The sequence below is a fragment of the Populus alba genome, chromosome 6 (assembly GCF_005239225.2).
Source record: "Populus alba chromosome 6, ASM523922v2, whole genome shotgun sequence".
Lineage (NCBI taxonomy): Eukaryota > Viridiplantae > Streptophyta > Magnoliopsida > Malpighiales > Salicaceae > Populus > Populus alba.
Window position 1 is genome coordinate 9003352 of NC_133289.1, and position 139860 is coordinate 9143211.

General features: G+C 32.9%; 15 protein-coding genes and 1 long non-coding RNA gene across 30 annotated transcripts in view; 7 read left to right on the forward strand and 9 right to left on the reverse strand.

Annotated features, from left to right (window-relative positions):
• The first annotated feature begins 7999 nt into the window (after positions 1-7999).
• On the forward strand, positions 8000-12397 carry LOC118048135 (MACPF domain-containing protein CAD1). The gene is made up of 7 exons (XM_035057700.2): positions 8000-8608; positions 9288-9526; positions 9612-9807; positions 9907-9984; positions 10715-10898; positions 11013-11176; positions 11451-12397. The coding sequence occupies exons 1-7, from the start codon at positions 8339-8341 to the stop codon at positions 12081-12083; spliced, it is 1764 nt and encodes a 587-aa protein (XP_034913591.1). The 5' UTR covers positions 8000-8338; the 3' UTR covers positions 12084-12397.
• A 1471-nt stretch (positions 12398-13868) lies between these two features.
• Positions 13869-15230, reverse strand: LOC118048134 (expansin-A8). Its single transcript, XM_035057699.2, has 3 exons — positions 15009-15230; positions 14485-14797; positions 13869-14381 (listed from the first exon to the last, which is right to left on the reverse strand). The coding sequence occupies exons 1-3, from the start codon at positions 15154-15156 to the stop codon at positions 14078-14080; spliced, it is 765 nt and encodes a 254-aa protein (XP_034913590.1). The 5' UTR covers positions 15157-15230; the 3' UTR covers positions 13869-14077.
• A 5843-nt stretch (positions 15231-21073) lies between these two features.
• On the forward strand, positions 21074-21992 carry LOC118048133 (non-specific lipid-transfer protein 1). Its single transcript, XM_035057698.2, has 2 exons — positions 21074-21465; positions 21801-21992. Exons 1-2 carry the CDS (start codon positions 21125-21127, stop codon positions 21808-21810), a joined length of 351 nt encoding a protein of 116 aa, XP_034913589.1. The 5' UTR covers positions 21074-21124; the 3' UTR covers positions 21811-21992.
• Positions 21993-26926: 4934 nt separating this feature from the next.
• LOC118048131 (probable serine/threonine-protein kinase PBL1) lies at positions 26927-31465 on the forward strand. The gene is made up of 5 exons (XM_035057697.2): positions 26927-27157; positions 28206-28870; positions 29578-29835; positions 30166-30285; positions 30479-31465. Exons 2-5 carry the CDS (start codon positions 28241-28243, stop codon positions 31121-31123), a joined length of 1653 nt encoding a protein of 550 aa, XP_034913588.1. The 5' UTR covers positions 26927-27157; positions 28206-28240; the 3' UTR covers positions 31124-31465.
• LOC118048130 (B3 domain-containing transcription repressor VAL2) lies at positions 29961-39100 on the reverse strand. Of its 4 annotated transcripts, none has more exons than XR_012170052.1 (14): positions 38754-39100; positions 38481-38635; positions 37769-37850; positions 37587-37688; positions 36465-37108; positions 36227-36323; positions 35932-36106; positions 35521-35597; positions 35020-35445; positions 34547-34596; positions 33732-33845; positions 33572-33639; positions 31680-32731; positions 29961-31479 (listed from the first exon to the last, which is right to left on the reverse strand). XR_012170052.1 is itself a non-coding variant. In XM_035057696.2 (13 exons), the coding sequence occupies exons 2-13, from the start codon at positions 38612-38614 to the stop codon at positions 31935-31937; spliced, it is 2658 nt and encodes an 885-aa protein (XP_034913587.1). In that variant the 5' UTR covers positions 38615-38635; positions 38754-39100; the 3' UTR covers positions 29961-31934. The 4 variants fall into 4 exon arrangements, 2 of the variants coding, with proteins under 2 accessions (XP_034913587.1, XP_034913586.1); XR_012170051.1 differs by having other exon boundaries at positions 31576-32731; XM_035057696.2 differs by having other exon boundaries at positions 29961-32731; positions 35020-35337.
• A 10756-nt stretch (positions 39101-49856) lies between these two features.
• Positions 49857-54261, forward strand: LOC118048128 (uncharacterized). Of its 2 annotated transcripts, XR_012170204.1 has the most exons (5): positions 49857-50175; positions 50273-50621; positions 52333-52454; positions 52953-53600; positions 53706-54261. XR_012170204.1 is itself a non-coding variant. In XM_035057693.2 (4 exons), exons 1-4 carry the CDS (start codon positions 50041-50043, stop codon positions 53397-53399), a joined length of 1053 nt encoding a protein of 350 aa, XP_034913584.1. In that variant the 5' UTR covers positions 49857-50040; the 3' UTR covers positions 53400-53643. The 2 variants fall into 2 exon arrangements, 1 of the variants encoding a protein (XP_034913584.1); XM_035057693.2 differs by lacking the exon at positions 53706-54261 and having other exon boundaries at positions 52953-53643.
• A 4285-nt stretch (positions 54262-58546) lies between these two features.
• LOC118048127 (leucine-rich repeat receptor-like protein kinase PXC2) lies at positions 58547-63331 on the reverse strand. Its single transcript, XM_035057692.2, is given in 3 exon segments — positions 58547-59755; positions 59757-60300; positions 61043-63331. Coding segments are annotated over 3 exon segments (2898 nt in total). The 5' UTR covers positions 62500-63331; the 3' UTR covers positions 58547-58858.
• A 2080-nt stretch (positions 63332-65411) lies between these two features.
• Positions 65412-69441, forward strand: LOC118048126 (protein FATTY ACID EXPORT 3, chloroplastic). The gene is made up of 7 exons (XM_035057691.2): positions 65412-65782; positions 66167-66557; positions 66804-66971; positions 67594-67643; positions 67756-67793; positions 68653-68758; positions 69080-69441. Exons 1-6 carry the CDS (start codon positions 65525-65527, stop codon positions 68741-68743), a joined length of 996 nt encoding a protein of 331 aa, XP_034913582.1. The 5' UTR covers positions 65412-65524; the 3' UTR covers positions 68744-68758; positions 69080-69441.
• An 8377-nt stretch (positions 69442-77818) lies between these two features.
• LOC118048125 (vacuolar-sorting receptor 1) lies at positions 77819-83693 on the reverse strand. 4 transcript variants are annotated; one of them, XM_035057690.2, is made up of 13 exons: positions 83571-83693; positions 82982-83158; positions 81809-82501; positions 81380-81468; positions 81194-81263; positions 81025-81108; positions 80660-80736; positions 80484-80565; positions 80298-80380; positions 80108-80174; positions 79466-79594; positions 78710-78816; positions 77819-78330 (listed from the first exon to the last, which is right to left on the reverse strand). In XM_035057690.2, exons 3-13 carry the CDS (start codon positions 82407-82409, stop codon positions 78229-78231), a joined length of 1491 nt encoding a protein of 496 aa, XP_034913581.1. In that variant the 5' UTR covers positions 82410-82501; positions 82982-83158; positions 83571-83693; the 3' UTR covers positions 77819-78228. The 4 variants fall into 4 exon arrangements, with proteins under 4 accessions (XP_034913581.1, XP_034913579.1, XP_034913578.1 ...); XM_035057688.2 differs by lacking the exon at positions 83571-83693 and having other exon boundaries at positions 79466-79576; positions 82982-83556; XM_035057687.2 differs by lacking the exon at positions 83571-83693 and having other exon boundaries at positions 82982-83555.
• Positions 83694-85837: 2144 nt separating this feature from the next.
• LOC118048124 (uncharacterized) lies at positions 85838-86891 on the reverse strand. Its single transcript, XR_004687430.2, has 2 exons — positions 86340-86891; positions 85838-86213 (listed from the first exon to the last, which is right to left on the reverse strand). It is a non-coding gene; the product is annotated as an uncharacterized lncRNA (long non-coding RNA).
• An 11158-nt stretch (positions 86892-98049) lies between these two features.
• On the reverse strand, positions 98050-100279 carry LOC118048122 (WRKY DNA-binding transcription factor 70). The gene is made up of 3 exons (XM_035057686.2): positions 99813-100279; positions 98934-99038; positions 98050-98797 (listed from the first exon to the last, which is right to left on the reverse strand). Exons 1-3 carry the CDS (start codon positions 100163-100165, stop codon positions 98248-98250), a joined length of 1008 nt encoding a protein of 335 aa, XP_034913577.1. The 5' UTR covers positions 100166-100279; the 3' UTR covers positions 98050-98247.
• Positions 100280-106023: 5744 nt separating this feature from the next.
• On the reverse strand, positions 106024-115625 carry LOC118048121 (phospholipid-transporting ATPase 1). Of its 3 annotated transcripts, none has more exons than XM_035057684.2 (9): positions 115348-115624; positions 113000-115209; positions 112233-112572; positions 111333-112071; positions 111037-111160; positions 108836-109055; positions 107765-108223; positions 107374-107673; positions 106024-106476 (listed from the first exon to the last, which is right to left on the reverse strand). In XM_035057684.2, exons 2-8 carry the CDS (start codon positions 114795-114797, stop codon positions 107472-107474), a joined length of 3882 nt encoding a protein of 1293 aa, XP_034913575.1. In that variant the 5' UTR covers positions 114798-115209; positions 115348-115624; the 3' UTR covers positions 106024-106476; positions 107374-107471. The 3 variants fall into 3 exon arrangements, with proteins under 3 accessions (XP_034913575.1, XP_034913574.1, XP_034913576.1); XM_035057683.2 differs by having other exon boundaries at positions 113000-115227; XM_035057685.2 differs by lacking the exons at positions 106024-106476; positions 107374-107673 and having other exon boundaries at positions 107910-108223; positions 108925-109055; positions 113000-115227; positions 115348-115625.
• A 3355-nt stretch (positions 115626-118980) lies between these two features.
• On the forward strand, positions 118981-122632 carry LOC118048120 (transcription elongation factor TFIIS). 2 transcript variants are annotated; one of them, XM_035057682.2, is made up of 3 exons: positions 118981-119196; positions 119302-119480; positions 121464-122632. In XM_035057682.2, exons 2-3 carry the CDS (start codon positions 119316-119318, stop codon positions 122355-122357), a joined length of 1059 nt encoding a protein of 352 aa, XP_034913573.1. In that variant the 5' UTR covers positions 118981-119196; positions 119302-119315; the 3' UTR covers positions 122358-122632. The 2 variants fall into 2 exon arrangements, with proteins under 2 accessions (XP_034913573.1, XP_073266058.1); XM_073409957.1 differs by lacking the exon at positions 118981-119196 and having other exon boundaries at positions 119203-119480.
• Positions 122633-128093: 5461 nt separating this feature from the next.
• On the reverse strand, positions 128094-129080 carry LOC118048119 (uncharacterized). Of its 2 annotated transcripts, none has more exons than XM_035057681.2 (2): positions 128535-129080; positions 128094-128460 (listed from the first exon to the last, which is right to left on the reverse strand). In XM_035057681.2, the coding sequence occupies exons 1-2, from the start codon at positions 128967-128969 to the stop codon at positions 128278-128280; spliced, it is 618 nt and encodes a 205-aa protein (XP_034913572.1). In that variant the 5' UTR covers positions 128970-129080; the 3' UTR covers positions 128094-128277. The 2 variants fall into 2 exon arrangements, with proteins under 2 accessions (XP_034913572.1, XP_034913571.1); XM_035057680.2 differs by having other exon boundaries at positions 128094-128463.
• A 572-nt stretch (positions 129081-129652) lies between these two features.
• On the reverse strand, positions 129653-133362 carry LOC118048117 (uncharacterized). Of its 2 annotated transcripts, none has more exons than XM_035057678.2 (7): positions 132827-133357; positions 131665-131745; positions 131418-131492; positions 131053-131097; positions 130886-130975; positions 130639-130740; positions 129653-130029 (listed from the first exon to the last, which is right to left on the reverse strand). In XM_035057678.2, exons 1-7 carry the CDS (start codon positions 133292-133294, stop codon positions 129847-129849), a joined length of 1044 nt encoding a protein of 347 aa, XP_034913569.1. In that variant the 5' UTR covers positions 133295-133357; the 3' UTR covers positions 129653-129846. The 2 variants fall into 2 exon arrangements, with proteins under 2 accessions (XP_034913569.1, XP_034913570.1); XM_035057679.2 differs by having other exon boundaries at positions 129971-130101; positions 132827-133362.
• Positions 133363-137788: 4426 nt separating this feature from the next.
• The window catches only part of LOC118048116 (serine/threonine-protein kinase AtPK2/AtPK19), a 4102-nt gene continuing 2030 nt past the window's right edge, over positions 137789-139860 (forward strand). The window contains exons 1-3 of one of the 3 annotated variants that reach the window (XM_035057675.2): positions 137789-137925; positions 138678-139635; positions 139858-139860. The exon at positions 139858-139860 is cut by the window's right edge and continues 80 nt beyond it. In XM_035057675.2, the coding sequence (XP_034913566.1) occupies positions 138997-139635; positions 139858-139860 (642 nt within the window). In that variant the 5' untranslated portion in view covers positions 137789-137925; positions 138678-138996. Of the gene's footprint in view, positions 137926-138615; positions 138635-138677; positions 139636-139857 lie in introns of those variants that run through there. The other 2 variants (XM_035057676.1, XM_035057677.2) reach the window with 2 other exon arrangements.

The following is a 139860-nucleotide window of genomic DNA, read 5'->3' on the forward strand; positions in this document are numbered from 1 at the left end:
GATTTTTTTTCATTTTTTATTATTATTTAGTTTGCTTGAGATTTAGCTTTCATTTTTGTTATTCAATTTCTATGTGCAGGGTTATTCCAGTCTCATGAGCAAGCCGTGAATTTACGATTTTAACTTGAGTTAGGTTTTTTTTTTAAAATGATATTATTTCAGTTCATTCTTCAACATTTACTTTGCTGGTAATTGAGTTTCAGATTTCTTTTATTTTTTTATTTATAAGCTTATCTCATTCTTATTTATTTTTTATTTTGCCATCAAATAAGATTGTTGAACCTTTTTAAGAATATTTAGAGAATATCTTTTCATAATATTGGAAGTGTTTTTTTTTTATTAGTTGTTGACCTTTTTTTTATTTTCATTGTTTTTTATTTAATCATATTTTAAAATTACCTAAGATTATTGAATCAATGATCAAAGTTTTAGATTTTTTTTACTCTTTTAAAAATGTTATTATTTTCTAAGCTTTTTTATTTTCATATTAGGAAAAATTAGCCTTGTCCATGCATACCACGTGACATCTATCTTGTATTTTACAAAATAATAATAATAATAATAATAATAATTTCAAATCTGTATCTGGTTAATATTTGATCCTTGGTTACCAGTTATTGATCACCAATTTAAACCCAGTGATGTATACTTTAATATTTCAATTATATATTGATGGGTCTCTGGTTTGGAGAGAAACGAAATATTTCAAGTATAGTTTACAGCAAATGCAGAAGCTATCTCGTTAACAAACAAGCTCTCAGTTGTATCATCTACGTTTGGATGGACACTCTGATGTTGTGTTGTTTATCAGTTTTGTTTGCTTTTATGAATGGATGTGAAGAGTAGAGACCATTGTTTTCACTAAAGTAAGCACTGAGGACATAGTTCTGAAGTTGTATCATGGCGGACATGGAAGAAACCTTACTAGAGGCAAGACCTTACCTTACTTTTCAGGGCTTCAAAATAAGCACCGAGGGCATCTTTTGGGCTTACCTTACTAGAGGGCTTCGAATTGATATATTTTTTATAGGTCTTGAACATCACAATGGATTAAAGTATCTCATGCATGCCTAAAGACGGCATGGATTGTTAACGGGGACTGCATGTTCCTTCTGCTTCGTCGGATTGCCGGTTGCAATTCTCCTTACTTCAAAATGTAAAATTGGTTTTCCGGGGCGACTCGCAGCACAGATTAGCTGCCTATGCATGATGTTGTGTACAGTGACTCGAACAGATTTGAGGCACCATGATGCAAATCAGGAGGAGACAGAGGACGGAACTCTGTAAAACACAAAGACTACTAGAAGACAGAAACATGGGAAACCAAGGAATCGTGAAAGCTGATTAAAAGCTTACTAGCTGTAGTTATTATTTTCCTAGTTAGCTGGCAGTTTCCTAGTTAAACTAGGATTAGAGTTCAAATACGTATTAGATTATAATTCATTAGTAGAGGGTATTTAAGAAGAGAGCATAACATAAGAAACGACAGTTTTGTAATCAGGCAATTTGCTATTCTTAATACAAATTCTGGAGTGATTCCTCTACAGAGAGATTCTGCCTTGGATTATTGTTCTTATTGTAAGCAACGAGAGGTTGCAACAGAGAGCAATTACACCACACCAGGCTAAAACGGCTGAGGAGCTAACTGCAGCTGTTGGAGATAACGATGATCATGGGGATGATTTGGAAACAGGGTTACTTTCAAGCGATAAATGAGTTCCAAAATCAAGTGGGTGAATGGACATCATCTTAAGATGCCGGATTACGGCATACAAAATGAGCTCAACATATATATTCCTTATGTTCATAAACTACTGCAGTCTGCAGGGTGATATTCATTGTTTTTGATAGTGGAAAGAGACAAAGAATTACTCTGTTAGAAATGGTTGGATTATTTACCGATTCATGTCTTAGAAGCAGGATCATCATTTACCTCTTAACTGATACCACATTTGTATACGGAAAAGCTAGCAGAAAGCTACAGCTTCTAAATCCCACGAATTCCCTACAGACTATTACTCTAAATGAGAAACAACGATCTATACTCGTGTTGCCTTTTTTCTTTATTGATGTCTATTCTTATGGTAAGTTTTTCTTTCATCTCTTTTTCAAGTCTCACGTTATTTCTGTGAAAATCTTATAAACATTGTAATTACTATAACGTCATGATCCAAGTTGCGCCTAGAATAGGCACGCTGTCCATTTTCTCTTTTTTCTCTAAAGTTTAGGGCAATCTTTAATACTTAAATATTTATCACCTTTTACGGTAGGAGTGTCGATAATTTTACAACTTTGCATAAACAATCATTGCAGAGCCTTCTCTATTTAGGAAAAACCCATAAGCTTCTTTTTTTTTAATCTCTAATGATTTTAACATCAAGTATATAACTTTCATTTTAAAGTTTAGAAACAACCACAACTTTGTTATGTAATTATTTTCAGTAATTAATGAGTGATCATCTATATATAATGATATTTTTATTATTATTTTCAGCAATTAATATATCATCCACCTAAAATTCTTATTGGACCATTCAACATTCACACAATGATGTTCTTTGATCATCATAAACCCATCAGGAATGATGGCTCAATGAAATTAAAGATACCGTTTTTTAAATGATTGATTCAATTCATAGATACATCTGTGAAGTCTATAATTTTTGCATTTATGATCTTTTATAAGGAAATCAACTAATTGATCCATATAAATCTGTTTATTCAATTTTCTATTGAGAAATTCATCAAGTTCCAAGTCCAAACTCACAATGATCTCGAATTAAGGCAAACCTAACTATTGAAGAAAAAGTTTCATCATAGTTTAAATCTAGCATTTTACAACCGAGCAATCCTTGTATCTTTCTATGGAACCATCCCATTAATTACTCGATCTAAGAATTTGATTTACCAATTTTGTTTCCTTTTCATACAATTTGATGTATTTATTGTTATAAAATTAATATTGAAATTAATAAAATTTTGATATTCAATTTTTTTTGGTATTATTGTGATTTTTTTTATTTTTTAAATTAATAACTACATAACTAAAAATGAATTACTAATTTTTCTATGGAATTACCGATGAAATTTTTTTTATTAGTCAATGATTTTTCGGAAATATAGGTGTTATTTCATCAAAAAATTATAAAATGATTAAGAAGTTTTAGACTCTCCGATAGAATTAGTGATGGACATCCTATTGTGAGTTCAATTGCTAATTTCATCTGCAATATTTAGATTATATTAATAAAATAAGTGATGTAATATTTTATTGGTGATTTATTTACTGCAGTAATCTAGTCAATGCATTTTATTTTCTTGGTACCAATATTTCATCGTCATTTCCATTGTCGTTACAAATTACCAATGGATAGCAAATCCTTGATAAAACTTTTTCTAGTGGCGTGTTTTTGTCAATAACTCCATCGGCAATGTAAAATGATCAATGTAATGGTGTTTGCTGGCCAAAGAAATATTTCGATGATGTTTTTCAATTTTCTTGTGGTGTTATAGGAGCATCCATACTTATTTTATATGCTTTAAGGGGAGTGCTAAATAAAATATTATTTTACAATTTCTCTTGCAAAAATATTATTTTTAAATATCTTGTAATAATGTTAAAATATTATTTATTATAATAATGTTTTTTTTTTCACCAGTTTGTTTTTCTTTGATTTTTTTTACAAATTTAGGTTTTTTATTTATTTATCATGAAATTATCTTGATTTATAACACATGTTAAGGGTTTGACAAGTTTATCTAAATTGACCTGGGTAAATTTATTTTTTTAATTGAGTTTTTTTTTTTTAATTTTATTTTTTAATATTGAATTAACTGAAAATTATCCGAGTTATTTTATGCCCATCAAGTAAATTCATTGTTAAAATAGTTATATATTAAATATATTAAAATATAATTGATTCTTCCAAAGACCCTTTCACCATTAAAGTTTATATAAATAAATAAAATATATACATACAATATTTAAAAAAAATCTTATTACCGATTTGAATCTTTCTAAATATCATCTCGCATTGAAGATTCTCTAATGACAGTCATAAAGTAAGATAAGGAAAGGAGCCCACCATGTAGCACTCACCATTACATCTTTTAAATAATGAACAGCTTTTCTTTACTGAGAAAGTTACTGCTGAAACAACTCTAAACACAGAGCTTCTGTCTAACTTCGAACATTGATTGTGATGGTGAAAACTTTAAAGGTGGGCTGTCTTATAGCATCAAACATGGTCCATTTCCCCTGATATATGGCTTTCCCTGACACATCCAGAATCCTGCTTTGTGTCAGCAGCATGTTTTACTGACTTGGAGATGGGTAGTTCGGACAATTGTTCAAGGATGAACGACGACAATGGTGAAAGTCAGCAATGAAGCTTCCTCTGGAATGTGACTCTTTTATCATCGTCCCAGAGGGAGATGCTATTCCAATTTTATAAATTTTAAAATTATTATAAATTTATATAATTATTAATTTTAATATTTATAAAATTAATCAAGACATATACTCAAGCTGAATATACCGTTTCCTGGCCATGCGGTCATGGCTTGGCAATATGGAAATATCCACCTGCTAGTTTAAAAATGATTGCTGCCACTTCTTTGACAACTATCGGCTATTAGTAAAATAAGTCTTCTATTACATATTATTTTTTATGATATTTCATAACAATTTTTTTTTCTTAAATAGTTTTTGCTCTCGTGTTTGTTTGGATAAATAGCACATCTCCATAGGTTGTGCTATTGAAAACATCACAATTTAATTATTATTTTTTAAGTATATAGGTTGTGTTGTTTTAGAATATCACAATCTGTATGATTTTTTAAAATTACATTGTTCTCAACAGCGCTGCCTCAATTTTTTTTTCTTTAAAACCAATAATGTTGAAAATAGATTTAATAACTTGAAATCGATTTGAGCCGTATTTGAAATTAAAAACAAATTTATATAGATTAGGGATAAGAAAAGAAAACCATACAGATCTTACAATGTTTGTCATAAAAATAACCAACACCAGAGGACATAGAGAAGTATATTAGCAGAGGCCTATTGTCTATAGCTCGAAACTTGAACTCCATATTATTGTTTGTACAACAAGTAGAAGAAGACAAAAAGAAATTAGATAGAGGAGTTCTTTAGAAATCTTGACGGGGGAGGAGGAAGACAAAGATGGCAAATCAATGATTAATATAACAATCTTTGTAAATCAATACTTGCATAATATAACAATATTAATGCTAGTGTAATGATACTTGTGCACTTTTGAATAAAAGCTAAGTAGAAAATTAATAAAAATCTAAAATTAATTAGAAAAATAATAAAAATAATAAAAACAACATTTTTTTAGCTTAATTTGAGAGTCTTCTGAATCTCGGCTAGTTTCAACAAATTTCTCCTTATAAAACTAGATCTATAGAATCATCTAGTAAATTATAAGCTCAATCTAATAATAAAATCTAAAGTTATGATTGATTTTGTGAGGCTATGCGTTTGATGTATCTGGATTTTTTTACAGGCTTTATCTTATATACTTGATTGATAAATATATTTGCAAGACATTCCACATCATTTGTTCATTTGGCACGTCAAATAAATGAGAGATAAATTCTTTGAATTCAATTTTCTACAATATACTCTTTGAGTTGAAAGAAATTTGGATAATTTTTATTGCACTGTTGGGAACAACGCAACCTAGAAATTAAGTTGTTCTCAACTATCCAATATATTAAGTTAAACTTATCAGGCTTTGTTATTTTTTTTAAAAAATTTGAGTTTGCTACTTTCTCAAAACTTTTTCAATAAAGTGCTCTCTAAAAAAAAAACACTCTTTATTACCTTCATTTCCTGATTATACTCATTATTTTTTCTCCTTTGGTTTGTTTTGGTTTGGTTCCACAGAAGATCCAATATAATATTTCTTCCTCCAATTCTTACTTCTGATTTTACCTGGTTGTTAAATCCAACTAAACTTGATAAATTAATAGAAAAATAGAAGATAAAGACCTTAATTTAGATTGACTTTTGTAACTGAAGTGAACACCTGGTTAAAATACAATCCATTACACTTGAGGGTCTAGCTCAGTGGTCAACTGCAATCGAATCCTCAAGAGTACCAGTCACCACTGGGCTTGCAGGATGTTCAGTGGGCCCGGGGAATAGTCGTGATGCGCGTAAGCTGGCCCGGACACCCCGGGTTATCAAAAAAAATAAAAATAAAAATAAAACATTAAAACCTAGTCAATTGAGCAAACCAAATTATTCTTTGTTCTAAATTAAATTCTAGCCAATTCTATTGATTAGTATTGATCCTGTCAAAACCTTAACATTATCAAAAATATAATATTAACTTTTATTTTTTCTACTTAAAAGAATTAAACTTATGAATCAATCTAATCACATGTTATTTGACCAAATAATTTGATGATGTAGGTAATTAGACTGTATTTGAGATCAACAACTATATATGATTTAGCTAATTAATTTCTTTCCTTATTTGTTTTGTTGGATGCCACTTCTTGAGCAATCTACTTAACTTGCAATTCAAGGGTTAATTTGTTTTGAGTAAAGTATTTTATAGAAAAATATCTTTCAGATTTTTCTTGTTTGTTTCAAGAAAATATTTTCTTGTGTTTATTTCTAGTAAAATATTATATAAAAAAGCTGGTTAATAAAAAAAATTTACAATTAATCTTTTAACTTAATTAATTTACTAGAACATATTTTCAATTCATAAAATTTCATAAAATATTTTATAAATAATAATTTTCTAACAATATCATTCATCTATCTATTTCAACCACCATCTACATCTCACAACTAACATAATTTCAACACCATCTCACCACCTCATCCTTTTTTCTCCATAATCACTATCTTCATCTCATCATCACTACTATCATCTCCTTCATAATCACCATCATCATCTCATAACCACCTCCCCTATAACTACTATTATCTTATCACCATCAGCATCCCACAACCACCTTCTTCTTTACAATATTATCTCATCACCACTTTCTCCTCACTTTTAAAAAATAGTTTACATGTAAAATATATTATTAAAAAATATTTTAAAAATCAAGTATTGTAAAATACTAAAACAAAAAAAGACATTTAACATTTAAAATATCCAACGCAAAACAAACGTACTCTTGGTATTCATGATTTTGTCGAGATCAAAAGGAAAACAGTATCCCGTGCCCTCTGCCATATCATTTGACAAGCGGATCATAACAGACAAAGGGTAGAACAAATTCCAACCAATGTAACAAAACTTGGAATCATGATGTCAAACTAAAGAAACCCACTCACAACAAAAGGAGCCAAAAGGGGTTGGATATTTGGGCAACTTCCCTCAGATTGAAGTACTTAGGCTAATGCTTAGCCGGCAGGAACCCAGTGCACGCATGCGTGAATTTGATATTTTGTAAAAGCAATTAATGTTTAAGAAATAATTTTGATAAAAATAGCATTATTGTTAGGGGAAATGTATACTTTGCACAAATATATGCATGATAATTGTAAAAAGCTTTGGCATGTCCTTCCTAATCAAATGGTTCCAATCATCGTAAACAAGCCCAGGAACTACTAGAAGGACGGCATGGATTCTATCACTGTCTAGTAGAGATGTGACAAAATTCATTTGAGATCTATTGAGTTTGCCTTGCATTATTATCTTGAAATTATATTATAAAACAAGATTCCCATCAATGCTTTAATTTAAAAAGAAATAGCTTGACTAATACTCGGTCACATAATTTCGATACACTAAACTCTAAAACTGTTCAGAATATCCTCTAATTGTTAGGATAAAAAAAAAATAGCACGATATTGACTGTCAGACTACCTATGATTTCCTTATCGGATGGATAAATTACCATCCACATGTCAGAATCCCAAAAGAAGTTGGAGCAGTCAGTTTCTTAAGCAAACCAACACGCTCACATTAACATTCCCTTAAAAATTAAAGACTTGGAGTCAATGCCTTACGTTGGTGCATTACTTTAGAAGTAGAAGTAGAAGTACATAAAAACAGAGAGAGAGAGAGAGAGACAAAGAAAGTTGCATCGTAGTCAGTGGATTCATTCAAGATTACTTTTTTTTTACTACTTTCTTTTCATGGATTCAAGATCTAGAGGATTAGTGATTAGTCGATTGAAACTTCTTTGAAGACTTCTTCGCAGTCAATTCAAGAAACTAGAAAAATGGGTTTTGAGGAGTTTGACCTTTCGAGTTTCCTGAAAAACCCATAAAAAATATGGAAGGAAAAGATTGGTTTTTGGGTTTCTAAATGATTATCAAAGAATTGGGTTCTTAGCTCAAATGGGAGAGGGTGTAAGTGTTAATGCGGCAGCAATGCACACAGCTATGAACGCTGTGCAAGCACTTGGGAGAGGATTTGATGTGAACTATGATACAAGGTTGTTGTATTGTAAAGGAGTTACTGGGTCTAAAGTGGTGGAGATTGATCAGGAACATGCTAGAGATCTTTTGTTGTGTGGTGGGATTGTATTGCCTAATGTTTCTAGGGACATAAAAAACTCTTTGATCCCAAGTGGACGCCAGAGTTCAGGTGTTTGCACTTTTTACGAGGTTGGTTTTTTATTTTTTTCTGGTTTTGATTTTGAAGTTCTGTTATTTTCCTGTGTTGTAAGAATCCATGTTTAGTATTGGAGGCTTTGAGTATTAGGATATAGTGGTATTGAAGATAGCTTGAATTGAACTTGATCAATTTAGTTGCTTTTGCCACCAGTACCAAGTGGATGGAAAGTTTAACTTGTCTCCTGGATCATTTCTGCAGCTTATTGGAACTTGGTTATTTCATGTGTCTAAAGCCTAGTTATTTGATATTTCCTTGGATTGTTTCTTATAGTGTTAATTGATGTTCCTTAGAGCATCAGTTCAAGACCTTTTGTTAGAGCTTTTGGGTTGTATCTTGACAGAGGGCTATAACCATCTTGAGTGCTCAAGTTTCTGCAGTGAATGATGTCTGGAGTTACAAAATGCAAACTGAAAATTAAGACATCAGCTCTGTTGGTTGATTAGTAGTGAGTGACGCTTAATTGTCTAGAGTTTGAAGAGGGTTTTTGTTTTTAATCTTAAAAATGATTTTGAGATAAAATAACGCTCGCCAAACTTCTGTGGTGCTAAGAATTGACTGCTAAACGAATTGTATTGATATTTCCCCTACTTCAAATACTGATACAAGCTGTTTTAAATGAGCGAAATCATTGTAGTTGTTCTAATGTTCTTCTCATGACGAATAATGCAGATGGTGGAGTACTTCAATCAAAAGGCCAACCTATCAGGAGGTCTTCCTCTTGGCTGCTTCAATTCTGCTTTTAGTTTTACTGGTTCAAAGCACATCGATGCTGCAGTTTCAAAGACCCTTTCTATGGATGGATATTATATCCCACTTGCCAAGGTCCAACTTATGAGATCCCCCTTGGTGTTGCATGAAAATGTTAAAAGGGCTGTTCCAAACTGTTGGGATCCTCCATCCTTGGCGAGGTATGGGTTTTAATTCTCTGAAGTCTGAAGGAATATTTTTGCATCACAGCTTTAGTTGTCTAACGATTGCATCCTTCTTTTCCAGCTTCATTGAAAATTTTGGAACACACGTTATTACCTCTGTAACTATTGGTGGTAAGGATGTGATATATGTTAAACAACACCAGTCATCGCCTTTGTCAACCCTGGAGATTAAACACTATGTACAGGATATTGGAAATCAGAGGTTTTCTGACATGGAGGGTCATACGAGTTCAGGTCCTATGAAACTCAAGGATAAGGCTAGTCCCGGGATATTCCCTTATTTCGTTGTCTACCTTCCTTAACATTTCCTTACTTGGTCACCTGTGACTTAAAACAGATTATTCTTGATTTTGCAGGGTGGTGATTCTGGCATATTTAACAGCCAAGGAATATACCCTCAGCCAACTAGTGCGCCATATCTTACTGGGAAAGAAGTATAGAAATCGTTCATTTTCTTTGCTTCTTAGCTATAATCACTCTTTCACCTCACTGAGGTTATGATGTCAAATGTTCTCTTTGTTGAACTGTTTTACGATGCCTTTTGTTGTCATTTTAACGCATATAATATTTTTTATAGGAAGATGCTTGTTGGAAAGTAGTATTCCATCCAAACGTAATTTTCCTGAACATGTTAACCCTAATGCTTCAATTGAGCATATGAGGCTTTACTCCATATATTTGTCTTGTAGTTCCCATTCGAGTTCCTTATTTGAATTCTCTGTGTAGTACTCCAAATTAAACTATGTTTTCCTTTAAAAAGGTTTGCTTCCAGATGTCCTGAATTTTCCACATTTGTTCCATGTTTGGATTTTGTAATCCATTTGCAATTGCAATGATGTTTTCCAGGATGCATCGGTTGGATTTGGAATGAATTAACAAATGGTTTTTGGCTTTTTTTGTCTAGAAGGTTTACCTGCAATTCTTGTCATGATTTTTCAGGACAGAAGGGTCTCTCTTTTTCAGTATTCTATCTCATTTTATTGCATTTGACAAGTTGTCACTGTTTGCCAACTCTGTATTTGCATGAATAGAATCTGAATTCTACTTTTGTCAAGAAATCATCCCTACACTGTTAATCATTATTTATTCCTGAGGTTCAAAACCTTGCTTTGATAGATCAACTTGAAGCCTTAAACATTTTTTCGGTTATTCTTGTCTGTGCAGCATGTTACAGTCACTTTCTGCAGGAGGGGAGGAGATGATTTGGAACAAAATCATATTCAATGGGCAAGAACTGTACAGTCATCTCCTGATGTCATTGAGATGAGTTTTGTTCCTATCACAGATCTCCTTGTTGGGCTACCTGGAAAGGAGCATCTGAGTCGTGCTATTGCTCTATATCTTGAATGTAAGACAAGCAGACTGTTTAGTCAGAATCCTCTCCCTCTTAAATGCTGTTTTTCTAGTAGGTAGTGCTACTCCTAACAGCCAGTCTTCTTTTTTTTTTAACAATTGTGCCCAGACAAACCTCAGATAGAAGAGCTCAGGTATTTTCTGGAGTTCCAGATTCCTCGAATTTGGGCTCCAGTACAGGACAATTTTCCTGGCCACCAAAGAAAGGAACCTGTTTGCCCATCTTTGCAGTTCAGCATGATGGGGCAAAAGCTTTATGTCAGTCAGGAGCAGGTATAAATTCTTTTGTTGCCTTTCTATACATTTTTGTCTCAAGTGAAAGATGGCTCGATTATTTACATTATATATGTAGCAACTGAAATTTGTCAATAGTGTTCTGCCACCAAACAATTTATTACTGTTAATTGGATGCTCTGTAGAGGGGTCATGATTCTTCGGGTGGAACCATTGGTTGTCTAATTTAACCAAAAGACAATCCTACTAGGTAATGTAAAGGGTAAACCTTGACAAAACTTGGTTTTTGATTTTGACTTAAACTTGGCTACAGATATCAGTAGGACGGAAGCCTGTCACAGGTTTACGACTACGTCTGGAAGGAGCCAAGCAGAATCGCCTGCGTATCCATCTTCAACACTTGGCATCTCTTCCTAAAATCCTTTTGCCATACTGGGACACCCATTTTGCAATTGGTGCTCCCAAGTGGCAGGGACCTGAGGAGCAGGACAGCCGATGGTTTGAACCAGTGAAATGGATGAATTTCTCTCATGTGAGCACTGCTCCAGTTGAGAACCCTGAAACTTTTATTGGTGACCAATCTGGTGTCAATATTGTCACCGGGGCTCAGCTTGGAGTGTGGGATTTTGGTTCAAGAAATGTCTTGTACATGAAACTTCTGTATTCTAGGATACCTGGCTGCACAATACGAAGATCCTTGTGGGACCACATGCCCAATGACAAGTCAAAGAAATTCCCCGCTGTAAATAACACCTCCTCTGGTGACACAAGTTCAGCTTCAAGAGGAAATGTTGCAGGGAACAAGCTGGCAAAGTTTGTTGATATGTCCGAGATGAGAAAGGGGCCTCAAGATCCCCCAGGACATTGGCTAGTTACAGGTGGAAAGCTTGGTGTAGAGAAAGGCAGAATAGCTTTGAGAGTGAAGTACTCGTTGCTGAATTATTGAGCTTGGCGTTATGGTTCATATGCTGATGTGCAATGCTGTACTATGGAGGCAGTGTTTTTGATGCAGAAGAACTCGTGGTCATCGTGCGTGTAAACTTTTGAAACATGATGATCTCGGTTGAATGGATGAGGATATGTAAGTAGATGGTATTTTAGGGTTTCTTCCGATGTCGAAGGTCAAATCTGTTTACTTGTAAGCTGTGAATTTTGTAGAGAAGTTCTCTTTGATAAGAGATAATGTAGGAAGTGCCTCTAAACGTGATTGTTCATATGCCTACTGCATCATAGAGTTCTGAATTATTTTGTTTTCTGATCCTTTTCTCTTCTGCTGAAGTACTTTTTCGCCCTTAGCGAATGCAACTGCCCTTTTTAAAATAGATGTTCATAGTAAAGAAAAAAAAAAAAAAAAAACTTGCTAATGTTAAAAAAAGATTTCTATAATCTAATATAAAAATAAAGGAAAAAATGAACAGTGTTTAATAAAATAATATCTAAAAATATTTTTATTTAATTTAAGAATTTATTAAAATAACATATCTAATATATTTCAAAATAATAAAATTAAATTTAAATTATTAGAAAAAACACATAAGTAAAAAAATTCAGATGCATGGACCTTGATAGCCTAGCATGTCTAGGCCATCATAAATAAGTCCAGGTCCAATGGCTTTCTAGCTTAAACTCGAACGCATGATTTTTTTTTCTTCTTCTCAAATTGAATGAATGACACGTAGTCCATCAATTGTTTTTTAGAAAAAGCAGATTACATGTTGTTTGGATGTCTAATTTTCAGTCATTAGTGAAGTGGCTAAAAAATTAAATTAGAGTTTTTTTCGACTACAAAAATAAATTTTTACATATTTTCACTTAAAAACACTCTTATGGACTCAATAAATAAATTCTTCAACACAAAAAACACTCTTCTAGCCTTAATAACAAATTCCTCAACACAAAAAATCCCCAAGACAATTAAGAAATACAAAGTCAAATTGAAAAAAAAAATCTCTCAACCTCTTTAGTATTTCTAGTAATATGAAAGTCTAAAAATACTATAATGATATTTCTCTGGTCAAGATGAAAACTTTAATATGAAAATTAATTATTTTTATTAACAAAATTTGACCAGTTAATATCTTTTTCTTTTTTTATTATTTTTTATAGCTCTCTCTCATTTTTCATGCTTAATAACTGAAAAATAAATAAAATAAAGTTTTAAATTAAAATATATAATTGTCAAACTAAAAGAAGTAAAAGAAGAAATCCTAAGTAAAATGTTTCAGAAAGGAATTGTCACCAAAATTTTAAAAAAGGATTGCCGCTTTTAATTTTTCATCCTCTAACTTTTAATTTCTTTAAAACAACAAAATTGTATTATTTTTTATATAAAAAATATTAATATAATATTAAGATACTATCAAATTTATAATATTTTTTTGAGACTATAATAACTTCATAAAAAATAAATTATATATCAAATTTAATTTTTGATCAATACAAAATTAAAAAATAAAATTTAAAAACAAATGAAATATTAAAAAAAAAACTAAAAAGAATATAAGAATGAATTCACCGGTTCTTTTAGGGTTTTTTTAATAAAATCAGTCGGAGGCATGTTTTTTTCCGGTCAGTTTTGACATGTTTTTTTCCAGAGAAAACATGCCAGCTGCTTTATTATAAAAGCAGGCCCTTTGTCAAATTTCTAAAAAGTGGATGAAAAACTGCTGAACTTATAATTAAGCACAGCATCAGGATCAAATAGAATCTTATTGAAGTCTTTAGCCGGGGCTCTGTGTTCATCCCTGAACCATCTAGATGATTAGTTTTGGCTGAGTGAGGGTAAAAGTAATTAAAACTGGTCTTCTTATTCCATACCATACCTTCTTTCCTTTTTCTTTTTCTTTTTTTTACAATTCTGGGAATTAATTAGTATACATACAGGCACTTGAAAGCCTTGGTGCCTTTGGGTACCTCAGCATAACCGGCCTGCTAGAATTGTTAGAATTGGCCTCCTTCGAAAGTTTGTCCAAATTGCCAATTCGCAGGCACAATATTGTAGCCGGAAACAGTCCGGCCATCACTTGCTGTGACTCTGAAGGAGAGGCTTTGGCCGTTCAGATATGAGTTGCTCTGCCAATCTTGGCCCCAATTCCTTGACATGGTTTGCCACCCAGTTCTTGATCCCTTGACAGACACCGCACGAACATCCCCTGCACCAGCCACGTTGGTTATCAGGACCAGGTTGAAGTAGGAATGACCATTAATGGTGAACCTTATGCCTCCTTTCTTCACACACGGGACCCTGTCAAGAAACCACAACCAAATTAAAATGATGTTGCTTCAAGTTGTCAAACATTAAGGAGCCATAATAGAACTTATTCTAATTAAGGATGTCTTGAAAATACCTTCTGAAGAGTACAGGAACAATCCCAGCTCGATATTGCGCGATTTTCAAGAAAGCTGGCTGCGACAAATCAAAGTGTTGTAGAGGGGGATTGCACCAACCACCATTGTCATTAGACAAAGCATAATTTGGAGGGCAAAAGTTGGTAGCTGTCACGGTGATGGTACTGGAATGACACCATTTAGGATCGCTGTTACAGCGTATCTGGAAGCATGCTCCACAGCTCAAGCCATTATTGAAAAGAGCTGTGCTTAGAGCTGCAGTGCTGGTTCCGTACCCTTGGCTGTACAGGTTTCCATATCCACAAGCTCCTCCTGCAACCAGCACCACATGCATCTTAATTATAGGAAACACAAGACCAGAGCATGAAGACTTGTTATCTGGAAATAATTCAATATACAAGTACAACTCCTGTGATTAATTGTTCGATCTCGATCATGCACGCTTGGAATAAGCATTCACGTGTTCACATATGATATAACCAAGATCATCTAATGTGGCAACACTCTAATGTGCTTAGCTTACCCATTGTGCCGGACGCATCGCTGCCGCCGTAGAACGTGGCATGACCAATCTGCCAGCCACCACGGTCTCCACAAGCGCCATGAAATAACAAGCTGAATACAAGAAATAACTGAAGGAATACAGAAAATTGCATTGCTTTAGTTGCCATTATATATGTTTTTGTGTTGTTACTGTGCAAAAGAAACAAGTAGTGGCAAGAAATAAAGCATGATTAGAGGAAGGACACAGAGGCTAGCTTGAGCGTAGTGGTAGGATATGAGAAATGATGCTGGCTATTTATAAAAGATGGAAGTGAATTTGCTGAGGCAATTAGGAGTGGACTCTTGGGCTTTGTTTATTATTACAGCATGCAAGTTAGCGGTTGGACGTTAGAGCTATAATTAGAACCGACCTAACGGCTGGGGGCATTTAGCATGCACACATGCTCTGAAATGGGATGATTAAAAAGCTGAAAATTTTATAAAAAAAAATAATAGAAAAAAAAATGATTAACTGATTAGAATTTAAAAAAAAAATGAGTGGTTTTGTTTCGATTTTATAAACTTGAAACCGAAATAAAAAAAACCAAGCCAAATTAAAAAAAAAAAAAAAAAAACAAGTCAAACCAAATCAAACAGGTTTTGCTTTTAAAATGAACTGAAGCCGATCAGTTTAAATCAATTTTGGTTTGGTTTTGATTTTTTTAAAAAAAAAAACCCAGATTAATTACTTCTTTTTATATATAAAATCAAACCAAACTAAAAAAAAATCACTCCTATATGTAAATTTAACAAATTTGGCCCCTCCTCTTTAGCCACGTACATGCCCTTTCTCACTGCATGCATTTCTTTTAATTATCCTCACATTTAACTCATTGTTACCACTAACAAAATATGACTTCAAGAAATATATGCTTCTGATTTTTTATACGTACTCTTTAACATTAAATTAAAAAAAAAAAAAACTAAAACTAAAAGCAATCAACGAATAACTATAATACAAGAGATAGATTACTATGCATTGAAATAGTAAAATAACACCTTTATCTTTCATAAAAAACTATCAAAACTTGTAATTGAAAGTAAAATCATATTTTTAAGAAGATTTATTAAACATTATAAAATTAATTAGTGATAAGTTGATTAATATACTTTTTATAGTATAGTGAAATAACTTTGATAAGTAAAGAAAAAATATACACCTTTTGGTCACGGATTTTTTTGTCTTTTCAAAATTATTTTCATAAAAAAATTATTTTAATACCCTTGAAAGCAAAAAAAAAAAAAAAATACACTTGCACAAAAGGCTTCTTCATCTTTTCTTTTTATTTCAATAATAAAGTGATAGAATTGCCCTTTTCAAATTTTTTTTATAAAAAAGGTTGGTTTCAAGGAAGTTTTAATCTTTTCATTTTGGTTTTTTTTTTTTTTAGGTCTACTTGGGGTTGTTTGGTAATCTAAAAAAACATTTTAATTAATTAAGTATATTAAGAATGCCCAAAACTAAGCTAGTAACTGGATCCAAAATAATTGTTCTCAACTAGCATGCCAAAAAGATTATTTATAATTATTTTTTTTTCCAAAATAATAATAACAATAAGAGTAAGATAGTGAATAGAGTCCATCAAATGGGTGGCTTTGATATTCCCGACAGTCATGGAAGAGGTGTTTAGGAGGGTCACGGGGACGGAGGCAGTAACCTCATGGCTTATCCAAGCGTATCTAATCTAGTCTGGAAGAAGAAAAGATGTAGTTGACATGTCAGCTAACTATTGGATGGTTGACCACACATGTGAGCAAAAGATTTGTTAGTTTAGCTGATATTAATATATTAATGGGTTGGCGTCGATACGGTGGCCGACCAAATAATATTGATGTGTTTGTTTTTATATTTTAAAATTTTAAAAAAAAATATTGATTTATTTTTAATATTTTTATATTATTTTAATATATATGTTGATATTAAAAATATTTTTTAAAAATATTATTTTAATATATTTACGAGAAAAAATATATTTTTTAAAAAATCATTACCATATTTTTAAACACCTTTTAAAATAAAGCAGCTACGTATCAAAGCTGATAATCTAAAATTATAAACCAAGCGTGACTAAAATATTTGGTCTTTGTAGACCATAGCAGTGGCTTTCTAAATAGTATTATAGATATAACTTTGATTACCTAAAATTAAATAAGTATATATGTACAAATATATAATTTTATTAAATATATGATCAAATGCAATCTATCCAAAATATTATTTCAAAAAAATAAGTTAATTTTCTGATTTTTTTTTTTTTTTTTTTGGATTTGGTATATAATAACTTGATTTATTTAAGAAATCATATCAAAATTTATATTTTGCAAGCCCATGAATTTGAATTTATATTACAAATTAAAATTTGATACTTAAAAGAGTACATACATTCAACAATCAGCCATCTCAGAATATTAGAATTCTTCCCAAGTTCCCAGCAATGCTAGCAAGCTTCGGGGAGATCAGACTTTAATTGTTAGAATTATTCCCGAGAGCCTATATCTGAGCATGAGACTGATTTGTTTTCCTTCTGCATGCATTGATCCTGCAATTCGACCTAAAGATGGTCATAAAAGGATTGTTGATCTATGATCTGATAATCTCTTCACATGATTTAGAGGCTTGATTATATATAGCGGCCTTTCTTGGTTAGAACTTTCAAAAGCTTCTCATGATTATAGAATTGGTGATAGATATATATATATATATATATATATATATATATATAAATAAATTATAGAATTAACACATCAACCGGTTGTGATAAACTTGTAGAGGCAATTTGAAGAATTATTTCATTGGTTGGAAGAGATGAAAAGAGAAAATTGAAGTAATTTGTAGAGAGTGATCATAAATTCATAGTAAATTTTCAAAACATGTTTTAGAAGTGAGAGTAAATCAGGCAATTTTTTTTATTGATTTACAAGTTTTATGAAGATTTTGATTATCCTATTTATGATAAGATAGATTTAGTTAATATTCTCCATCAATTTATAATGTTTATTTTGATTATGATTATTGATAATAGTAGCATAAATAATAATAAAATATTGATTTAGGTTTGTTGATCTTTTTAATTACAAATTTACTGTTATCACAAATATAGATTTGTTCATGAGTTATATTGATAAATTATATATTGATAAAATAAGTTTGAGATTTGTAAATCATTACTCTAGAAGCCACTTGAAGAAAAATCATTTGTCAATTAATATTTTTTATAAAAAAAAAAATTTAATGTAAATTAATTGAAGACAATATCTAAATTGCTATACACTTGAAATAAAAAAACAAAAAAAGATTGGAGAGCTTTAATTGGACATATACATCACCAAGATAAAAATAATTTGAACTCGAGAATCAGTTCTTTTAAATCGAGGAGATTGATGCAGGATTTTTAGGATGAAATTTTATTTTGTTAGTTATTTTTATTCCCATTTAATTAAGAAAAATATTATTTTTATGTTGTTTTTAATTATCTTTCTTTAGTTTAGAGTGTTTTTTTTTTCTACTTGGTTTTGCCTTCGGAATAATATAATTAGGGCCTTTTAGTTTATATCTTAGCTAACTACTAGCGTGGTGAAATAAAATTTTAAATTAGAATTTTTAAAAATAATTCTATTATAGAATTATGTGTTTATTTTTCTGTTTGCGTCTCCTTCTAAGATTATTGATCATGACCCTATAAAAGTCTTTTTTTAAGAAAATCATACTGGTTTGATCTTCTTCTTGCTGCTGCATGCGAGTGATACAACAAACTCATTCACAGAAAGACAGACATATCACCAAATCCAAGTACTCGAGGACACGTATCAAGTTTAGGTACACGTGCCATGCCATTCACTCCTGCGGCGGTGGCCTTATCTTCTTCTCTCGCAATTATTCTTGGGAACCGTGTTGAAGAAAAATTAGGCACGAGACTCACCGCAGAGCGCACCTACTGCCTTGGCTATGGCCATTGATTGTAGGACGATTTTTTTGAAACTATCAGTTTTGAAAAAAATAACACAAATGGAAAAAAATATGAAAAATAGCACAGTCCAAAAAAAAAAAAACACACTATTATGACCTATATATTTTAAAACACACACACACGTGTTTTCAATTAATATATAATTTTAGAATCAAATCACATTTTATATATATGTATGTGTGTATGTAAAAGGAATAGATAAAATAAAGCATTATTTGGAGAACCAATTAATTTACTTACATTTAGATTCCCACCTCCATAAAATTAGAAAAAATCAAAAGAATATTTTGGGAGTTTGCGTTTTGTCATTGATTCCAGCGGCAACTTCTTTTTATGATAGAATTACTGAAAAAATATTCACACCAATTTTTTATTTTTATTTTCCTTTAATAACTACATCAGTAACCTTATTTGTCATTATAATATTCTATCACATATTCCATAAAAAATGCATGATGGAATATTCTATCAATGATTTTATCATAAATATTCCATTAAATATAAACAATTATTTCTTATGAAAGATTCCGTAGTATTTATGTTAGAAATTCAAAAGCCTTTTGTAATTTTTTGATGAAATGTAATCTCATATTATCAACAAAAACATTGATGAAATTGACTATTTCATTGAAATGTCACATCTTTTTTTTATGTTTGGTGGTATAATCCAAAAATATATTTGAAATTATAATTTTAGAAACTCATAACAACAACAATACCAACAATAATAAAAATATTCTTGTTCAACATTAATTATATTAAAATGAATTCCATAAATAAAAATTATATTAAAATGAATTCCTCATAATTTTTTTTAAACATATTAAAATTCTTAAAAGGATGGAGGAGAGCAAAAGATACTAAAACAGAAGTGTTAGGAGAGATAGGAAAATGCAAAGCCAAATATACATGTATTTCCTTTCATTTTCTAATAATTTCTTGTTCAACTTATGCTATTATTTCTTCTTTTAGTTATGCTTTTATTTTAGTCATTTGTTCCTAAATTTTATCTGTCTCATCAATGACGATAATATCTAGCTTGGGCTGGAATGTATTGTGTCTACCTAACCATGTCGACATTACATGTCTTCTATTAAAAAAAAAAGAGTCAAAAGTCAAAATTTATATTAATGATGCAAATAAATATGAACTTTATTAAAAAAAAAAAAAAACAACCTTTCAATGAACTCTTCAACTCTACTTTGGAATGGGATTTATTGTTCTTATACTAATAGCCAACAATTGTGGGGATTTACATGTAATCAGCCTTGTTTCTCTATCTATTGCTATCCAATTACTTTGTTATTGTTATGACTATTTTCCTAATCAGAAGTTATTGCAATATTCTAGGTCGCGAGGCAAATTTTAGCATCTAATTTTTATTGGAACTTTGCCTAGTGATAAAATTAAAGAAATCAAAGAAAAAGGTGGAGCATGCTTTTCTAGTTGTGATTAATGCAGCAGCTAATATTTTCCATTTCAATTGATATTTTAATTTCAACTATCAGAAATCCGCCGTCTATTACTCTCTTTTTTCCCTTGTATCTTGAATTTTGAGTTTTCCATGATCATCTTCTTTCTAAAATTCCATGCTTTTTTTTTTTAATTCTAATTTAATACAATAAAATAAAAATAATAGTGTGGTCTCAATTCTCAGTTCTTAAATGGAGCCAACAACCAACTGTATGCAAATCTGTCAAAACACCATCTCAACTCAACCCAATAGCTTAAGCTGTTAGGTGAGGTCTTAGGATATGATTTATATTATTTTCTAACACATCCCCTCAAGTGAAAGTTATTTAGACTTGAAACTTGCAAAAGTTCATTTTATCTTGTGCTTAATTTTTATCAAATAAATATGAATGCTAAGATTCGAGCTCGTGACCACTTGGTTATCAAGATTTTGATACCATGTTAAAAAATCATTTCAACCCAATAATTTAAACTATTAGATAAAATTTCATAATATAATTTATATTATTTTTTAAGAAGATCCAATTCTCCTTACTTAATTCTTCTATATAAACACGACTTCTTGCTACCGCATCACTCACTCCACTTCTCCGTCTCTCTCAAGCAAGACAGAAGAAAACTTTTTTAATTTAGCCTTCCCCAAATTATATCAACCATGGCCAGTGCTAAGTTAGTCTGTGCTCTCTTGCTATGGATATTGCTCTCTGCCCCCATGCTAAACGTTGATGCCTTGTCATGTGGTGTTGTGGCTGGTGATTTAGCACAGTGCCTCACCTACCTGAAGAAAGGTGGGCGAGTTCCTCTGGCTTGTTGCAAAGGAGTTAAGGCTCTCAAAAACGCTGCTAAAACCACTCAAGATCGCCGAGATGCTTGTAATTGCTTGAAACAAACCGCCTCCAAAGTTGGTGGGGTTAATGCTGGCTTCGCGGCTGCTCTTCCTCGCATTTGCGGAGTTAACATTCCCTATAAGTTCAGCACCTCCACTAACTGCGCCAGGTTAGGATTTCTAACAGTGCTAGTATTTTTATTTTACCCTTTTACATTAGCAATCCCATAAATGCTAGTAACAAAATCCCATTGTTACTTCTTACTGGGAGTTTAGTGATATATAAGCATTTTAAAAAAAAAATCACTATTTTTTTTATGTTTGTGTGACCAACAAAATATAACCAGTCAATCGCTGTAATTATATTATTATCTCATCTCCATGGAAGAATTTTGGTAAGAATTTCTATGTTCTATAGCTTTTTACTCTTTACTCTTTACTACTTGAAATTAAAGTGAGCAATATTTTCTTACTACTAACGTTGCCTATGATTCTTGTGTTTTAGCATCAAGTGAAGTGGATAGCTAGAGCTGCGATTTTCAACGGTCGAGGATCTTTAGGGTTCCATGAGTATAATAAAGCGGGTGGTTCTGTACTCTTGAAGGGTAGTCTCGACTTGATCAGCGAGTCTCCTATCCCTGTTATCTATGTCTTTCGATCCAAGTATCTTTTGTTTGGATGTCATAAATGCCATTAAAAATAAAAGAAAAGAAAAACTTATGCTTATCTTATCTCTATATGTCTCCCTTTTATTTCCCCTCCATATTTGCAGACTTAACCCTCCACCGTAAGTTCATAACAAATCATCGGCCGGATAAAAGAACTGCATGCAGTAGCCACCGGAACCCAAATATAGTTTAAATTAACACATATCCCGCTTTGAGCTACGTCATAATTCCTGAAAAATACCAGTTTTCCTTTTAGAGCTGCAGCTGTTCCAGTACTCGTAGGTGGGGCTGTTTAATAATCGAGCACCTTGAAAGTTATTTTAACAAAATAATCGGTCAAAAAAGAAAATGATTTACAAAGAAATCTTAGGCACTAAATTATTATACAAGATGATGTATAAATTAAACTAATAAATCATAAAATGTTCATCAACAAATAATATATAAATAATCGGTCTTTTATAAAATAGTAATTAACTAACACATATTTACATGGAATTTTGTATAAAAATTATTTTTATATAGTATATATTACCCCTTCATGTGTTTAACTAACACATATTACCCCTTTATTGCTCGTAACACAAAAAATTATTTTTATATTTACATGAATATGATGAATAGGAGGTGCAATTAAATCCGTTGGTGTCGTTTTTTTGGTGGAAATGGTCATATTTCTGCAACATCTTTAATTTGCATACCGAGCACTGGTCCTATTCGTGCTGTTATTTTGGAATAGACTCCTAATTCTTTTTTATTATTAATGTTTTGGAATTTATTGGGAGATTCATTGTGCTTTTGGAATATACAAGAATGGGATGGTTCGCTCATCTTCTAATTAAACCCGTCTCGTGCGTAAATGAAATTCGAGTTTACATTCTCAAAAAGGAAGAATCGAATTTAGATCACACTTGACATGCTTCATAGCGTTGTTTAATAGATCACTCTTCATATACACGCACCAATTTTAATAATGTTGTCTGCAAGGGTGGTATTTTAGAGTTTCGCTGCCAAAGTAACCAAAAATCAAACCCTCTACCCCTAATGACATTTCCAGCTTGAAAAAGGACATTAATGGATCAGTATTTTTTATACTTTATGAAAAAATAAATTTCCAGCTTAAACTTTGTTTAGAAAATCTAAATACTGAGTTATAATGTATTGGTAAGTGGGTGAAGTTTGTGTTCACACTTAATAATTTTAGGTTTGATAAAATATCAGATTAAAATAACATAAGTCTAACTCACTTTTAGATCTAATATCTTAAGGCATGATTATAAACCGAGCTCAAATAAGCCTGATGAGCTGTCTAACTGCGAACATTAGTCTAATAAATTATCAAACCCTGCATTATTGGGATTGACACCATGCTAAGCCCAAATGAATATGGATCTGACAAGTTGCAAGACTCGGCACCCTTAGGCCTGGTTACATGTCAAGCTCAATTGGGCATAGATCTAACGAATTGTTAAACCCATCATCTTTAGGCTTGGCTGTCAAGCTTAATTGGACATGGATCTAGCAAACTATCAAACACATCATCCTTAGGCTTAGCATGCCAAGCCTAATTGAACATGAATTTGATATAATTTTAAAATTTTACAAAATCATATATAAAAATTCTTGTATGTGTGATATTTTAATTTTTTTTTTTTTTGTGTTGATAGCATTTGTTTATAATATATATATTCACACGCGTTATTTTATTACGATAAACCAAACAATCTAATTCATACTTATTTTTAGCTCACAGGAGGTTTAGGTTGACATGGACGGGTGGTTTGTGGAGGTTAAAAGAAGTCGGAGAGGGTTGTTGTTGGCTGGCTCCTCTTGTGTTTTGAGTTGAAAGAAAGGGAAGGTCGTTAGTGTTTCGAATGATTTTGATCATCACAAGCTGCCTCTTTGTGTGTGATTGGCCTTTAAATGTAGAGAAAGGGAGGAATCCAGTTGGGATCCGGATTCCTGGTAAAAGCGAAAGCACTTGAGGAAAGGTTTAGGGATTTTAGAATGGAGAGTTTCGAAAAATGAGTTTCTGATCGATGCAAAGCCACAAACCATTTTGAAAGTTTGTTGTTTGACAAACACAATCCCTCCAAATTTTCACCACGTCAACAAGATGAATATTGCTGTCCATATGCTTTCTTCTCCATAAAGTTGTTAGGAGATAATTTCAATGCTTTTAAGTTGCAAAGGTTCCCCGTGGTGCACGGAATCCTTCAATTCGATTAAGAAAATAAATGATGGTGAAATTATATAATAAAATTATTTATGATTTAAAATAAAAATTTGTCAACACTAAAATGCTGACAATTAAAAGAAGAGAGATTAAATTTGATAGGAAAAAAAAATAAAAGTGAAATTATAAAACAAAATCAATTAATTTCAAACAAAGAAATAACAATTAAAAGAATAGGAATTAAATTTAATAAATTATTCAAGATAAGAAAAATCATAATGAAGAGAAAATGGATAAAATTTGAAGAAACAACAAATTCAAGGGATGTTCTTGAATTTTTAAAGGGGTGATGAGAAGATCTAGGCAGGGAAGAGAGAAGAAGGGGAAAAAGAAATGGCTATTGTCATCAAACCGCCCAAATCTTGGCACTCGCACCGTCTCATCGGGTTTATGACACAAAAATCTTTCAAATGTCATCCTAGAAGGTGATGATTTATGGTCGGATAACCTCCCACACACTACATAAACTGCACGAGAGTCGTCTACACTCTAATGTTTGCAGCTTACATACCAACAAGTTTTTTTAATTATATTTAAAAAATTTAATTTACAACAATGCCTATAAGAACCCTTGAAATTACAAGAAAGTAAGGTAAAATAAAAAAAAAAATAAAAAAAAAACCTTATTCGGATTGCTATTCAAGTGGAGGTTGGCCAAAATTCAAAAAAAAAATTGCTTAAAATTATTTTTTATGTTTATTAAATTATTTTGGTATGCTAATATAAAAAAAAAAATATTACTTTTATATATTTTTTAGTAAAAAATATTTTTAAAAAAAAATTAATACTACACTTTTAAATACTCTTTTAATCATGTTGTTAAATAAAAATACTAGTATAACCCACGTTTTTTTTTTTATGTTAGATAAAAATAATCTCATTCGACGGCATCTCACGAACCATTTATGTAGTATCGAACTAAAATCCGAGTGGATCCAAAATGAGTATGAAGGAACCCGACCCATTGCTTGCCACCTTTAAAACAACATCATCTTGAGTTGGGCTTGTAATGTCTGGCCCATTCCTAATTTGGTAAAGATCAACCATTGTAGAAAGATCGATTTTCTTACCAGTCATTATCAAGGCAGTACGTTCTTACATTGTCAAAACAAGGTTAATGACTGACTTTAACACTAGCAACTGAGTTTGTAATAATTTTTTTAAATAATATTTTTTTATTTTTTAAAATTTATTTATTATATTAACATATCATAACAATATAAAAATATAATAAACAAATTAATTTAAAATAAAAATAAATGAATTTTAATCCATCTATTTGGACGCAATATCATACAGGTGTTTCAGGTTCGAAACTGTTTTAAGACAGTGTAAATTACACATGCTACCGAAATGAACAGTACAAAAGCGCTCATGTGGCCCCCACGACTCCCCAACATGATGTGAAGTTCCACGCTTACATGGCGCGTGATGGACTTGCTAAGTTTGATGTCAGTGGGACCCCCGTTCGCTTTTTAAATTGTCTCAGCTGGCCGTTGATCTCTCCGCCACGAGCAAATCGGACGGGGAGAAATTCTTGGAGTCAAGAACATATCTTGATTGATCTCTTTGACCACACTGAAACTTTAAAATTTCTTAAGAAAAATATATATTTAATTTTTCAAAGTTTGACTGAGCTGTCACTTCAATCGAGGCACTCCTCGCTCAGCATCAAGGTGGCTTGTGAAATTACAATTAGGGGCGTGACACTTTCCAAATTTGCATGCCCCTCTTCTTACTTTCCACAATGACCAAAAAGTCCTCCTGGGTTGGTGAAGCCAAATTGAAGAGGAAGGCAATGTAAGACAGAGGATTGGATATTATAAGTTCCATCTCACAAGCTCATTGTTAGAATAAATATCTGAAGTGATTAATGTTGAACAAGTTGCCTTTGGATTGTAGTGGGTGGAAAGTTTATTACACTAGCCATCTAAGACCACTTGATGAGTGTTTGGATTCCAATAATTTTTGTTTTTTTAATGTGTTTTAATAATATATTTTACTTTAAAAATATTAAATTGATGTTTTTTCAATATCTTTGTTATGTTATAAATAAGAGTTAAAAAAATTATTTTAATATTTTTTTAAGTGAAAAGTATTTTTAAAAATACATATTTAATATATGTTTAAAAACACAACAAGTTAAGGGGCTTATTGTATTCTCAAACAAGCTTTTAATATAATAAAAATAATATGATTTTTTTTAAAAATAAATTAGTGAAAGTATTATACTACCCGTTTATATTTTAAATTAAGTGGAAGACTTTATTGTAGTCTTTTAATAATGAATTAAATTTACCATAGCTAACTAAATAGATTTATGTTTTCCTATTAACATAAGTTATGTTGACTTTACACAAACTTTTTGGAATCTAGCCTAGTTGGTGAGTTAATTAATATATTTCTAAAGCTTATGTGAATACATTGATTTGGATATGAATTATTTATTAAAACTCAAGCAAGAAAATATTGAGCATGAGAAGACTAATCCCATGATCTTTATAGTGAAAAAGAAAAGCGGGGGCATGGAAATGGCAATTTACACAAATTCAATACAAAAATATAGATTGAATAATAACAACAACATACAAGACAACATAGAGGGTAAAGATGTCTAAGGAGCGAGAGAGAAATCTATCTTGGCAATAATCACATGTTAATGGAGTAGTTAAATCCTGGGTTTTGGTAGGTTTGACCACTGCCCTCATTGGCCCCGCCCTTCTCTCTTCTCTATTACATTAATGTTCCTCAGCATATCTTTAGCTTCTTTTTTATTAATTAAAAAATCTCTCGCTCTCTGCCTTTTCTCATTTTGCTTTCTTTGACTTGTTAAGGGTTTTTGCTTTACCTCATCAAAATCACACCTTCCCCATTTCTTCGCTTTTCTTTGTTCTCCTCTCCCAATACTTATCCCTTCCTCTTTCATGTTGGAACCTTTGCATGAGCTGGTGTTTGAAGGTTTGATATTTATCGTTGTTTTTTTGTTTCCCTAAGAATTGTGATTGTTTTGAGTGTGGAGATGATGGGTTCCTTTCGTTTTTTTTAATGGGTTGTAAAGTAGTGACCTTTTTTGGTTCAATGTTTTTTTTTTACACTTCTTGATTTTCTGTTCCTTTTGTAAATTGCTATTTGTTTTTATGTGGAAAATTCTTGATAGGAGAATTGATATTTGAAATTTTGGGTGCTTATAGTTTTGAAAATTTCGGGGTGATTTTGGATCTGGGTGCTGGTAGTTTGGTTCAGTTGATGGGATGCTGATTTATATTGCCTTTTGTCTTATTTTGAAATTGCATTAATGCATTAATGGGGATTCTTTTTTTTAATCCTTTAGTAATTTAAGGTTGGAGGTCATTGGTGGGGAATATATTGACTAGTTGGCATTTTAGGAGATTTAAGGCATTTTGATTGTGTGTGGAGAACTTAAAGTTGGATAATTTTTATTTCTTTTGGCAACACCCATATATGTTATACGAGGTTGATTGTGATTGCAAAACAATTTTGGTGATTTGGTGTTGAATTTAGTGGAATTTGATCTCTTTGTGAATATGGGGTGTGTAAAATTCACCCACTGATCAACTTATTTCCTTTATGATTTTACTTGCATTACTGTGTTTGTGATTAACCGAGGTGTAATTTGAGCTGTCATTGCTTTGAAAAGATGTAAATTTTATTGAAACATTTATGGAGGTCCTCAAATGTTCTTTATTGTTATATCACACCTAGAATAAGCATGTATAAATAGCATACATCGAAAATTAGCGTTGTTGCCCCCTATAAAATAACTGAAGGTTAGGGATTGTTTTCATTCTAGTTATCTGATTGGATGATTATGCCACTTGGCATTGTTGTCAAGCATCGAAATTCCTGCAACTTGAGCCCTTGAATTATTTTTTTAATGTGAGTGAATGAAAAATGAATCCTGTATTGAACACATGGATTCTTTTCCAAATATTTTATCAGCGTTGAGAAGTTTGTGTTGATATGATGCTTCTTTTCTTTTTGGCAGAAGCATAGAAGCTTTCAAAGATTGAATGTAATAAGATGGGCTGTTTCACAGTTTTGAAGAGCAAAAAGAAAAGGCCAGAAGCATCAGTTTCCATCAAGCGTGTTAATCTTGAGGAGCAAATACCAACTACTCTGCCTGAGCCTCAGGTCCAAACTCGGTCATTGCAGTCAGCACCCCCTAGTTTTAGGACCAGAGTGAAGCCTGTTCAACCAGAAATCAAAGTAACTAGCAATAGGGCACGGGCGTTATCAGCTCCAGAAAGCCTTGATGCAGCGGAACAAGATCCTCTTGCATCATCTGAATATGAAGAGCATGAAGAGTCAAAAAACCGAGTTGGAATTGCAAAGGAACAGCGGCTTCCAAGTCCGCAACCCCTTCCACTCCCTTCACCTCAGGGTGGTGCTGTACTGAAGCCTATGAGTAGCTTTAAAGCAGTGAATTGCAGTGGCCCGCTCTATGCTTCTGGACCATTGCCGCGTCCTCCAGGTGGAACACTGAGAAACTTTTCATATGAAGAAATTCTATCTGCTTGCCGTAATTTCTCTTCAGATCGATGTGTATCTGAAGGTCTTTCATCCATAATGTTCTGGGCTTCCTTTGGGGATGATGCTTCAAGTTCAAAGAGGTTCGAAGCTAGTGTTACTCGCCTTCATTCATCATCTCAGGTAATGTATGGATTGACAGTTTGTCAATGCACAGCCACAAAACAGCTTTCTTTTAGATCTCTTCTAGTTGACAATGGCTGATGGTTGAACTTTGAGGATTCCTTAAATTTCTGATCAACTTTCTTAATTTCCTTGCATATTCATCTATTGGTAAACTAAGCGCTTACTACACTTAATTCATCCATTTTGCATTCCTTTGTCTTCATTCTCCTTCAAATATCACACTGAGGATTGTCCCTTTCTTGCATATGTGTTTGCTTCACAGGACAAGCAAAAACTCCAATTCAGTGAGCTGCCTAGTAGAAAAGCCGATGTATGTGGTTTAACTTTGCTCCCTGAAAAAATGACAAGGGAATGTGTGCACGAGTGTAGTGGAGAGTGAGGAATTTTTTCATCCTTTTACTAGGGGTGCAAAGTGTATTTTTCTAAAAGTTGAGGTGCTCAGTGTACCCTAGGGTAATCATCTTATCATATTTGTGCACGCTTAACACTATGATTTTAAGTCTTATCTTAAGAATACAACTAGAACTTAGATGCATTATTTGCATATAATTTTTGTACTTAAGAAGATATATGTAGTTTATTTATCATTTGCCTTTTCTGTTCAAACACTTGAAGTGTTTTGATATTTTAAAAGAAAGGGCAAAGATGCAAGAGCATTATAATGTTTGAGTGTTTAAGCAAGACCCTTGTATTTGATCTTACAGGGTTTAAAAGAGTTTATAAACGAGGTTAATACCCTTGCATCTTTGCAACATCCAAACTTGTGCAAATTGCTTGGCTATCATGCACGTGATGGGTCAGACCAGAGAATGCTGGTGTATGAAAGGCTTTATCATGGAAGCTTGGATCGGCTGCTGTATGGAAGATCTGATGGGCCTCCCATTGACTGGAACACCAGGATGAAAATTGCTTTATGTGCTGCACAAGGTCTTACTTTTTTGCATGAAGAAGGGCCTTTCCAGGTAAAATGCTACTTTGATCCAAACAAAGTGAACTACGAAACAATGCATTATATTATATGTAGCTCACAATACTATTCCAGACTTCCTGAAGAACTATTAGATTAGCATTTTTTCCCCATTTGTACTACTTATTTTTAATTGATTGAAATCTGTTCTATATATCCTGCTTTGTGAATGTTAAGTGGCAATTGAAATAAATCATCTGTTTATTGCTATGATTCCTTCTTCTTCTTCTTTTCCGGAAGGGAAATATGTGGGAGACTGCACAGTATTCAACACTTTTAGTTTTCCATGAGTTTTATGTTTGCTGAAGCCATCCTTCCATTTCAGGCAATGTACAATGAGTTCTCTACTGCCAACATACAAATTGACAAAGACTTTAGTGCAAAGCTTTCAGGATATGGTTGTGTTGGCCATATTCCTGAAACAGAGATCTCTAACAGTTCAGTGGTAAGCTCCTTTATCTCACCTGCTGATATTTCTTCTTGTTTTGCATAAACTAGTGACGGTTGGCTTTACCTCCATACCTTGGCTTGGGGGCTGAGATGGCTTCCAGATAGTTGCAAGCTTTAATCTCTCAAGACTCTGGAAGCCTTTTTCTCTTTGTGGAGTTTAACACTTTTCTTTCTATTCGCTTATACAGGCTGCAGCAAATCTCTCAGTGGAGACAGTAGAGAGAGGGTTATTGACTCCAAAGAGCAACGTTTGGAGCTTTGCAATTGTTCTTCTTGAACTACTCACTGGCCGGAAGAATCTTGATAGCCGTCATCCTAGGGAAGAGAGAAACTTAGTTAAGTGGACCCGGCCTTTTCTAGCTGATGACTGTCGACTATCACTGATTATGGATCCTCAGTTAAAATGCCGTTTCCCAGCAAAAGCAGCCCGGACATTGGCTGACATTGCTCTAAGATGTCTTCAGAAGGATCCATTGGAAAGACTAACCATGAGAACCATTGTTGAGCATCTCAAAGTTATACAAGACATGAAATTCTCCAGTCGCTTTCCTCTGCAAGAACCAGCTGCAGTTGCTGGAAAGCAAATGTCCAGATCACCTAGTCTTAATGGAATTATTGCCCCAGCACCAAGGTTAAGTTTCACACAATCTCCGCCGTCAAGAGCCCGGCCATCCATTTCCCCGACTAGGCCTCGTGCTTTACCTCTCTCTCTTCCTCCTCGCGCCTGTTCCTCAACTCTCTCTCTTGAGGAACTGGAACTGGAACTGGAACGGCAAGAAAGCAGGAAATCATCATCATCAGCTGTTCGAAGGCCAAGTGTTGAAGGATTTTGATTGTTAATATATGCATTTTTTCATTTTTTGAATGGCTTTTCCTTTTTACCCCTTTTGGTGATTCAACAGAACATATAGAAAGATATAGATGTGGATCTTCCACCTTCCCATCCCCTAAGATGTTGAAAAAAGAGTGGATGCTAGCCTGTAGATAGAGTGCAAACCCTAGTTCAACTGGATTCAATTAGTTTCATTGTAATCAACAAATATACATTGAATAGTGTTCCAAACTCATGCTTCATGCTTGTTCATGCTCTTCAATGATTTGTTGATTACAAATCATTGCATGAACGTGCCCCCCAACAGTTTTGAATGAAATAACAAACTTCACTCCTTGGTCTCCGTTTATTGTATGCCTGAAAAAGTTATCCATGAGATTCAAGGAGTCAATGAGTATACAATAGTGAACATCTGCTAGGTAATGCAAACGCAGTTGGAGTTTGATATCTTACAGGACATGAAGCAAACTAGTGGAAGAGAAATGAAGAGATTTCATGAGATGTGAATGGCAAGAGAAACAGCAGGGAAAATGAAATGGCAAACAAGTCTTTTGCACCTGTATTTTTTTTTTTTTTTTGGCTCGCTCAGTAACTCCTTACAGAATATTGTATCTGTGGACCCATGGAGCCCCCCTCCAAAGTTCCAAACTTCTGAACGTATGGGAAAAGGGAAAAAAAATCATGTACGTATTATACATAATATATAATGAATAAAGACCCTCAGGCGGGGGGGATGCTCATCTCACACGAAAAGAAGCTAGGAATTTGTTATTATACAAAAAAGGGGAAAAAAGGAAAAGAAAAGGGGCACTTCAGACAGGGTCATTTTGGCTTTGGTCTGGTCCGGGTTCATCATTCTCTTCACCTCCGCTCTCCTGCTCTGGTGCAGCCGTGGCAGGTTGACAATCATCATTAATTTTCCCTTCATTTTCCCCCGTTTGCGGTGGGACATGTGATGCTGAACTTGCTTGTTGCTCAGATAAACTTGCAAGACCATTCTGCTTCAAATATGTGTCCAATGGAAGGGTTGCTACTTGAAGAAAACTCGTCATGCTCATTCGGGTTAACCCTGCTTGTGAGTCCTCTTCACGGTCAGGATGGCAGTTTAAATCTAGATGTCCCTTGCCTGAGTCAGCCAATTTGTTTGACAGATTATTGCTTTGGCTTTTGGATTCTAACTCATTCCCTGACCTGGCTTCATTATCCGAAGGATCTCTAGGTGTCGATGCAAGCTTTGAGCTGCTCTCTACTTCAGCTTCATCTTTGGGACCCACCGCATGCTGAGTCTTCTGGGCAATCTCTGCTTCACGCTCTGACTGACGCTTCTTTTTGCGCATCATTAAAGTTTTAAAACGGCGTTTTACTGTCATGCAGACATTACATGTGCATGTAGGCTTGTGCTTCCCCTTCCCGCTCGGGGGCTGGATACACACAATGCATGAGCAGCCAGGACGGTGTCTAGGGTGTTTTGTTGTGGTTGCAACAACAGCAGTAGTGCATTGCTCACCCACATCCCCGAGGATTGCAGCATTGGCCAGTGCATCCAGACCAGAAGATTCAAGTTCCTGGGCTGGCTGATGACTGCTAGTAATTTTCCGTTTCTTGAAATCTATATCAAATAATCAAGGCCACGGTAATATTAATATAATTCTTTTGAATGTAAGGATAAAACACGAGGATATTTTGCCACATTTGAAAATTAATACAAATTATGCGAACATTAAATTGATAGCTCATTATGCAGGTCACGCAACAATTTCATTAAGGACATGATAATAGACAAAACACACGCACAAATACTATATATACTGAACCTTCTATTCTTCATTTCACTAATTAAATGACCATGCTTTCATGCATTTATCCCAGATAGATGGATGAAATTTTCTGTCAAAACTTATCAGTTTTGATATTTGAAATTGGCCTACTTAAAGTTGTAAAATTGCAGATACAAGACCACAACAAAAAGCATGCAAAATCATTAAAAAAGGATTGCACATGTTGAAGTATTTGGGAGGTTTTAGACCCAGAGAAAAATGAAAACAGTGAAACGAAGTAATGACAACATGAACCTTGGACAGGTAATGAACTATCCATCCAACTTCGAATCTAGGAGAAGCAACCACATAGGGTCATGTAACATGAAGACTAGAATGATACTATGATCCACATAACTGTTACATAAACCAAGTTTATGTAGACAGTAGACCGTTCCAATCAAATTACCAGCAATAGGGTCCACTGAACCAATCAATTTGATTGGTCTGGGCTACATTGACCAAGTCTATGCAACAATTCAGTATGATGCAGCTTAAACTCCTTTTTTGTTTCTTTCTTTCATGTCGATAAAAATGACCCTGTGGTGAATGATTAGAAGTTTAAGCTGCAATGACATGTAAGCTTCCAACAAAAGGAGAAAAGGGAAGCTTGCAGGCATCATAGTTCATACCCTTGTTCAGTCTGAGAAGATTTTCCAATTCCCTTGGGGCTAATTCATCTGGAGCAGAACAAGAACACCTGAAGACACAAAATCATATTATAGCAAATCGAGTCTGGCACAAAGTGGGGAAAAATATAAAAACCAGCAATGACAAAGACATGTTGTTGACCTGCTTTGATCCCAGGCATTGTCCACACATGTCCACTTTGGTGGAAGAAGAACATCAACTGGCAGCCTTCGCCACTTGGAGCAGCTATCACACTGGGCCCATTGCTCTTGCCCCCTGACAACAGAGCATAGTATCTAAACTATTAGATGCATTTACATATATCTAAAACTAAAAGAAACATCAATCAAATTCCATCACAAATAACAGAAATATGCTATTTGAAAGGAAAAAAAAAGGTCTGGAAAAAGGGAGGGGTTATGATTCCCCAGCAGAGGTTGAGTCAAAATTGAGATCCTTATAAACAATGCAAATGTGATGAATAGGTCCTTTGACACACAAAGTCCTGACCTTCTTCATAAATTAAATCTGGCATAACCTGAAGATCATTTTCATAACAAACTAGCAAGTCATCCTGAATAGTTTCATTTGTCAACTTAGATATCTGTTGATAAATGATTCAATAATAAGTTGTTAATTATAATTCTTATCATTCAGTGATGTAAATTCCTGTCATCACTTGATTTTAAGTTTTAACTCTAAAAACTGACAGAAGGACGTGCATTTCAGACATAAATGAAAACCATCATTAAAAATGATATGCATTGTATCTGACACAGAACAGATTGATGATCTTGATTAGGAATCGATTTCATCTATATTTAAAGATCAAACTTGGTTTGCTCATTGTATAAGAGTTTCGAGACCCTGAGACAGAAGGTTAGTTCTTGTACCAGGACAGTTAGGTCAATCTGTGAGTGCATCACCTTCACATGCTAAATAAAAAGACTAGTGATATAGCTGACAGTGATTCTTACCCAATTGAACGAACTATAAAGATACTCCTCTTCCCAAAAACTGGAGGTTCCTGCATGGAAAAACATGTATAATCATGAAATCAACTGCAAGGCTTTGTCACCAATAAATTGTATATTACATATTCCAGGGGTCAAATATGTGTTCAACAACAGTTACACTTTCAGTAGAGAAGGCCCTGCAGTACAAATATGGCATATATTATTCATATCCTATACCAGTTCCAATTGCCAAACATCCATGCTTCTGTAAAACATATTTATCAACGTGTAGCACTTTTGATTATCCACCATAAAGTATGTGCAGAAAAAGAAACTAATAGAATATTAAATTAATTATTTGAGAATATTTTTCATCAGAAAGCAACCTGGTGTGCATATGTTCATACATAAATGTACAAGCGAAAGAGAAAATGAATGCATACATAGACGTGGGTATGGATATAACAACTATAAACTTCAGTGAGACTACTCACTTCATATTCTTCAAAATCATGATCCTCGATGGTGACAATGCTAGGCTTGACACTTGGTGCTGGGCGAAGCAAATCCTGTGCCTCTTCCCATGTAAGTTTCAGCTCAAAAGCATCTAGGCTATCAATTAGTAGCCTCTTACTTTTAGACCCAATATTGCGTGTTCTTTTTCTCTCAGGAACCATCAATGATGGTAACAGCAAGCCATCCCTTGTCCTGTCTTCTTGCTTCTCAGATTTATTCCAGCTAATATCACCACTAGCTGAATGCAAATGTTTGGACAATGCACTTAAGTGTGTGTCAGTGCTTCCCTTCAGTGACTGAAGAAGGCCAGAGTAACCACTTATTATAGGCAGGTTCTCAAAAACACCGGAAAAGTAACTTTCACTTGAAGGAACACCATTAGGAATGGCAGATGGTTGGGTGTCCTGCTTATTTAATAATTTATGCATTAATACTATATATTCAAGTTTGCTAACATAAAAGCTGACGCTGGTTTTTACCTGCATTGCTATAGAGTTTGATGCTTTTCTAAACCCCATGACAAGTTTTCCTTCTGGATCCATACGACTAAACGTTACTGCAATAGAAATGATGGGCTATTTAAGTGTGACAGTAAATACACCACTATCTCCCATGAAACTATCTACAGTTAAGATTTCAGAACAAACTTAAACAGTGATTTGTGAAAGTAAAGATGCTTAGGGCAATTATAGCATAGCAAATATCACATGGACTGATTTCGTTACATCTTAGAGGCACAACTGAAAAGCTCTCAAGTACGGATTATAATATAAAACAATTGAAATGTTATCTACTTTGTTCTAACAGAAATATGAAAACTGGAGAAAATAACATAAATATTTTGAAATAATGACAACAATCCCAGAAATCTATAAGGGGTTAAAAGATACCAGTATCTCCAGCTTGTAATTTCATGGACTGTATGCACGGAGTTACACCCTCCAAGACATACATCCTGCTGTTATTGTTAGGCCAAAACCTGAACTGAAATACCCACTCTTTACCCTTTACATCTTGAATCCGTAGAGGAAGACCCTCAGGTTGAGAGATGGGAGGGAAATAAGCCTGCACAGTGGTTCAATATCAACTTATATACAGCAAGTTTATCAACAATGACTTCTTAGGTGCAAACATTATGACCATCAAATATCATGGCAAAGCTAGAACAAAACTACACAAACTTACTTCAGCACATGCTTTAGGGAGAACCAAGCGACCAATGCGACCAGCATCGCTCGCACTGAGAACCTTTTCAAACAATGGGACAATGGTGGAATTTGGACTTAAAAGATAACATAGTTAAGGATATCACAGTCATCAGAAAAACTTGAAAAAGGAAAAAGCATAAGCAAAAAATACATGATACAGCAGGAAAAGAAAATAAATATGATATTGGATTTTGAAACAATAGAATGATGGATACTCTCCAGATATTTGCTGCAACTCTTGATCTGTAATCCTAGGCCAGTAACGAGGAAGCAACTGATTCCGTCCCCGTCCTTCAGCAGGTGGCCTAGCAACGCGTATCTGTGAGACCATGCCAGCATTTGCATCCATAGAAAGGGCCGACTTTGGAGGCTTTGGCAATAGATGGCGAGACCTGGGTCCTTGTTGGAGTGGAGAGGATGCCTTACTCGATACCCTTTCATCAACAACACCTCCAGGAAAGGGATTTGGATTTCCTAAAGAAGAACCCAGGCTCATACTCAAGTTCGTTTGCGCTAGTGATTCATATAAATCTTTTGCTGCAGTAACTGTTCTATGAATCTCTGGTTTGGCAGTTTGACATGATGCATTGGATGCTTGGTTAAAATTCGAGAAAATTGTGCTTGCAATTTCTCCCACAGGAGGTAGTATATCCTCCTGTTTCATTTTCCTGCAAGACCCGTTTGTCTCATCACTCTGTAATTGAAGCAAATTCCTCGTGCCAATACCATCAATACAATTGCCTAACTGCATAAGCTTTGTTTCAGCTGCCAACTGGCTGTCGGCAGAAGCAGAATGCAGTTCCCCAACATTATCAACTTTTGGCTTGCCAAATCCATTAGGTTTTTCATCACCATTCATCTGCATAAAAAGATGATTCATTACACTCAAAATACCCAAATTCTGCCTGTGAGAACTGCAGGGCTTGAAATCAAGCATTGTCTAGCAATAGTGAAAACATGACCATTAGCAGGGCATATCCTAGAAGATTGTGCCATAAACAAACATAAGAAAATGTGGATCCAGATCAGCAGTGTCTTGACCACTAGATAGTTACTTCTTTTCACAAAGAGCTCTTTCTTGCCTTGATGACCCTTAGTTGTTATAATCCAGAGATGCATGCAGATGACAAGTGTCAACAGACCAAAAGTAGACGATATTGGAGCCATTCAAAAGAATATTGTTTTTTTTCTGAGCATATTTAAACATGATGCAGGATGGTTCCTGCGCCAGTGTAGGGTGTTGTACACTAAGGTAAAGATAGAACAGAAAATCCTCTTTACAACAGACATCTATATGATGACAACGATAAACAAATGCATATGAAAATTGATCTTACAGGACCAACTCCTGCAGTTCTAGAACAGCTTGTACAGTTCACACCACCACCATCAAGTAGTTCAAGCAGGGACCTGGAAGCAATGCATCCACAATGGAGATGCTGCCAACACCAAATTCCATTAGATTTATGCAACGAATCACTAAGATCAAGGCTATGAAAGAAACAAATCACCAGCTTACCTTGCTGCATGAAGTGCACTCCCTCCATCCAGAATCCTTAGAGTGGAAAACTTCACAAAAAATCGATTGCTCATATGCAGACCTATATCAAACATGAATCCTCAATTATAACTATTGATTAAAATCATCATATAAAAGGAAGCCATGTTTTCCCATCATATCTAAAGACTTGAAGCTTATTATATGACAGTCAATAAATGATGTACTAGAATCCATTGTTGCCATATTTTCACTTTCATACAATTTATTAAAAAAAAAAAAAAAAAAACTATTTCATTTGTGCTTGTAAGTATCATTAATTAGGACAGCCTTAGTTAGGCGCCTCGTTTTGAGCAATTCGTTCTCAATTTCTAAGTTTACAATGAAATTCAACCCTTATATTTTAACAAGAAATTGGGGCGAAAACATTTTCTCCGTGAATTCAACTCCAAAATAAGCCTTTTCACGCACCTAATTTCGTTGAAAAATAAAAGTAATTGAAATGGATGAATTGGAAATGATGGCACACCATATTAAATAAAACTCCCAATAATGAGCAAAAAATAATGCCCACTGAAATATTAACATGACAAAAAATCCAAAAACGGAAAAATTGGACCCGGAAATAAATAGTAAATAAAACCGTTTAAAACAGTAAACCCAAACAAACGATAAATATCAAAACATTCTAAGAAAGAAAACTATAAATATCAAAGAATTAAGATAAATTTACCCGCAATTATCGCAGAGAATGGCGAAATCACCAGATCGCAGTGCCCAACCTTTTCTCCACCCGCCAGAATTTGACGTCGAGACTCCACAAGTTGCATTCATGCAACTCTTAATCGACAACGACGAGGACGCCATTTTTAATTTATTTCAATTAATCTACAAAATTAGCACAATCAAATCTCCAATATTAAAATTAAATCCCTAAATTAATCACGTTTAGTTAGTTCTAATTCAACTTGTTAATAAAACAAGTAAAGAAAAAAAAAAAACTAACCACGTATTAAGACAGGAGGCAGATTACTACAGCTGGTTACGTCTGTTGACTGTTACAAAGAGACGACGACGACGACATGTTGTTTGGGAGTTGAAGTACTGTATGGTATTGATCGAGTTGAGATTTATTAAGACAGTGAATTAAGTGCGTGGATCAGGAGACACGTCGGTTACCGGTGACGGGTGGGAGGTATTGACGACGGGGGTTTTAATTTTTTTCTGGTGGAGAGAGAAGAAGAAGAAGATGTGCATGCAAAGTAACAAAATAACAGTAGAGAGGGGAGAGAGAGAGGGTGAGTTTGGAAAACAAAAACAATGCATGCATTGCACGATGATGTTCCTTCAAGACTCGGCGACCTCGCCCACCTTATTAATTTCTTCTCTCTTTTTTTTATCTTCTTTTTCCCTACTTACCCCTCTTGTTTTTTGTATATCAATTCCCCTTTATTTTTTCATTATTACTTTTTAAGACTTCCTGGATAATAAATCTTTTATTTTTATAAACTATTGGTTAGATAATATTTTTATTTTATTTTAGTGGTGATTACGATTGTGATTTAAAAAAAAAAAAAAACAAATTAGCAACTTGCTTCATAGTTGATTGACTGGAAACCTTTTTTTTTTTTTTTTTAATGTGTGGACCTTTTATTGTTATGGACCAATAGTTTTTATATACCAAGACGAATTTATTTTTTTAATTAATTTTTTTTTATAAATTACCTATACTTATACTGATATGGTTTTAAAAAATATTTTTTATTATATTACTTTCAATTTTAAATAATAATAATGATAATAATTTAAGAAACAAACTTAAGCTAATACCTCATCATTTATATTATATTATTATATTAACAAAAAAAAAACTAAAAGAGAAGAAGGCTTACCAAACACTATTTATTTTAAAAAGATTTTGTTTTTTTTTTTTTTTTTTTTCAATTAATAATTTTTTTATTTTATCATTTAATATTAAATTTGTTTTCTATTGGGTTACATACTCTTTTTACATGAATCGCAGGTTTAATGGATTATCCCATTGACTAAATTTTCTTTATTAATTAATTTTTTCTCAAATTCATTATTTAATATTAGATTGATCGATAATTAGATTTCATAATTTGTTTTGTTTGCTTAATAGGTTAACTCAAGTTGAGTCGATTTATTTTTTGTATTTTTTTTTATTGATTTTTTTTTTTAATTTCATCATTCAACATTGTTTAGTTGGAAATTGAATTTCATAATATATTTTGATTTGGTATCTATGGAGATATTTTGGTTTCAAGAACAAAGTTGTAGGTTTTGATATTTTTACCCTAGTTAAATCGTGTCATTTTTTTTAAAAGATTGTCTTCAGTCTCATGACCTGAATTATGGTTCCTTCAACATTGGATTTGTTTTTTATTGGGTTGTCCTCGTCTCATGACCTAGGTTTCCCGATTAACTCAATTATTTTTTTAATTGATTTTTTTTTAATTTTATTCATTTAATATTGTGTTTGATTAAAAATTATACTTCATTATTGTTTTTGTTTGTTTTTTATTAAGTTATCTCGACCTCATGATCCAAAAATAGTGCTTAATAAATTAACTTGAGTTGACTTTGCTCAATTTTTTTTTTGTTTTTTTAATTAAAAATTCTAAAAGTTTCATCGTTCAACACTAGATCCGATAGGATCAATTGAGAATTGAACTTTATAATTTATTTTAATTTACTCTCTATGGGGTTATATTAGTCTCATGACCAGAGTTGAGGATTTGACAAATTAACCTAAGTTAAATTAGGTTATTTTTTTATATGAGATTATATCAATCTCATTACCTAAGTTATGGGTTTTACGAATTGACTTTGATCATTTTTTTAATTTATTTATATTTTTAATCTCATCCTTCAATATTAGGTTAGTTAAAAGTTAGGAATTAGAATTTGTAATTTTTTTCCGAATAGCTTTTACAAGGTTATCTCGGTTTTATATCTCTGGTCACAAGTTCATAGGTTAACTTGTGTCATTTTTTAAGTTCATTTTTTAATTAATTCTTTTTTGAATTTTCATCTTTCAATATTGAATTGATTAAAAATTAGATTTTATAATTTCTATTAATTTGCTTTCTACAAAGTTATTATAGTCTTATTATGCAGGTCGCAAAATCAACATATTAACCTAGGTTTACCCAAAGTTAATATAATATGTTGTTATCTTAATATTAAAAAAAGATGTCATCTTGAAAATATTTTAGTCAAATTATGTTTTTACAGGTCATCCAGTTTGCTTTTAAACTCACAAAGTCAACCCCCAAACAATTTAAATTTTTTTTCCACTAGAAAAATGGAATTAGAAATATCTAAATATTTTTTTTACATTTAAGAAAACTTTGTCTCGATCCACAAGATAGTACGGGTTAATAATCTAGTTATAAATTAAAAAAGGTGGTGATTTTATTGTTCATAATCTCACAAAACATTATTTATTTCAAACATGTTTGTTTTTTCCTTTGTGTTTTTTTTCTAAATCTATATTTATTTCCTTAGTTTTATACTTTAACATTTATTTTATTGGAGATTGAACTTTGTAATTTATTATGATTTTCTTTATACATGGTTAACTCGGTCTTATAACCATATCACGGGTTTAACGAGTTAACTTTGTGGACTTGAGTTTTTTTTAATTTATATTTTTTTTTCAATTTTATCCTTCAACATTGGGTTGATTGAGAATTAAGCTTCGCAATTTATTTTGGTTTGCTTTCTATAAGGTTATTTCGGTCTCATGAATTGAGTTGTGTGTTTGGCATGTTAATTAGTTGACTAAAGTTTTTTTTTTTTTGTCTTTTTTTAATTGGCATTTTTTCAATTTTATTTTTCAGCATTAGGTTGATTATAAATCAGGTTTCATAATTTATTTTGTTTTTCTTTCTATGAGTTTATCTTAACTTTATGACTTAGATCACGTGTTTTGTGCATTAACCCGTGTATACTAGGTTGTTTTATTGTGTCTTGTTTTTAGATTCATTTTTTTTTCAATTTCAACCTTCAATAACAAGTTTATTGAAAATTAGGCTTCATAATTTGTTTTAATTTATTTTCTATATGGTTATCATAGATTCATGATCTAAGTTGCGGGTTTAGCAAGTTAGCATGAGTTGACTTATGTTAATTTTATATGAGATTGTTCTGATATCAGAACCTGGGTCACGATTTTGGCAGGTTAACTCAAGTTATGTTTTTTGTTATTTTTTTAATTTCATCCTTCAACAACTGATTAATTTAGAATTAGATTTTAATTTTATTTTATTTTATTTTTTGCTTTCTATAGAAGTATCTCAATTTTATTACTCAGGTCATGAGTTTGGTAAGTTAACTTGAATTGACTCGAATTATTTTTTTATCTTTTTTAATTTTATCATTTAACATTGGAATTACTTATCCTGAGTTGTAGGTTAACCTGAGTTTGTTTGTTCTTTTTTTAGTTTAGTTTTTTTTTTTCAATTTCATTCTTCAATATTTGGTTGATTAATCTGGAATAAAGGTTTATTTTTTCCTTTTACTTTCTATAAGGTTATCCAAATCTCATCACTTGAATCACGAGTTTGGTTGGTTAACTCGGGTTGATTTGAGATTTTTTTTTTTATCTTCTTTTAATTTTATTCTTTAACATTGGATTAATTAAAAAAAATGAGCTTTATAATTCATTTTGATTTTTTTTTCTATGGATTTATATCAGTCACATGACCCAGATTGTAGCTTTGACAAGTTAATCCGAGTTTACTCGAGTTGTTTGTTTTTTGGTCTTTTTTTTTTTATTTTTATTTCAATTTCATCCTTAAACATTGATGTAATTAGGAATTGAATTTCATATCTAATTTTGATTTGTTTTCTAAAAGGTTATCTCGGTCTTATAATCTGAGTTGTGAATTTAAAAGATTAACTCAGGTTGATCCAATATATTTTTGTCTCAATATTTTAATAAGAAGATATTGTATTAAATTTTATTTTTACTCAAACTATATTTCTAATAATTTTTCAGGTTCTTCGAACCTGTTAAATTATCTCCACTCGATTTATTTGTTTTTTCTATTAGAAAACACATAACTAACAGTTAAATACTTTTTTACGTTAAAAATTGGAGGAGCTGGGAAAAATAGTGTACACTTATCTAGTTTGTTAAATAAAAGCTGTGCTGGTTGAAGGAGCTGAAATAAAAGAATATAAAAATACGGCGGCAGGACAGCACCGTAAAGTGCGCCACTAATAAGTTGCTTTTTTATCCAATTGCATATTTCGCATGCAAGAAGCATCTATGTATCTCTAAAATTACCAAAATCACCTAAAAGTCTAATGTTTTCTACGTACCCATGCCATTATAACTGTCAACGACCAGTATTCTTCACCCGTTGAATCTTTTTTTCGTTTTTAAAAATATTTGTGAAAATGGTATTTATGACGGTATATTTATGAGATGATGATGTTAGAGTACCTGTAAGTGCGGGGTCACCTACTACACTGATAGAGAGACACTAACTCACGCGCCTCAAGATATGACCCGTCACGTCTGACAGCTGACCGTGCTCGTCGATGCACGCGTGTCCACTGCCCCTGTTATTTTTTATTCCTGATCTTCTACGTCGTCGTCGCGAATACGGTTGACCCTTGGTTCGGACAAGTGGTATCTGCTGTCGTGAATGAAAGAGAATGTTTTGGCTGATAAGCGTCTGACGAGGGATTGAATCTTAAGCGAATTATTATTTTAAATAAATTATTATATTAATGTGAATTATTATTATTATTAAAAAATTTAAATAGTAAATAATAATGTGAGGAATAAGCTCACCTTATTGCTAAAACTAAATCTACAAAAAAAAAAAATTGTTGTTCAAATTAGTTAAAGTAAGTTAGGATTAGAGACTTCACAAAGATGGGAGAGTTTTGAGTTCAAATCTAAGTTACATTGAATTTGATAATTCTTAAAAAAGAATGTAGGACAGTGCTATTTCTCTCTCTATTTTTGTTAAAATTAATTTCCCTTAGAACTAGTGTCATGTTAATTGGAAGAGAATTTAGAGCGTGTTTAGCAGTGTAGTAGCGGTTGCTTTTCAAATATTCGTGCCGAAATACATGTCAATGTTTTTTTTTTTTTAAAAATTATTTTTGATATCAGCACATCAAAACAATCTAAAATGTATAAACCGCACTCAATTTTAGCAAAAAAAAAAATTTGAAATTTGCCAAAACACAGGTTGCAACGCAGAGACAAACGGTATCTTAGTCAAGTTTATAAATTAATGATTGGTCAAGTTTAATTACATCTTTATTTCAAATAACATTTCATTAAATTTTTAATTTTTAATATTTTTATATCATTTTGATATGATAATATTAAATATTATTTTTTTTAAAATAAAAAATATATTTTTAATTATATATTTTCAAGTTTAAATCATTTTAAAAAACAATCATTACTACATTTCAACTTGTTTGACAATATAGTTGTGGTTGCTTTTCAAATAACTTTTCATGTCAAAATACATATTAGTAATGTTTTAAATTTATTTTTGATGTTAGTACATCAAAATGATTAGAAAACACTAAAAAACATATTAATTTGAAATTAATAAAAAAATAAAAAAAATTATTTTTTTTAAAAAAAATGCTTTTGAAACGCAAAAATAAACATAATATTTTAATACGAGAGAAATTGAAATCATAATATTTTATATGCCATTAAACCCATTGTGCATGCAATTGATGTAGCTTGTAAGATCAATAGTTGCAAGCGTGCAACTCAAGATGCTAGCACTCATCCTTAATTCAAAAGCGCGCATATATATATATATCCATGGATCATTTGGCCGTGGGCACATGATATTTCACAAGTGAAAGGTGCCATCTTCTCACGCATACTCTACTGGAATGGACCTCCAAGAGTGAGAGATAAATGCTCTCTATGGATGCTTTTGCTTTTATATATATCCTGTAATTAAATGCATGCTAATCATTATATTCGTTCTCTCTTTCTTCTTCTTTTTTCTTTTTCTTGGCAAGCTTCGCTCAATTTATGTCGTGGATCTATAATTGATTATTCCTCGAATGTTCTCTAGGTTTTCTCGTTGAGAAAACAATGCTTTCGAAAGTTCTTCACATGGGCATCAAACTATTTTACTTGCGTCTTATTTTGTATTTGAAGTGCTGCAATTTGGGGTATTAATTCTGTGTAAAGTGGTTTTGTGCACGAAGTATGTTTCTTGGCCATTTGACATCATATATAAGCATACTTTTTTTTATGAACAACCTGACATTTTAAAATTTGTCAAACAAACCATAAGAAATATAACTCAATTGATCAAGTCCTAAAAATTACTAGTTTGAATTTCATAAATTTTAAAGTCATTAGAGATTTACATAATCATTAACTTTAGGACTTGTAGGATTAGTCAAAGTATATACAAACTGGTCCGAACACCCACAATACTAAAAAAAACCTTCAAACAAAAAGGAAAAAATAAATTAAATCCTAGTCGCATGGATAAGATTTGCTTTAATTACTATATTTCAAGAGCATAAAATTGTTTTCATTCACACTCGATGAGTTAATTACATATGTAAATGTTAGAATCTCATGTTAAATAAACGCTTTGACACCACCGCCAAGCACCACTTATAAGATACTCCCTGAGGCAATTAAAAAAAAAAACAAGATCTACAAGTGCGGTGGAGGATATTAATTAATTAGTACATTTGATGCCAGATTTCAACGAACCTTCAAAAGGCTAGCTCTAGCCCATTAACTCCAGATCACACGAAGGCCCGGTCCAAGTTCCGAGCTTCTTCCCTTATCTCCCACCGTCACCTTTCTTTCTGTTAACCTTTTTTTTTCTTTGTTTTTTGGATTTCAGGAGAGAATGGAATGGAAGAAGAATACTCAAAAAAAAAAAAAAAAAAAAAACAGAGCTCCATTTCATTTCATTTATTATTCTCTTCCCAAACTAGAAAAAACTTCCATTACCATAGTACACTCTCTTCAACTTAGTGCATCTTCCTCTAGTAATCCTACGATGATGGATATAGAATATTGATGAATTCAAATAAGAAAAGTAAAAAAAAAAACTTTAAAAATTAATTTTTAAAAAATCAAAATTTTAAGGATAAAATTAAAAATAAATAAATTTATAAAAGAATCTAAAAAGAAAAACCAAAATCAACTCGTGTCAACCTTCAAAACTGGTAATCTTGATCATAAGACCAAAACTAATCCTATAAAAGGCAAAAAAGAAGAAGCAAGATCCTCCATAAAAAAAACCGCTCGGGGATGAATTGAAAAAAATATATAATAAAAAGGGATTCTAAACAAAACAAACACCTATAAAAAGAATAGGAACCAAAATTGATCTAAAAATAAATTTTAAGTAAAACAGTAAGGATGAAATTGAAAATTAAATTTAATTAGTAATAGGAGAAAAATCAAAAGAATTAGGATCAAATTTTATATAAAAATCAAATAAAACCAAATGATTATGGATGAAATTAAGGGAAAAAATAAATTAAAAGAAGATAAAAAAAAATATAAAACAATAAAAAAAATAAAGATAAAAAAATAAAAGTAAGAAAAAACTAATATCGAATAATGCAATTTTTATTTTTATTTTTTAAAATAAAAAATAATATCGAATGAAAATTAGAAAATAAAAGAAGCAAAAGAAAAGATATTTACATATGCTAACCTTTCAAATCCGTGACCCGGGTCATTGGATTAGAAGCACCTATACGAAAAACCGCAATGCTCAATCCCCAATAAATCAAATGTTGAAGGATAAAATCATGAAAAAAATAAATTATACAAAAAGAATCTAAAAAAATTGTAATTAAAGTAATAATGGTGAAGATTAAAATAAAAAATAAATTAGAGGGCAACCACAAATTTTCTATTAAAGGGTTAAATTGAAAAGAAAAATAACTTTAACAAGAGAGGAAAAAATCAAAATAATAAAGACCAAATTGAAAAAAAAATACAACATAAACTTGAACTAAAGGACTAAATAGAAAATAAATGAAATTGTTACAAAAAAGCCAAGGAAAAAAAATTAAAAAAAAAAAAAATAAGAGCTGAAGTTAAACTATCAAAAATTAGAAATTTTCAAGGGAGGACAGAGGGAAAAGAAAAAAAAAAATGATCCATCAAAGATAAAACGACCATCCACTACCGACATGCACCTCCTAAGAGGAAGATGACATGACAACACTTTATACAACATAATGGATGGACAGTTTTGATTGTAAAAAGACACCATCCACGCTAGCGAGTGTGACACACGTGCCAATAACCTTTTGAATCTAAATTTTAATTAATCATCTTAAAAATACCAAATTGCCTTCCATGATTATGGAATTAACAAAAAAAAAATGCATGAAAAGACCTAAAAGGTCCCTAGACTAATGGTTTATTCTTTCTTGATTACAAAAGGTAAAGATGCCTTTTTACAGTATTTAAAAACAAAAGACCTAAATACCCTTAGTCAACAACAATAATTTTACTGACTTTGAGGGTAATAAAATCATTTTACTATTCATGAAAATAGAGAAAAGTCACATGTACCCCTAGTCAAATTTGTAATGACGAATAGACCATGCAAAAAGATTGAATTGCCCTTAACTCATTAGCCTTCATTGTTTTTCTTGAAAAGGTAAAAAATTGTTATAATATAACAATGAATGATAAATTTAGTCTAGGAGTATAGTGTTTTCTGCAGTATTTTTGCTACTAAATTTAGATTTTTTGTTAATTTATAGTAAAAAAGAAATTAAAAAAAAAAAACCAAACTAAAAAAAAGAGAATAAAATCACATGGCTAATCTTAAATTCACTTGAAAAAAAATACCTTTTTGGTTTATCTATTTCCCTTTGCTTCTTTTACGGTCACTTTAGTTTATGAAAATTTAGTTTTAGTCCAAAAATCCATTTTAATCGTTTTTCAATTCGTGAGTTTGAGAGATGAGAGAGAAAGTTGTTGAAAAAAAACAAAAATAAAAAAATTTGTATGTTGGTCACATTCCAACAATGAAAAAAAATCAATCTTGATGTCAATAAATTTTATTTGATAAAAAAATTATATTAAGATGTTATTTAGCCCTTATCTTGCATAAGAAAGTAGAATGTGGTTGAAAAATATTTTTTTAGTTTAATTTTGTGTTTTGAATCAATTTATGGATGTTTTAAGTTAAGTAATCGGTTTATTGAGATTATAAGAGTTATTATTTTTTTTGTTTTATAAGAATAAATTGAAGATTTATTTGGTCCAAAATACCGCAGCCCAATTTTTTGGCCACTTTTTGGTGGGTAGATTTTGGGCAAGCAAGTGATGCACCAATTGTTTTATATATATATATATATATATATAAAGAAATTATAGACAATATGACAACAAGTTGTCTATCAAAATAAAAATCCCAGGCACCTAGCTTTCTTTTTGTTGCGTCAGGCAAGCAGGTTCCATCTCTTCGACTTAGGTGCCTGGCCCTCTCCTATGATATTTTTTTCACATTTTATTTTAATTAAAAAGCACTCTACAAAAATAATGTTTAGCATGATATTTTAACTATTATTCAATTTTATCATGGTTCTTAGATATATATTATAGGTTTTAATGGGAATGCTAACAATTTGTTTTCCAATTATTATTACCCTAACTTAACAAAAAAAAATAGAATTCTTATGGATATTAATATAAAACTTCAATTTTTTAAACAACCTAATATTGAAGGAATTTTTTTTTTAAAAAAACTAAATAAAGAAAAAGATTGAGTCGTTGAAGGGTGAAACTGAAAAAAAATTAATTAAAAAATGATTTAAAAAATTAAATTAAGTCAACCTATCAAATTCATGATTTAGGTTATAAGATCGAGATAACCTAATAAAAAAAATAAAATAACATTACAAAACCCAATTTTTCACCTAACCCAACGTTGACGGAAGCAATCGAAAAAATCAATTAGAAAAAGTGAAAAAAATAACCCGAGTCAACTTTGAATAACCTATTAAACCTGCGACCTGAGTCATAAAATCATGATAAATTCATAAAAATTTTAAAAAAAAATCATGAAACTCTACTTCCAATATATCTAATGTTGAAATCAAGAAGAAAAAAAAATTAAATTAATGAGATCGATGTATAACCTAAGAAAAAAAAACTTGAAAAAAATAATGAAGCACATTTTCCAAATACAACATAATATTGAAAAATAAAATTGAAAAAAAAATAAAAAACAAAAAATTATTATAATAATGAATATTATCTAGCAAGTGTGGACCAACAATTCATTAAAATGTGGTGGATTCCCTTTTTTTTTGTTCCATTTTCAAATACCTGAACTTCTGAAGTCTCATTTATGTAATGGATCAATTCATTAAAAGGTTGCCTATTTATTTTTTATTAACATAATGACACTGAGCTTTTATTGGAGCCCGCGCTACTCAATCAACTACTTTATTTTTTGTACCAATAATTAAGAATTATTTTCTCCTACTTGTTGTATCTAAAAAACAAATCACACACTTCTTATAAAAATCATGCAATTCTAGTAAGATCTGTAATATGAATGCACTTACGACGCACTTTTTAGTTTTTTTTTATTTTTATTTTTAATAATTAATAATTTGCTGATGACCAAGAGGGTGGATGTTATTGTTCCTGGAGGCTGTAGTCATAAGCCATGAAGGAAGTCATTGGTTTAGCCCTCTAGCCATTCAACTTCAAGCAGAGCTTAATGCTTTAGCTTTATTCGTGCCTCCTCCTTGTTTGAAAGAGATTATGCTTTATTCCTTGAAAAAAAAAAAAAAAAAATAAACATGCTCTCCTCCTTTAACAGCACCCTCCTCTCACACAAAAGTAACAATTTCTAGTCCATTCAAGGGCTCACTAAAAATAGGCTTCATTCATAACATTCAAGGGCCCGTTGTTTTTAGTTCAGGCCCGTAAACAGACCAAATCCAAACTGAGCCTCAGAGAAATTTCTGGTCCATGTAAAATTTGAATACGTCTGGCCCATAAATAGCCCATTGTTTAGTGTCGCAATACAGGCCGACAGGACAGCAGCGAATTTGGTTGCGTAGCGCCTCGTACCTTCCTTCTTCCAATCTCACACATGACAAACAGAGACAGACAAGCCAACCTGCGAAAATCCAAAACCCTATTAGATTTCCAGTTTTTAAAATTTCTCAAAATGCATGTACTAGGATTTTGTTAATTTGAAAAAAAAGAAGTAACGATAAAGCAAAGATCTGTAATTCTTTTCTCTTCAGCGATGGATAGAAATGGGATTTTGAGACTACTTTGGCTGCTCTTCTTGCTTTTTTCTGATGCTTCTAACGCTTTTTTTCTTTCCAAGATTCAACAATTGGTTGCTCTCAAAGACGACAGCAACTCCGTCCACATCCAAGTAAATTTTCTCTCTCTCTCTGTTTTTTTTTTTTTTTGGGTTTTTTAGAGAGTAATTTCATGATGTTTTAATTTTTTTTTTTTTTGATTTAATTAAGGTACCTCCATCGCCAAGTCCAGATCCTGCTAATACGCTGAATAAGACAAACACTGAGGATAATTCTGTTTTGAAAGCTGATAATTCGACAAGCATTAATAATAGTAGTAGCAGTAATAAAAGTGATAATAATAACACTGGAATTGTGGGTCCAAGCTCGATTCCGGGGAATCAAACGGATAGTGGAGTTGAAAAAAATAATGATGAAAAAAAGAAAGTGAGTGAAGGGAAGGATCATCCTAAGACGGATTCGGAATCGAAGGTTGGCGGGGAGAATTGTACGAAAGTGGGTACTAAGAGGTGCACGGACCGCAAGTCGATGTCTGCTTGCATTCTTGGGTTTGATAATGGTAATGACTTTTTATATATTGCGATGTTGTTTTGTTTTCAGCTGTTTAGTTTCCATTTCTAGTTGCAATGTTTAGTTTATTATATGAAATTGATAGTTTAATGATGCATATTGTGTGTGCTGCTAGTTGCGAGTGAATGGTTTCGAATATGTGTGGTAGTAGTGTGAGTGATGAAAATGGAAATGAAATGAACTTTTTGTATCGTGAAATGCTGAGCCCAAACGATGAATGTAATCAGGACCTTTTGGTGGTATAGAAGTTGATTCGTACAGGGGGGGTAGTAGAAGAGAATCAATCTTGGATTACTATGTCTGGCATTATCTTTGGATTGGGTCTTGTAGCTACATCAACATTTAAGATAGGTGGCAGGCAATTTTGTTATATTTGTGTTGGTTGCAACTGATCACACTGTAGTAGTGTAGTTACAGTGGTCGCAATCACTTTATTTTTCTAATAAAAAATAAGGACTATATGTGAACATTGGTATTGACAGTACAAACTGTTTTACAGTCCATCAGTTGGTGGAGTTTGCAGACATGCATAATTTAAAAGATCTGTAAATCTAGTTCCTTGATCTCGTGAAAATGGGAAGTCAATTTTAAAAGGAGGCAACATTGATATTTCCAGAGAAACAATTTGGAACTTCCTGGATATAGGAATTTATGGTAGCAAGAGTATTGCTTGTGGCGTACATGCTTTCAGACTTCTATCATCGACATTGATAGCCAAGTATTTCTTGGTCCATGTAAAGTCATCAAGTATGATTATGGTATTAGAATTGCATATTCGCCCTTTCTTTTTTTAAATGCAAATTCATTTATACTTTTCAAGTTGCATTAAACTCATTGGAATTCTAAAATCTCATATAATTCCTGTCATATTTGTTTAACTTTGTCTTGGCATTTTTGTTGCGATTCAATATAGCTTTTTCTCAAGGTCACCTCACCTTCCTATCTGATTACTTGTTTCTGAAGAGCTATTACTGGAGTGGCTGTGTACAAATTCATTTGTGCTTCATAAGGAATATTTAAGTGTATCATGTTTTATTGCCATGGAAACTAGTAGATTATACCTTTCTCTTGCTGTTTGTGCTTCATAAGGAATATTTAAGTGTATCATGTTTTATTGCCATGGAAACTAGTAGATTATACCTTTTGTTTACAGTTCTCTGCATGCAAAACAGACTTAAACTCAAAACATAAAATATCTAGCGTACAAGCTAAGACAAACACATTTCTGCATGGTTATCTCACAATTTCTGGACAGTGATAGTATATGTGACTGCAACATGCGAACTGGATCAATGGACACTAACCATAATCATTATATACTTGTTAACATATGTCATTGGCTAGTCTCCTCTTGTTAACCATATCAGGTGGTGAGTTTTTGTCTGCAGTTTCAAATACTTTATTGTTGCTTATGTGTATCAGCCAATATTTATCAATAAGCTAAAGCAAGTGCTTTTGGTTGCAAGGGCTGTGTTCAGATAGCATTTTACTTTGCAACCTTTTGGTTACAATTGCCTGTCCAACATTTTTTTTTTGACCTCTCTTGCAGGTAGTTAAAGCCACACGGTGGAAGAACTTCTTTTAATTACGTGTTACACATTTTCTAACCCACTTAGAAAGTTATGTTGTTATATGTTCAGGGGTACTCAATATTACTATTTTTATGTGATTCATCGTCTAATGTCTCTTTCTCTTTGTAGAATCCCAAAGGTGGATTGTTCTTATACAAAATTCCGGGGAACATGATTTGTCAGTGGATGTGCGTGCCCCAAATTCTGCTGACAATTCTTTGGTTCAAGTAGGGAAACACCAAACTAAAAAGGTATGGATCCTTTTCCTGCTTTTTTGTGTTGTTTCTATGGTCTGACTTAAAACTGGCATAAGATTTGGAACACTTTTAAAAAAACTGGAAACAATAAAAGCAAAACAGAGTAAGAAAATGAAGTTAGGTTAAGCTTCTTTCTGTAACATGCCTTTGACACAGGTAAGAGCAGTTTTGAAATTCAGCAAGAACTCATGAGGTGTTACTGGCTCTTGTCTCCACTAGCTTGACTGAATGCATTATTATATATAATGGCTGGAAAGACATGACTGAGAAAATTATAGAGATAAAGGATTAAATTTACTAGAAACTGTAGAAAAATCGGATGGAGCAAGGGTAAAACATACTACTAAATTGGGATATTTTCTTGCTGGTTGGGTTTGTGCTGTGATGTTTCATGGAGGTGACCTAAAAATTGTTCATGTGCGTTGCCTGTAGCAATTTACAGGTGCATTTGTTGGCCTCCTTTTTAAGAGAGTTTCACTGTTTACTTTTCAGATCATTTTGACTGTTGGTGAAAACACAGAGGTGATATTAAATGCTAAAAACGGGGAATGTGTTCTACACTTGGATCCTCTTGAATCTCATGGAAACTTTTTCTTGCACTTCCCATCTTATGACCAGCTAATTACCCCCATCAATGGTGCTTACTTCCTAATTGTTACAGCAGTAGTCTTTGGAGGGACATTCACTTGCTGCATGTTTAGGAAGAGGAGACGGGCGGCTGGAAATGCTTATCAGGAGCTTGAAATGGCTATGCCAGAATCTGGTGTTGCAAATATTGTCGAAACAGCAGAAGGCTGGGATAATGATTGGGATGATAATTGGGATGAAGAAAATGCAATAAAGTCACCAGCTGCATGTCACTCAGCGAGTGTCTCAGCAAACGGCCTTACTTCTAGGAGTCTAAACAAAGATGGATGGGGAAATGATTGGGATGACTAGGACTTTTGCAGGGAGAAGGGAAAGAAGAAAGTTCTTCCTTCCCCAGGTTTTGGACAAGGAGGTGAACAAGAAAATCAATAGATATACAAAACTTAGGAGATACGAAAATTTGATTGTAAATCATGACACGAGTGATTTTGGCATTTGTAGTTTCCATTTAACAGTGAGAGTCCAGAGAGGAAATGAAAACACAAAGATGATGTAATCTTTCTGCTTTTTGTGAAATGTAAATTGTTTTTGGCTAGCATTTGTTTTTGTGCAATCTGCTTTCTTTAACAAGCACCCTGAAATGTATTTCATATGAAGGGAACAACACAGGAGTCGGGACATGTAAAAAGGCCTAAAAGGGCAGTTGATAAACAAAGGAAGACGATCAAGGATGATCTCCTTTTATTTGTCATATTTGTGGCTTGAAGCCAACAGGGTGTAGCAGAATCAGTGCCATATATACAGAGGTCGAGACCCAGAAGCAGGAAAAGAAGCGCTGCCTGCCATGCCTTCCAAAAATGCAACTCCCCACTCGTACCAGGTATGTTCCAGTCATGGATTGTGGATATGGTTGTGCTTTTTACCCTTTTCTCTAACCAGCAGGTCCCATGAATTAGAGTCGCATCAAGAACTGGCAGCCCAAAATCTCTGTGTTCTCCACAGCATCTTTTGATTGAACCGTGGACAAAAGTTTCTCCCTGTCGTCCGTTCAACTATTCTGATTCGAAGTCAATTTTCAGGCTAACAATGGCGAGCATGCTGATTGACTTGGATCGGGACACTAAACACTCTCTTGTCAAAATGTCCCGTGAGTGTATTGCATGTTCTATCTCAAACCTTTCTTATTTTTAGTATTTAATAGTCATGTTATTTTTATGGGTTTTCATATATAAAAATTAAATCTCTCATCACTTGGATCCATCTTAAATAGAGTATTCACTAGTTAACGTATCCACGTTCCAGTAACGCCCAAAAAAGTAAATACAAATCCTTAGGCGTTGTTAATTATTTTTTAATCATCAAAAAATATTTTAACTGTGAAACAAAAATAGTTGATAATTACACTTGCCAATATATAAAATTGCTTACAAAATTAAAAATAAAATTGAGAGACAGATATAATCTTGTGCCTTGAGGAGTTATTTAATTTTTCTTATTTAATTAGATATCAGGTATTTTTTATAACAAAATTAATAATTTATATCCCATTGAAACTAAATAATATGCTAGTATAATATTTCCACTATTTAATACAAATAAAAAATAATTAGAACAAATATAAAAAACAAAGTTTGAACAATCTAAAATCAAAATGAGAAACGTAACCTTTTCATCCAGCTTTTTTTAAGCATAATATTTGACCAAAAAATAATGAAAACAATGTCGTTATAGCATTTTCTTAAAAATTAAGTTTATGATATTTTTTAGGTTGATCTAAGTTAACTCAGACTAAGTTATCATACTTACAACTTGAGTTATCAACTTGATTATTTAATAACTTTATTTTAAAAAAAAAAAATTTTCATTTTAATCACATGATAATAAAAACATGCACATGCAAGAAAATGGTCGAATAAGATTTAAGAAAAGAACATAATGGAGAATTGTAATGAATAAGCGTTTGTTAATATAAAAATACCAATGTTATAATCTTATTCGAAAACAAAGTAAAAATTGAACTGTATTTAATAAAATAATATCTTAAATATATTTTTATTGAATTTATTATAATGAATTTCAATAAAAATCTGAGACACATCGGGTTGGACTTTTATCTAATATGAGTTTCAAATTAAATTAGGTTGGAGTTGTTTTTATATGACTTTATTGACTAAGCAAGTCTAAACATTACCTAGTCAAACTAGAAAAAATCCTTTTGACTTTAAAAAAATTTTCCAAACAATTATCATTTTAACTTTTTTATTAAAAAAAAAATATTGAGATAATAATTAATAATATTTTGGATAGACCTCAATCAATCCAAATTAATTCATTAAAGATATAACATGGGTTATATTTAGAAAGGTTTAATTATATGATAATAAAAAATAGTCATGTATATGAATGAATAAAATTTAAAAAAAACAAAAAAAACATATATTGAAGGGTTCTACAAAAAGAAAGCGTGCTAATATCATTAAAAAAAGCTATAATTTTAATATAAAACAAAGTAAAAATTAAATAATATTTAATAAGAAAATTAAAATACATTTTTTAATCTATTTATTTTAATATATCTAAATTAAAAATATTATGAAAATATAAAGAAAATAAAGGTCAAAGTAGGCCAGGTAGTTGGGCCTACTTGGGCCAGCTTGTTTGGCTTATAAAGCAAAAGGTTTGTAAGGCCAGGTCCGGGCTCTTGGCCCTCTTTCTATTTTTCTGTTAAATTGGTTGGGGCGGGTGACATAAAAAAAAACATGTAAAAAAACATGTTGTCTAATGGTTAGCTTTTTGGCCATCTCTGGTTGTCACAAAAATCGATACTTCAAAGACTTAAATAAATCATTTTCAACCTAATTTTAATTGAAAACACTGAAAAAAAAATCTCTGATATGTCAATAAATCCATTTTAAGTTTTAAATCAGTTAGAAAATAAAAATCAATCCAAATCCAAAAAATTCTCGAGCTCCTGCCTAATTTTTTTCTTTAAAATAAAGGTTCAAAATCATCTAAATAGAATCAGCAATATTATATTTATTAGAATGTAATCAATAAATAATAATTTTTTTTTTAACTATTCTCCTTCAATGACTTTCTTTCTCATTTCTCATATTCAAGGAGTGAAAATCATTTTTCCACACAAATTTGATAGTGGGCATGCGAATTTCTCGTCTTATATTTTGTCCTCTTTATTGTAATTGTATCTTTCCACTATAAATTAAAACGATAGCTCATTAGTGGTTGGCGATAGGTCTGACTTCCCCACAAAACTATCTTTTGCGCGCATGTTCTTCTCAAACAGGAGCCTAGAGGCGAAGGTAAACTATTCTTCTTCTCTACTGGATCAAATGACTCGTACAACTTTTCCTTGAGTAACTATTACAACACAAAAGCACCATGGCTTCGAATTGAGTTGGATCTCTTGGACCATCCTTAGAAATTAGAAATACAAACTGGTCTGCTAAAAAGAAAAGAAAAGAAAAAACAGAGCCTGCAAAAGAATTTCTTGGATTCCAAGTTCTATACATAATAAATGGCCATTGATTAAGACGATGGTTGATGCAAAACCAACCTGGGGGAACATATCTGCGAAACTCTCAATAACTTTGTTTCTCTTCCATGGTTTCAGAACTTTCCTTTCATATCACTGGTAATTATTAAGATGTAAATCAAAAGGTATGAGCACTCTATTTCATAGGAGCATGCATGCTAAACTTTTTCCCTTCACAAGGCATATTACCAATGAATATCATGAAAAGTTCCCACTTGAAAATACAACATGATCGCCATGCACTAATATTGCCACTCAAAAAGTGTCGTGGGCGTGCCTTTCAGGACCCCCGTGTGATTTGCTTTGATGATTTCCATGTCCATCTTCATTTGGTTCCCTTTGCGTTCCAACACCTTTTGATTATACAAACTTCAAATCTAAGGGTTAATTAATTGCTCTACTTGCAGATATACAGGTTGTTTATCCAAATAAATTAGAAACCATGTGACCAACTTCGAAGGAGAGCATTGGTTGTCTAATTCGCATCGGTTGGTACACAGAATTGAGAGCATGGCTGTTCTCCACCATGAGCTATCGCATGCATCTCTCCTTACTCCACGCTTGTAAGCGGCAGTTAGCTGTGTAATGCAAAGCAGGTGGAGTTGCGAGCATGCATCAACACACAGGAACCCGGAAAAACAATGAAATATGCATATGCAGATCATCCCTACTCTTTCGAAGAACACTAAATGCAAGGAATGTCAAAAGAGCAATCAAGACATCGAAACAACCCCTGTTAAGACCACTTACTGCAAGATTATGCCTTTGAAATCATATCCCGCCGAGTGATTTCCCAGATAAAACTTTCCTCGGAATAACACTCGAGGAAATATTGGAGAAAATAGGTACAAAACATTTTGTCGGTTTTTTTTTTGTCAGAGATCTTGAAATTTTATTAACAAAGAAGGACAGGGGAACCGTGATCTGCGTCCTAGAGTCCAGAAATTAAAGAATGAGAGACATTTATCATACTAACTGCCTTTACATTTTATAATCAGGTGCCTAAAAGTTCCAAGAACTCTTGAAACTAAAAATATAACTGTTTTTCTGTAAAAACTGGATACATCTTACAATCTCAAACCCGATTAATTCCTAGTTTATCTCGGTCCGAACATCTCTTTTGCAACATGATGGAAATCCTGGAAAAGCATGCATGAATGAATCGCAATCTTGTCTCCTGTCACATGGAGATTGTACAAAACACCGAACACAAATTAAAGCAACACTCACAACATTGCTAGAGCATAAAACACAAAGTAGTTCCTTGACACTGTCTTTCCATGTCTTTCATCTACCTGGAGAACACACTCTTTGAGATAATACTGAGTGTAACAATCAAAACATTATAGAACGGATTAGGCACTACCTTTTTAATTGCACTGCATAGGTTCCTATAAAGGAAAATGGGTCCTGGAAATCACAAAACAAAACCTAGGTCCTTTTTATCCCAAGACACAACAAAACGACGGAGAGAGAGAAGGGTGTCGGGTTATTTGGGAGAGTGAGGAGTGGGCTAGAGTTTTTTTGGTTTAAGAACATGGTTAATTAAGGTAGGATTTATACTCTATCAAAACTCATAAGATCAGGGCAAAATCACGAGTTTGCATGATTTTACTAGGTTTATCCAACTTGAGTCCGATTTTTACTAATTTTAACTCGTGATATTAACAATCTTGGCAATAAATTCCCAGAAAAACAAAAGGTTAAAGCAGAGATAAATTCAGGCTTAGAAGTATGAATAAAGCAAAAGAGTGCTTTATTAAAGAGCACCATACCATTCAATACTTCCCAAGACGTCATTTGATACTGACTTCAGCTGTTCTTTAGCTTATTGTTTTTGTTCTCCTTTCATTTTCTTATTTAAACTCCTGTCTATATATGAACAAGAAAGAATGTCCAGATGTAGAACTTTTCTGTTATTATTTGAGTGAACAATGAAACAACATGAAACAAATATAAGATACTATTAAAACAAAGATGAGGAGCCAGTCAAGTATACTCCATAAGGAGAAATACCATTGATGCAGCATTGTAAGTGCCCAATATTCCGGTGAAAAGGAATCCGGTAGTGGAAACTGTAAATAATATTGTCATAAAAAAGAAATGTTATAAAAATAAAATCACAAAAACAACAAAAATTTTGTGAAGTAAATTGAACAATATGTTCTTTTTTTCTTCTTTTGAACAAACCAACCAGATTCATCTTCATCGGAGAAAACATGTTTTCTGTTTCTTTCTTGAACTCTACAAGTCCAGTTCACTCCAACTCTTCATGACCCTCTGCAGGACATTGGATCAGCTCTAAAATATTAACCACTTCTTCCATGTCTGGCCGATTCGATGGTACTTGAGATGCACATATCAAACCAAGTTTTATCACAGGAATTGCCTCGTCTGCTGGAACTTTTCCTCCAAGTCTGCTATCAATGCATTCTTCCACTCTGCCATCCTCTAGTGCTCCCCTCACCATGTCACATAGCACAACCACATCATCCTCCATATATTCCACTGGTCTCTTCCCTGTCACCACCTCCAAAACTAAGATCCCAAACCCATACACATCACATTTCTCAGTTATCTTCACAGTTCGACAAGCAAACTCAGGAGCCATGTATCCTAGCGCACTCTGGATTTTGCTGCTTAAGATGCAACGGTCTAATGTAGGCAACAGCTTTGCCAGGCCGAAATCTCCCACCTTTGGCTCACCAGAATCATCTATTAGAATATTGGTAGATTTTAAATTATAGTGAATTATGTTCATGTGATGCAAATGGGCCAAAGCTCTAGCCATTCCAAGAATTATGTTGAATCTGTGTCGCCAGGAGAGGTAGTTCGTATCAGGCCCATCATGGAGATGCTTATACACACTTCCACTTGATACATATTCATAAATAAGGAGTTGCAAGGTTGGAGTCCAGTAATAACCTTCCAGGGCGACAAGATTATGATGTCTAACCTTTCCAAGTTTCTTCACTTCCCTTTCAAATTCATCTTGGGACTTGATCAAACTTGAAACTGTTAGCTTCTTTATAGCAACTGAACGCCCATCTCGAAGTATTGTTCGGTAAACAACTCCGAATCCACCGCGACCAAGTTCTGAGTCTTTGTTGAGTAATGCATGGGCCCCAGCAACAAAATCAGCATCACCAGAAAAACATGACAAAGCTTGCATAGTTCGGATCATTAGTTGGGGAACAGCTGAAATCTTCCCCGCCAGAAAATGCGAATGCAGCTGGAGAACGTGCCATAGAAGATTGTGCATGAATATTGAGGAAAATAACAGCTACCACACCAAGGGTGATGCAAGCGGCTGCACCAATAGCAGTGAGGGCAGAGATGCTGAGAACAATCTTGTGATGGTGATTTAAAGAGGTGCCATTGGAGGAGTCAGAAGAGTTGGGATTCAGAACAATTGGCTTCTGATGGTCAGAAGGGCAGGATAGGTTGACAACAGAGCCACACAGGGATGGATTACCAGAGACGGATGAGGGGGAAATTGTGTTGAAGAAACCCCCGAGTGGGAGGTCACCTTGGAGGTTGTTGTGGGAAATATTGAAGGATAGGAGATGGGAAAGATTGGTCAGCTCTTTGGGTAAGCTTCCAGAGAGGCGGTTGAAAGATAAGTCTACATATTGAAGGTTGACTAGGTTTGCAATGGCTACTGGTATTGGACCAGTAAGGTTGTTCCAAGATAGAATTCTGTACAGTTAAGGCGAAAAAAAGAGAGAAATTGTCAGAACAATGTAGGTTCTATAACTTATAACTTACAAAATGGAAATACAATCAAGCACGAATCAAGAGTCTAGATTTTTAGTTGGTGTATTATTTCATTTTATCATTCTTTTTCTGCAGTTCTCCATTTAACAGAAACTTCATATTATATCAAATGACCGAATCTCATTAATAGATTTAAAATAGACACCAAATGATAATGTACTAAGCAATAGCAAACGCCACTGAATAAACAGCTAAGACAAACACCCTTAAACACAAATTATTAAAATAATCATCCCAATCAGGTCCTGGTGCATACATGCTAGCTCATATGTCAATTTTCATCTGGTGAGTCTACAAAACCTAGATAGTTTTTCATGGTACACCAAAATGGCAATAAAGTTTGCCCACATAGGTCAGACTAAGCACCAACACGCACATAAGTAAACAAAGAGCAGGTATGTATACCAATCAAGTTGTAAAAAATTCAAAAGAAAGAAAAGCAACCACCTGCCCTCTCTAGAACAATACGAGTGTGCAATTGTTTTACTCTATAATGGTTGATTATAATGGCTCTCAATCGAAATTACCAATGACTGCAAATTGAGTTGTAAGAACAGAGTTATATTCTCAGACTATGCAAGCACAAAACACTTGGAAATAACGAAGGGAAGAACCAAATGGATAGCTTTCAAAGTAAAGGTCAAGCAGGCGAGGAAGAACTCACAAGGATGTTAAAGATGAGCACTTCTTGATTTGAGTGGGAATTTTCCCAGTTAGTAAGTTCTTCTCCAGTCGTAGTTCCGTGAGTGAAATTGCTCCTCCAATTTCAGAAGGAATGCTTCCATTTAGCCTATTATCACTCAAATCCAGAGCTTGAATCATTGTTAAATCTCCTATGCTCGATGGAATCGAACCAAATAGTTGGTTCTTTGATACATTCAAGAGTAGCAAGCTGCTTAAAACCCCAATGTCAGATGGAATTTCTCCGGAGAAGACATTTGAAGATAGATCCAAGACCTGAAGACCTTGAATAGAGACCGCCAACGATACACCTGAAGGATTTTGTATGCTCTCATTGAATCTGTTTCCCGAAGGTGACACACTATTTAACCCCGACTTGAAAATCCACGAAGGAAGATTACCTGTCAACCGATTATGGCTAACATCTATAGCCAAAAGGTTTAGGCAATTCATCATCGACTCAGGTAACCCTCCAGTAAGCTGGTTCATGGACAGATTCAATTCCTTCAAGACATTAAGGTTTCCTATTGAAACAGGAATCCGGCCTGAAAACCTATTGGCAGAAAGATCCAAATTTTCAAGATCTGTCAACTCTCCAATCCATCCAGGAACTTCCCCAGTGAATGAATTTCCTCCTAGTCTAACCGTAGCACATGAATTGAGCCTCTGCAATGACTCTGGAAGACTACCAGACAAAGAATTCTCACTAAAATCAAGCAGTTTCAAAACCCGAGAGCCTCCAATATCCACTGGTAGCTGCCCAGTGAACCTATTATTTTTCAAATTAATGACTCTTAAATCATACAAATTTGCAATTCCTTCAGGAATCTCTCCTTCCAACAAGTTATCAGATAGATCAAGAGACTGTAGCCCTCTCAAATACCATAATCCAGATGGCAATTCACCACAAAGGCCATTCGACGAGAAGTTAACCAATGAAAGCGTCAAACAAGAGCTCAAAGAACCAGGAATCATCCCTGTAAGATCATTCCTAGCAAATGAAACAGACCTCAACGACCCACATTGCTGAAAAAACCCATCAGGGATTGACCCTGATAGGCTATTATCACTCAAGTCAATAACTTGTAAACCCCCAAGTCTAGGAAGATCAGGGTTTATAGTCCCGTTGAATTTATTATTAGCTAAAGAAAGAACCTGAAGAAACTGTAGCCTTAGAAGGCCACGACCAATGTGCCCAGATAAAGAGAAGCCATCAAGAAACAGTTCAGTAACCCGATGGGTATTCGGTTCACATTTGACACCAACCCAGCTACAAGGACTATCATCATCTTCATTCCATGATGAGAGTTTAGATTCCGGGTCTTGAAGACCTGCCTTGAATACTATCAAGCCAAGAACATCATCATTGAACGTTGAGTCCAAACACTGTACCACCAGTAATGGAGCTAAACCAACAAGAAACAAGAACTTGAGTAGCATTTTTCTTTCAATTCAAACTTTTGATACATTTGATGCTAGAAAAGTAAGGACCCCATGAAAGAAAGCAAAAAAGTGGAGCGAAGGGGGTATATGACTTGAAAAGGGGAGATTTTTTGAGCAATCAAAGATGGCAACAAACGCTTGCCGTGTCAAACGACAGAAAACAAGGTGGACGTTACACCTAACAATGGCAGGGATGGAGTAAAAACAAGAAAGTTTTGTTCTCTTTATTTCTTTCTTTTGATCTTTGGAGATAAATGAGAGAGACGTGGGGGAGTAGAAAGTTTCTGTCTTTATAAACAGACACAGCTAGTAGAAGCTAAAGATGGTGAAGCTAAAAGCCCTGCAATGGAAGAAGCTAGAACAATTTACAGGGGCAACAAAAGAAAAACACGATAGAGAGAGAGAGAGAGAGTAAAGAAGAATGAGAATGCGGGTGGCTATATTTTTGGACCGAAAAGGAACCAAAAGCAAGAAAAAATAAAATCACAGCTGCAGAACCCACTTTAGTATATAGATTATAGAAATACTTACAAACACAACCTCGGATCTCCAAAAGAAAGAAACACCACAGGAAGAGAGAGATTTTTTAACAAATTTTGAAGGGATTAGAAGAAGAGAAGAGGGGAGCAAGAGCATTTAATGGTGGATGGTGTCAGAGGAGAGAAAAAAACAGTAATGATTCTGCTTTGGTGTTGGTGTTGGTGGGTGCAATGAAAGGAAAGAAAGAGTAAAGCATGCTGTGCTGTTATGGAATGCTGCTATCTTTCTTTTTGAAAAAATAAAAACTACACTGCGCCGGAGAGAAAACAGAAAGACAAGGCAGAAAGAATTTCCCTTTTGTTTTTCTTCTTCTTCTTTTTTTTAATTTTTAATATTTTGAGGTTTTCACGGTCAAAGGAGAATCCTATGTCTATAGATACAAAGTGGCATTTCTTCAATTCTTCTCATGTTTTTTCTTTCTTTTTTGTTAATAATTTGTTGTCCAAAGTCTGCTGTCAGGGTATTTTATTTTTATCCTTTGATTTTCGGTTTCAGTCAAGTGACAATGAGTACTTGTTCAAGTGAAAATGTAAACTAACTGAGATTTAGTGGCCACATTACTCACCCAATTTGAAAAGACTGACGAAGAAGATGAATTGAAATGCTAGCAAGACAGCACCTTGTTCTGTAAATTGTTCAATATTGACGCCATTGTTAATTGCAGGCTCCAAGATTGGACTGCAAAGTACAACACAAGGCAAATCCTAGTCACATGGTCACTACAATGTGGCCAAAATTCCTCCCTTTTTTTTTTTTTCTTTTTTCTTTTACATTTTCTTTACTGTTGTTTGTATTATCCAGCAACCAACCTGGTTGTACTGCAAAGATTTCCTTGTAAAATCATTAAAAAATATATTATTGTTTTGTAACCTAAGAAGGAAAAACCTACTTCTTTTGGCATTTTTCTCCACTTGGACGGTTCGTAGCCAACCTCACCAACCTAGGACTATTGAGTGGTAACTTGGTGTTGAAATTAATATATCGAGTTAGCTGTGATTAAAGGTTTTATTTGGTGGATTTGGATATATTCAAGTAAGTATCTTTTAGAAAAAATAAATACAAAGTGATATTTTAAAAGGAGATACTATAAAAATATATGTTTATCATAGAGTAGAGATTGTAAATTTAAAATTTAAAAAATTCATAAAACATTTATAACTTATAAGTCTTGTTTTGTGTGAAGAAGAGAATAAAATATTATTTTATGATTATAGTATTTTTTTTTCAGGGTGTGTTTATGACATTAGGTTCTTTTTCTGGACAGAGTTCATGGTGTTTTTTTTTTTTTATAAAAAAGTTGAGCTTATAAAATAAGTTTTTAAAAAAAGTGATTTAGAAGAAATTAAGGTTTGAGAAGGAGAAGAGCAGATTTTTTCTTTCCAAAGTTTGTTGGCTAAATAGTGTTAGAATTACATCAATGTCATCATCTCTACCGTTTTCAAAATAGCCAAAATCCCACACATGGTCACAAAGTCATCATTTCTAGAGTAAATTAAAAACATTTTCCTTCCTAACAAAAAGAGGACTTGGAGCGGGAGAGCCAATATAAAGGAAATAAAAAGAGGCCCGTGAAACGAAAGTTGAACTATTTTGAGGAGTAAATAATAATTTGATTTTTGTGGTTTAAAAAAACTAATCAATTAATCTCTATACAAATACATATTTAATTTTATATTTATAAATCCTCCCATAACTTGGTTTTTCCATCAATTTCATGCTGTTCTCTAATCTATTCAATTGTTTTTTTATTTTTAGAAAAATAAAAAAATAAAGAAGCATTAGATAAGACAATAAAATTTGATGAGTGAATAATGCTTTTTTTTTTAATAAATAAATAAAAATAACACAAAAATTGAGAATAATCGACACTGGACTACATACTTGTAATTATTTTTTATACCATAAGGATTAATAATTCAGTTCAAACTACAAGGACGAAGTTAAAATTTAACCCGCCCCGCCCCCTCCCTACATAATAAAAAATTGTTGCCAACTATTGAAATTTAAATCTTATCTTATTGAAAAAGTTATCAAATAGATAATCATTTCAGACTATTTGGTTTCATCGTAACAGAGGAAAAAAAAAAAGTTTGTTTAGATAAATAATTTATGTATTTTATACTAGGATTTGCACATAATTATATTTTTAATTTTTAATTTTGTTAAAATTAAAATAATATTTTTTATTTATTTTATAGTAATTTTAATTAAACATATATATATTTTTAAAATTACAATTAAATATTTGGTTTAAGTGTTTATTGTTTTAAAAAAAAAATATTAAAAAAATATTTTTTAATTTTTTAATTTTTTTTAACACAAGTATATTAAAACAATAAAGAAAATATATATATTTTTTAAAGTAAATTATAGCAACCCTGGTCCTCCCCTAAAACCCTCGCTTCTCTTCTTCCCTCGTGACTCTCGCCCAAGTGAACCTCAAAAGCTCTTTCTCTCTATACAAGAAGCAAAAAAGAAGAAAATGAGTGTGTCAATGGAGTTGTTATCTGCTGGCTGTAGTACTTTGCCCTTGAAAAGACCCCCTTTCTGTTCATCTTCTTCAATGGCTTTGTTAGCTCCATCTTTAAAGTTCAAATCTTTATTGCTTAAACCTAGTGGTCACAGATTGTCTTTTGAATCTTCAAGGGCTTTTGTCCCAAAAGAGCTTGGTGCTGGTTTTCTTTCTGGAAATTCGTTGAATCGACCAATCGTGGTATTTGCTGCCTCTCACGAAGATTCTGTAAGAACTCCCATTTCTGTTCTTTTGATTGTCTCTACTGTTTTCAATTTGAAATTTGATTTCTTTTTTAGTGAATTTCATTTGTTTTTTAACTGGGTCTCTCTGTTTTTTTAATGTTGAATTTGAGTTGGATGTTAGTGTTTTTTGCTGAACGTGAAAAGGCTGTATTATTTTATTAACATTGAAATTTTTATGGTTTGACTTGGTTTTGAATTTTAATCAATTCCATCTTGTCCGTGCCAAATTTTAAAGCTTTTTGTATCTTTTTTGCATTTTAAAGAGAGATTTTTAAAATGAGTTCTCTTCAATATTGAATTGGAGTGAGATATAAATGCGTTCTCTCCTTATTTTTTTTTTTTTTTTCTTGTGGGCAATATCTATAAGCATTCAAGGATTGAAGTGGAAAAGGAAAGCGAAGATAGAAAATTAAGGGGCGAAGAATCAGAGGAAGTATGGAAACAGACACTGGAGTCATTCAAAGAACAAGCTTTGAAGTTGCAAAGTGTTTCACAAGAAGCATATGAGATCTACTCAAAGCAAACCATGGTTATTTTGCAAGAAACTTCAGAGAAGTTAAAAATTCAAGCAGAGAAGGCAAAGAGTGATTTGAGCGAGCTAGCAAAGGAATTTGGTGAAGATAGTATACAGTTACTCACGGTGGCTACAGAGAATTCTCCAGAATCAGTGAAGGAGGTTGTTGAAACATTAACTTCCTCGACTGATAATTTGAACGATGTTTCTAAATTCCGCGATTTCCATCTTGGAATACCATATGGTATGAGTAGTGCGCCACAGGAATTCATTTATACAATTTTGTTGAATGGGCCTTCTTTATTGTAAATTAGAATTTGTTAGGAGTAGCAACACCTATGTTATTAACTGAATAGGTTAGGATTTTATGTGAATTGCCCCCCCCCATCAATTTCCACTTTGGTTATTCTGAACTGGGTAATGGCCTTTTAGTGTATTTACTTTCTTAAATGGCTTCAATGTTTTTTATGTTATTGCCTATGCTTCACAGGTTTATTACTTTCTACTTCTGGATTTCTCTCATTCATGTTGTCCGGAAGCATCTCTTCCCTTAGGTTTGGCGTCATTCTTGGCAGCATGCTTCTGGCTTTAAGTGTATCAAGTTTAAAATCTTACAAAAGAGCAGAGCCAAATTCCTTAGCCTTGAAAGGACAGGCAGGTTAGTATGTGGTTATATTCTATAATAAAATATGTACATGTAAAAGAAATAAAATCTCAATTTGCTTCTGTTGGATAGCTTCTAAACTATTTTGGCTTTGGCAGGCTGCTTTCTGTTTCTTATTTATTAGTTTCATGGTTGGGTCATTTTTACAAGTTTTGGAATATGATATCATGTGTAACAAAGAATGCTCTAAGTTATGAATTTAAAAGCATGTGCCTTGTGTAGATGTCTTAGGGCATAGGGATGAGGTGCTATTGTAGATAGGAGCTTTAGTGTCTAGCTTAGCTCTTCCGCTTCCATGGGTTTTTGCATCCATTGCATATCTTAACCATGTAGGTTATGTGAGTACATGTTTTTGGTGCTTTGGGGCAGGCTGACTATTTTTATTTCTTTTCTTTCCTTCTTGCCCTTCCCCTTAAAGCCTTTTGATTGTGTTTTCTGATAATAATAGTTTGTGAGCTACTTCATGATGAGAAAGAATAACTATTATTTTGGGTCATTGCATGATCGTTGGTTTTGTGTGTGTGTGTGTGTGTGTGTGTGTGTATCTCTTTTCTCAGTGTTATCTTCTGTTGTATATTTAACTTGAAGTTTTTAACTGGCATGTTTGGTCCTGCAGCAATAGCAGCTGTCATCTTTCTTCGCGACATTAGCATCATACTGACTCGGGTAGTAGTTCTTCAAGCAGCCATATCATCTATCCTTGTTTATAGGGTGTTCTGTATAATTGTTCTGTTTTAAATTTCTAACAATCTATTCTTCTTCTTTTTTCCTTTTGCAGAGAACTTCATTTCTTACTCCTCTTGCAACCCTCATCAGGTTCCTTGTTTCCTAATTTTTTTTGCTATCATATTTCCTTTATTTATGTTAGTATTTAGGTTGCTAAGGTTCTCAATTGTTGCAGATGGGAAGGCTCACTTGTAAAAGTAAAATTTATCAAGTATAAACTAACAATTGACAAGGAGCTACAGTGTGTGAACTTTGATGAGAGAAAATTCTAGGTTAAAATTTGATAGGAAAGTTATAGGATCTGCCACTTGATTCTCTTGAGAGCTTTACACAGGAGTTGCATCATGCAGCCTTAGATGAAAGTTGTTCTCTAATGAAAGAAGAATTGGTATTTGTATGGTTACTATTCTAGCTCCTCTACTGCACTTTTGTTTAAGATAGAACTACTGTACTTTGCCTTACAACAGTAACGCCGGACAAGTTACATAGGTCCGATACCAAAAGTAGTCTCAATCCAATACTGGAACTGTTGCTAATCACATACTTGTGAACTCTTGTGAGATCTAGTATTCATTATGGTTCAGTCTAGCCAAGTTCTTTACACGTAGCATCTCTGAGTTTATCCTTCTCTGATACTTTATGGCTATACCTCTGTTTTCTTCATCTTGGTTAGTAGAAAGCCCGCTTCTGGAACTGGTGTATCTTTGCTGTTCTTGCTGCATCCATGCATGATCGTGCACATGTCATGCTCTAAGTTGTGAGGCTAAATGGACTTGCATTATGTATATGCTTGGTTTTTTGGATAGAGGGCGGGGTTGGGGGCTTTCCATAAGATAACATGACTATCTCCATTTTCAGATACATGCAAAATGTCAAGCATTTTATATATAGTGGCCTTTATTTCATTGTATGCGCGTTTGGTTTTCTGACAAGTGGCCTTGCTTTTCAGTGGTGCAATGGCTGCATTCTATCTATATAAGATTGCCTTGGATGGTAAGCAGAGTAAAGGGTCAGACTTGGGACACGGAGCAGAAGGTTGATGCATTATTCCACGGGTCAGTTGAATTGTCTGTCTTTCTTCTTCTCCCTACCCACCCAACCGTCACTCTTTTCTTGAACAAATGACATCATACTTGTAAATGTGTGTGTAATGTCCACCCACTCGCAAATACTAATAGTTGTATGCGATGCAAACTTCATCAAATATGATTCTCCACTCTTTCCAGCATTTTCTTTAATAAAAAAAACTCTCAAGTTGCTGTCATTAATGTTATGCCGTTATGCCTAGAAAAAAATTGGTAAGATTGCTGCCAAGTTGTTCTTCCATACTTCCTTATGGTAGCTGATCTAAATAACTTCTCCTATGACACCTCCAGGTAGAAGGTTTACGAGAATAAAGTAGCTCTGGAAGAGCAAGATGGGATCCCATAAAACAATGCTTGGTTCTGGAGCATATGATTACAGATTATGGGTGTTTTATCAAGTTTTAGTTTGTGTTATCAGGGAATGGGAGAAGTTACAATACTCTGGTGGATATTTTTTTCCTTCGATGTGCTGAAATTACCGGTGTTTTCTCCCTCCAATGCCACAGGGTTGTATCGATATCTGTTCATCACATAGTGGCTAGTTATTTTGTTTTTGCTCCTACTTGTATATAAAATGCTTGCAGAATCTTGTTTCCAGCCAGAAGGCTTTCCCTGTAATTATTAATTATCAGTAACCACCGCCCTTGGAGAAATAGACGGTCTTCATGGTATAGCTCCTAAGAACTTGCAGAACATTACTTCAGGTTTACTCAATAATTTCTGGAGTAGACACAAAATCACAAATCAATTAGTAGGAGACTTTGCAATTAGCAGTGGTGGGAAAACGTGGCAAATAAAGCTAATAGCGTTTGCCTTGTAATTTTTATAACTTGTTACCTCATTTGGGCATAAATTTATACCATACGGTTTTCCAGGAAAAGCTTTAAACCAGTCATGATTGCCTTTTTTGGGCAAGCAGCATCATTTTCTGTTATTTTAGAAAAGTTAAAATGTCATCCAGGTAGAAATTTGTACTGCCAGTGTCGCACGTGTGCGGCGGCGCGGCGATCGTCCAACCTCAAGGAAAAAAATCAGAATATTTATTCCTGGCAAATAAGGAGAGACAAGGAATTCTTGTCTCTACATGTGAAAATATGGACTGGGAGTCGCCACCTAGTATTCTGGTTACTAGGAACCCTTACTGGTCTTTAGAGATCAGGTACGGAGACTGGTTGCGTAAAGGGAAGGTATTAGCACCCCAACTACGCCCTACCTAAGGTAGGCTGCATTGTTTTGTCTAATAAAATCTAAGTCATGTTGTGGTTTCCTATTGTCCAAAATATGCATTACATGTAATGTCATACCCCGGGTTCTATTGTCCAAACAAAAAAAGAATTAAATATCTGGAATACGCATTACGTGTAATGTCATACCCCAGGTTTTATTGTCCAAAAAAAAGAATTAAATATCCGGAATATGCATTACGTGTAAAGTCATACCCCGGATACTAAGAGACAAACAAAATAAAATTTTTGTTGTTTTTGAAATATTGGCCAATATTCTCTTGACTTTAATAAACTGGTTATTAAAGCCAAAATGCATGCTAAAATATTTTTTTGGTGTATGAAAAATACAATATGAATTTTTAGCTTTGAGACACTTGGCCGTATGCAAAAAAACATTTTTTTCTCCTTTTTTTTAATTTGTTTGTATTTTTTGTGGAAGTTTTTGACGAAAAACCGGGTATTTAAAAATCAGATTTTTGTATTTTTAACAACATAAAAAAAATACCACCAAATATTAATCGAAATGACATAAAAAATTACACTAAAAAATTATAAAATACTGAAACAAATATTTTTGATTTTTTTTTTCTTTGAAATGGGCCGGATCAGGCCCAAATATATGGGTTGGGCCGAACCTGGCCCAAAGAGTGGGCTGGTCACTGTGCACATAGTAACCGGGGATACTGTACACACAGTGACCACAGAATTAATTAGCAATGCACAGTAACCGGGGGTTACTGTGCACACAGTAATGTGAATTAATTAGCTAATTAATTCTGCAGAACGTAAACGTTCTGCATGAACTGAAGTAAAAAAAATGACGGGAAAGGTAGGACGTTACCTGGAGCTGTGTTGATGCTGGCAGCAGCTGATGCAGCAGGGGTGGTGGCGGCGGCGCTGGCGGTTCGCGGTGGCCGGCGGTTTTCCTTCTCTCTCTCTCCTCTGTTTTTTCCGTTTTCTTCTCTGCCTCTTCCCTTCTTCTTCTCTGCCTTCTCTCCTCTCTTCTCACTCTATTCTCCCTTCTGTTACCTCTTCTGTTCCCTCTCTCCCCTCTCCCCCTTCCTCTTCTCTTCCCCCCTATTTATAGCCCGTGAGCATGTGTTTTTTTTTTTTTTTTTCATCGTGGGGTCATGCGGCGGCTGGTCGGGCGTTGCTGTCCAGGCGTGCCTCCCTCAGTTTCGGCGGTGCGGTAGGCGGTCGGCCAATGTCTTCAGTCGGTGGGGCTAGAGGGACCGGCGGTCGGTGGGCTGGAGGGACCAACGCCATTAAATATACATCTTTTTTCCTTCTTTTCTGCTGTATGTTAGGCGGGGAAGAAAGGGGAACAGTGCCGTTCAAAACGGCACCGTTTAGCCCTTTTCTGTTTTTTTTTTTTTTTTTTTTTTTGCATGGGCTGGTTACTGTGCACACAGTAACCGGGTTACTGTGTGTACAGTAACCAGAGAATTAATCTACGGGTTACTGCGACCAGTACTGCGCACTTTTTTTTTTTTTTTTTTTTTTTTTTTTTTTTTGTATTTATTATTTTTTTTATGGGGACCCAAAAATGGGTTACAACAGTTGCCCCCCTCTTTACAATGCTTACGGAGCAAAGATTTGTGCATAGTAAGTGTTGTAAAGAAAAAAAACATTGGTCTTCCGAAACTGGTCGTCTCAAAATTTGATTGACCTAAAATTTCAATCGGACCCAAAGTCCTGTGTATGCTTGGGCTAAACTGAGATTCCTTTCGCCAATCCCCTTTAACCCGAAAAAAAGGAAAGAATGTGAAGTGTGGTCTCATTGTAATGGGTGACCTACCCAGATATAAAACATGGAGAATTGGTCGCATTGTAATGGGTGACCTACCCAGAAAAATGTTGGTGAGGGCTCAAAGGCGCACTCAAAAGGAGGTAGGGTTACAAAACGCTCTACCTGACTGGTGGTGGCTCAAAGGCACACTTAGAATGAGTTGAGGGCTCAAAGGCACACTCAAAAGGAGGTAGGGTTAGAAAACGCACTACCGAAGGGATGAGGGCTCAAAGGCGCACTCAAAATGGAGGTGAGGGCTCAAAGGCGCACTCAAAAGGAGGTGAGGGCTCAAAGGCGCACTCAAACGGAGGTAGGGTTAGAAAACGCACTACCTAAGGGATGAGGGCTCAAAGGCGCACTCAAAATGGAGGTGAGGGCTCGAAGGCGCACTCAAAAGGAGGTAGGGTTAGAAAACGCACTACCGAAGGGATGAGGGCTCAAAGGCGCACTCAAAATGGAGGTGAGGGCTCAAAGGCGCACTCAAAAGTAGGTGAGGGCTCAAAGGTGCACTCAAACGGAGGTAGGGTTAGAAAACGCACTACCCAAGGGATGAGGGCTCAAAGGCGCACTTAAAATAGAGGTGAGGGCTCAAAGGCGCACTCAAAAGGAGGTGAGGGCTCAAAGGCGCACTCAAACGGAGGTAGGGTTAGAAAACGCACTACCTAAGGGATGAGGGCTCAAAGGCGCACTCAAAATGGAGGTGAGGGCTCGAAGGCGCACTCAAAAGGAGGTAGGGTTAGAAAACGCACTACCTAAGGGATGAGGGCTCAAAGGCGCACTCAAAATGGAGGTGAGGGCTCGAAGGCGCACTCAAAAGGAGGTAGGGTTAGAAAACGCACTACCGAAGGGATGAGGGCTCAAAGGCGCACTCAAAATAGAGGTGAGGGCTCAAATGCGCACTCAAAAGTAGGTGAGGGCTCAAAGGCGCACTCAAACGGAGGTAGGGTTAGAAAACGCACTACCCAAGGGATGAGGGCTCAAAGGCGCACTCAAAATGGAGGTGAGGGCTCGAAGGCGCACTCAAAAGGAGGTGAGGGCTCAAAGGCGCACTCAAACGGAGGTAGGGTTAGAAAACGCACTACCTAAGGGATGAGGGCTCAAAGGCGCACTCAAAATGGAGGTGAGGGCTCGAAGGCGCACTCAAAAGGAGGTAGGGTTAGAAAACGCACTACCGAAGGGATGAGGGCTCAAAGGCGCACTCAAAATGGAGGTGAGGGCTCAAAGGCGCACTCAAACGGAGGTAGGGTTAGAAAACGCACTACCTAAGGGATGTTGAAACAATGATTGTCAATGTTGAAAAGCAAATGCATTATGATTGATATGCATGTATACTTACCTGAGAAATATAGGCCCCCATTTCTTCATGGTGTCTTTTTCTCTCTCAAAAGTTGTACTGTTGGTAGTAAACCTCGATGGCTTTTCCACGTTTGCTTACTCGGGTTACACATTGTGATCTTGAACTCTGGGAAGGGTTTGATGTCATCATACATCATTGTGATCTCAAGAGTTACCAATTTTGCCCGACATTTTCCTTAGAACAGGAATCATGGAGCCAGCCCTAACCATGTGTTTTTGATTGCCCCCCAGCTTGATCATGCCCCCCAAGTGTTCAACTTGGGTTTAGTTTGGGGTGAGGATATGTGAAAGTAAGCTTGGGTTTTTTGTACAATAAAATGTTTTCATGCAAAATTTTTGGAACTTCCAAGTTATTCCAATCACAAAAATAATTTTGACATTGGTTCAAAAATAAACTTGTTCTAAAAAATTCAAGTGATTCCTATGGACAGGTTTCCTGAAGTGATGAAAGCTTTTTTTGCTTTTGGTTTAAAGATGAAGTGACATCTGGTTGGTCACAAAAGGTTTTAAAATGTCAATTTGAGGGTTATTGAGAACCGAATTGATTCAAAGCATTTATTTTTATTTGCATGAATAATGATTTGACTCGCACGAGAAAGCACTGCATATCGATCCAGATTGCTTGTCTTTGATCAGAAAGGGCTTTATCAGGCACGTAATGTAGGCTTTAGTTATTAGTTACAAAGAAAGGATATGTTGCAGGCTCAAAAGGTGTTTAAGGGACTTTAAGACTAAGGTTGATTTTTGGACATTTTTGATTTGTCACCTAATCACCCAAACTCTTTTGTTCATACATTTTTGGACCTTAGAATTGATTTGTAAAATGGTCCACGGTGCCTCCCCAGTGTTGGGCTTGGGCTCTTTCTCTTTGTTTTTGTTTTCTTCATTTGATTTTGAGCATCATGGCATTGGCCTTGTAATTTTTGCTCAAAATTTTTGGATCCTTTGGATTTTTCTTCATGCCCCCTAGCTTTGTATGGGCACCTTTGATGATTGAGAATTTTCTTTTATGCCCCCCAGTATTGTTTGGGCACTTTCATTGTTTGAAGACTTTTTCATGCCCCCAAGAGTTATTTGGGCACTTTCAATCATTATGGATTTTTTTGCACTTGCCCCCAGTATAGGGGTGTGATCCTAGCCAGGGTTATTTTTTCAAGAAAATGTATTAGGCTCAAAAGGGGACTACAAATGATATATTTCAGCCTTGTTGAAAAGGATTATCAAAGATGGCCTTTCTTCATCTCAAATGCATGCATTTAGGATCGGTAAGCCTTGCTTTCATGCGAGTATGCAATGTGATTTCTCATTATTCATGCAAATAAAACCCAGCTTTTGGAATCACTTCATGTTTTTTTTTTTTTTTTTTTTGGTTTTCTAGGTGTATGGTTACCTCTCTAAGGAATCACCTGAATTTCCAGAACTTGTTTATTTCGGACAAACATCAAACATGATTTCTGTTTTTGTACTAAACTTTGAATTCCCAAAAATCCTCACATGCGATCATACATAGTTTTGGAAAGAAAAGGGAAATGCACCAACAAGATTTTAGGCGCGATGGTTTCATGCTTAAAGGTTATGCTCAATGTGTTATTTGCATGAAACAACAAAAATGAAGGCATGTGATGAACACAACAAAACACATGATTTTATTAACAAGAAAGGCTTAGTGGACAAGGAAAGTCTTGTGGAAATTTTTTAGCCAAATGACCAACAAAAACTAGAATAGGTTGAAACAAAAATCAAGTTTTTGGAGGCATGATCAAACTGAGGTAGTTATTTTGGCAGAGAAAGAACAGGCTCCATTCTGCAACGGTGATGCAATTCCCCCTTTAAATTGTGTTGAGGCTCTTGATCATGTGGGCCCTCAATTTCTTTCAGGTTGAGTCTTTGTTGGGGCTTGAACAAAAATGATAGGTCAATTGGAAGGACCTTCACCAGAGGCATTTCTCCATATATGCTCGAGTAAGCTAGAGGTGAGTCAAGCTTTTGTTCAAAGACTCCAACTCTTCGTGCAAATAGGCATCACGTTGAGCACGCTCTTCATCTTCCATGTTTCTTGCTCGAAGTCGGGTGTTGTACATTTTTTGGGGACCTATATTTCAATCTGACATGTATGCATGTTAAATGTATGAACATGTAATCTATATGACAAACTCGCCCTTCGAGGGGTGACATATAGTCGCAAACTCTTGTATGATGAAACAAGAATCTTGATTCTTGCACAAACTCTACAATGAAAATTTTCTGAGCGACGGTCATTGTGTCACCCAAAAGTCTGGAGTTCAAGATGCTTCAAGAAGGGCTTGCTCGGATGCAAAACAATGTATACGGAGCATACATCCTAAAGGCTGGTTCTAATCTTTTAAGTGAGGCAAAAGGTAGGTTTACTATTTGGTCTCTAAAAAAGGGACTCTCGTTGTCCCAGTGATCGCCCTCGTGGAGGCAATATGGGGGCTTGTAGGCAATGAGATGGTACGTGTACCAACCATTACCAGTCTAAGCACTCAACGAAGAGTTGGGGTTTACACAAACTTAAACCTTGACTAAAAGTCGTAAGGTAAGCTGCTAGTCCCCCTCCTAACCTGAAGCTTGTGTGTGCTTTAAAAAAAGTAACTATGTGATGCATGAGATAAATATGTACAGAAATTAAAAACGCGCAACTAAATATGAACAAATATATAGAAAATGCATATTTAAAAATAAACAAGCAAACCACAACAATAAAACACAATCATCAGACAAAAACAAAGCTTAGTCCACAAAGTCCCCAGTGGAGTCGCCATTCTGTCGCACGTGTGCGGCGGCGCGGCGATCGTCCAACCTCAAGGAAAAAAATCAGAATATTTATTCCTGGCAAATAAGGAGAGACAAGGAATTCTTGTCTCTACATGTGAAAATATGGACTGGGAGTCGCCACCTAGTATTCTGGTTACTAGGAACCCTTACTGGTCTTTAGAGATCAGGTACGGAGACTGGTTGCGTAAAGGGAAGGTATTAGCACCCCAACTACGCCCTACCTAAGGTAGGCTGCATTGTTTTGTCTAATAAAATCTAAGTCATGTTGTGGTTTCCTATTGTCCAAAATATGCATTACATGTAATGTCATACCCCGGGTTCTATTGTCCAAACAAAAAAAGAATTAAATATCTGGAATACGCATTACGTGTAATGTCATACCCCAGGTTTTATTGTCCAAAAAAAAAGAATTAAATATCCGGAATATGCATTACGTGTAAAGTCATACCCCGGATACTAAGAGACAAACAAAATAAAATTTTTGTTGTTTTTGAAATATTGGCCAATATTCTCTTGACTTTAATAAACTGGTTATTAAAGCCAAAATGCATGCAAAATATTTTTTTGGTGTATGAAAAATACAATATGAATTTTTAGCTTTGAGACACTTGGCCGTATGCAAAAAAAACATTTTTTTTCTCCTTTTTTTTTAATTTGTTTTGTATTTTTGTGGAAGTTTTTGACGAAAAACCGGGTATTTAAAAATCAGATTTTTGTATTTTTAACAACATAAAAAAAATACCACCAAATATTAATCGAAATGACATAAAAATTACACTAAAAAATTATAAAATACTGAAACAAATATTTTTGATTTTTTTTCTTTGAAATGGGCCGGATCAGGCCCAAATATATGGGTTGGGCCGAACCTGGCCCAAAGAGTGGGCTGGTCACTGTGCACATAGTAACCGGGGATACTGTACACACAGTGACCACAGAATTAATTAGCAATGCACAGTAACCGGGGGTTACTGTGCACACAGTAATGTGAATTAATTAGCTAATTAATTCTGCAGAACGTAAACGTTCTGCATGAACTGAAGTAAAAAAAATGACGGGAAAGGTAGGACGTTACCTGGAGCTGTGTTGATGCTGGCAGCAGCTGATGCAGCAGGGGTGGTGGCGGCGGCGCTGGCGGTTCGCGGTGGCCGGCGGTTTTCCTTCTCTCTCTCTCCTCTGTTTTTTCCCGTTTTCTTCTCTGCCTCTTCCCTTCTTCTTCTCTGCCTTCTCTCCTCTCTTCTCACTCTATTCTCCCTTCTGTTACCTCTTCTGTTCCCTCTCTCCCCTCTCCCCCTTCCTCTTCTCTTCCCCCCTATTTATAGCCCGTGAGCATGTGTTTTTTTTTTTTTTTCATCGTGGGTCATGCGGCGGCTGGTCGGGCGTTGCTGTCCAGGCGTGCCTCCCTCAGTTTCGGCGGTGCGGTAGGCGGTCGGCCAATGTCTTCAGTCGGTGGGCTAGAGGGACCGGCGGTCGGTGGGCTGGAGGGACCAACGCCATTAAATATACATCTTTTTTCCTTCTTTTCTGCTGTATGTTAGGCGGGGAAGAAAGGGGAACAGTGCCGTTCAAAAACGGCACCGTTTAGCCCTTTTCTGTTTTTTTTTTTTTTTTTTGCATGGGCTGGTTACTGTGCACACAGTAACCGGGTTACTGTGTGTACAGTAACCAGAGAATTAATCTACGGGTTACTGCGACCAGTACTGCGCACTTTTTTTTTTTTTTTTTTTTTTTTTTTTTTTTTTTTTGTATTTATTATTTTTTTATGGGGACCCAAAAATGGGTTACAACAGCCAGGTCAACTGTCACAGATTAGTAAAAAAGATCAGACAGTTTCTTAGTTGCCTTGAACATGCTGGAGAAACATTTGATCTAAAAAACAATCAACACTATTATTAAGATCCAGGCCATACAATGTAAAATGCCCACCTTCACAGGACTTATGATGGCTCTCCCAGCTAGTGGGGCAGTTCGGAATTCATTTAGCATCTAATAGAAAAAAAAGGAAAAACCCTTGAAAACCAAGGCAGTAAGAAACTGGAACGCAAAGCCAAAGATAGCCTAAGAATTTGAATCCTAACCATAATGCATCTTACATCAAATTGAAAATTTCCTGTGCTCCTGGGAATCATGTGCCCCACTAGTAATACTTTTTTACATATAAGAGTTACCAGTGACGACTTAAAAACATTACACTCAATGATAACAAAATAAAAGCTGATAAGAGCTTTATAATTTGGAGATGCTGTTGGTTTACCAGATGCATCAGCTCACCTTCAGATGTCCCCACGGGGAGCATGATGAACAGGGATGGCTGCTTGACTATCCAATGGCATATACTGTGCCATGATAGCCCGAATCTCTGAATCCATGTATCTCTGCACAAAAGTTCATAACAGATGCAATTCAGTTTATTGTTATTAGCATAAAAAACTGGACCTGTCAACCAATAATTTCAAACGTAAACAAATCCTGTAAAGTGATCTCAACAGCATAAAATCTGTTAGTAAGTCGGCATCTTCAGGCTCAAATACTCTAGGAATTTGGATGAATAGGCATGTACATCATGATTTTTCTCACTTACACCTTCCTTCAATCCCCACCCCACCCCACACTCACACAAAAGAAGAAATACATAGATAATATTTTTGTTCTGTTCCATTTTGTTTACCATGGGTTGACAAATGGTGCGTGTGCCATGTGTTTTTCTACATTACAGAAAATTATAGAGTAGAATACAAATTCAAAGAAACATACCCGAATTCTGTACTTGTAAATTGCATATCCAGCAACTCCAGCAGTAGCCAAGCCAAGAACAATCATCCAAACAAAGCTCCAGCTGTACTCTGCCCTAGCAGCATTACCTGAATCATTGTAAAACATAAATCGATGGGAGCCTAACATGACAGAAGCATATGTATTGTGGAATGCTAGTGATCCCATGTAGCATAGCAGATTCCAGGAGCTAATAACTGAAATTAGTCTCATCTCTGAGTTTAGCAGAAACTGAAAATTGTTTTTAAGGCGGCAGCGGCCAAAGCAGAACTGAAATGCAAAGGAATACTAGAAATAGTCAACCAAAAGCAGTGCCAACTTGGAGTGAACTTGAAATTGACACTTTTAGAATGAATTCTAGTGTGCTTTGCAGTATTTTCAAATGCAGGTTCATACCAAATACAGGAGAGTATCTACCAGTTTTAAGAGCAGATTCCAATAAGATTTGAGCTTCTATGTTAGCTAAAAGAACATAAACTATGTTTCACCACACATTTCATTGTGTGATAAATTAAGTGACAGAGTAAGGAAAAAAAATTAAAGAACTATTAAGGAAATCTTGACATCTTTCAAATCAATCAATTTAAAATGAAAAATTGTACCATAGTTAAAAAGTAAAATCAATAAAGAAAAATGCTTCAAAATAAGGTCTTTGCAGTACGTGGTGCAAATACTGAGCTGCAAGTTCATTATTTGGTTAACGGAGCAAGTTTTTGAAAACCCTCAGGGGATACTCACTTATGCAAGTGTCATGTTCTCGCATGTATAATAAACCACCACTGCAGCTGCACTCATAACTGCCCCAGGTATTCTTGCATTTGCATTCTGAACACTGGCAAGCTACCTTGTCTTTGCATTCATCCACGTCTAGAAAAAAGCCGAAAGAGAACATGTGGTGAGTGCCTCATAATCTACATTATTTCATCAACAGAAAATGACATGTTGCTTGCAATTTATAAAGAAGCAAGTGCACTAATACCCTATAAGCAATTTTGATAAAGTGCATGGAAATTTAAAATAAGAAAAGAATATCATTTCCTCAAATCATTTAACCAGAAACCAAAACAGTTGTCAAGTTATTTATTGATGACAAGGTTCAATGGATGGGTTCCACAAACATTTTGGAATGGAAGGAACCACAAATTACATCAAAGGTGTTTTCATAAAACTGGACTATGAAATCTTGAATTTGCTCATCTAGTAACTCTGCCAAGGGAAACTTGCATAATCTTCACTGAGCAGTTCTTCTCTAGGACTTAAAAAACATCAACAATAATGGTTCAAGGAGAAGAACAATAACACAGTTGAGCCAGCAAATCCTAACTGCATCCCACCAAATAGTTAATGCTAGCACAATAACAAAGAAAAGAAGGAAGGTACCTTCACAGGAGTTTACTCCATCACCCTTGAATCCTGGAGGACACTTGCAACCTTGTGAACGATCTTCCTGAAACCCATTAGAGAACCAATGGACAAAGAATCACAAAAAAGTCACAAAAGAAATAATCATATCAAAGATGTGAGCAAGAAAACAGAAATACAGAGGAGTTCCATCAAATTCAAGACTTACAACACAAGCAGAAAACATAGTGCCATCTTGAGTTTTCTTCCAGCATCCTCCGTTGTTAATTTCACAGCGTAAAGAACCTGAAGCTGTTGAACAAATAAGCAGAAAGATGATGTTCACCGAAATTGAAACAGATATTCCTAAAGTTGAGTCAATACTGAACCTGAGATAAACATGAAAGCAATTTACCATTACAATGAGAATAACCATCACCAACAAACTTCACACCTTGTACCGTTGGACATTCACATACCCGACCCCGAAAAGTATCCTATAACAATGAAATCCCAGGACCAAAATAAACTTAGAATCAGTGATTGTACTGCAAACATGATACCAACAAAATTTTGAAATTCTGTAGACACCTTGCATGCAGTAAGGTTAGCAGCCCTGTCCTGCCAGCACCCACCATTATTTTCTAGACATTCGTTGGTTTCTACATCTACAAAGAAAAAAATAACAAATAAAGACTTCCATCTTGACAAGTCTCTACCAAAAAATCAGCAGTGAAATTATATGAGCATAGTTAATCATACAAGATTTTGTTATTGAAAAGGAATTGCTGTCATCATCACTAAAAACCAATACTGCAACAATGTGCTCTTTTATTGTGTTAAACAATTTGAGCATCTTCTGCACAGTGAACTAGAACACCAGGACTGGAACAAATGGGTGACTGCCAGCACTTATAAACATATTACAGTAGTTCACTCAAAGCCTGAAAGATAACCTTCACTTAAACAAATGGCTGGCTCCGTAGTCTCTTCAAAACCTGCACAAATTGCCTTGAGAACTGCTCCTTTGTCCAACTTACCTGAAACCAGTGGCAAGTACAGATTGGAAATGACCATTCAAGCAATTAGATAGTTGAGCATCACAATAAGAACACGGAGTTAAACCTCTATACTGCCTGTTGTTTATTACAAGAGTTGGAAGTATAGTCACATCTCCTCGAGAACCTTTTCCAATCTAAATAGAAAATTCAAAACCCGAAAAATAATAGTCAACTGATTGTCCAAAGAATAAAACCTTGAAGGGGTGGATAGCATGGGAGTTTAGAGCAAATAAATTTTGATGACTCAAACCTGCACTTCTTGTTCAGCTTTAAGAACTTCGTTTTCCACATCTGCCTCAGAGTCTCCTATACATATATCTATCTTCTTGAGATCAACACCTAAGTTTGCAAAACAACAATATTCAGAAGCATGCTTTTCTTTGCTCTCAATAAACATCAGAAGTTAATTCAGAAGCAAATAAATTAACTAAGCCTCTCTTGTTCTGAACAGAAGAGTCAGACGAAGCATTTTCTTCAAAAGAAAACAAATTGCTTCAGCCACCACGACACATAGAGAACAGAAAATGTCACAAAAGGTCAAGAACATTGCAGTAATAGCTATCAACAAAGCTATGCAAAACATTTGGGAAATTTTGTCTAAACAAACAACATATAGAGAGCAGTTGTTTTCTACAGAAAGGCAGACATGAAAATAAATATGATAGAGCCACTGACTCACCAATAGACTGAATAACTTGATCTGCACACTCTTTGGTGTATTTCTTCTCTTTCATTGGGCAACGGATTGAAAAATCAGTCACATAGTCCCACCAAAGCCATGGCTTTTTACTTTCATTGGCAACTTTATAAAAGCAAGCTTGGCGTAGATTTTGAACTACAACATCTTTCCCATCATACCCTTTGCTGAAATCCTGCTCAGGATCTGGAGCACAGTATCTCCCATGGTTGATGCACTGGGATTTGCATTGTTTGCTCAGAACGAATGCCTCTGGGCAATACCATGTTATATAGTGAGGGGTGAACTGAGTATAACCCTTCTGCTCAAGTATCTGTGCTGCACCTTTGAAGTTCTTGACAAACTCAATCTGACTGTCACACTTTGGCCCACATTCATCATTGCTACTTGTCCAAAACTCATACTCAACCCGCTCATCAGGATGTGGAAGAGCCTCTGTCCAATCAAGATTCATGTTAACCATCTCTCCATTAGATATAGCTTTCTTGATACTATCCCCCAAGGACTTGCTAATAAGTGCTGAGGGGATAGTGATATTCTGCAGATAATCAGCATCTGCATTCTCTTCTTCAGGGGTGTCCATGGTAATCAATGGTTCATCCTTGTCATCTGCTACAAGAATAGCTGCTGCTCCACCATTCTGTGCATTCCATGCCTTCAGGGTGAAGTAACAATCTGCATTATATCTATATGTATTAGCTACATTTATAGGCAGGCTAGAAGAACATAATTACTGTAACAAGCATGGTTCAAAATTTCTTGAAAAGCAAATACATTTCTAAAATAAATTATGCTGCTATCTTTCCAATTGTACTATCAACAAGTAGAAAGGAAGTATGGAAAATCAGAACCCTCGTTAAGAGCTATATAAAGTCCGACAAGGGCAATTTAAATCCAGCAGCAACCAACAAATTTGCAGCATAATAAACAAAAAGTACTAAAAATCAGTTACGAATATTCCAGTTAATTTAACATGCCATATATAGCACAATTACCACTCAAATCAAATCTAAAAAAGAATCCCACAATTAATTTGTCATCAGTATAAACACTCCACAAAAAATTAATACTCACCATAAAAATTAAACAAAAAACACACACAACTAAATTGGAATCCTAAAAAGCAATCAAAGAAGTGAAATTCAAGAAGCTAACCTCCACGATCAGCAAGGACAAAAGTAGGTAACCCTCCAGGTCTGGATTTGAAAGAGATATCAACCTCATCAAACCCTTTGCATGCCTTTTGATTAACTTTTGGATAGACCACAGTGCCAACTAAGGTCCCTCCATATTGAGGAACTCCAAAATTACCAATCGCACATTCATAAATACCTTTCAATGAATCAGGTGATGTTAGTTTCAAGCTGTTTTTCTCGACTACAAACCTACCAAGACAAAACCCACAATGCAAAAGCCATACAGCTACTAAAAATCCTAACTTTTCCCTCATTTTTACACTAAAAATCCAATCTTTCACTCAAAATTTCAATGAATCAAAGAAAAAGAAAAGACCCAGTTTTAGTTTTATTCTCTCTTCCAATGTAAAACAAATAAAAAGTGGAATCTTATAGGTAAAGAAAAAGAAATAAATAAAACAAATAAAGAAGAGACAAACTTTCTATCAATTCAAGCAAATTGAGTGGATAAAAAGATTGTTTATTGAAAAATCCAGATGTAAAATACAAGTAAATTTCCACAAAGAAACAGCTTTTTTTTTTTTTTTTGGGAAATACAAGCAAGTTACCTGCTGGGTGTTGAGAGCTGAATTTACACAAGACAGGAGGAGCTTTTATGTTCGGAAAGGGAAAAGAATATAAAAGGTAATATATTTAAAGAAGGGATAATTGTTATATTATAATTTATTTATTTATTAGCTTTTTATCTAGAATGTAAAATCAAAGTATAGTGTTAGTTTGATAATGTCAGGCTAAATAGTTTATTAAAAAAATTTATTCTAAAATATTTTTAATAATAACATATTAAAATTATAAAAGATTATTTTAAAAAATCAATTTAATATTTTTTCAAGTTGTAAACATATTTTAAAATAAAAGTTAACATATTCTTAGAGTTTCTATAAAAGAAAAAAAGGAGAAATATGCAATAATCAACAACTCGTCTTCATTTTTTTTTTGCCAATCTAATTTAATTTTATGGTTTAAAGTTATTCTATTTGTATTAATTATAAGAATTGATATCAAATTTCAACCCTAAATGTAAATAAAGAGCAAGATATTAGAAACATGAAAGCTTATCATAGTGCCATTATAAAAGCTCTGAGACTATGGGATTCTTGTGATAAGTCGGTTCTTGTAATGAAATATTAAAAAATATATATATAGTTTTTTAAATCATTGAACAAATATGTCAAGTAAAATAAATATTTTGGTTTAAATAAAACATTATTTCATCTATTTATGTATTAAAATAGCTTATGTTAATTTTTCTTTTTTTGGCTTGTTGGCGTTGTCAATTTGTCAAAATAATGGGACCCTTTCGTGATAGAGATTTTTACCTTGCATGTGATCCACGTGTATGCTCATTTTTTTTTTTTCTTTTTGTCAAAGCCCTTTCAATTTAAAATCGATAGGTGCCGTTAATTAAAAAAAAGACAAAAACAAAAAAGGAATGGTCCAAATTCTCTCTCCCGTTTATTTTATGAAAACTAATTTTTAAATTTTTTTGTATTTATTTATTGAAAAATAATGACCAATAAAAATTATTTTTCAATTAAAGAAAAATTTGGCTTGATTTTTTTAAAAAATATTTTCTTTTTATTTTTGAAAAAAATACTTTTTAGAAGTTGTAAAAAAAATTTTAAAAAATATTTTTATTTGTTCACTATATCAAATTTCATCTTTAATCTTTTGATTGTTATATATTTTGTTTTAATTTTTTTTTAATTTCACTCCTTAAAATTTAATTTTTATATCAATTTTAGTCCTTATTTTTTATTGTTATATATTTTTATTTTATCCTTTTATTGATTAAATTTTTTTATCTCTCCGATTTAATCCTCATTATCTTAATTACTATCTATTTTATTTAAAATAATTTATGAAATTGGTTTTTTTTTAATCATCATTTTTCAACTTATCTATATGTCAAATTTAATTTTCATTATTTTTATTACTATTTGTTTTATTTGAAATAATTTATGAATTTTATTTTTTAATTTCATTATTTTTTAACTTTTTTATCTACCAGATTTGATCTTTAATCTGTTAATAAACTTGAAAAATATATTAAAGAATTAATAATTTATTTTTCAACTTATTTTATATAATATAGTGAAATACTGGAAAGTATTTTTCAATTTATTTTTCATGACACTACCAAATATTAGGAAATAATTCATTTTTCAAAATTCTATTTTCTATCTGCATTACTTTCTTAAAAAAAAACTACTTTTTATCAAGCAAGTGGGACTTTAATTTATTTTATTTTAGCAAACAACTCATTTTATCATAGTTAGGCATGTGCAATTGGAAATAATGGAAAACTGTCTATTTGAGAATTAGGGTTATTGTTTATAAAATTGTAATTTTAAAACATTGTTAATAAACCTTTAATAAAATTTATTTAAATATTTTATAGCCTAATTATCTAATTAGGCATGTTTAATTGGGTAAATAAAAAAAACCTTGAAAAAAGCTTTAATTAAAAAAATATTCAAAATCTTAAGGCATATTAAATTAAGAAAAAGCTTTAATTAAAGACTAAAAAAAATATTAATCTCATGAACAATGTTGTATGAAAGAAAGTACCGTGAAATCAACAAATGTTTTTTCTTTTAGTAATAAGCGATGACAATTATGTTACCATTCATCATTACCAAAAAAAAAAAATATATATATATATATATGAGGGATACGATAGTAAAATCCAACCCAATTGGAAAATTGTTTTGTCGGATGCTCATAAACACTCAGGCAAATGTTTGAGAAATTCATAATTAGCTATGACAAATATGTTACCATTCATCATTACCAAAAAGCCAAAAAAGAAGAAGAAAAGGAAATCAACTGTGCTGCAATCATCAGTGAAAATTCCGAAATACAAAGCTCAAAAAATTCAACATCTCGCTTGAATTTATAAATCCTTTTTCTTTCCAATCGATTTGACTGTAAAACTACAAAACGAAAGAAACAAACTTATCAAACAATGATCAAAAGAAATGGTGGTGGTGGTGGTGGTGGTGGTGGTGGTCATCCAATCCAAAGCAACGCAAGAGAGGGTAACAAGCTGCAAATATACATCCCCCAAATCCTCTCAGCATGGAAGAAACTAGCAAGCAAGGGCAGCAACAGCAAGCCAACAAGGGATCATCATATGGGCTATCTCCATGATTATGGTGGTGATGGTGATGGTGATGCCCCATGACCTTCTTTACTTATCAGAGACACATAAAAAGAAAAGAGAAAAAACACTGGTAAACCATATTTCCAATAACCCTTTTCCTTAACAGATACATTAGTTTTCTGTATGAAGAAGTTGAAGTTAAAGATCAAACCTTGTGTGTGTGTTTGCAGCCCTTGTTCTTCCTCTGGTGTGTCAACGAAGAACTGCTCCAACCAGAAGGCAGGATATATAATAATAAGAAAGAAAGAAACAATTGAATGGCTTTCTATGAGAGAGACGAGTTCTTGAGAGATTTGAAACCTTCAGAGGAGACTCTGGCTTTTACATTAATTAAATAGAAGCCTAACAACCCAAGGAGACAATTAAATTGAGAGTTGCAGAGCAATGGTGGAAGAGATTGCTTCGCATCATTGCTGTCATAAATTAGGAACTTAATATTCCAGCAGCGCACCGCGTTAGACATGCTGGAATATTTAATAGACTCTGTTTTCAACTCTCTCCTTTTTAATGTATTTATTTTAAAAAAATATTTTTTATGATTTTAACATATTAATGTAGAAAATAAAAAAGATAAATTTAAAATAAAATTATTTTAATTTATTTTTAAATAAAAATATTAATGTTTTCAACGTGATTAGAACTCACTCCCTTGTGTTTGAAAAACTTATAATGTAGTTTTTGGCTTGTGTTGATTGTTGTCTTGTCAAAAACCTACAATGGCTTTGTTTCTTAATCTCAAAGGTACCATTTAACAATTTAAATCTTAGTAAAATTCAAGATGTAGGTTAATTTGTTTTCGTGTTTGGGTGGTTACTTTCTCTTCAACATGCTTATAAATATGTTTTTTTTTAAATAATAAATATGTAGGATCCTTTCAAAATTGTGGTTGAATAATTAGTTTTATAAAAACAATAAATTTATGCTTTTACAATGTTCAAGAAAGAAAAAAAGAAGTAAATTAGCTATTTGGGAAGTTACAAAATTAATTTAAAAAAAGTTTCTGCAAGTTCAAGAGCTGCTCTAACTAATCACCAATGCTTCTCCTTGGAGGAGGATTGATCAACTTGTCCTTTTAAAGGCCTATTCCTACAATTAGAAGGCCTCTACATATATAATCCCTACAAGCTACACCAATGCCACCATAGTTTTGAAACTAGGTCTGATTTGGCAGACCGATCCGGAACTGAAACTGAATTAGATTGAAAAAAAAATAAAAAAATAAAAAACTCAGCTGATCCAGCAGGTTGACCTAGCAATTTGGTTCACCTAGCAAGACTCGACTACAAACCCGACCATGATCTGCATTATCTTTCAATAAAGCATCGTGATTTATCCCTTTCTTGGCCAGAAATGCTTGGATTGAACGAAATAACAGGAGAGTGTTGCCTTTACCCAGGAGAGTGCCCCTGGATGGTCCTTCGGCTCCAGATTAATGGTAGCTTCGAAATCAGAGAAAATTATGAAGGAATAGGCTAAAGCCTGCCAAAAAGAGATAATGTGACGTGTAATCTCGTAACAATTTCACCAGAACAATTCATCAAGGAATAAGGTGCAGAAAAATCCACAGCCATCCAAATTAAGTTTCCCATTTCACTATAATTTAATTCAACATATAATTTGATTTCAAAAGAAAGTGCTAAGAGATTTCTGGTGTTTGTGTTATATTATATACAGGGATAAATTCATCATTTTTTCTAAATTTAAAAATTACATTGACCTGATAAATAAACTATAATTTTTGACAGAATTGAGGTAAAGTAAAAAAGAACAATCTAACTATAGTATGATCATGGGAATTTTCCCTATATTTTTTCAGAAAATGAATTGAGTGTGATCTTCACCTAATGATCTTCTACATTCATGCCATGCATAAACAGTCCATACTAGATTCTTGGTTTGCGTTATGTCATATCATATTATTTTTTCTAACCTTTTAAAACATGTAAAGATATTAGAAAGTAAAAACTTTGATCCACACTGGACAAAAAAATTTTGAAATATTAAGATAACTATATATTAAATGACATATTTATTTTAAAAATTATTGAGATAACAACAAACTAGATTGACTAATACCAACCATAATTAACCCATTAAACCCATGATTTTGAGTATAAGACCGTGATAACCCTATAAAACCTAAATCAAAACAAAACATGGAACGTAATTCTAATCAATTAAATATTGAAGGTAAAAAAATAAAAAAAAAAGATCCAAAAATAGTAACTCGAGTAAACCTAGATTGGTAGTTCACACTACACCGCAAAACAAACCAAATTGTTTCTAACATAAAAAAAAAGGATCAATTTAATATGGTTAACTCATAAAACTCGCGATTTAGATCATAAAATCTAGATAACTCTATAGAAACAAATCAAAATAAATTATGAAGTTCTATATCAAGTAAACTCAATCTTTGAAGATAAAATTAAAAAGAAAAACAATTTAATTTAAAAAATATCCTCAAAATTTTTGAGGACTAAAGTAAAAGGTGATTATCTTTTCCCTATTGACTTAACATTATGATGTTGCCTCAGAAACGGTACACCCAACATTTCGAAATCAAAATATATAATTCTAATTAAAAATTCAAAAAAACCAACCGAAACAGAATTGTAAACCATGCTCACAACATCTTACAGGTGTGCATTTTCAACACATTTAAAGCAACCAAACCTCCAATTACAGGCAAAGAGAACCTGTCCACACAAGGCACATCATCCTTGAAGCAGAACCACACATGCACCTTCAAGCTAAACAAATTCTTAACAATTAAGCCATCCCCACGAGGATTCACCTTCTCTTCTTCCTTTTTTATTAATCTTTTCTCGATCACCAATCCACATAAAAAATCAATATTAGGTCCACACATAGTTTAGCAGAAAAATGTTTTTTTTTTTTAATATGGTTAGAATGAAAAGATACCAAATTGAATTATTATTTTTTTTTTTGCTTGCATTTCTAGCTGAACTTGACCACAATCCCAAAAGGGTAAAAAAGCAGCAATTGATTGTGCCGTAGAGGAAGGCTTCTAGCGGCCTCAGTCAGCAGGATCAGGTCTCCAGGCCCAGCATTCCTTTCCCTCTATTAAGAAAGAATCTGGGGGTGCCACGTCACAGAAAACCTTAGATAAAACTTCCTAAAACTTAGATAATAATATTTATCCTTGGTGCTAACAAGGCATCTCAAGCAACAGCAGACTCCCTCTAATATATGAATCCATCTTCTGTCCAGATTTATAAAATACATAAATCTTTACTCTTCTTTATTATGAAAACCATATAAATGAAGAGAAAAAGATGTAAAAAATGAAAGACGGTGGTTATTCTATGGTATAAAAAATTGACATAGGGAACAACAAAAACAAGAAATGATTTTGTTTCTCTCCTTTTCTGGGCATGGGATTTCCACTATGTCAATTTCTATACCATAGAATAACCACCGGATTTTAGTGTAGGAGTCATAGTATTAATTTCCAAGAAGGAGACTATACTGCCCCTGGTCAGATTCTTGCTGGAATTGCTTTACAGCCTTTTAGATGTTCTAGCAATTATATATGAATAAGTTGATTAATCTATTAATCTCGATAAGGAAGGATCCCTCGGCACTCTGAGGTAAATAAACCTTCTCGAGGCTTCCAAGGCATGAAGATTATGGACCGGAAAAATTCAAAAAGAGGACCAAAGTCCATCACGTACAAGGATTAAAAAAAAAAAAAAGGGCCAGACCTATAGACTAGCATTAGAGGTATAAAATTATTTTTATTGAATTTATTTTTTTAATATTAAATTTTTTATTTTGTTTTAAAAAAATATTATGAATTGTTGTAATATTTTTTTTACATGGTTTTACTGTTTTTTTATATGATTTTTTTTTAATTTGTGGATTTTATTTTTTAAAATATTTAGCAGGTTGAGAATTATAATTGTAACTTTCCTCACAAAATATTGTGGTTGCAATAATATTTCCTTACATAGATTTTTTTTTTATATGATTTTTTTTTAAAATTATCTTTGTTGCTTTTATTTTTTTTAATATTAAGTTGATTGAGAATTTAGCTTTGTATTTTATTTTTCTTTAAAACACTTGATTGCTATAGTCATTGTCTACATGGTTTGTTTATAATTTTTTTTAAATTATCTTTGTTGAATTTATTTTTTTAATATTAAATTAATTGAAAATTATAACTGAATATTTCCGTATAAAATATTATAGATTCGTACAGTATTTTCTTACATATTTTTTTTATTTTTTTATAATTTTTTTTTATCTTTGTAATTTTTTTCTTAAAAATATTATAGATTATAATAATCTTTCTCCATATAATTTTTTTTAAGTTCATAATAATATATAAATATGTCATGAGCCCCCGACAGCACGCCATGTAACTTCTTTACTATTCGACGTGTAAGGAATCTCAAGGACAGGGTAATGATTTAAAGGTAGGAAGAGATAAGATTAAAAAAATAAAAATGAGGACAGTACTTAAAAGAAAAGGACAGGTTAACCCCTCCTATTCCACTCCTGTCATCCTTGTGGGGTTTACCAAACATAAATCAATCTTTCGATAGATTTGAAACACGCCTATATTCCTGTTTTGATTTTATTTTGCTCTAATAGTAGAATGTTAAAAATAAACTATACATTTTTATTAATATCATTTCTTTCCTGTAAATGATAGACAATCAAGAAGTTAATGTTCATGATGCACTTATTAACATTATAGAAAAATCACATTTCTACAACATTAAATTAAATATCATTATAAATATAGAAAGGCTATCTATATAATTTCAAGAAACATTTCGACACCATTTGTCATTGTGTTTGTACCTGCGTTTCATCAAATTTTAAATTTTTTTTTTTGCTAAAATCGAGTGCGGTTTGTACCTTTTGGATCGTTTTGATGTGTTGATGTCAAAAATGATTTTTAAAAAATAAAAAAAATCATTGGCATGTATTTCGACACGAAAAGCTATTTGAAAAACAACCGCTACCACACTGCCAAACGCGCTCGTAAAACATTTTTGCACGTAATGATCCCCATAAAATATAACATTTCCATCTTAGCCCTCTGTTGTTAGGCTCTTGGTCCATCCAGTCATTGTTTTGATGATTCTTTATCCAAGCAAAAAAAAACAAAAGCAAAAAACTATATTTGAAAAATATTGTTCTAAAAACTATATTCTAAAGACGGTCTTGAGCATGGAAATAACAAGTTTTCAAGACAAAAAAGAAAACATATAAAACGTTTGTCTGTCTTGCATCTTATAAATGATGTCCTCGAACGTTGTTGTGTAGAGAGATGTGAAGGCGCCATTGGAAGAGTCAATGAAGCTGCTCGAGAAAAATATCTGCCTTGTAATGCCAACAAATGAGCTGGAGTGGCTCCTTTCTCAATCAGCTTGTCTTTTATATGGAAAAAAAGAAGTGGGACCCACTCATTAATCTCCATTCCACGAGGGTTGAAGATGAAAGGAAGATACTGCTCGGAAAAAATGGATGCGTTCACACGCTCCTGCTCGCTAAATTTTCCAGGCAGGCCTTTAAAGCCGGAAAAGATGGTGCATTTCTTCAAAGTCGTTTAGTTACTTTCCACATTGATATGAATGAAACTATTCTTCATGGCTTCCATGTGCTCTTTCTCTTTCACACGTCCATTTCGGTGCTGTCTGGTGTACGGAATTATTATTTTTTAAAATATTTTATATTTAAAAATATTTTTTTTATTTTTAAAAAATTTATTTTTATCATAAATATTATGAAATAATCTTAAAGCATAAAAAATTATTCATTTAAAAATAAGTAAATAAATAAAATTTTAAAAAATAATAATAAGCATGCCTCTTTTTCTCCTGTCTTTAACCCTGGGGCACGTATTCCATGTGGTGTTCCTCTCTTTCACTACAAGACATGTTCACTAAAAGACATGTCTTTTTTTTGTGGTGTTTATAGGGATAATTTTTTAAAGTGATTTTTATTTAAAAATATATTAAAATAATAATTTTTTTAAAAAATAATTTTTATTATTAACACTTTAAAATAATATAAAAACATAAAAAATATTAATTTTTTTAAAATATTTTTAAAACATAAAAATAAACATGAGTCTCTTTTGTCCTTTCTTTAACCTTGGGCCCGGATTCCATTTTCTCCTGCCTTTAACCTTGGGGCACGTATTCCCCATGTGGTGTTTCTCTTTCACTACAAACACCTCTATTTTAGTGATTTTAAAAAATGATATAGCAATTATTTTTTAAATGTTTTTTATTTAAAAATATATTAAAATATTAATTTTTTATTTTTAATATCAATACATCAAAAAATAATTTGAAAACATCTAAAAATTTTAATTTAAAATAAATAAAATATTTTTTTTAAAAAAATATTTTTAAAATGTAAAAATAAACGTCCCACTCATCATCCGTATGCTTTCCTTTTCTCCCGACTTTAACCATGGGGCACGTATTCTATTTCAGCATTTATATATGTCCACGTCAAAGTTCTCTATCCTTTTCCACCAACAGCTCTTTCTTTTGTCAGCAAAGGCAAAAATCATTGAATAGGGTTTGAACGAGTGATTGATTGCTTTAGCCTAAGGTATTGAATGGTGGATTATACAATTCACCCATTTAAAATAGTGAGAGATAGTTTTCCATTTAAATTTTTTTATTAAAATTTTTTTTATTTTTTTATATATTTGAATTGTTTTAATGCGCTGATCTAAAAAATAATTTTTTAAAAAATAAAAAATATATATATAATTTTAATGTATTTCACTATAAAAAACACTTTTAAAAATAACTATAACCACACTTCCGAACAAGTCCTCAAACAAATTAAAGGTATTAAATGATATAGATTATACAAGTCACCCATAATAGTGAAAGATAGTTTCCTATTTTAGTTTTCTGAAACATTTCATTATCATCTTCTTAAACACATGAATTTAGAAAAAATCTATCTATATGTACTTACATATATTTCTCAATCATTTTTATAAAAAATTATGAATAATTAATTGGTTTGATTTTATTATCTGATATATCATTTCATTACTTGTCTTTGTTAAATTTAATAGTAACGTGTGCAATATGTGATAATTATAATACAAATTGACAAAAATATCCATTTAAATAAATAGAGAATATCAATATGTAACTATCTTATCTTATTCCGATCCTAACTTAATATCAACGTAAATTTGAACTTAGAATGATTTCTTTTTCATCGATTAAATCACCACGTGCAACACATTGTTACGGGTGTGGAACGACGACATAAATTTTATTTATTTTTGTATTTTAAAAAAATTAAAATTTTATTTTTATTTTAAATTAATTTTTAGATGTCAAAAATATTTAAAAAAAAAACAAAAAATATATATTTTTAATATATTTTTAAATAAAATATATTTTAAAAACAATCTTTATCATAATCTCAAATACTTCATAAAAAAAAATCCATCCAAGAATAGTTGCTTGATATATATATTTCAACAACCAACCCATCCGTGGAAAAAATCTCCAAGTGTCATCTTTCAAATATGTCACTATTGTTAGTCTTAATTTTTATTTAATTCCGAGCAAACCATCATTACTCTGCCATGCAATAAAAAAAGTCTACAAAAGAATATCATAAAAACACATCCTCTACAACAACATGATACTTTCAGATAAATTTAAGCCCAGTTTAATTTTACATTTCAAAAATATTTTTTTAAAAATAAAATATTATTATTATAGGTGAAATTACCGAGAAAATATGTTTGTCGCTGATACTCATAGGTGAATTTATTAGTAATATTTAAATCATTGATGGTTACATGCTGAATTATTTAGTAGACTCGATAAAAATCGAGTTTACAGTATCTCAAACACTACGAACAACGGTATGCACATGAGTCATAGTGTATTGACTATTGGTTTCTCATAATCGGATTCAACCTCCCAATCTCCGGTTATCCAGGCAATTATACCGGAACAAGTTGAAACTTAGATGAATCAATTTAGTGTTGAGATGGCTAAAATTAGGCGATTTCACATGGAGTTATTTTCAAACCTCAATAGTATATATGACCCACCTTGTCACCCACCCGATCCTAACAAAGATTTGCCTTTGCCTCGTCTTCTTTCTTGAACTTTTATCCTTTAAATAAATTGTAATTAAACTGAAAAATTTTTAATTATTAATAAATACTTGGTTTTTTATTTTATTTTATTTCTTTTAATTTTTTTTATTATGTTTATTTTAATTTTTTTAATATGAAACAAATTACAAACAAAATTATTAACGGACTAACTCATCAAAAAGTTTCAGAGAGTTGAAAAATAATTACAAAACTTTGCCACTAACTATTATTTACGAAATCATCGATAGACTAAGTCCCTCACAAAGTTCTAAAAAGCTTGAAAAAAATTACAAGAAATGTCACTAATAATATGAAAATCACTATGAGTTAATTTTGTTAATAATATAAATTGAATAACCATTGCAGCTACAAATATTTTTTTTTTGATTGGTGATATGTCATACTCATATATGGAATTAATGATGAAATGATGTGAATATTTTTTTCCTATTTGATGCTTTTTTTTATCTATAAAGTTATCAATGATTATATTATCAATAAATTGACTAACATAATAAAAACCGATAAGTTTTTTGACGACGAGTTATTGTCTATAATCTATCTATAAATATTTTTCCAACATAATCAATATCTAAATACTAATAGAATAATCTATCGATGTTATGCGAATTCCGGGTTGTGACTATCATGGATATGCCGATATTAAACAAAGTCAACTTGTTGAGAACCATGTCAGTACTCAATGGCGGAGCCACAATTGGGATTAAGGGGGCAATTGCCCCGTTTGTGATTCTGTCACTGTGCACAAAGCTAATTAATTAGATTATATATATATATAATCTCATGAATTTTCTTCATCATCCCTTCTTTTTACTGTTGACAACCAGATAAAGAAAGTGTGAGCATATGCAGTGGCTGCCTGCAATTTATATCTTGTATTCGTGTTTTTGTACCAAAATAATCAACCTTAATTAAACTTTTATATATATATATATATATAATAAATTAACAAGTTTAATTTTTTTTATTAATTACTAATTGATCCAAGCTTTTTTTTTCGAATTATTATCTTCCTTTTATAAAAATTTTTCTTCAAATCCTAAACTATTAATTAGTTAAGTAAGTAATCTTTTTATGCTTTATGCTTCATGTTTTAGGTGAGTTTCTTTCATTTTTTCTATTTATTTCATTGTCTAATTTTAGTTTTATTCCTTAATAATTAGTTATTAAAAATGTTAGAGTTTATTATAATTTATATAGGTTTGTTAAATTAATATGTACATAAATAAATACTATATGCATATGAATATGAATTGAAATGAGTTTTGATGAATTAATATGTATTTTATTATGAATTTCACATGAAAAATGATGGTAATCAACTTACTAGTAATTAAAAATGAAGCACTTAACAACTTAAAAAATTAGAGACACGATAAAAAAATTCAAAAAATATATTAATATTTATATTTAACCCACTTGTATAAAACAACAAGTCAACAAAAAATTGTTGCCAATAATTTTACTAGTCCTTGAAAGATTTAGAAATAGATAAATGAAAGTTTAATTGTATATATTTAAAAAGAATATCTTTAATAAAATTAAGAATAAAATCATTATGAAATAGTTTTAAAATATAAAAACTCGAAAGAATAATTATAATATAAGTTTTTTTTATTTTAAAAATATTCTTAAATTAATTTTACTTGACATGAGTTAGTACATGTATTTCAAATTAATTTCTTTATATATAACACATGTTTATATAGAATATAATATCAAGTATTTGTTAATAATTTGCCCCCTTCGATGTTATGCGAATTCCGGGTTGTGACTATCATGGATATGCCGATATTAAACAAAGTCAACTTGTCGAGAACCATGTCAGTACTCATGGTAATATATAATAATTAACATATTAATTTATTGAAAATAGGTATTACATTATCTAATATTACATTAATAAATTGACTTTTTGACTGTGATATTAACAACTTTATCTAGGTAAACTTGTTAACAGTTTCCAAAAACAATATTATAGCACAATAACAGAGTATTGATCATTGTAGCAATAATAGTAGTAAATTAATAATAATTTATTATTAATAATAAAATATTATTGTTATTGTTATTATTACAAATAAAATAGTTAAATTCAAACTTCTCAAGAGTAGTTAAACATGAGGGACAACCTATAATAAAGTTTGAACCATGTTACATCTCTGTTTTCATCTTCAGGTTTATTATTGTTTTATTATTTTTTATTTTTTTAAAAAAAATTAGAATGTATGAATATAAAAAATAAATTGTAAAAGAAAAAAAAATTATTTTAATATATTCAAAAAAAAAACAAAAAAAACACTTTAACATACATCCTCTGTCACATTCCTAAATAGTCACTTCACAATCAAGTCATTTAAAGGGTTATTATCATTTATCAAATCATGCTGCTCCTGCAATTTGTTTTTAAGAAATAAATTTTTAAAAATGTTAGATATTGTGTCACCATGAAAGATATTTTTAATTATTATTATTTTTTTAATTTGAAATCAAAATTTTGAGTAAAAAATGAGTGCTCATTCTGTCATGCTAAAGTGTAAATGGTTGCGTGTATTCTTAATTCACGAAGTTAGTGTTGGCATGTAATATATTTCTAATTTAGTGATGAATCTAGGAATAGAGATTAATATTTAAGAATTTCGAGTAATGTCTGATCTTGATGGATGCAAATGAATAGATTTTTCTTATTAGGGATTGAATTAAACTATTTAGAGAACAGAAGCCGCATGCATCCCTTTTTTAAACGCAGGGGAGAAAAGTTTCCGTCTATGGATGTGAGATTTGTTTGGGGAAAAATATTCTTTCCAAGCAGAGCATAAACATTTTAATTGAAAGGACTAGCTTGAATTCTTTTATCTTGAAAGTGTATCAAATGACAGTGTTTTATCTCTTTAAATGACTGTCTGAGAGTGTTTTTTAAAAGTATTTTTAAAAAAAATTTAAAATGTTTTATTTTTTATTTTATTTTAAATTAATATGTTTTTAATGTTTTCAAATCATGTTGATGTGTTGATCTCAAAAATAATTTTTAAAAAATAAAAAAAAAACATTATTGACATACTTTTCTAAGTGAAAAGCACTTTGAAAAGTAATAGCAACTACCCTCTCAAACACTCTTTAAAGCTCTGTTTGTTTTTTTTTAAAAATAACATGTTGTTGATTTTTATAAATATTATGATGAAATATTTATATTTGGATAATTTTTAACATATAATTGATTTTAATAAGTATTACGATAAAATATTTGAGTGGCGTGGTGACTTCAACCTCGGATTTATTTTACAAGTTAAAATAAAAATAAAAATCAATGTTCTGTGATGAGGTTGAATGAATCAAGACCGATTTTGATTTAAGATGCATTGATTTGGTCCTGATGTTGAAATGTTGAGTGTGAACATATAATACATTTGTTTGTTGTGATATTTATGATGAAATAAAAATTCTCAATCAATTTTTGATTTTTTTATTTGTTGCAAGGAGTATAAATTGTCTTTTATTGGATAACCGACTATCAGATAATAAAACACACCTTTATGTTTGTTGTCGATATAGCCATTCAATAATTTCCTTGGTAGAAAAGCATGGGGACTCTCTGTCCCTAGTCTTTTTCTAGACTCTATTTATTTTTATGTTTTAAAAATAATTTTTTAAAAAATTTAAAAAATATTTTATTTTTTTAATTAATATTTTTTGAGATGCAAATGTGATCTAGACTGAAAAGTAGTGGCCCCGATTATTTTCTTAATTTCAAGGCAAATTTCAACTGCACAACAAAGATATTAGACTTCTATGATACAGTACAGCTACATGGTACGTACGTTCTCGTACTCATGTGAGAAATCTACTTGCTCATTCTTGATTTGTACATGGAAAATACAAAGCGGCTGCAATATATAATGCGCCGGAATTATGCACAAAATTCAAATCCTAAAACATCACCGCCGTCACCGAAACCAACAGATTCCGCCATGATACTATCAATGTCCAAGCTATGTGAACTGGTGGTGCAAGATGAGTTGACCCCAGAAATCACATCTCCATGATCAAAAGTAGAGATGCGATCATGGTCGTCCGTTGGCAGGAGATAATCAGAGGATAATGCCTGGTTATCGGGGATCGTTGGATCATAACCTGGCATGTCATTGTCCTCCTCCTTGTAATATTCCTGTTTGATTGATGGGAAGGATGTGATGAAAAATGGGTGGTTTTGTTTGCAGTTTGTCGTCGTCATCTGGTGGTGATTGCTGCTGTTCTTGAAGCTCAAAAGAGTGGAAGAATCTGTGTTGAAGTGACCAGTCGGGTCCAAGACAAATTGATCCGAAGCCTTCAGCAAGCTCTTGCAGGAGTGGTATCCGTGATATGTGGTGCGGTATAAAGGGGGTTCTTCTTCGACTCTCTGCACTTGCTTGGTTGCTTGGCACTGTTGGTCGAACTTGTGGGTGCACCTGTAGTAGTTCCTGCAAGCCACAACACGGATTTATATATATATATATATATATATTTATTGGAAAATATGAACAATAATTGAGATTGATTGATTAATTAATTACTTAATTAATGTGTTGGTTCTGTACCAATAATAATATTGATTACCTTGGATATTTGGCATTGAGGATCATTTTCTGTCCATATTTTCTCCATGCATGGCCATCGTCGGTTAGAGTGGAGGTCTCTTTTGTCCATGAGTGAGAGCTTCTTCTGCAGGCAATTAATAAGATCCAATTTCATAGTTAGGTCGATGCAGCACCAAACCAAATAAATAAATAAAATTGTAGTTGAAAAAGATTCATCTTAATGCAGAGATCATTAATTTCTTTTTTATACATGGAATCGATCTCTTACCTTGGTTTTAGTATGTTCTTTATTCTTACAAGTTGTAAAATAATTAAATAAAAATATGCAACTACTTGTTTTTTTTTTAAATAACAAATAAAACTTGTAGAATTAATTGTGATGCACGAATATTCACATGAATAAAAAATAAATAAATAATTTGAACCAATATATTGTCCACTCACTCAAAAGCAGAGATGCCATCTTAGTTTCGTGTTGTCCTAACTATCAACTCATGTTCCTTTTTTTTTTTGTTCTTTAAGCAAGAACAATGGGACTTTAGTCTAAAAGAAGTTAAAATTACAAGCAACACAGCACATCAAGGGCAAAACTATCCCATCTACCATATCGTTCGAGATCTTTTTTCTCTCTTTCTTGAGGAGGCTAATAGGTGTCTAAAATCTTTCTAACCAAGAAAACATAAGGATATATCCTCAAGCTTGAAACTAATTTGCTTTCATTATAATTTAAAAAAAAAAAATGGAAAGAAAAGATTGGAACCGGAGACTCTTGAACCCAGACAAAATTAAGGGCCAGATTATCATTTAAACTTGTCCTAATTAGGTGTTTTCTACGAAGCTCTACTTGGTAAGCAAGTTGACATAAACACTATATATATATATATATATTTAGAATTACCTTCTCTTGTAGCATCCCCTCCTGTCCTTGACCTTCACGGTGGCAGTGCTCTTGCTACTCTCCCCGGAATCCTCCGATGACTTGCGGCCATAACAAGGAGGTGAACACAATTTTGTAGTTGCTGGAGTTTGAGAGACGTCGTCATCATACCCACCTCCATTCAATATAGAAAGAGTAGTACTGAAAGAATTCATGATTTCCTTGACAAGATTCTCAGCAGACATAGACCCATCATCCCCTGTGGATTCACTCATTGCAAATTTAAGCTGTTTTGCAATTTCTTGACCTCTAAGTAGCTCATCAATTACCTTCTTCCTATGTGAGGGTAAATTCTCAGGCCAAGAAGACTCCATCTTTTTCTCTCTTTTTTCTTCCTTTTCTTTTCTTTTCTTTTTTTTTTAGGGAGGGGAGTGGTGGGTGTCAAGAACCGATCTCTCTTCTCCCAAGGCTTGGTAGTAAACCAGAAGCGGAGCTCGGGAAATCCCTTTAAGTAGGGGAGGTCATTTCTTTTTGCTCAGGCAAATGCAAGGAACCTTGAAGGAACCTTGCAGGAAAATTCCACATCCATTTTATTTTACAATCCCACGCGCGCTTGTATGCACGCTCTTATATAGTGCGGCATTCGCGGAATCTAATGGGATTATATCAGCATAAAACCCTTGTCTTTTCTACACGTCATACAAGGAGCGCGTGAGGTACTGTTAGATGCTTACGATTGTTTCCTGATGTCACTTTGTGATGTCACTAAGCACTGCGTCACTCTCGTGGAAATTTTTTCAAGTGGTGCTATTTACCTTTTGAATGTACTAAAATACCAATAATAACCCCTTTTTTTCTTAAATTAAGATTTTATTTTTTTTATCAACATTCATTGATCACACATTTTATATTGTCTTGTCATATTTAAGATAATTAATAAAAGTTAAAGTTAATAAAGAGAGCAAATATCTTAGGATGACATTTTACTTATTTTTTAGATTTAATAACAAAATTTTTAGAATCAATCCATACTTGTACAAAAATTAAGTTGATTTAGTAAATTATCCATGTTGAATTAATGTAATCATAAATAAAAGTTATAAATGTTTTTCGGCATAATATTATAAATTTTATAGTTTTAGGATTTAAATAAATCTATAAATCATGATAATATATATATATAAAAATATAGCATTTTTTAATGTTAGATTAAAATTTTAATTAATTACAATGTGTTATTGGAAGAAGAGGGCATTTGAGGAAATTAGGCTATTTAATAATACGACAACGACTTATTCGTGATGTCTCCTCGGTCTTTGGTTGATAATGATAAAATAGTGCTAAAGTCACTATTATTTTAAGGTATGGATAAGAATGAGAGGGCAGTGATAAGATGCAGTGGATCAGGATCATTTTCGACGAAGGGTACAGCTTTGGGACCCCATAGAGTGGGAGTTCTTTTTTTTTTTTAACAAACTAGCACAATTATATAAAAAAAAAAATTAATTAGAAAAATAGAAATCATAACCGAAGAATTTATGCAAATGAAAACAGGGCTGATTATAAGGAACATAGTCCTAAAATCCGGTAAGGCTCGACAAGTTTACTCAGGATTTAGTTGATTTGGGGTTACAATTAAATTGTGTTAAAAAAAATAAAATAAAAAAAATTTAGTGTGATTCAGTGACCTGATAAGATCTAGTCAAAAATCAGGTTATAACTTGTTGATTTTTTTTTATTAAAATAATATTATTTTAATTAAAAAAAAATCAATCTGAGCAATCTAATCTAAATTTAAAATTTAAATCTTGAACCGAGTCGAGTTTAAAAACTATAATTAGACGTAACCGAAACCAACCTAATGAAAAATTGAAGAGATTGTACCCTGTTGCGCTACTCCCGGTTACACAATCGACCATTTTTTTTACGAGGGTAAAGTACCAAACAGAAAGAAGAAATGAGGGGAAAAAAAGGGACAAGCTTTTATTATTATTATTATTATTATTAGATGGGTTGCACTACTCAGAATCGTTGAGTATTTAAGAATGTAATGGTTGTTGTTTTTGAAAATATTTTTTTATTTAAAAATATATTAAATAATATTTTTTATTTTTATTTTTAATATTAGTACATTAAAATAATCTAAAAATATATATAATTTTTTTTAAAATAAATTCAATTTATTTAGAAATGTTTTTTCATGTTTCCAAACACTACTATGTAACTCAATCTATTAAACAAAATAATAAATATGGGAGTAGCATAACCAATTCAACAAAATTTTCATAGCATACTTTACTTCTAATGGTGCAATCACTTATACTTGTGCAATCATTTGAGAAAAAATAATTATTCGGATTATGTTATGTTATTTTCCTAATTATTTTTATAAATATGGTAGTTTACCAAGAAAAAAATATATAAATATCCTAGTTAAAAAAAAAGGTTTTTTTTTTTTTTACATTAGCATAGTAAAAATAATTAGAAAAAAAACATAATCAATAAAATATTTTAAAAAATAACATAATTTAACAAATCATAAACCTCATATGCGATTCATGAGTCATAGGCTCATGAGACATGTAACTCACCAAATAAATGATTAGGGCAATTTTTTCTAGCCTCTCAACTTCCTGCCACAAAAAACAACCTAAGAATAATCACAATTCAGAAACATAATTTACAATTCATCTCCAGAAATAAAATTAAAATATCAACACACTTTAAATTCATCAAATTTAACAATTCATAATTAAACACAATAAAAATTCATATAAAATTTTATTAAATTTAATCTAAAATCATAATTCTTAAAATACAAAAACATATAATCTAACTACAACTAGAAATCACCTAACTTATGGACAGACTTGCACCACCTCAATTTATTCAACTCGAGAACAGGTCTGTAGCGCTTGTATAGGAATCAACACCAAATTCACCTCAACTCGTAGATATGCCTGGAATGTGCTTATTGATGAACCTCCCTCCCTCCCTAACTATATGTCCTATAATTTTTTTTCATCTCTTTATAAACTTTCAATGGATTTAGTTTGTTAATAATTCTATTGGTATATTATATTTCGTCGATAATATCATTAGAATAAAACAGTTTTTTTTCCCTTGCATTTTTGTGTTCCTTATCTATCCAAATTGCAAATACAGTAAAATCTTAACACAATAACACCATTTTTGTTCAATAACATAATAATAAAATCACAACAATAAATGTTTCATCAGTGTTAGCAATAGTTAATTGTAAGAAACAACCATAAAAATTATATTAAATTCAATTTCATTACATGTTGATGTTTTATGTTTAAAATCAGTTTGAAATCTTTTTACTTAGAATTGTCTTTTATTCTATCATCATCATGTCCATCATAATCTTCTTCATTAAATTGAAGCTCATCGATTTCATCATCTTCACCACCTTCCGTATATCCATTGCTTCTAATATATTATTTAACTCATCAGCGTCAATATCAACAAAAATATTCTTAGCAACTTGATATGCATCAACCGATTCATTAAATTTAAAGACATTGTCTCTAGTAGCTACTTCATCTTTACCATCTTGGACAACTTGAACACGACCCTTAGGGTTGGTTTTCACCACAAATAATCAATCAACCCTAAGACAATCCTTTCTAAAGGAAAGAATGTATATGTAATAAAGCCATTTTTAACGTTTCAAAGTCTAACTTTTGTATTAATTTAGACCAAATCATGGTGGGGGTCTATTATGATTCATCTATTCGTGGTATAATACCAATAGTATTTGAATAAAAAGGCTATATTATACTTGTTATGATATAACAATACAATCACCTTTTCTAACTTCTTGAAATAATCATCTTCAAACTCATTAGAAATTGACCCCTTAACACAAACTCTATTATTATAGATCTTTCTACCTTGACCATATTTTGATAATTTTTTAAATTGATTTTTTTTTGATTTTATTTTTCAATATTAAATTGGTTGGGAATTGAGTTTTTTAATTTAGTCTCAATCTAGAATTTCATGAATTGCGAGTTTTAAAGATTTACCTAAGTTTAGAAGGTTCACCAGGATTTGCTTGGTTTTTTTTTTTAAGATCATGTTTTTTTTTTTTTCAGTTTCAAACTTCAGCATTTATTTAATTAGAGATTGGTCTTTGTTTTATTTATTTATTTTCTATGTAATTTTTTACTAATTTTAAAAATAAACCGAGTTATCTCAATTATTTTTATTTGTCATTCTTTGTTGAATTTACTTTGGTAAATTTTTAAAATTAATACCTTTTTTTATCCTTTAATATCAGATTGGTTAGGGATTTTTTTTTTTTAGTTTCATCTTTTATGGTTGGAGTTTTTTATATTGGGTTTCGTGAATTTATTCAATTTTCTTTTTATTTGTTTGTCTTGGTCTCATTGCTTAGATCATGAGTTTTAGAGGTCAGTCTGAGTTAACTCGAGTTTTTTTCATGATCGTTTTTTTATTTATTTAATTTTTGTAATGTTTTGTTATTTAACATTATGTTATTTTATAATTGAGCTTCATAATTATCCACCTGATTTGGATTTAAAAAATATTTAAGAGTAGTGTTTGGCCCTTTCCAAATATGTTATACGTACTGATTTGGCTTGCCAAACCTAGTAGTGTTTGGCGTTTTTTTTTATTTTTTATTTCTAATTTTATCTTTTTTTCTATGGATGATTTTTTTCAATGTTTTTTAATTTATATTTGAATTAGTACCCTTTCTCTCTAATTTTTTATTTTTTTATTTAGCTTTTTTTAAATAGATGTTGTTTTTTAATTGTTTTATATACATTTAGTTTTTTAAGAGATTATTCTCATTCATCAATAAAAAAAATTAATGTTTTATATAAATGAACTTTATTTTTAAAAACAAAATATATATTTTTTTTAATAGTATTTCTAATAAGTGCAATCTTGCATAATATTTTTTTTGCCTTTTATTTTATTGAATTTTAATGTATGTCTATTTCTACTATTATTTGATTAAATAAAAAATTAATTTTAATAAACAGAGTCATTGAATACAACCAGGTAAATTGCTTGTGCTATGAGATCATATATCTTTATTTATATTTTAATTTTTAATTTTTCAGTTACATCTTTAGTTATCGTTAATAATTTTTATTTATTTATTGATACAAATAATTTTTTTATTTATCTAATTAGATATTTTTTTTATTTACACTTAAAAATGTGTATATTCATTTTTTTTTTAATTTAGGTTAATTGGGTACTAGGAAATTGTTGTGATGGAGGGGGGGGGGGACAACGATAGAAGTAAAGCATACATTTTTTTTTTTTCATTTTTAATTTGTGACAAATTGACAAGAGTGTGACCCGAATCAAAAATCTCATCAATATCTAATTTTAGATGGAGAGTCTCCAGGTAATTGACAATGACTCTGGATTATGTAAGATTCCATTAACAGAAATAATATACCAGCATCGTGTTAGCAAAGGTTGAAGCCCTTTGTGGCACATAATCTAATGATTCAATTGATGTTTAGCTAATTGAGTTTTAATTGGAAATATAAATTAATGAAGTTTTTGTTATTGTTTATCATCTCTCAATGGATAAACTTTAATTCTGAATTTACATCATTTCATTGCATGCAAAAATAAATTTATTTTATATAATTTCAAAATTTAGAATATAATCTCCTTTTAAAATATCCAACTATACACACACACACACATTGGAGTTATGCACAAGAAATTATCTATGTATACATTAGAGTTATGTACAAGAAATTATAATTGTTTTACTTATTAAACTTTTTATGTGACTATTTGCATTCTATTCTAATAAGTCAAAAGTTGTGTTATTTATTATTTATCTATTTTTTATGGAAGTCATTTTGATTGATCCCTAGACTTCTTAAAGGGTTTTTGGGTTAAAATTTTAAATTAAAAAGTCTTTGATGTGCCCTTTTAACCACCCTACTCGATTTTGGATCTACTTGTGAGAAGTGAGCTTCTATTCTTTTTAACTCTATCTCTAAAATAATGAATAAATCTACATCTTGAAAGTGGTATGCTATCTGCGTTCATAAGCTATCATTTGCGAGTAAATTATTTCCACTCTATATCTCTACCATCCCTGTATCACTAGGGAAGAGCAAAAGAAGGTTTTGTCTTGGCCTCAATGTAAAAAGGATTGGTCATAATTTTTCAACTGTAAAAGAAATGGATAGAGCAGCAAGAAGAGTTGAAGGAAAAGATGGTAACACTTTCCTTTTCTCATTCCATTAGGTCAAATGTGCTGAAGAAAATGCCAAGCCTGCCCTTTACATGGAAATGTTATATACATATCATTTCTTTCTCACCCTGCTCTTGTATTGGTCTATATCTCCCTTCTCTTCTTTCGGCCATAGACCCTCATCATTGTGATATCATTTCCAAATTCGGACTACCTCCCCGCAATTTCACTTCTGCTGACACCATTGCTATGAAAATCAACTTAGTTGCCTGAGCTCCATCCTCTAAAGGCCGTTTTCCACCTATTTTCCCTCCATCAAATCATGGAAATGTTACTGTTTGTGCAAGCCGATCATAGCAAACCATCCTGCCTTCCCTTTCTATCCATAACATAGTTTTGCTGCTTTGTCGTCGAATGCATGATCAGTTTCCAATGTTGGTGAAAAGAACTTGTGCAACTCATCTGAGGACACAAGAACAGAAGAACATCAAGAAGACAGCAAAAACCAACTTACACAACAAATAAAAAAACATAGGTCAATTACAAAAAAAAAAAAAAAAAAAAAGGCATATTCATTACATATCTGTTGTAGCATCTCTTATGGATCCCATAATATACAGCCTCGACAAAAATCATGACTCACAACAACAGTTTACATCATTTATAACCATAGCAGTAACTTGACATAAAAGCATTGCTGTTCTCTTATTTGCAACTGGTTGATCTAGACCTTAAAATCTGTCCTTCCAATAACATTTATAAAGCCTTACAATAACTTCCAAAATTAATCAGTTTTTCAAAGCTCAAAACAACGTGGATGGTGCACTTCTCCCCAAGATTTAGGCCACCAGCACGACACTGATGCCATGCCATCACCATTTAAAGGGTTATACAGGGTTGGTGGAAACCGACTTCGAAAGTTCACATCATGTTTTTTCTTCAAAACATTAGAAAACAAACTCCTAATAGTTGTCACCTTCTTATGCAGGTTACTTGAAGGTAAGGCCACTCCAATTCAAACCAGAAAGCAACCTAACAACACTTCAAGGCTGGCAAATGTCATAGGGAACCCTATCAGATTAATGTCCCTTCAACTTTGATTTGGACATTACCCTTACAAATGTTTTTGAATGAACAAACACCTCATAAGGCAAAGCATGAGATTACTACAACACTGTTTCCATATCTTCCAAATTTACAAGGCAGCAAGAACTCAACTCCATTCCCACTACATCAACAAGGATGATTTCTGATGTTTCCCAAAGCATTTTTTTTAAGGAAAATCAAAATTAAATTAATGTACCATGAGATCATTTATACCATTTTTACCGCGACTAATTAAATCAAACATACGCTTACCATTGAACTTTACAGCTTCCAGCTACAGGAAAGCCAGACAACGGATAACTTGATGAAAGCTATCTTCAAGTGTGTGTTTCTATGAAGTAATTTACATCTCAGCTGGAACTTCCAACAGATTTTGATCCCCAATAATCAGGTCCTCTTCCCATTATCTCAGCTTCTCTTGCGATCTGAATGTCTGAAGGCCAAAAATGATGATGTACAAGCTTCACTAGAAAACGAGGGAGCAATGCACTAACTATTATGAGAAAAATGGTGAGCCAATAGGTAGGTGACTTTGTCAGATGGTAAATGGTCCTAGCAAAGGAAAATGGCATGCATTAGCTTATCTGAATAAAGCTTATATTAAAACACACTAAATATTGTCATGGACACCAATAATACTAACCCATAATTAGGGAAGATAGGTATAGAATCCAATACTACCACACAAGCAAACGCAACGATCACTGATCCCCAAACAGCAAGATGAGTAATAGAAACCCAGCGTTGAACATCCATTGCCAGGTGTATATTGACAAGGATAACAACTGCTACTGTCCACAAATTGCCTATGCTCCATATATCAATTGTGCTTTCCTTATAAATGAAGATGGGCATGCCAAAGAGAACAAGACTCTGCCATAGTGTATCAGCCATCATGACCCAGAATAGGCGTATATTGTAAGCCTCGTGTCTATACCCCGCACCATAAAGTTTTGGATACCGTAACAGTGTCCGATGGCTTAAGTCCTTGTCCAGAATACCAACAACAATGGTAGGCACAGAAGTATAGATAACAGAATAAAGAACACTGCTCCAATCTGTCAATGCTGACGTTGTTGAAAAAGCTGTGAACAATATATACCTACAGATGCCGAAAACTGTAAGCGCAAAGTGACTTAGGACCAAAACTTCAAGTAATTGTGCATAGTATACAATTCAAAGAAAACAAGAGATGATACTTAGAATTTTAAAGAGAGAAAGTTTGTAGTTTAGAATTTAATCCATAACAGACATCTTTTCAAAGTAAATTCCACACAAGGACTTGAAAAACAAATGGACATAGCCCGGACAGTAAGTGACTTTCAACATAAACTTTAGAAGTGGTAATGAAAAGCAAAGAAGCTACACTCCACCCTCACCAAAAATGGAGTTCTAAATTGAACGTGGCCCAGCCAATGAACTTAAAGTTGGAGCGAGTGGAGGGAGAAAGTTTTGGATAAACAAAGAATAGAACCCCAACTCAAATTTTTTTCAGACCAAGCAAAGTGAACTCAAAAAAATGGCAAGGAAATAGCAAATGGCCATGTAAAGTGTCTTGTTGCTCGTAGGTTGTAAGTATTTTAGGATTAATTGTATAATGCATGTCTGACTCTAAGCCATTTCATGATTTAAATCCAGGAACAGAAACCTATCTCATCAACAAACATCAAACCGAAGAAAACAAAGATATAAAGTGCCAAGGACTCAGGTGTACCAGAATAACATCAATACAAAAACAGCATTGCGGTAGAAGTTGTAGAGAATCAAATAACCAATGCGTTGATAATTCCAGTGTCCATGTACCAAAAGTAGTCTTTTCAGGAACCGAAACTGTCCCATAGCAAAATCTGATGCCATAACTGCTTGACGCCCTTCCTGACCACATATTCCAACACCAACATCCGCCATTTGGATCATTGAAACATCATTAGCTCCTACAAAATGCCAATATTCAGAAAGAGTATAATGATATTGATTTGCTTGTGCATCCACATTAAAGAGCACAAATAGCTCAGTGACATAAAAACTCAACCATTGATACCAGCTGAAGTAGGAGTGAGTTTTTCGATTTAGCTCTGAATAATTTCAAAAAACAGAATTTTCTAAAATAGCAAACAAAAGCTGAACAGGGACAATCACTAACTGCATTGACAATGAAAATACTAAACTATCTCAGTTCATAGTCAGTTATTTCTGTTTTACATACCTTGTTATCCTATAAAATACACTAAATGTTTTTTAGGATAAGGCATTTTAACCTAAATATGGCCTCCAACCATACATGAGATGAGAATGGGGAAGAGTGGTGCCCTTAATAGACTCCTGTCATCTCTCTCAATTGTACATTTTCTGTATGAGACAAACAATTGTCTCATGCATATATTAATTGCCATCAAAACTGGAGTTGCATCACAAAGAGGTAGTTTTTCCTAACATGGAAACCTAACTAAGATGATGCAAACATTATAACCTAAAGTCACAATATTTTCCTACAAAAATTAATGATGAATATTGCAGATGCAGCAACCAAGAGAGGGCCTAAGATCTAACTCAAGAAAATAAAGGATGGGATTAAGAAATGACCAACATGTGCAGGTAGTCTATTGTTACTATACAAGATATTAAGTGTAGTCATAGCATTCAGGCAAGTGGATTTGACATCAAATATTTGCATGTCTACTTCCTTAGCCTCATAGTCTAGGGGTTTTTGGCCCAAAAGATCACAGCTAGTTAGAACCATCACAAGTACATTTAATACCTCAGAATCTCTTGACTACCTCGAACGACCATTTGGTGATCAAAGCATTAAAATAGTTATGATGAATAAGGGAAGGCAGTTTTTTTTTTTTTTAAAAAAAAAAAAACTTACAAAGGCTATGTACTTTATAGTCTTAGTATAATTACATTTATGTCCTTCAGAGCTGATGAATTTTCTATTGTTTAACATCAAATACCTAAAAAGTTATTAAATGAGTTTTGGCATATGAAACTAGTAACCAAGCATAGTAGCTTTGGTGACTTACCATTCATGCATCCAATTAACCTTTATATTTCCTTATTCCCTCATCAGGCATTAGACTAACTGAAAATTAAGAAGAAAGTTGACTAAAGCACTATTCTTTATGTTTGTCAATAGAAGAATCTACTACTGTCTAACAAAGGGATATAAAAATCTATACAACAATACTTACTATAACACAAGTGTATATACTATTAATCATGTACTATATCAAGTGAAAAAAATGAGACAAACCATATACATATGATATTTCACAATATGGCACAAAAACTGACGAAGGAGTGAGCTTGGTTGCAGTGCAAGGTGAGAGGATGTATATAACATTTAATTTAAGCACCACACACTGAATAGGGGAGACAAACCAAGCCAAAGCCAGATGTTAAATGAAGGAGCATTACCCTTGGTTGTTATTTTAAAGTTTTGGGCTGCAAATAAAATGGACATCACTAGATGTAGGTGTTTTTATTTTAATGACAAGTGTTTGTAGTTGCATAATTGGGGGAAAAAAGAGCTTAAAAAAAATACCCCTGATCCAGATCTTAAATGATGGGGCATTTCCCCCATCTGTTATTCTAAGAATTTGGGCTGCACAAAACATGCAGAGCTTCTAGGTGTATGTATTTTTTTATTTTATTTCAAACAATAGATGTTTGTAGATGAAAATAGAAATGCATAAAATAAACTAAACCAAACCATTACAAGAAAAAAATTATATTTCAAAACTAAAAGCTAACAAATATTCAAGTTGACAAAACCAAATAGAGATTGCCCTATACTAGGAGAAGGACAGAAACTACTAAATATAGTTCCTTCCGTGACAAAGGACACCATGCTCAACTTTCCAAGCAACCCCAAACAATTTTCTTACAAAATAAAAATTCTTGGAAATAACTCACCATCACCAATAGCCAATGTCATATCATCAGATCGGCTCTTGATTAGATCAACAATCCCTGCCTTCTGTAATGGCGCAACACGACAGCAAAGCACAACCTTACAATAAGTTGCGATGTCAAAAAGCTGTAGACAGATCATAAAAGAACTGATTATTGATAATATATCAAATTTGAACCAACAAGGCTATGTGTGCTCCAAATAAGATGGAACTCAAAGTATCAAATGCCAGAAATTAGTAAGTGCAGTATAAAATCAAATCCATATGTTGTGTAAAACATAGGAAAATGATTCTCACCTCTGACTCGAGTTCTTTTTCCAAAATGTATACCAAACTGTTCCCGTCAATTATGAGAGCTAGTGGCACTTCCTCCTTTTCTGGCCTCTGAAGGTAGTCCATTTCGGCATTGCATTTCAAATATTGGCTTCCTTTGTTTGATAAATTTAAGCCACACTTGGCCTTAGCATCAGACAAAAGTTTTCTGCAGTCATTCTCTGAATTGCCGTTTATAATAATTTTCTCCATATCTGGTGTCAGGAGTTTGCAAGAGAGGCCAATAGACATTGCTGTCTCTTGCTTATCACCAGTCAGAACCCAGACCTTGATCCCTGCTTGCCGTAGGGACTCAATGGCTTCCGGCACACCTTCTTGTAGCTTGTCTTCAATTGCAGTTACACCAAGTAAATTCAAGTCGCACTCTATGAGAGCTGCTGTTTGGCGTAGCCTTGCTGCTCTATCAGTCAAAGAAGTGCTTGCATCATCAAACCTGCATTGCCACAGCTCAAGTTCTTCCTCTGTAAGATCCCTGGCAGCAATCACAAGTGTGCGTAAACCTTGTGATGAATATTCTGTCAAATGACTGTATGTTGCTGAACGCCTTGCATGATCATCCTTCCCTGAGTCTTTTGCTAAAATACTCAACACTGAAGAATCAGCACCTTTGACCAGCACTTTTACAGCATCATTAGGATATCTGATTACAACAGACATTCGTTTCCGCACGCTATCGAATTCATGCATGCCCAAAACACCCAACCTGAATTTCACATAAGAACTATTTATTACCACTTCTTCCATTGATAAGAAATGAAAAGTATCTTCAAATGACATCAAAGAGATGGTTTAAATTTTGAACTTCAGAAAAGCAAATAAAGCATGATAGCTAGAGAATGAAGTGTGGACTGGAGAGATTTGTACCTTAATTTCTCACCATTAACATCAATTACTATATGTCCAGATGTTCGCTCGAAGAGAGTATAACCATAAGCAGAGGCAGCAGCAACTAAAGCTTGCTCGTCAGGAGATTCCCCCTGATAGTCAATAGTTTCTACATCCTCAAAAATTTGACTGTCTGTGCAACTTGAAAATCCATCATGAGCACGGACTGGGATCACGGTGTTGCATGCAGCTAGTGCAAGGAAAAACTCATGTGCAACAATCCTTTCATCTCCAACTAAGTCTTTGTGCAGCAATTTCAAGAGCTCAGAATCAACAGTAATTGTAGATTTAAGTTTCCATCTCTTTTGTGTAGTTGTAGCTATAAACAGTCAAGGAAAATGGATGTCATTTATAATGAAATCCTAGCATGCTTTACAATGATGAAATCTATAGTAATCACTCACGAACTGAACAGTACACATTATTTACACAATCATCTTTGACAAGCATGATAAATGCAAATAATGCATAGATCAAAATAAGCAGTAAAAGCTTCAGACTAAGCAGTACATTTACCAACATGTATGTTCTTGTAAATAGTGGAAAAAAGAGGTGAATTTGAAAGACCTGACAATAATCCATAAAATAAAACAGAAATATAATACACTGTGAGTGCAATATGTCAATGTTGCAACTGCTGATGAGTGCAACATATCCCAAGGCTTAATACATGATTTAAGAAGCAAGACTACAACAAAATCTATCCTGAATTGAAGCTGATAACCAAGTAGAGCAGGGTTTACTACCTGAAATGTTCTCTTCCAGCAATTGCTCAGCAGTTGGTGAGGGGCCTCCATAATTTTTCCCATTTACACTTGCTCTTCGAAATTCCATTTTGTTCTCAGTAAGTGTCCCTGTCTTGTCTGAAAAAACATAGCGTATCTGACCCAGATCCTCATTTATGTTCAAGGATCTGCACTGAAACCTTGAGCCAGAACTACTATCAAACATGTGCCTGTCTCCAATCATGAAATAGGACTGACCTATACGAACCAGCTCCATTGTAATATAAAGAGAAATGGGAATCATTATCTGAAACACTATGATAGAGCTCAAAAATGAGAAAAAAATCTCCATAGGAATCCCATAAAATTTGTATCTTTTCCCATAATCCTTCCCGGGCGTGAAGTATCTCTTTCTGTAATAAGGCAAATAATCAAGCTGGTCCTCATATCGTGCAAGCCAGAGACCCATTCCCACCGCAACAACCAGACACATTATGAACAGAAAAATAGACAACCATAGCGTCTCCCGGTTCATGTAAATTTCCAGTTTGCTTCTTTTGGAAGGAGAAGCTGCACTATTCAACATTGCTTTTGTTTCCTGGCCAGCATACACCACAACACCTATTATCCAACCAGTGTTCTTCAGCTGACACCCACGCAAAACAATGTTAGATTGGCTAAGGGAAAACTTTTGCCCATTGAACTCCATGTTGGCTGTGAACTCATAAATATTCCTATTGGGTTGCTCGCATCTTATAAGCCCTGAAATTGCACCACCTTCCAATACTGCAAAGGACGTTTCCTGCCTTGCATACCTAGTCTTCAAGTTCGACTCGCCATCTAAATTCATTGTTTGTATGTAAGCAACACCACTAGGATCACTTGTCCCTAACAAAACCATGTCACAAGGAATTGTCTCATCAGTGCAGATCTTCACAACTTCACCAGCTCGTATCTTTTTCCATTTCTTCGATCTAAACTGACCACATTGAAGAACTAGAGCCTCTCGGTTATTCTCATTGCGATCTGATCTGTGCCTTCTCCAATCCTCGTATCCATCTTTGATCGCTGTGACACAAAGAACAAACAAGAGAGGGAATAGGGACACTGTTCTTCCAAAAACTGCAAGAGGAGGAAGCTGATTGAGAGCAGCAATAGCCAGGAAGTACAAATAAGCAACCCGATGGAACTGAATGAAAATATTCTTCGGCAAGAAGGTGATCAAGGTATACTTGCTGGTTCGGATCTCATTGCCTGTGAATTCATACTGGTCATTGGTTCTCCTTGGATCATTAATGTGGATGAACCGAGCATCTTCTTCGCACAGCACATCATCAAATTGCACACTTCTCCTGCGGCTCCTCCCCTTAGGCTTGCCCAAGTTACCACAGTCCCTAGAAATCTCAAAGCCAGTTGAAAAGGTTGTGTTATTGTTGTTATGTAGCATTTCACTAGCAGTTGCACCCCACCACACAAGGTGTTTGCTCCGTTGTTTGGGGCATTCCAATGGAACTTCCTCAAAGAACTCGGACTTGAGAGAATAGAGCCTCTTTGTATTCACAACCAAATCAAAACTTTCTCCAACTGGATTCACACTACGGAATCTAGTATCACCAAAAAAGTGTGCCCTGCCTTCGTCCTTCTCTGAACAATCTACCTCAAATGGCTCTCCTTGAGCAACATGGAGGATAGAAGTATTGAAAGAACCATCCCGGAGTGACACCCCCAAAGCACTAAAACTACCAGAATGATGAGGCAATGGCTGCTCCGATACAGGAGAATTATCCAAAGATAAAAGCAGTGGCCAGCCAGAAGTCATAAATAATCCTCCAATGACCGCATTGGAGAATCAAATAAAAAACTTTGCCCACTTTACCATCAACAACACAAATCCCTTATCGAAACCCAATCAAAACAGCCCTTTATTTCCAAAATTGGCAAACCCCATTAACACACAAAACAAACAAATTATTCATCTACCTCGAACATCTAAAACCTATTCAAAAGTTTCAATCTTTTTTTACAGCAACAAGCCCTTGTTTCTTTTGTTGTCTCTCTCACCAAGAAATTGAGTTTCAGAGTTGATAAATAGCCCCGAATTGCAAATGGGTGCTTTCAAAAAAGAACAACAAAAAAAACACAAACAAAAACAAAACCTGTGATTTAATTCAATGACGACAAATCCCTGAACGATCCAGATAGTACCAACAAATCTCCAGAGATTTATTTCCCTCTTACACAAGCCAAAACTGAGAACACAAAAGACAAACAAATGAAACCCCAGTTATTTTCGAAAAAAGAAACTCAATTGTTACAACTAACAAACAACAAAATTTGATTAGTAAAAAAAAAAGAGGAAAAGGAGATACCAGAGCGACAGAGCGAGGAAGAGAGAGTGGCTTTATCGTCTCGGGATTAGAGAAACGAAGGTGATGAACGCACTGAAAACGAAATGATGGTGAAAATGGACAATCAACAGAGAAGCAGGAACAGGAGGAACACAGAGATTGTCTTTTATGGAACCGGATCGGATCTATCTTTCTTTTATTACACAATAAATGATTTGTTGTTTGATTTTAAAGAGAGAGAAAGGAAAAAAGAAGAAATTCAAAAGGACAGGGGTGCTCGATGATGGTGAAAGGAGTAAAAATGAGAGGGAGAGAAGGGTTTTTTTTAAAAAACAAATTAACACTATAATCTTAAAATTTTGATAGAATAACTTTATTTAAATAAAAATAAAAAATATATATTTTTATTTTATAGACATGACATTTATTAAATATTTTTATTTCTAAATATAATAATATAGTTACTGCACTTTAGAATATTAACAATTAAATATATCACTTTTAAATTAAAAAAAAAACGCTAATATTAAAAGTATAACATGTTATGAAATTTAATTTTTTTAAAATTAAAAAGCATAAACAAATAAGGTTACAATCTCTCTAAAAACTAGTGTTTATAGCCTTTCTCTCTCTAAAAAATAAGGTTACAATTAGATATATGTAACAATTTTATTAATTTTTTTATTTTATTTTTTGTCAAAATAAAGTTATTTTGATTTATTTTTTTATATAGGTCAACTGGAATTGACTTTCCTAACCCATGATCTAGGCCTTGTTTTTGGTGGATTTCATAGTTAAAAAAAATATAATAATAACCATTTCTATTCATACATTGATTTATGTTGACCCTTCCAACCCGTAATTTAGATTTTACCTCGAGTTAACCTTCAAATGAATTTAAAAACAATGATAATAATCATAATTTAAAAAAAACTTAGGAAATTTCTTTAAATATTAAAAATAGCATGGCTTAAAAAATAAATAAAATAACACAATTTGTATATATCACGATTGAAAAACATTATATTCAAGTTTAGTATTGTTAAAAATTTTGATATTAAAAAAAAATAAATAAACTGCACAGAGAATAGATAGAAAAGAAACAATGAAATAAACATCGGAAACATAAAATCTTTGATTACAACACAACTAATATAATAAAAAAATCTCGACAAGATAAATCTAACAACATAAAAAATATCACTAATAGTAATATAAATATATCTAACTTGTCGTTCAAAAATAACGAGTGACTCGCTTATTTTTTATAGTAAATATAACCTACTCCATTTATTTTTATAAAAGTTCACAATTACCCAACCTTATAAAACAAAGAACTTACTTTTCCATATTTAGGTGACAAAATCACTTTCATTTCATAAATGGTTCACTCAAAGGGAAAAAAAAGTGTTCTAAACTCCCACAATAAGAGACATACAAATAAAAAACACAAACATTTAGGTAAATATAATGTAGTTTTAAATGTTCTTATACAATAAGTAATATAAAATGATTAAAAAAAAGGAATAATTAGAATCTAGAATGAAAACTTGGTCACCAAAAGAAATAGGAGAGACACATTATACAAGGTGAAGGTGTCACAAACTAATAGTTGCTCTCGTTTTTACATTCGTCACAGTCACGTGATTTAAGTAATTTTGAAATGAGAAACAAAGGGTTAGTAAAACATACCCTCTCTTATATAAAAAGGACAGGTGGAGACAAATTTCAGAAATAAAGTTGGCCGTCACCAAAATAAATCAGCTGCAACTTAGGATAAATTGACATGTGTTTTATAGATCAAAAACTACTAGGCAGAATAGACCATGTATATTTGTGCATGGTGTCCAGAACAACCCACTGACTTTGGTTTATCATGCTACAACGTCTAGAAGGTGGTTGTTTTATGCGGTAGCTTTTGTTCTCAAGTGTGTGTTTGTATTTGAGGCAGAGGTTGAGGTTTAGGTGTGGAATTCATTAAAAAACAAGAAAAAATAACTTTTTGTGGTTGAGGTTTGTGCATAAATGGGTTGTACCCAACCACAACCTCAACTACAAAAGCAAAAACAAACACACTTTAAAGCTACCCGCGAAAATAAAAACTACCTAATATTATTTAATAATATTATATAAATTAAAAAAGCATAGCATGATAATATAATATTTATAAAATTTGATCGTAATTTTAATTTTATTTTAGATAATATTTTATTTAATTTTATTATATGCTTAAGAAACCATGGAAACTATAGTTTTTATCATATGAATAAAAAATATTTGATATAAAGTATTATTTATTTAATTATGTAATAATGATAGTTAAATCTATAATATTTAAATTAAAAAATAATCAATATTAATATATATATATATATATATATATATATATATATTATTTTTTATTATTTTATAACCTCAATTTGAAAAGCATGTTTAACCAAACACATGAAACTATTTTTTATTCAACCAAAATTTTAACCAAACATATATGCATACTAAACTAATCTTAACCCAAAATACTTTTTATAAAATAATTTTTTTTAAACCACAACCATAAAAGCTTCCACAATATCAAACACACGTGCATGTTTGTTTACGCGGTAACTTTTGCTTTTAAAAGCTCACCGCGTAAACATATATTTGGTAACATCAAAATGTAACTGGCTTTTCATGTGAGATCCATGTTTTTGTAAATTGAAACGTCGGTTTAAGAGAAGTAGTTGAATATAATTCACTTCACCTGCTTATTATGTTTGCAAACTAGGTGAATATAATTCACCTGGGCACTGTTCACTCCAAAAAGTGATCAGTGCCCAGATGAATTAATTCATCTGCTACTGTTCGAGTGAATAGTGCCTTGATTATAATTACTTATATTAAAAAAAAATGCCATGATTATAATTACTTATATATATATATATTTAAATTATATTTTACTCGAAAAACTAGTGTTTAATATTATTTAATAACACTATATAAATTAGAAGAACATCGCATGATGATGTAGCATTAGTGGAATTTAATCGCAATTCCAATTTTGTTTCTAATGATATTTTACCAGATTCTGTTGCACGCTCAAAAAATTATAAAAACTATAATACTTATCAGATGAATTTCATACATGAAATTGTAGATAATTTAATGGAATAATAAAAAAATATTTGATATAAAATATTATTTATTTAATGATGTAATAATGGTAGTTAAATCTACAATATTTCAATTAAAAATCATCAATATTAATATAAATCTTTTTTAATTATTTTATAATCTTAATTTGAAAAGTATGTTTAACCAAACACATTAAACTATTTTTTATTTAACCTTGATTCCAACTACAGTTTTAACCAAACATATATAAATACTAAACTAACCTCAATTAAAATTACTTTTTATAAAATATTTTTTTTTAAAATACAACCATAAAAGCTATCGCAATACCAAACACACCGAGGTTGAACTGATTTTTTATTAAAATTTAAAAATAATTATTTAAAATTTAATTTTTTTAATATTTTTAATAAAATAAAACATAATAAATAATTTTACCACATTTCAAAAAATACCATTTACTACCAAGATGTAGAGAACAGGCCATGGAATATTTACATTTTTTTTTCCAACAAAAAAAACCTAACAACAGCTCACCATGCCCCAAAACACACACGTGGCAAAATAACCTTAGCAAAGGAACACAGAAAACTTCAAACCCCAAAACCAAGGCTTCCGGAGACAGGCAAGGGAGGGCTTCTCTAAGCTACACCTGCCGAAAATACTATCAAAAACCTACCTTTCTACATCCGTTTATTCTGTTATTGTGCAAAGATCTATTTTTTTCCTCTTCAGATCTCTCCGATTTTTCTTTCTTGGGTTGCAATCTCACCTACCTCTCAATTTTATACAAATATTTTTCATAAAAAAAATCGTAAAGCTCGAGTCTTTTCTTTTTGTAATTATTTTTGTTTGTGTTTTTAGGGAATCAATCAATAATGGAGATGGAGTTTGTGGAGTTATTTGATGAAGCAAAGAAAGCTGCAGATGCTTCTCTCAATGATGACGTATCGTCTAGTGGACCGGAGGTGACTCGGTGTGTTGATTCGCTGAAACAGCTCAGGAAGTTTAAAGTTACTAGTGAACTTCTTGTTTCTACTCAGGTAATTTTATTAAGGGTTTCTTCTATTTTTCATTTGTTTGTTTTTAAATTTTAGTTTTTTGTGTTTATTTTGTTAAATTTTTGTTTTTGTGGGCTCCAAATGATGTTAAATTGTAATTGCTTCATTAAGTAATTAAGGATTGAGTTGATTGAATTAGATAGAGTTTGATTATAGTTGCAAAATTGTTCTGGGGGTGTTTTATATTTTGTGATAAGATTAGTGAAAGAGAAGAAAGTAGTAAACTTTTATTTCAAGCAAGGAATTAGTTCTTTCATTTTTTTTTTCCCTTTCTGCTTATTGTTATAAATTGGATTACAATGAATAGGTTGAAATATGAAAAGTCTTACAAGGGTCATTGATTGAAATCCGATGGTTTAACATAACTTTTTAATAGGTTGATAATTGTTGATTCAATAATATGAAAAAAAGCTTAGCTATGTTGTGCTTGATGTTCTCTCTGGAATCATAAATTTCTTGAATTGCTGAATTATTTTAACTTGCACAATGCTTGCTCTCATTACCCTTGATTTTCAGTTCATTGGTGCGTGGTTGGTAGCCAAGAGTTGAGTTGCTTTTGCTAGATAGAGATTATGTGATTGTTTTGATGGACAAAAATTTGTGTTGCATTACGAAGTCTAATATCACTTGTTATAAGGATTTTATATGAAGTATGTTTATGTCTTGTGTGAATTTCAAGTTTGCTGCAATGTTATCTTTTGCTTGCCTTGCTGTGGTGTTCCAATGATTTTACTTTGGCAAAGTAGGCATCTGTGTTGGTGTCGAATGGTTGTGGATCTTTGTTGTAGATGATCCATGAGAAATCTTCCCGAGAAACAATAGCAATAGAAACTAGATGTCATTTTATTTGGCTTCTTAATATAGTTTGATTTTTTTTCTCTACAATCATGATTGTTAAAGTTCAGTCAGTTTCTGGTTCCTTCCCAATTCAATCATACTTGCAACCTTCATGGACTGTAATTGCTTAACTTTCAAGTTTTGTTAGACTCTACTCGGATGATTTTTTTTTCTCTCCCCTGTTTTTTTATTTATTTGTGGCTTACATTTTAAATGCTTTTTTTTTTCATTTTGTAAAAAAGAGTTCAGTTTCTGTACCTTTTGGGTCCAGTTGATATTAGTCTGCCTAGTGCCATGCTAATTGCCAAGTTGTCAATTAAGTATGAGAAGAAGTGAGCTGGGTCCTGTGGGTTTCATCTAGAACTTTTTCAGTGGAGATGCTTAGTCAGATGTTTTAGCTAGTTGTCCTTTAACCATACATACTCAACTCAAGCAATATTGTTTGAAACTTGTATTTGTTGTTGCAATGCAAGAAAAGAGTGCAGGTGCACATTAATGGTCTATCTATAGCAATCAATTTCAGGAATTGCCATAGTATCCCCCAACCTGAATTATGCATTCTTTCTCAACTTTGTACCCTACCCCCACGTTAAATTGAAGCAGTTCCTGTAGTTATTACATGTCTGTTTTGATTTATGGAGAAGTTTTTGTAGTATCTCAAGCGTAATATGATTGTTTAGGGATTGAATATTGAAATTGTTGCATAGCTTGTTTGATGCGTTTCCTTCACATCAAATCATGTTGAAATGTCATCTCTTTTGGGCCTACTTGGGTTGTTCGCTAATTTTATTTTGGCAAAGTAGACATCAGGTTTGGAGTTTATTAGAAGTGGATCTTGTGTGTATAACAGTCCATGTAGATCTAACCCAGAAAACAATGGCAATGAATACCAGATGCCATTGTATTTGACCTCGTAATATAGGTTGGATTTTTTGCGTCTTATTATGATTGCCCAAGCTCATTCTGTTTTTAGTGCTTTTCCAACTGCTTATACTTGCTGCTTTCTTGCACCTTAATTGGTTAAAGTTTCAAGTTTTGTTATTCTTAACCTTGAACTTATGATTGAAATGGTTATGTTGGTATGCTTGGTGGATTGCCTTTGACATTTTGCTTCTCCATGCATCTCAGGTTGGGAAAAAACTTCGACCTCTTGCAAAGCATCCTAAGGAGAAAATCCGAGCTGTGGCCTCGGACTTGCTTGAGATGTGGAAAAAGATAGTCATTGATGAGACGAGAAAAAAAAATGGTAGCATTGACAGTAAAAGTTCAGTAAAAGCTGAGGTATCAAAATCAGAGACTGTCAAAGTTGAGAAGCTTCAAAAGACTAGTGTGGTAAAGGTTGAAAAGGCTTCAACCTCAGAAACTGTTAAAGTTGAGAAAATGGATCAGGATAAGACTGTCAAGGTTGAGAAGATGAGCAAGCAGGAAATCCAGACTTCCAGTGTGAAGCAACCATCACAATCATCTATTGGTCCACCAAAGCTGAAGACACTGGTTAAATGTAATGATGGTTTACGCGACAAAATCCGGGAACTTCTTGCAGAGGCCTTGTCCAAAGTTGCCAGCGAGGCTGATGAGGACATTAGGGATGAAGTAGAAGCATGCGACCCTATTCGAGTTGCCGTGTCTGTAGAATCCATGATGTTTGAAAAACTCGGTCGGTCAAATGGAGCACAAAAATTGAAGTACAGATCTATAATGTTCAATATCAAGGACCAAAACAACCCAGATTTTAGGAGAAAAGTTCTTCTTGGAGAGGTCCAACCTGAGAGGCTTGTTACCATGGGCCCTGAAGAAATGGCAAGTGAACAAAGGAAGCGAGAGAATAACCAAATTAAAGAGAAAGTGTTGTTTGATTGTGAGCGTGGTGGTCAAGCACAAGCCACAACTGATCAGTTTAAGTGTGGTCGTTGTAGACAGCGCAAATGCACTTACTATCAGATGCAGACCAGGAGTGCAGATGAACCTATGACAACATATGTAACATGTGTAAACTGCAACAACCATTGGAAATTCTGCTAATCTGGTCTTTAGGTAGGACTGCACTTCTGTAGAACTGGTATGGAGCTGGTTATCTGTGAAGCTTCACCTGTATTTTTAACTGAACTACTATTTCAGTTTGTTGTCTTATCTTAGGTATTTGGGAGAAAATATTTCATTCATTTCCATTTTCTGTAGCCTGTAGGGATATTTTGTTCAGGGGGTCTATCCAGGCTTCTGGTCTTGTCATTTGATGACTTTAGCCAGACCTGAGATCGGAATATTCTGGTTACCTCAACTTGTTGTGTTGTTTTTTATCTTCTTGTTTTACACTTGAAGCTTTCCTTTATTATTATTATTATTATTTTTGTTGTTGTTGCACAAGTGTATACAAGGATGATAAGAGGCTGCTACATTGTCACAGCTAGCCCATCCATTCTCAATAACCACATGAGCCGCTCCTTGTGCTCCTGTTTCTCACCGTTGCCTCTTTATAATGCTGGCTTGCAGAAGCTTTTGAGGAATCTGCCATGGGGTTTCTTATTTCTTCAGGTTTTGCTTTTTTCCAGTAGAAGGAAATCTTCATGCGGCCATTTGGCCATCGCCATAATGGGGGTTTTCCATACAATACGATACCTTTCCAAATAATTTTGCAAAGCGGACTGAATCCAGAAGCACAATCGCACCAATAAACTTACTATCATTGTTAGTAAGGTGAATCGACAAATGAATGAATCCATAGCACAACCAAATCATCGTTGTCCTGTTCCTGAGGTGAATTCCCTGGACAAGGTTGCATAGCAGCAACAGGGGGTGATTAAGCATATAAAAAAAAAGGTTGTCCTGTTCCTGAGGTGAATTCCCTGGACAAGGTTGCATAGCAGCAACAGGGGGTGATTAAGCATATAAAAAAAAAGGAAATCGACGAATGCAAACAATGCGCAAAGTGCTGAACTTGTTAGAACAGCAATAGGCAGAAATTTGAGGAGCGATGGGAAGAAGATCAATGTTATAACAACTAGCACCCAACATAACGAGCAAAGCGAACAGAAGAGCCAAATCATTAGGATCTGAACAAGAAATATATTTTTCTGATAAAAACAAGAAAATTCAAGTCCATGTATGATTTGCATACCGAACGTGAAATACCTTGAAAACTTCATTCTAATTTATATCCAAGTTGTTGAAAGATTAAAATAAATGTATAAAACAAACGTTACATCTTGCAAGCTCGAAAATCTCTCTTCCGCTTCCTGTCTCTCCATTCTAATCTGATTGCATTTTCCAACTGAGTTCAAATTCAATGTCGTAGTCGAATTTGTGTCCGTAATCCGTATGATTGCTGTAGAATTTGGCAGCAACACCCCTTACTAGGCTGTGCGTTTTTTTCAAAATAGCACTTTCCCAAATCCAAACGCCAAAATTCTAAATCTTAAATCAAAACTCTACCCTTAACTAAACCTCAAATCCACAAATCCAAATCCTAATCTCAAATTCAAACTCAAACCTGACAAAATGAGATGATCTCAACCATTGTTAGCTTAGCATGCGTAGCTTATTTATGATTTGAAGTTATGTTCCGGTTGTGATGTAGTCTAAATCATATCAAATGATTCATTAAAAATTTAGTTAGGTTGATTACAAGATGAAAGGTAAATAAATTTAAATATATGTTCAAAAAGTTTATTTAGAGCATATGAAAAAAATATGAATTTAAGGAAGTTATATCTTCAATGAGTGAATATTAGATTTTAGTTAATCTAATCTATATATAAAAAGGTCTGATTCATCTACTTTATAAACTTATATTTTATAATGTACGGTTTAAGCTACTAAGCATAATTTAAACCTTGTTGCCTCTTTGCATCTTGGTTGGTCTTGAAGGATTTAAGGGTTGCCAACATGATTTTCATTTGCAAGCAAAGTTTTCTCAAAACCTTCACCTTGTTGTATTCCATCATTGTTTACTTTTAATTGATGCAAACCTTTTAATGACCGTGAACCTCAAGCTCAAATACTAATTGTTAAAGTTTCCCATAACAAAACAATTTTTTCAAGAAGAATAAAAAAAAGGAGAAAATGAGAAGTATTAGAGAGAAAGATAAAATAAGTTTTGCATCAAATTGTAATTCTTTTATTGTCAACCTTTATGTTTTGTCACATTCCATCTTATATACAAGAGTTTCTCTCCCATCTAACTACCTAACAAAATCCTAACTAACTCAACTACCTCACTCATAACTAACTTCAATTATTGTGCCCCTTTTTTTATTGTAATTGTTTTAGTTGTTGTCATTCCACCTTTTGCTAAGCTTGATTATATTCTTCACCAAGGTTCATAACATATAACTAGTTAAATAAAATGATTGTGAAGAATACATATGCTATGGATTGATAATATTTTGGACAAACTGAGATTCCCATTTCTTTTCTAAGATAGATTTGAAGGTAGAGTATCACCGAGTGCGTATGAGTGAAGAAGATATTGCTAAGACATCCTTTAAGATATACCCAGGGTATTGTGAACTCAAAGTTATGCTATTTGAACTGATAAATATGCTTGTAATATTTCAAGCAATGATGAATGAAAAGTGATAAGCATTCTTGAGAATGTTTCATGCTAATATTTTTCAATGAGATCTTATTGTATAGTCCTACAATAGAACTAGTCATCAAGCACCTCAAAATGGTCCTGAATGCTTTTAAGAGGAATCAATTTTTTTCCAAAAGATCTAAATGTTTTTTTTTCCTATCAAACAAAGATGGAATATTTAGGGCATGTCATTTTTCTTATGGGGAAGTGGCTACAGACCCAAACATCACTGTAATAATCAGAGATTGACCTATTTCTACATCAATCAAAGAATTAAGAAGTTTTTTAGGCTTGACTAGGTAATACATGAAGTTTATTAGAGGGTATGACATTATTAATAAATCTCTCCTTGATCTTCTAAAAAAGAATGCATTTTATTGGAATGAAGGAGCTCAACTAACATTTAAGAAGTTGAAAAATGCTTTATGTAAGGCTCCTGTTCTAGCTTACCTAATTTCAATAAGGTATTTGTACTAAAAAATAATGCTAATGAACATGGGATAAAGGTAGTGCTAGTTTAGAAGGGGAGGCCTTTGGCTTTCTACAATAAAGTTGAGTCCTATACATTTAGGTACAACGATTACAAGAAGAAGTATTTGGCTATTTTAATTGACATTGATAAATAAAAATATTATTTTGAGTATGAGAAGTCTATCATTAAGAATGACGATAAAAGTTTTAGATATTTATTGAAGTAGAAAACTCATACACCTATCCAAAATAAATGAATAACTAAACTGTTGAGATGAAAATATGAGGTTCAGTTTAGAAAATGAAAAGAGAATGCTACAATTGATGTTTTGTTTATCAAGGTACCTTTTCTTATAAAGATGCTAATATGATTTTGTGTGGTACTCTTGGAGCTATCACAATAGTAGTACTAACTTGATATAATAACATTATCAGAAGGTTTAAGACATTATCACTGCTAAGGTATTTTAACATGATACTTATTCTCAATATAACTTATTATGATGATGTATTAAGGTACAAGAATAGGATATATATTGGTAAAGACATGATATTGAGGTAGAAATTATTAAAAGCAACTCACAATTTAACAACGAGAGGGGCATCATGAAATTCTTTTAGAAGAATCAAGGCTTTATTCTATTGGCCATTAATAAGGAAAATGATGAAAAAGCTTAAAAAAGAATGTGATGAGTGCATGAGGGGCAAATCTACAAGGGTAACTTATTTTGGTTTGTTGTAGCCACTACTAGTTCTTGAGGGAGCTTGTAAAAGTATTTCAATTGATTTTATAAAAGGGCTGCCCAAATCAAAAGGGAAGGATACTGAAATAGTAGTTGTTGTTTTTCTTAGTTATATCACATCTTTTTTCAACTATTGATGTAGTAAAGGTATTCTTAAGAAACATTTACAGGCTACATGGACTGCCTACCTTAATTATGATAGATAAGAACAAGGTCTTTACAAGTATGTTTTAGATGGAGTTATTTAAACTAAAAGAATCTAGATTGTTAATGAGTTCAACATATCATCCATAGACATATGAGTAAATATAAAGGTTAAACTAGTGTTTAGAGACTTGTTTTACATGTGTTCTTGGAAATACTATGCCCTAGAAGTGGAATCAATGGTTGTATATGGCTTAATGATGCTATACTTTGAGATATCATCCATCTAATAAAACAAGTGAGATATCATCCATCTAATAAAACAAGTCATTTTAAAGCTATATATGGCTATCCACCACCATCCAGGGAATTGGTGTTACAGAGGACTACAAACTACAAAGAATGCTACCGTTAATGTTTGAAAGAAGGGTTATAAATCAATTTCTACAAGAGCATTTATAAAGTGCTTAGAATATGATAAAAGAGATTGTTGACAAAAAAAACTAAGGAGTTTGACATTAGAGATTAGGTATATTAAAAAGTTGTAATATAAATAGGGTAGTGTGGCTTCATGGAAGAATTTGAAACTCAATCTTATGTTCTATGGACCTTACAATATTTTGCAAAGAATTGATTTAGTGCCTATAAGCTATAACAATTAATTAAATCTTTGATTCGATATTGTTTTTGAAAGTATGAAAACAGTTACTTTTCAAAATACTTTTTGCTTAGAAATATATTAAAATAATATTTTTTAAAAAATATTTTTGATATTAATATATCAAAACAATCCAAAAAAATATATAAAAAATAAAATTTAATAAAATATTATTTAAAACACAATTCTGAATAGCCTCTTGACCTTGTTTTTCACATCTCTTTACTAAAAATAAAAGAAGTAATGCAATGTCACATCAACTTTACCTCTAGGTGATGATTATGGTAGGTTCAAAGTATTTTCGTGATTATTCTTGTTAAGAAACTAATGAAGGACAATGCAGCAAATGTGTGGTTTTAATAAATAATCATATGTAATGGTACTTTGAATTAGAGTTTATATGGTATCTTGTAATAATTACTTTTAAAAATATTTTTTATTTAAAAATATATTAAAATAATTTTTATTTTTATTTTTAAAATTTATTTTTGATTTTAGCATAAAAACATTAAAATAATAATAATATTAGTGTTGACTCTCACACATTTATTGGTTGCAAATGGAAGAGACAATGATTCGCCGGGGAAACAGCAGAAAGGAATTCTACCTGTAAATCATGTTAAGAGGCGCACTCACTTGATAGTTGGATACGAGTTCTCTAATACTTTATGGCAAAAAGAGTCGACACTGGTTGCAGGATCAATCAATCAGCCTTATTGATGGATTTTCATTTCTTTTGAAGCTTGCCATTGTTTTTTAATCCTAATAACAGCGTTTTGAGAGCTGATGATGTGTCGCATTCTTGTCACGGTTTGCTTTGCTTTGATGAGTTTGATGGAATGTGGCATTGCTGCAAAGCATCTTCTTGGGAGTGATAGTAGCAACTGCTCACATTGCCTGGCTGCCGCTACTTCCATTGTGCTCTTGACTTGTGACACACTTATGTACTGTTGAAGTGAATGCGATTATACTAATCCTCAATGCCTTCTTGCATGGATTTGGTACCGAGTTTTGTGTCTGTGTTCATGATTGGTTCGACAGCACCACCTCCTTCTAGGCAGCCTGTGTAGTTTTATGTTTCGAAAGAAAAAGAAGGAAAGAAAAGATGGCATGTCTCAATCCAGAAGAAAAAGGAAAATAATGAAGCTCTAGCTCGACATTTTGGAAAGTTGTAGTAAAAGTCAAGATACAGCAGCTAATCATCATTTCAGAAATCAGATTCAATCTATTTTTCGCTCTTCAAAAACCATCTTTCAGATTCTACAATGAAGCAGTGTAGAAGTGAAAGAACAAGTTGATGATCCATAAAACCCAAATCACAAATCAAAACACATTTGCGGCAGAGGAAATTCCTCATTTCACAGCTACAAGTTGGGATGAAATCGAATTTCCTGAACCCCAACTTGAACTTGGACTCTGCATCACATCTTCTCCCACTGATTCCTCCGAATCCTCGGCTCTCGTTTCCTCTGGTTGCACTCCACTTGTCTTCTTTTCATGCTCCTTCTGTCTCAGTGTTCGAATCGGAGAAAGTATCTGCTTCAAAATATAAACAAAAATTATCAGACAAGTACAAATTTAATCTTCGCGTTCCATACTCAACAACTTACCATAGAGTAGGATTGGACTTGCTTCAATCTATAAAGTATATCAACTTGAATCTCCAACCTCTTTTGAACTTCTCCTCTCTGTTCAAGCTCCTTCATTTGCAAATCCATCACCATCTCCCTTTCTTTGAGCATCTTCTCAGTTCTCTCTCTGTCTAGTCTCAGCCTCTCTAGCTTCTTCTTGATAGCACTCAACTCTTCTGCTAGTGAAGAATCCAATGGCTCAATGATGGATTTTGTTGGGGTTGTGGTGTAGATCGGATGGTTCTCCTTGTTGGAATCTTTAACCACCGAGAACTCAATCCACTCTTGCTTTGGTTTCAAAATTTGAACCTGGGTCATTGGAGTTACTGGTGAGTTCTTTGGTTGGAGTGGTTTCCGACAAGATTTTTGCCGGAGGTTCTCGTCTCCGGTGAGTGGAGATTGGAGCTTAAGCATGGTTCTCTTGCTTTTATGTCGGATGAGAAAAATGCGTGTGAGAGAGAGGATTTTAGCAGGTAGGAGAGAGCAAGGTTAGGTTTGAATTTGAATGAAAGCAGGCGATAACGGCTACTATATATATATATATATATATATATATATATATATATATATATATATGTGGATGAGGGGAGACAAGAGGCTCCTCGATCCGAGGTTGCTGATTATATAGTATTTTGATTCGAGGAGACAAGAGGCCTTTATTATAAACTGATTTTAATTATGTTCATGAGATAAATAAATTAACATCGTAAAGGGTTGCAAGTCTCGAGAGAGGAAAAAAAATTGGGAAGTGAGCCCATCATTGATTACACAGATCATGGAGGACACACCAATGGGAAGTGAGGCCATCATCATCCACTAGATGATTTGGCTTTGGATTCCCGTCCAAGCGAGTAATTATTCTCACTGGAGCCAGTGTCGGAGCAGACTAGCAGGTCCAAGACCTTGATTTTCTTTCTTTCTTTCTTTTGACAATATTGCTGACATGAAAGCATGCATAGTTCCAACTGTTCCTGCACATGAAACTGTTGGAAATATATCCATAGTATAATTTTTTTTTTTTTTTTTACCATTGATAACATATATACAGTAATACAACATAGCTCAATTTTCTGAGACAAGTCCTCGAACAGGGTAGGTGGGTGGTCAAAGACCTCAATCAAAGAGCCTTCATCCAAAGTTGATGATTCTTAACTACCCTGCGTGTCTTGATAGTTCATCTAACTTTGGGAAAAGAGGCAACATAAAAAGACATGAGAACACGAGGAAATGTAATGTGCTGCCCTACAATGGAGTATATACACATTCCGAGCAGCATCAAAATACTAAAATATCACAAGTAATCCATTGGAAGTTCCCAATCATCCTCACTTTCTCTAATTTTTGAACGAAATTTCTGGCTCCTAGAATTTCTCCGAGTGCTCCGACCTTGATGAGATGTAACAGGACTTTCATAATCAGAATACTCTTCACCTTCATCTATTTTTGTCCCCACGTTCTGAGCATCCCAGAAGCCCTATTATGAAAACATACTACGTTAACCTACAGATCGTCATATCAAGCAAAATGATGGAAAGCTTTCAACTTCCTACAATGAAACGAAGGGTGTGTGCGTTGATATTAGCCTCTCTAGAGATGGAGTCGGCAAAAACAAAATTTAAGTTAACTTGGGAGTTGGGATATCTGCTCTCGTTCAAATCACAAAGGAGAGTAGTTTAAAACCAGTACTAAGTTTTGACTAAAAACAAGATAGCATCAAACATGTGGTTCAGGATTGGTTCAGTTAATGAATTTTCAACTGTTCTCAAGAACAGTGATTGCTTAGAACAAACATCAGTAAGCCTCAGTGTATTGCATCAAAATAGTCTGCTTTCAAGCAGGCATCTATATTGTGTGCAAACACGCGTGTGCACATAAATATTCAAACATATAATATTTTATACAAGAGCAAGAGCAGCCTTCAAGCATTGCTACACTACTGAAGAGAATGGGAAAATATTCTGCATACAAAAGTTACTGCAAGGCAACTTAATTGAAATTAAGAACTTTCTTGGCATCCAAATAAATCTATAATGCCAAAACCAAAGCAAGATTAAGAGTTAAATAATTATGCATAAGGGGATACCTTTGTTAGCCTCTGTATGTGTGAGGCAGCAGATTCATGCACAACAACTGTGTCTGATAAAACTTCAAGCACATCCTCAACAGGTAAAGCATAGGTACTCACCTGAAGGTATAAAAAATGATTAGCATTTGAGCTCCTGTCCTTTTTCATGAAGGAAATTTTCGAGTAAATCTTTACATGCAATTGATACATAGCAAGAAATTGAGGCATGTGCTCTTTTGAGAGAAAAAAGGACCAGTCAACCAACCAAACTAGATGGAATGATAGAAATCCCAAATGAGTCAAGCTCGAGCAATTCCACTGCCCCAGAATTAATGTTGAAAGAGTACCCTCGCACCTAAAAAATTGCAAATGAGAACAAGGAAATTGAATAACGAGAGAAATTACAGGACTTGATGAATATATAGCACTGACCTTTCCAATATCTCTCTGACCTGGTGTCACAACTCTATATCCTACCTAACAAGCATCAAAAGTTAATCTCTCAAACAGTGATATGCCAATATGAAATAAACTGTAGGAATACCAGATACACTTCAAGAAAAACTGAAAACAGAAAACACCTGAAAGGCATTTGGATGTTGGACAAAAAGGTTCACCTTTAAGAATGAAAACTCTTCTTTAATGAACTACTCAAACCAGAACTCAGAAAACGGTACAAAGTGATAAAATATTGTTGACACGAGAAACATTTTTCGGTTACAATTCATCAAATTATGAAAACAAACATGCATGTGACACACGGAAATATGAGCACACCAGTGAACAGTGACACATACCAACGTTTCCAGGCCAATCATTTTTAATTCAGTATCCATCACATTCTCGTCCTCAACAAGCACTACATCCCCAACCTGCTAAGATCAACATTGTAATCCATAAAAACCATTATTATGAAGGTGGGGTCAGTGATGATACATAAAATTAAATAAATATAAAAAACTTTTCAAGAGATTAAATATCATGTAGTGGCTAACATCCTGGTGCCAAATTGCTAAGAAAGTCTTGGAGATGGAAAAAGTTTACCTGGCTAACATCCTCTAGAAGAAACCTCTCTGATTCTCCAGAAAGCAAGTTTGGCCTTACTTCAACTACTAACACCACCCACTGAACAAAGAAAAAGTCAAAATTTTAACAAACTGGGAACAAATTCCACAGTTAATTACAAAACCGCCCAGATGCTATAACATCAAAGTGATTAAATCAATTATCAATCAAATGAGATAATACTGATGAAGAGAACGTGAAAAAAGCTTCAGCTCATGTACAAGACCTATAGATGGAGAATAACATCATCTAAGGAAAGAAAGAGGAGAAAAAAAAAGGAACATTAGAGGAGAAAAGCAATCTGGACAACCAGCTATGAAAATGGGCAGTAGAGAAGGCGGAGAAACAGCCAAAGCACCACAACCACAACAGCAGAAATCGCAGCATCACTAAGACAGAAAAAGCAGAATGGGGATGAGGGAGAACAGCAGGAAAATGAACAATACATCGAACAATACAGCAGCATCACAAGTCACAGAACAACATCAAATAACTAACAGAAGGGCAAAATGCTGCAGCAGATAATCTTGGAAAACCATTCCTCAAAAGCAAAACAATATGAAAAGGCCTTTAAGATTTATGAACTCAAAAGCAAAACTATGATCTAAGGCAAGAACAGATGCATCAACAGAGGAAGGGGACAAAACTAGTAAAATCCAGGAGGACTAAGCACCAGCAAGAGAGCCTGAACTAATCAAATAGCAAATTCACAGAACCACAGAACCAGACAGCAAATCCTGCAGATGTAAAACACGTCAAAGGAAGGGTTAAATGAAATAGTGAGCCAGATTGCGCAGCATGAAAACCCGACCACATTTCTTGTCAGCCATTCTATGTCTTCTTCTTTCACATCAAAATTAAGACAGTTCATAAGATTTCAACTTGGGAAAGACACATAAAACTCAAACTTCATTCAAACAAACTATTAAAAAAAGCTAGGGTGCCAGTTTAATTCTCTTGCTAATTACAAGCTATTATCTTCTAAGCACAAAGTAGTGATTGATGTTTGTTTTAACCAGGATAGCAGGTATGGCTTTTGCTTGATTAGTGCCATCCTTTTTCAACCTTATACAAGTAACAGCATTAATTTAATTTTTTACAAAAATATATATAACAGTAAGTGAAAGACTAATGAACTTACAGATTTAGTATCGACCCAAATTTGAGAGACAAAACCCAAACTAAGCGCAGATTGAATGCTAAACACTTGCTTTGCCAAAATACTCGATCTTCTAATTACTTGCTTCCCTCTCCTTCCGTTTCTTATCTTATTTCGCTCCTTCTCAACTGCAACCAAATCTTGCTCTTCTTTTCCATCCCTTTCACCATCCTTCAATTCGAGAATATCAAAACCAAGAGAACCCACTTTTGTTTCTTTATCTTTCTGAATCGTTGATGATTCTAATTCAAAGTTCTTCTCTTCTTCCTCTTGACCTTTTTCTTTAAACCCCACTTCACCTGTATTCTTGCTGGCTTTGATGCTTGTAAGCTTTAACCTTCCACTTCTGTTAACACTTGAAAAGTTAACAGTTGAGTAAGATTGTTGCCTTAATTTTTGAAGTTTGACGATGGAAAAGGGAAGTGGGGACGAAGGAAGGCAATCACACATGTTGATGGCAGTGGCTTAGGATTATAATTTAGAGAGCTAATGTTGCTGTCAAGATCAACACTGCTAATATAGCTTTTGGATAACACGGCCACCCACTTGCCCAGCATTCGTAATTAAAGGAAAACCATTTTTTTCTTTAAAAAAGAAAAAGAAAAACTGAGCTTAAATTAATTTTTTTAATGAAATTAAAATTAATTATTGACAGTACTAATTACGACAAGAAGATTCATTTTAGTAGATGACTTTAGGGTTAAATCAATTTTTTAATATAAAAAACTGTTCAAATATTGTTAATTTCTTTTCAAATAAAAATTAATCATGAATTCAAAATATAATTATATTAGATGATATCTTTTTTAAATATTAATATAACAATACATTATATATTATTTGTTAAAATATTAAGATAATAATATATTAAATTTATCCGGGTTAATTCGTTAAATTTACAACTCATGTCATAAGATTATAATAATCACATATAAAATAAATTAAAATTATAAAAGCTAACTTATTAAATTTACAAATCATGTCAAATTTATTCTCATTAAATATCCATCAGGAATTTTACAAAAAACAAAATAATGCATATTAGTCTCATAGCCAACATTTCTATTAAAAACCTCAAAAACCATCATTAAAATCCTTTAATTTTATTTGAAAAGTATGGTATCATCATAATATTTTTAAAATGTCATTGTAATTATTTTAATTGAAAAGGATTTTTATTTTAAAATGTTAAATAATATAAAAAAATAAGGTAGGGTTCAATTTAGAGGTGTAGGGGCTTAAAAGTCCATATTCGATCACTAAAAAGGAGAAAGCCTAGACTTATACACTTTTTTAAAAAAAAAATGCATGGATGACAAGTCATTTGTCTACACATATAAATTGTCATCTACCACAACAAATTTTGGCCACCTTTAATGATTAGAAATTAGTGTTTGGGTAATTTAGATCTCAAAACCCAAGATTCAACTTATTTTTCATCTAAAAATACCAAAACAACATCATATGAAATTCAATAACTTCATTTTCAAATCATGAAACACCCTTTAATCATTTTTAAAATCAAAGTGAATCTAAAAAGACTTTGCAAGTGCTTATTTTTAGACCCAACATGAAAACAAGACCTTTGAAAATTAAAGAGAAATATAAAAAAATAGATCCGCTACCTATTTGTTAAAGAAACTATGAATACTAAAATATGCATTGTTTTCTAAAACTCAACAAAGCGGTTTATTGTACTTAAGGGAAGATATACATCACCTTTACTGCATTCTTTCCAAAGAAATGTTACCCTGACTATGTATTTTCTTCTAAATTTAATTTTTGTATGCCATTAATTGTCAAAGTTATTTAATGAGTTTATTCACAACTTATTTATTATTGATCAATTTTTGTCTAAGACAGTATCGAGTCATGAGTCAAAAGTCTCACAACTATATATATATAATAAAACTTTCTATAAAAAATCTTGTTTGGCTTATATTGGTCCCTAATATTAGGAGACCCGCTAAACTAGCCATTAAAAATCAAGTTTAAATAAAAACATTGGCAATTTAACAAGAACTTGATGAAAATTCATCGATGCATTTTTAAACTTATTTTAAGGTCAAAACATCATGTTAAGTCTGCATAGGACCCTAAAACCAGGAAACTTGTCATTCTAACCATTCAAAAAGCTGAAACAAGACTTAACGATACTTGACAAAAACTCATTGACACATTTTTAAACTTATTTTAGGGTTAAAAACCATGTGTCAAGTCTATTTTTCTCCTTAAAACTAGGAGACTCATCGATGTAAATATTAAAAACGAGTTTAATCAAAACATTGCTAACTCGATGAAAACTTGTGGGAAATTTGTTGACATATTTTTTTTATACTCATTTTAGGATTAAAAACCATGTGTTACGTTTCCATCGGTTCTCAAAACTATAAAACTCGTTAACTTAACCATTTATAAAGTTTGAACAAATTATATTAAAAGCAAAAACTGAAACACAAACTACAAAAGGAAAATACATTAGATTTCACCAAAACTCATGTTATTTAAAATCATGGTATTTTTATGCATATCAAAATATAGGAACAACATAAAGCAAAAACAACTTAAAAGGACTTAAATGAAAGATTAAACATGAACCAAAACATTTATTCAAAAGATAGCATGGTTTTATACCTTGATGAAAGCTACTGCATTGGTTTGACAAGACAAAGAATGTTTGAAATTCAGGTATGTAGCTTTATTTAGAACCCAAATTTAATAATGTTCTAGTTTGACTAGATCAAATTGCCTCTTTTAAATCAAATCTCTCTTTACATTATCATTTCTCTCTTTCTCTCTCTTTTGTTTCAACCTTATTATTTTTGTTTTTTATTTTCTCTTTAATATCGATGCCCTGCCCTTTTATAAGTATTAAAGAAGGACCTAAAACCTCTTCTTCAACATTCAATCCTGGCCTTTAACTTTGTAAAATTGATCTACACCATCCAGCTCTTTTTGCTAGCTATTTTTGTACTATGTTTGTAGCTAAAAAAAGGTGTCTTTTGAGGTGATGGAACAACTAGTTTTAAAGGATAAATAGGGGTGTTTTTGACTTGGTTTGATTGCAAGGAATGAGGTTGTAAAAGGATGGTCCTAAGGTGATGGTGCAACCAGTATAAGAGATGAAATAATATGGTTTTTGACATCTTTTTATAGCAATAACAAAGGGAGCATGAGCTATCTTTTAATGTTGGATTTTACAATATTTGTAGCTAATTGGAAAAATTGGATGAAAATGATGTGTTCTTGGCTATTTTATAGGTATAAACTTGGATGACAAGGTGAGTTTTTATGGCTTGATTTTGAATTAAATAACAAAGAGATAAAAATGATGTGTTTTGGCTTGACTTGTAATAGGTTGTGTGAACTTTAAGGTTAGGTTTACGACTATAATTAGTCATGTAGTGACATAGAGAGAGATACTAAGCTTTGGCTTATTCTAATGAGGAAAAAAAAAAAAAAAACCAAACACGAAGGAGCAAAAGGTAGGGTTTTTATTGACATGAGAGTAAGAAGAACATCACCATTTGTTTTTTGTTATTTTGAATTTTGTTTTTGATATACCAACCTTTTAAAATTCACCAACACAAAAATAATAAACAAAAATGTTAAAAATAGCAAAATGTCTTAATTATATAAGTAATAGTTTTTCTATTTTAAAACAAAGTAGAAAAAGTGATCAAAATGAGGGGTAAAAAATGAGTTACAACACCAATCTATTTTGTTTTTAACATTATTAAAGCTCTAAACTACCTCTGTCAAGCTTTTCTATTTAAGACAACTCAATGATACCAAAATTGACTATTTAAGTGGTCGAAATGCTGCTAACCAAAAAGTTTCTCTTATCTTTTTTTATTTTTGATGACTTTTTATCATCTTCATTAAAATTCAAGGACTGAAACATAAAATAAATAAAGCCTTAGAATTGAAATATCAAAAAAGAAAATTACAAGGACCAATAAAAAATGCAGGGACTAAATCGTATTTTTCCATACCACTTGAATAGTAAAAAAAAAGTGTATTTAATGTAGCCATCCACGCCGAAAAAGGGAGGAAAGCTACAATAAATGCAGCAATGCTGTTCTTCCCTCTTTTTAATTTATTTTGTAATTGTATCTATGGATAAATATCTTTTTTTTTCTTTTTACAATATTGCATGATTGTGAAACCCACGTCGTAACCTTACCATTTTAAACTGAAACTGCAATAATTTTAAGTATTATTTTATTCAAAAAAATTGTTCTTTCAAAACATAATGCTTGTCAAAAAAATTTATATAAACCTTGACAAGTTATATATAGTGCGCTTAGACTCCATTCTAGAAAAGAAAACTCCTTATTGAGAGGAGAGGTCCAAATTTAAATATGTCTTGATAAAAATGAATAATTTGTTTGTTTAATAATAATGTTATTTTTCTAATTACTTAAATTAATTTTTTAATGATTTTAGGATTATTTAAATCAAATCTCTAATGATTTTAAAGCTCCACCCCACATCCTGCATTTGTAAGAATTGGAAAATAAGAAATCAGAAAAAAAATTATTATATAATTTTAAAATCAAATTTAGAGTATAAAAAATAAAAATTAGTTTATATTAATTCTGATAAGTGTAGTTTAATTGGTTAGATTTTAAGTTTGTTTTTTAAAGATTAGTGGTTCAAGTATCACAAATCTTAAAATTATTGGAGGTTTATATGATCGTTAATTTTAGAATTTATAGAGGTAAATGTAAGTTAGTTTAGATATTTATATTAATAAAAGTAAATAAATTATAATAATTAGGATAATAATTGTTTGTTTTTATTGAGATTAGATAGAGTAACGCAGGCAGTCATCCAACAAGCGATCCGCAGAGGCATATTCCAAGATCCAAAAGTTCAGGCAAACTCAGTTACGTAACTTACGTATCCTCAACTAAAAGAACGCCACGTAATAGCTGCCATTCACGTTAACATTAGACACGCATAAAAGTAGTGTAAGAAGAAATAGAAGTGGCAGCCTCCCGCTTTCTCCTCGAGAGCTCTCTCTCTTTCCTTTTAAATTCTCCCATTATTTCTCTCTCCCTCGGCATCCTCCCCAGGTAATCCAAATTCCCTCTTTTTATTTTTTCTATCTTTTAATTCGGAGTTTTAAGATTTTCTTATTAATTTTATATATTTTTTGAGGGTTGCATTTCTGCTGCTGCTGTTTTATTTCCCAAGCTAGTCTCTATTTTTGGGTCTGAGTATGGGTTTTGGCATTTGTTTGCTTTGTTTTATTGAAATTAATATTTGAGTTATGTATGAAAATATGCAGGTTCTTATTTCAAAGTGTCCGTAAATTTTGTTGTTTTGGATCTGAGTTGGGTTGCTCACTTGATTTAATTTAGTTCTGTTTATAAAACCCAGAATTTAAATCCTTTTCCTTTCCTGATTTGGTATGAAAGTTACAGTCTTTGTTTGTTTTGGATTTAATATCTTGATCTGTTTCGGAAAAGATTTGAAGTAATAATTGTAGAGGAATTTACCTTTGGTTTCAATTCATTAATTTGTTATTAGTTTCTAGTTATTCCGTTTTTGGATTCTTGTTATAATTACTAAGTGTAGGTTTTTCGGTTCAAGTTGATTTTTTTTTATTAAGAGAAATTAGTATTTGAATAACGGGTGGATATAATTGAAGTTTTCTTTAAGCTTCTCATCTTTGCTTATTAATTTTGTCTATGTGAACTATCTGTTAACAAACCCTCGATTTATTATTATTATTTTTTTTTTAGAAATGATGGTGAATTGTGGGTATTTTGGCATTGATGGGTAATTTTTTTCCTGTGCTCTTTTTTTGTGTTGAATTTTGTAGATTTGACGGACTGATCTTCATGAATTCAAGTACCACTGGAGCATCAACCGTTTCCTGCAAATCAGGAAACAAGAACAACTTTTTCTTCTGGATCCTATTTTGCCTATTGCCAAAGTTTCTTGGGACTCCTATTGCGTACGTCAACTTCCTTTTGATTAAGGCCATTGACAGGCGTCCCTCAGTAGTTCGTGTTTTGGATACTTGTGGAGAAATCACACTTTAGCTGTTATAGATTTGGCCTTCTGCAGCTAACATCTGTAGTAGTGATATATTTGAGTCAGCTGCAGTTGGTGTCAGTGATATTTGGCTTTTTTGCGAAATGGTTTCCTCTCAATTACCTGGTTCGACCAAGAACCGGTTGTTGTTTCCTGTGAATTCCTTAGATACTGTAGTATCAGATCATGTTGAACTTGATTTCACTGATGTGTTTGGTCCTTTGCCATCCATAGATGTGAATTGTGGTGATCCTCTGTCTGTGGGAGATGACAGTGAGCTTATTTATGACAACCCTGTTGTCATTCACAACCGGTCACATTCATTGGTTGGCCCCTCTTCTTATGTTAGCCAATCATTGAAGCTCAGCAAGCTTAATTTAAATGAGACAGAAGATTCAATGGAATTAGTGAAGTGTGTCCTGGATGACACTATTAAAGAACTAGAGGAATGTTCCATAGATGATGATGCCATTGAGAAAGATGTGGAGGGTGTCAGTGGAGATACTTTGGAGGTCCAAACTGTGGGCATTGAAGATTTTGAGGTTTTAAAGGTTGTTGGGCAGGGTGCATTTGGGAAAGTTTATCAGGTGAGGAAAAAGGGTACACCAGAAATATATGCCATGAAGGTCATGCGGAAGGACAGAATCGTGGAGAAAAATCATGTTGATTACATGAGAGGTGAAAGGGATATTCTAACAAAAATAGCCCATCCCTTCATTGTCCAGCTCAAATACTCCTTCCAAGTAATTATCCATCTGACAGTCTAGTTACTTCATTGATTTTATTTGTTTCTAACATGAATTCAGCCACCTGGGGAGAAAAAGAATCTTTTGGAGGAATTACAATTTTTTGTGAAAATCTTTCTAGACAACAGGATCTTAACATAGAAAGTATGTATTTTTGAATTTCTTCCTTTTCCCATTGAGACTACTGAACATTAAATTTTGGCTGTTGCTGGCGTGCAGACC

Excerpts from the sequence above, each read along its gene's own strand:
- LOC118048119 (XM_035057680.2), bottom strand. The coding sequence starts at position 128,969 with ATGCTTAAGCTCCAATCTCCACTCACCGGAGACGAGAACCTCCGGCAA. Across the intron at positions 128,464-128,534 it reads AAGTCCAATCCTACTCTATG|CAGATACTTTCTCCGATTCG; the intron begins GTAAGTTGTTGA and ends TATATTTTGAAG.
- LOC118048134 (XM_035057699.2), bottom strand. The coding sequence starts at position 15,156 with ATGGCAACTAAAGCAATGCAATTTTCTGTATTCCTTCAGTTATTTCTT. Across the intron at positions 14,798-15,008 it reads CGATGCGTCCGGCACAATGG|GAGGAGCTTGTGGATATGGA; the intron begins GTAAGCTAAGCA and ends TGCTGGTTGCAG. Across the intron at positions 14,382-14,484 it reads GTTCCTGTACTCTTCAGAAG|GGTCCCGTGTGTGAAGAAAG; the intron begins GTATTTTCAAGA and ends GTTTCTTGACAG.
- LOC118048126 (XM_035057691.2), top strand. The coding sequence starts at position 65,525 with ATGAGTGTGTCAATGGAGTTGTTATCTGCTGGCTGTAGTACTTTGCCC. Across the intron at positions 67,644-67,755 it reads TTAGCATCATACTGACTCGG|AGAACTTCATTTCTTACTCC; the intron begins GTAGTAGTTCTT and ends TTCCTTTTGCAG. Across the intron at positions 67,794-68,652 it reads CCTCTTGCAACCCTCATCAG|TGGTGCAATGGCTGCATTCT; the intron begins GTTCCTTGTTTC and ends CTTGCTTTTCAG.
- LOC118048117 (XM_035057678.2), bottom strand. The coding sequence starts at position 133,294 with ATGTGTGATTGCCTTCCTTCGTCCCCACTTCCCTTTTCCATCGTCAAA. Across the intron at positions 131,493-131,664 it reads TTCTAGAGGATGTTAGCCAG|GTTGGGGATGTAGTGCTTGT; the intron begins GTAAACTTTTTC and ends TGATCTTAGCAG. Across the intron at positions 130,976-131,052 it reads GTCAGAGAGATATTGGAAAG|GTGCGAGGGTACTCTTTCAA; the intron begins GTCAGTGCTATA and ends GCAATTTTTTAG.
- LOC118048130 (XM_035057695.2), bottom strand. The coding sequence starts at position 38,614 with ATGGCGTCCTCGTCGTTGTCGATTAAGAGTTGCATGAATGCAACTTGT. Across the intron at positions 37,109-37,586 it reads GAACTGCAGGAGTTGGTCCT|ATGAATGGTGATGAAAAACC; the intron begins GTAAGATCAATT and ends CTTTTTATGCAG. Across the intron at positions 33,846-34,546 it reads TTTATAGTTCGTTCAATTGG|GGGGCAAGAGCAATGGGCCC; the intron begins GTAAGAATCACT and ends CTCTGTTGTCAG.
- LOC118048121 (XM_035057684.2), bottom strand. The coding sequence starts at position 114,797 with ATGACTTCTGGCTGGCCACTGCTTTTATCTTTGGATAATTCTCCTGTA. Across the intron at positions 112,072-112,232 it reads GTTAATGGTGAGAAATTAAG|GTTGGGTGTTTTGGGCATGC; the intron begins GTACAAATCTCT and ends TGTGAAATTCAG. Across the intron at positions 108,224-108,835 it reads TTTGTATTGATGTTATTCTG|GTATATATTGTTCACAGCTT; the intron begins GTACACCTGAGT and ends CGGCATCTGTAG.
- LOC118048125 (XM_035057687.2), bottom strand. The coding sequence starts at position 83,276 with ATGAGGGAAAAGTTAGGATTTTTAGTAGCTGTATGGCTTTTGCATTGT. Across the intron at positions 82,502-82,981 it reads TGTCCTTGCTGATCGTGGAG|ATTGTTACTTCACCCTGAAG; the intron begins GTTAGCTTCTTG and ends GATATAATGCAG. Across the intron at positions 81,109-81,193 it reads AAACAACAGGCAGTATAGAG|GTAAGTTGGACAAAGGAGCA; the intron begins GTTTAACTCCGT and ends CACTGGTTTCAG.
- LOC118048122 (XM_035057686.2), bottom strand. The coding sequence starts at position 100,165 with ATGGAGTCTTCTTGGCCTGAGAATTTACCCTCACATAGGAAGAAGGTA. Across the intron at positions 99,039-99,812 it reads AGGGGATGCTACAAGAGAAG|AAGAAGCTCTCACTCATGGA; the intron begins GTAATTCTAAAT and ends AATTGCCTGCAG. Across the intron at positions 98,798-98,933 it reads CTCAATGCCAAATATCCAAG|GAACTACTACAGGTGCACCC; the intron begins GTAATCAATATT and ends TGTGGCTTGCAG.
- LOC118048131 (XM_035057697.2), top strand. The coding sequence starts at position 28,241 with ATGGGCTGTTTCACAGTTTTGAAGAGCAAAAAGAAAAGGCCAGAAGCA. Across the intron at positions 29,836-30,165 it reads ATGAAGAAGGGCCTTTCCAG|GCAATGTACAATGAGTTCTC; the intron begins GTAAAATGCTAC and ends CTTCCATTTCAG. Across the intron at positions 30,286-30,478 it reads AGATCTCTAACAGTTCAGTG|GCTGCAGCAAATCTCTCAGT; the intron begins GTAAGCTCCTTT and ends TCGCTTATACAG.
- LOC118048128 (XM_035057693.2), top strand. The coding sequence starts at position 50,041 with ATGGATAGAAATGGGATTTTGAGACTACTTTGGCTGCTCTTCTTGCTT. Across the intron at positions 50,176-50,272 it reads GCAACTCCGTCCACATCCAA|GTACCTCCATCGCCAAGTCC; the intron begins GTAAATTTTCTC and ends GATTTAATTAAG. Across the intron at positions 52,455-52,952 it reads GGAAACACCAAACTAAAAAG|ATCATTTTGACTGTTGGTGA; the intron begins GTATGGATCCTT and ends TTTACTTTTCAG.
- LOC118048120 (XM_035057682.2), top strand. The coding sequence starts at position 119,316 with ATGGAGATGGAGTTTGTGGAGTTATTTGATGAAGCAAAGAAAGCTGCA. Across the intron at positions 119,481-121,463 it reads AACTTCTTGTTTCTACTCAG|GTTGGGAAAAAACTTCGACC; the intron begins GTAATTTTATTA and ends CATGCATCTCAG.
- LOC118048135 (XM_035057700.2), top strand. The coding sequence starts at position 8,339 with ATGGGAGAGGGTGTAAGTGTTAATGCGGCAGCAATGCACACAGCTATG. Across the intron at positions 9,808-9,906 it reads CTATGAAACTCAAGGATAAG|GGTGGTGATTCTGGCATATT; the intron begins GCTAGTCCCGGG and ends TTGATTTTGCAG. Across the intron at positions 10,899-11,012 it reads TATTGCTCTATATCTTGAAT|ACAAACCTCAGATAGAAGAG; the intron begins GTAAGACAAGCA and ends AATTGTGCCCAG.
- LOC118048133 (XM_035057698.2), top strand. The coding sequence starts at position 21,125 with ATGGCCAGTGCTAAGTTAGTCTGTGCTCTCTTGCTATGGATATTGCTC.